Source organism: Pyxicephalus adspersus, chromosome 6, assembly GCF_032062135.1.
Source record: "Pyxicephalus adspersus chromosome 6, UCB_Pads_2.0, whole genome shotgun sequence".
NCBI classification, from domain to species: Eukaryota; Metazoa; Chordata; class Amphibia; order Anura; family Pyxicephalidae; genus Pyxicephalus; species Pyxicephalus adspersus.
Genome location: NC_092863.1, coordinates 49,829,136 through 49,973,314, shown reverse-complemented (window position 1 = coordinate 49,973,314; position 144,179 = coordinate 49,829,136).

The following is a 144,179-nucleotide window of genomic DNA, read 5'->3' as shown; positions in this document are numbered from 1 at the left end:
AAACAGAGGCTGTGCTATTTTATACTTTTGAAATGGTGCTAAAATGTCCACTTTTCTTGTATTATCTTCCCAACTCCAGGAAGCTTGCAAAAATTGCATCCAATCTTTTTGTGCTATGCTCTGGCTCTGGGCTAATACAACCAGATTGTTTTTCAAAGTAGAATATTCTAGTAGTATTTAGGCCTTTAAGTATTGTAATTGATTGGTATTGCAAAAACACATTTCCAAGTTAGCACACTTTGCATACCTAAACCCTAAGATAGTCACCAGCCACAAAGAAAGGAATGCTAAAAGCAGCCAGGACACAATAATAGACACAAATCAAAGAGGCTCTGTATTCAATATCACGTTCTATTGTCACATTCAGCTAGACGTGTTCTTTTCAAGCTGCTTCATCAGTTCTGTATGAGTATCAGTATCAGTTAGTGTATGAAAATACCCAAGCATTTATATCCACATAGCAAAAACGCCTTAACCCAATCACCATGGAATGTGATACTGTGGATGTTACTAGTCCAGGCAACCACCCTGCTCTAAATAAATAATAATCCCATCCTTGGTGTCAGCAAGTCTTCGCAGGTGTTAAACTTTCTCATTATATGGCAGAAGGTGTGAATTGTGAAAACACCAGGGTAGAGAGCATTAAATGGCAATAATCGTGGAATGACATTCAAGGTCCCAATACCTGTTCACAAATGAGACAATGGGCAATGCTTGACCAGTACTCACCAATGATCATCCTTAACCAGCATCTTACCTTATAAGTTGAATTCCGCTAGAATGACCTCATGAAAGGTATACCTATGTTAGAAAGGCATATATGCATATTGGTAAATTTTTGTTCTAACATTATTGTATTGAGACAATATTAGTATTAAATAAAATATACCAAAAATGTATAAATCCTTTTGTGAAAAAAGTCCAAAAAATATCAACACGGAAGGCTTTTTTAATCAGCATCTTCAGTTTGATCTCTGCCTGGAATTTAGCTTTAAAAACCTCATGTGTACCCACATGTATTATTCTTTACACTGAGGGAGATCATATGGTGTACAGTAGCAGATGTGAATATTGAGCTGCCCACCTTACCAGATAATGTTTCATGGGAAAGTAAAATCAATATTTCCTATAACCTTTTCTTCCCCCTTCAAACTAAAATAATTATTGTCAGCAGATCTGTTCCTGCAACCTGTAATTAAAAAAAAAGGAACGGCTAATTAGCTGCTGGCAAAAATCTAATTTAAATCTCAGCATTCTTACCAGGTTGAAAAAAAAGAAACATTACTCGAGGTGTTTTGTGATTCACTGTTACATAAGTGCATTGCGACCATCCGTCTGGCCTAAAAATGACAATAAAATGCCCTGGATGCAAAAATTAAACTATTATTGTTTTTGCTGTTCATTACCACAAATTCATAGGAAGTGAAACCTACTGCTTAAGCAAACTGTTTTCTATGAAAACAGATGGTGCTACCTGCAAAGTTGTAAAAAAAATGGTGATAGGTAACATACTGAATTTTAATAATGTTTAGCCTTTTTAACTAGCGTAAGACCTTCAATTTGGTATAATGCTTATAAAAGTTCAGTATGCATTAGGATGGTAGAAGCTTTGCTTCAATATCTAGGGGCAGACAGTCCTATATAAGAACAATTAAAGTCTACGTGTCAGACAATTCATTCACCAAAAAAAACACCCGTAAGATTATTTGTGAATTTAAGGTATTTAATGCATGTTACTTATCTCTAAAAAGTCTCTCCTATGCAGTCATCCCAAAATCCAAAGAACACAGCCGGACACCAAAATATTATATGTGAAGTTGGTGATAGAATCTCTTTAAAGCTAAACTTTAGGCAAAATTAATAATAAAATGTTTATATATATTTATTTTTAATAATATTATTATTAATAAACAGTATTTATTTAGCACCAACATATTAGGCAGCAGTGTACATAAAATATTTGACATAACAGAAGAACCTGAATCTTCCTTGATATCATACTTAGTAGTCCCCTGCATTGCAAAACTTAAACTGGGTGAAAGGACTGTGTTGCAAGTACCAGTTGCCTTGCTTGCAAAACAGGATTTGTACATTTTTCCCATAAGCAGACCCCTCTCAGTGCCAGCCTTCAGAAAGATTAACCCTCTTGTGGACACCTCCACAATAACAGACCGTATTTAATGACCTTACTTACCTGTCCCTTTGATTCTAATATGACACTTAGCTGTGCATCAGATTTAGCTGGCTGGGCAGGCTTTATGAACAGGCCCACAGTAAGGGTAAGGACCCCCTGGGCTTGGCCTATCCCACATCCAATGTTGGCTAACACCAACTCTTGCTGTGGGTCTACAGTATATACAGGGTTCAGTCCCATCCACCATTCAATATCTACCTGTCCTTTTGTCCCACAGTGATAGAGAGCCCAATAGTCACCTCGGGAGCAAGGACCCAGTCACCATTGACCATTGCAACCCCTTTCCTTTTCCAGTGGAGATGTTTTCAATAATTGTCTGTATGGGGAAATTCAAGTATGTAGTATTAAGGTAAAGTATATATACATATATATATATATATATATATATATATATATATAAAATTCCTCTAAACGCAGTGCAGCCAATCTACAAAACCTAACACTATCTGCCATCAATTTGAATACCTTAGACATCAATTTGAACTGTAAGTTTTTCATTACTTACTATGGAAACCATATTTCTATCTATCAAATATGATGTCAATGATGTCGGGAAAGGAGACCTATGTTTTTTCACCTATACTTACAAGTCTATCAATAGCAATCTATTTGTTACCTTGTAACACTGATCAGTAACTGTAATAGCACCTGTATACAAATTGGTGTTGTTTTTATAAACTTTTATGTAATTTGTAATTAAAAAAGCTATTTTTAGCATTTTTTATTAGTTTATAAGGGAGTGCCACTTCAAAGCCTTCAATGTCACTTTCCTCCCTCTATGATTTATATATATATATATATATATATATATATATATATATATATATATTGTGGGGCATTTGCTGGCAGGATTTCAGAGAGTGTGTATAGATCACATAGGTTTCCCACATATACAGATGGTGAACAGTTTCTGTGATTGATGTGGAGGTAGCAAACTTCTTGTTTTCTTAGAATCATAATAAGTTCTGTCCTGTCTTTGATCCCAAAGGCTTTGTAGAACTGTGGCTTGAATAAAGCCTCAGTTCCTAGGATCACATCATACCTTGTAGCCAGACCTCATTATCGGTCTCAGCTGACTGACATTCAGAGTTCTTCCTTGCTCTCTCTGATGTATATAGAGAATTTGCAGCTCTATATGGGAACTGTTATTGCAGCTCTATGGGAGAACTGTAAATAAAGGAATTGTCCTTGGTTCACTGCTGTTATACAGATAATGTGATGGCACTGCTCTGTGGTTAAACTGATATAATGGAACTATCTTATTTCATCATTTTGCTGATGGACATGCTTTTTGGCTCAACAGAGCAAATGGACTTTTCCTATTGTTTGATGGTTGTTTATTTCTTCTTATACGTTATAAGAGAAGCAATTTTAAGATTTGAGCTGTATAAATATATCTGTAAAATATTGATTACCTTTTGTACAGTGTCTGGATTGTTAAGAATGTACCAACCACTAATAAATTAAAATATTCAACATTAAACTTAAGTTGTCTAATCATTAAATAAACTTAATCATTAAAACACGGAATATATGTAATTGAACTCTAAGCAAACTAATTTGTTAGCTTTGTAAACCGTCTCAATATTTGTCATAATACACAGTTATATTTGAAAAATTGCTGATTGTTTTACAGGTGATTGTTGTTACTTTATTTTAAGAAAACTAGGAAAACCAGTTTCATAGATTGGCATTGCTTGTCTAAATTACTGGTTTTATAGAGCATTAAATTATTTCAAGGTCATCCATTGCAGCCAACATAATTCTCTTAGCAAATTTTTATTTTAAATAGATACCAGCTCAGAGTTTTCACCCATCTGTGCAGAAGTTTAACTTTCTTTCACCTGTGATAGTATGGGAATGCTTAAATCATCACTGTGATATGAAAGCAATGTATATTGTATATATATATATATATATATATATATATATATATATATATATATATGTATATATGCATGACATAGCCACTCTGCCCAACCTAGCATTAATAATATAGGAGCAATATTGACCAGATGTAAAACTGCAACAAAGCACAGGAAACATAACTTGCCATTCTTCTAACACCAAAATATACAGAATAAAAATTGAAAAATATGTTTTGGCCCTGGTTCTGGTTTGCTAAATGAGGAATTGGCATTTTATGTATTTTTTTTGTACACAGATTTAGAGCATTTGAGCTTATTTCTTACCTGCATTTGATCTGCTTCAAACTGGATGCCTTCTCATGGACTTGTATGGTAATATATAATCCAGGCATGGGCAAACTATAGCCAAATGTGGATGTTGCTCCGGCCCTTTGGGTGTTCCGCGGCTCTGGCCCGTGCCACCCCGAGTAGTTTCAGGAGAAGGACCCTACTAGGGGGGCGAACTGGCCAGAGCCACGGAACACCTCCCTGGATATGAGCCTGTGATGGGAGAGTGGGCGGGTTGTGGGCAGTGACACAACCCCTCCCACTCTCCCATCGCAGGCTCTGAGCTTGTGATGGGACAGTGGGCGAGCTGTATCACTGCACACAACCCTGCCCACTCTCCCATCACAGGCCCAGATCTGCGATGGGAGAGTGGGCGGGGTTATGCCATCATGACATCACGTTCAGGGGCCTCATGATGCCATAATTCCGACCACTCTACCATCGGCCCGACCCCTCTCGAAAATTTTTTTTCAGATTGTGGCCCCTGACTAAAAAAGTTTGCCCACCCCTGGTAAAATCTATTGGTAGCAAACAAAAAGCTGTCAACACTTGCCCTTAGTAACTCTACGTAAAAGTTTTTAATGAACATGTTGTGTGGCCTAACTGTTTTGTGTTAACAATTGACTTCTCCGGTTCCTTTATGAGCAATTATATCCAAACAAAGAGAATTTGTCACTGCTGTAAATGACCAATGCCAATCCAAAGACATAAAAAGATAATGTACAGTAGGGAGGAGGAGTCTTTTTTTATGTTGCTCAGAGGCAAATATGATTACGCTCAAAGTTCAAAACTCTATGTTGTGGTAGAAAACAAAAAAATGTAGATTGTTTTAGTGACAGTGAACTGTGGGAACATTGTTTTTCAAAGGCACCCAATCCATTATTTAATAATGTCCAAAAGGCTTTTTGTTATGTGATTTAATCAGAAACAAATGTATTTTCATCAATGGGTATTAAGTCAACATTGACTGTTAGAAAGTCTTTTAAATATGCCAATCTACTGGATGTAATACTGGCCCCTTGCCATGGCAACCAGTCAGTTAAAATTTTCAGGAGGAGATTACCAATAGCAGCTAGTATATTTATTTTAATAAATGCTTGTTTTCCTTGGATATCATATTTGATTTTACATTGTTTTAAGTAGAGGCATAAGCAAAGAGTAACAAATTGCTTTTACATGCCATGTAATGTTTTATATTGGCATATCAATATATTCCAATCTAAAAGAAAAAAAATGATGAAAGCTTGAAATAACTACTTAACCCCATTTACAAAAGGCTCTTTTTCTCATATGCCACCTGCTCGAGCAGAAATACTTTCTTCCAGGAAAAATTTTGGCCAACTGCAGAAACAGAAAGGTGATAGCAAACATTCTGAAGAGGCAGCTGGCTTGGCCCAGACTTTGTTCTAGTCTGATGCCCAGCGTGTAGAAAAAAGTTATTCTTTTTCCACCAGACTCTAAATCTCTAAATACCAAAAGATGTAGATGACACCAGCAAAATAATTGCTGTGGCCAATTCTGCTGTTGTCAACAAGGTGTTTGTCAGGGCTGGTTGTAACGCTGCCAGTGGAGTGAATGTCGAGACTAATTCTAATGGCAAATTTTCAATGCCATCAATTTTTATTTCAATTTTAAACACTGTTTTCTTATATGTTTATCCCTTTCCAGTATCTGTGTGTGATGTTATTTCCAGACAGAGTTGGTACATTTGATATGTTGCTGTTGTTGAGTTTTAGCAATAACACATGTATTTACTTTAAATACATTTTGTAGCATAGAGAAACTATAGACATGATTAATGATGGTGTTTTTAGACCAAGTTTTAAAAAATGTGATTTTTAGCTAAATAAGGTATTTCTGAAAATACAATATATGAATAAAACAGAAATCATTTATTTGCATTCTTTGTAGTGGAAAAGCAACTCATGCAAACTTAGTAACTGGCATTCATATTTTGTTGTACCTTTCTTCCCCAAAACATTATGTTGACTAATACAACAGCTGATGCACAAGCAATCTGGGGAAAGTCCCATTAAACTGAGGCTTTTCTAGTTCATACTTGATTATCTTAGTGAGAACTCATAAAAGACAACCATCAAGATAATGGTTGTATCGGTTGTGACTTCTCTAAAGTAATAGAGACTAGTTGCTTTGGCTACCCACAACCCATACACTGAGAATCATGACCAGGGTAGAGTAGATAAACCATGAATGCTGACCCAAGACCAACTGAACCCAACCCCCATCTGCCCATACCTAAAGAAAAAACTCGGTACCACATATTGTATTGGATAAAGTTGGCCATAGCAGCCCATTTATTTAACACTTCAAAGGATATATATATTAACATTTCAAAACAGCCCATAAACATTTTCTAAACAATAGCAAACATTTTCACCCCCGCAGCATACCCAAAAAATTTTTTCTTTCTTACAGGTCCATGAAATTTTTAGATTTAATTACCAAAACCAAAATTTTTCTCCACTCGCTAACCAGGCCCCCAGGCGCCCTCACACCACCTCGGGGACAAACAGCGGATGCCCACCTCTAATCACCTAGCCCCCACGACAACCGAGTGTCGTGCAAGGCCACCCTCAAACAAAAGAAGAAGAGCTCCGAGCGTCCAATCCGTTGTATCACATCTGGCCCCAGACCCCACCTGGCTGCTTCCGTGGACGCCCCAATCCTAAAGGAATTGGACGAATACTCACCTCCCTTTCTGCCAGATGCCACCACACATCTCCTAAAGACTGAACCAAATTGAAAACGGGTTAAATATGACCCATTCCCATGCACAAAGAAAGGCCCTTCCACGTGTGGTCGCACTCCTATATACTCGCCCACCAGACGCACCGGACATAACTCCGCACCGTCCAAAGCTCTCAATTGCAAACTAATGCCCCGTCCCGCCTGATCCTTCTTGGACCTGCGGACCCAAACAAGCACCCTTCCCTCCTCCACTTGAACATCCGACCAAAGCAAGCCCCCCGTACAATTCCTGTTGGGACTTACCACTTCCCACACTCGCAGTGCTGCAAAAAAGGTAACAACAAAAACTGTTTTGATAAGAAGGACTTCAAAACTATTAAAACAAACACCCCCCAAACACGTACATAACTCACCCAACTTATCAAACGACACCGGTCTTCTGCGGTTCTTGCGACCAGACCCCTTCCTATACCCTTTTAACACTTGCCGTACCAGGAAACCTTTTGTCCCATCCCTCCAACCCATCAGCTTAAACAGGAAAGCCAAGGCCGCCATCTTTTTTCCCATGGAACCCCCCGCAACTCCCCTTACAAAATTATCCAACAAAAACATCAAAACAGCAGATTCTGAGCTCTTTTGCTCCCAATTCACCCCCCCACTCACGCAGAAATCTAAACCATTCCCTCCATGTACTAGCATACGCCTGCCAAGTACTAGAACAGATAGATTGTCTTATCAAAGCTGCAAGGAACCCCAAACCACCTTCCACAGTTCCACTGGACAAGGGGTCCCCGACTCCTCCGCCTCCGGCGCTGCTTCTCGAAATCGCGACCACTGAAATCAAGAAAGGGAATCAGCAATGACATTTTCGCACCCAGGAACATGAACAGCCCTTATAAAAATATTCTTTTGAAGACACAACAAGACTAGGTACCTTAGCAACGAAATGACCGGGGGAGAAGAGGCCGTATTATTATTAATAACCTCCACCACACCCATGTTGTGACAGTGAAATCGCACCTTTCTGTTAGCAATCAACTCCCCCCACAGCACTAATGCAACCACTATGGGAAATAGCTCCAGCAAAACTAAATTCCTACACAGACCCTGCTCCCGCCATTCAAGCGGTTATGCAGCTGCACTCCACTTACCTGCAAAATAAGCTCCATAACCAAAGGCACCCGCCACATCCGTCGCCAAGTCCAATGTCTGGTTATCGACTAACGGTTGCATCCACCAAGAGCGCCCATTATAGGAGGCTAAAAAATGCTGCCATACCTGTAAATCATCCCGTAACATCCGGGTCAGCCTAATGTAATGACCCGGTGCTCTCACACCAGCCGTAGAAGCAGCAAATCTGCGGCAAAATATCCTGCCCATAGGCATAATCCGACAAAATTCAACCTACCTAGGAGGGACTGCATATCACGCAAACATATCGTCTTCATGCCACGTGCCCTGTACACCGCTACCTTAAGTTGGTCCAGCTTGTCCTCAGGAAGCCTACATTCCATGTTTTCGGAATCTAAAACAATACCTAAAAAACAAATCACAGACGTTGGACCCACTGTCTTCTCAGCAGCCAAAGGCACACCAAATGCATCCGCTACATGTTCCAAAGTACCAAGCAAGGACGCACAAACCAGCGATTCTCTAGGACCAACACACAAAAAATCATCTAAATAATGAATAATAGACCGCACTCCTGCCACCTCCCTCACAACCCATTCCAGAAAAAGACTAAAAACCTCAAATAACGAACAAGAAACGGAACATCCCATAGGTAAACACTTGTCCACAAAAAACGCCCCCTGCCATTTACAACCCAGGAGCCGAAAGCTGTCAGGATGCACCGGTAATAAACGAAAAGCCGCCTCTATATCCGCTTTTGCCATTAAACAGCCCCTGCCTGCTTTTCTTACTAAGGACACCGCATCATCCAAAGAAGCATAAACCACCCTACAAAGAACCGGATCAATGCCCTCATTAACAGAATTACCCTTCGGATAGGAAAGATGATGAATCAACCTGAATTGCTGCGGCTCCCGCTTGGGAACTACTCCCAGCGGCGAAACAACCAAATCAACCAAGGGGGGTTCCCCAAAAGGCCCAGCCATGTGGCCCAAAGCCACTTCTTTTGCCAGCTTGGCAGTAACCACCTCAGGATGTGCCAAAGCAGACCGTAAATTCCTAGCCCCCGGGGAATATTAACCAAATTGCACAGAATCCTAAAACCCTCAGAAAAACCTTGTTCTAACAACAATGCAGCACCTCTATTCGGGTACTTACCTAGGAAAAACCGCATGCTTTCCACCCTCACCGGAGTCGTCCCTTTTTCCCGCAGGCTCACCGGACCTACCCTTTCCTTTAAACATACAGCGGGTTCCGGGATGACCTCCCCCACAATAGGAACACTCATGCTTGAAACGACAGGTTGCTCCAAACTTGCATGTTCCCTCATTAAACAACCAGCAGAGCCCTTTTCTCTTACCTGCCAGGGTCCCCGCGGCTCCTGTGGCCCCAGCACCTCCTTGAAATGACGGAGTGTTCAATCTGGCAGAAGTCATAAGCCGCATCCAGAGACTGATGTCCCGATGGTCCCACCGCATGCCTGGACGCATAGCTTTTCGTTGCCTAAATTGTTCATCGTATCTGAGCCAAGCAACCCCGCCATAAATGCAATAGGCTTCACTGATGGCGTCCAGATAACAAAAAAGAGCCGAACAATGCTCCGGCGCAAGTTCACCTACGATGCTCGCTAAAATAGCAAAAGCTTGCAACCAGTTTTGAAAAGCGCGAGGAATCTGGCGCCAAAGCCCCTTTTCCTCTCCAGGTCTCTTCCCTTCCCCAGCCTTTAGATCTCGACCCCCAAATCTCTCCACCGGCAATAAGGAAAATATTTCAACATAATCCCCTTTCCAAATTTTTTCCCTTACTTCTGGCGCCAACTGTGCCCCCAAAGGTCCCTCAAAACACACGTACACCTCCCCTTTAGCACCATCAGTCACACTTGCCCCAACCGACTCACCTTCTCCTTTCCGCGCCTCACTCTCGCGATTGCCATCCGAACCCAAACCTGCCGTCAAACCTGAATGCGGTGTAGAAGGGGCGCTACCCCCTACTGACAAGCCATCATCAGCACCCCCCCTGACCACATCCCTCTGAACACCACCCTGACCCACATTCTGCAAAACTTGGTGTGTTTCAGGCAAACCCCTACTTAAATTGCTCCCCTCGAATTTACACAGTAACTCTCGCAAACTCCGTACAAGATCCCCCACTTCAGAACACCCCCCGACAATACCCTTCTTCTAAAACCCCAGCCCAGTTTGCCCCAAAACACTTTGCATCATTAGCATATTTTCACTATTTAAATCCAAACCAGCACCCCCAACATTACAATCCACATTCCTCCTTCCCTGATCCCAAACAGCCAGGTACTCACCAGGCTGCTGGATGCCGCTGGGCCCCTCAGCCGCTGTACCGCCAACCGGACCTGAAGCCTCTGATCCCTCCGAGTCCTGGACCTCTGCTGGCTGCTCCCCTGCACCGGTCCGCCCTCCTTCCTCTTGCTGTACTGCTACTTCCTGGTGACGCCTGATGATCACACTGCCGGGCGCCGCCTGCGACCCGGAACTTCTAAGCCGTCCACGCCCATTTCTCGGGATCTGTCTCCGCCCACCTGCACCGGGACCGGAACTGTCCGACACCTCTCATTGCTCCTCCGACCGACTTCCGCCCTGCAGCTTCGCCACCGGCCGGTAGAACCGGCATCCGACTCCTCCCCGCAGCCTCCACGACATCCATCCCGGCTGGATCATCTCCTCGCTGGGCAGCGCCTCTTCTGGTACAAGCGCCCCCGGCTTCTTCTCGTATCCCACGCCGTGCAGCCTGCTCCTCTTCATGGTCTGTGGAAACCAAGGCTGCAGAAGGGTCCCGCCTCCGGTAAGGATTCCTCCCACGCCCCCCGCCGGACAAGGCAAGCTGTCTTCTGGCAGAGGGAGACAGAGGGTCCCGCCTGGGGCTACTAGAGCGGCGCTGGACCCTTGGGGGCATGCTAGGACTCCAGCGCTCCGGTGGCCGAGACCGCTGGGCACGCAAAGAAGGAGGCTGTTCAGGCTCAGCACTCCCCTCAGCCCCCTTCATGCAAGAAAGTTGTTCCTCCATCCAACGAACTCTCCTGGATGCAGCAGCAGTCCTTATTCGACTCAGCAGCGCCTCTAAATCCGCCATTCCTGCTCCAGTGAATGTGGGAGACGCTTGATTTTCCGGTAAGAACTGCCCCCTATCCCCCAACCTCCATTTTTATACCTTAATTTTCCCCTCCCATAACAACTTCCCCACCAATCAACAATTCACTCTTTCCCGCACTTTTTTTGAATTTCCCGCACTTTTTTTTTTTTTTATATTAACCCCTACATTCCTGTCTTTCTCCTCACCCTGTCATGCGTCCCTTCGCTGAAATTAGCTACAGGCCAACTTTCTCTATTAAAAAACAATGACAATTCTCCTTTTGAAGTTTGAAGTAAACTCCAGATTTGTAGTCCTGCATTATTGTACAGCCTCCTCCTTTATACTGAAATAGCTCTATCTAGACATTTATCCACAGTTGAACTTTCTCTGGCCTGCTGAATTTATTTATTGGATTTCAGTTTTTTCAGTCTTTGAGACACAGCCCCTGATTCATCAATAAAATCCGCGCTCGCTGGAAGCGCGAAAGTACACGCGGCCATCGATCGCGGATTACCGCGGTCCGGACTCGAGTATGCGCGTACACTCGCCTCACTACCAGCCCACGCTCGCCAGTGTAAAGCTGCCGGATATGCGCGGCTCCGGCCGCGATCTTTTTCAGTTGCTGAATAGCGCGATCGCGTACGATTCCGGATCGCGAATACGAATGCGCGACCGATAATCCGATTCTGCTTGATGAATCGGGGTCTGAGCATCATATTTGGGTGTTGCCACTGCTGCTTTCAAGAAGCTTTACAAATCACACTATCAGCCCTTCAGTTTAGCTATAATTGCACTTTGCACTGAAAGCACACACAAAGCAGCAATCATAAACATGTCACCAGGTATGTAATGAAAATATCAATGTTTCATGCAATCATTTCATAAACATGAAGAGGTGAGACAGAAGAAACCCTGTGAATGTAAACCAGCAGATTAAAGTTCAGCTTTATGGAAAATGTCTTAAATTTAAAAGCCCTAAAGGAGTCCAAAGCACCTTGCAAATACACTAAAATGTGTTGTGCATTTGAGAAAGTAACATAATTATAATTGCTTGTACTAGTGTTTTTGCAACCATTCAGTTATCCTGAATGTTTGCAATGGCAACAGACAACAGTTGAACAATTTCCAATTGCAATCCTGGATACAATAAAGTCACTTCATCCTAAACAATATATTCACAGAAAAGCCGCTGTTCCTGCAAAAGATCTTGCCAATGAGAAGTGCTGAGATAAAAAGATGTAGTCCACCAATGTCTTGGTAGAATCTGACACTTCTGGTAATGTTGATTTCCTGTGGGCCCTGCTGCATTTAGTGATTTCTCCTTCCAACTTTGCCAATAGTGATGTAGGGGTTAGCAGAAGGAACCACTAAATACTACAGGGGATACTGGTTATTGAAACTCAGGTTTCCTAAACATGGGGTGTGATTTGTTGTTCCATGACTAGAGAACATCAACTATCATGGGAGGACCTGGCTGATCCAGGAGTTATACTTAAAGCGGAACTAAAGTGAAAATAAATAAACTTTACTTCCACAGTTTGGTTGATCGTTCTGGAGCTGTCTCCATATGATCCTGCACTGTCCCGGTTTCTTGCTATGCCAAGAAAGCACCAGGCGCCACCATTTTCTTCCTTCCTCTTGATTCTTCTGCCTATGGCACCCTATCTCGCACTGCACATGCATTAGATAGGGTGATGTATGCTGCTGTATTTATAAAAAAAAAAAGAGTGCTGATCTCACTGTGCATACATGATTTTTTCAATGGCCTAAAAGTCAGTTATTAATATTATTATTATTATTATTATTAATAAACAGGATTTATATAGCGCCAACATATTTGGCAGCGCTGTACTTTAAATAGGGGCTGCAATTGACAGACTAATACAGACAGTGATACAGGAGGAGAGGACCCTGCCCAAAGAGCTTACAATCTAGTAGGTGGGGGAATTTACACACAAAAGGAGGGGGATATGTATTGGTGGGAAGTGGTGATGGTTTCAAAGGACAGAAGAAGATTGGTAGGGAAGTTTGAAAAAATGGGCTTTGAGTGCTCTTTTAAATGAGCAGAAAGTAGGAGCAAGCCGAATAGGACGAGGAAGACCATTCCAGAGAGTTGGGGCAGCTCTAGAGAAGTCTTGTATCCGTGCGTGTGATGAGGTTATGAGTGAGGAAGTCATTAGTAGGTCATTGGAGGAGCAGAGAGAGTGGCTGGGGGAGTACTTTTTTACCAGGTCAGAAATGTAAGTGGGACAATAACTGTGTAGGGATCTGAAGGCAAAGCACAGAAGCTTGAATTTGATTCTAAGGTGAAATGGAAGCCAGTGTAGAGATCTGCAAAGAGATGCAGTGGAAGAGGAGTGTTGGGAAGGATGGATGAGTCTGACTGCAGCATTCATAATAGATTGTAGAGGAGAGAGTCGGGTTAGTGGAATACCAGAGAGGAGGATGTTTGGAGATGTTGCGTAGGTGAAAAAGACAGGACCTGGAAATGTTCTGAATATGGGGGGTAAATGAGAGGGCAGAGTCAAAGGTGACACCAAGACAACGTGCCTGAGGGGGGGGCCGAATAACAGGGGGAGATACAGAATTTGAGGGGGATGATGATGAGTTCTGTTTTATCCAAGTTATGTTTCAGGAATCGGTCAGACATCCATGATGAGATGGCTGACAGGCAGCATGAGACCTTATCCAGGACTGAAGGAGACAGGTCAGGGGTGGACAGATAGATTTGAGTGTCATCAGCATACAGATGATACTGTAAGCCAAAGGAGGATATGAGACTACCCAGAGAGGAGGTGTACAGAGGAAAGAGAACCGGTCCAAGGACTGACCCTTGGGGAACACCAACAGGGAGGAGAGTGGGCGAGGGGGGGGTTACCATTGAAAGAAACTTAAAAGAAGCGGTCAGACAGATAGAAAGCAAACCAAGAGAGAGCAGTGTCACAGATACCAATGGAGCGCATGATTTGTATTAGAAAGGGGTGATCAACAGTGTCAAAAGCAGAGGAAAGATCAAGGTGAAGGATGAGGGAAAATTTGCCTTGAGACTTAGTTCTGATAAGGTCATTGGCCACTTTAGTAAGGGCTGTTTCAGTGGAGTGGGCCGCTCTAAAACCAGACTGGAGGGGATCAAGGAGAGAGTTGGTGCTCAGGTAATCGGTGAGTCTTTTATAGACAAGGCGTTCAAAAAGTTTGGAGACATATGGGAGAAGGGATATAGGATGGTAGTTGGAGGGTAGGGAGGGGTCCAGTGAGGGTTTCTTTATGATAGGGAGAATTATGGCATGTTTAAAAGCTGAGGGGTATTTACCAGTAGAAAGGGTTCTACTGTTCTAAGCATGTTCTAAGCATGCCCCATTTTGAGCATGTGCAGAGGGCGCAGTCAAAGTCTTCTTGGATTCATGGCGTACGTTTCCCAGGATGCTTTGCACTCCCATTCTGTCTTTACCGGCCTTCAAAAGAAAAAAACAAAAGAAAACGTTTTTTTAACAGTAATATAACTAAATTACAAGGCCGCAAGCAGTTCAATTTTGTCATGAGCTCATATGGAAGTAAATTAAAAATCCATTTAGGTATAAATAGATTTAAATAATATTTAAATATTTAACTTTGAAATATTAAACTATTACATTTTTTAAAAATATTTTAAATTTACTAGTGAAAGAAACAATTTTTAAACAGCCTCCTGTTTATGTGCTTTGTGATTGGTTAAGGAGAGAGGGGACATAACAACTACTCTTGTGAAAAACTCTTGTACATGGCGCCTTTAGTAATAGAGTAGGAAATGTATAATAATAAAGACATATACCTACTGATTTTGAAATACTAAACAATGATCCAGATATTATTTACACAGTTTGGGGGCAAATTCCAGAAATAATCTACTTTAAGTAAAGACCCCACTTACCTCCCCTATTATCCCCAATCTTCTCTTATTGGTATTGCTCTATATCCTATGTGTTTCGTGTTGTTGTTTTTTTTATTGGATGGACATTTTCCTATCTTTATATTGTTCTTTCTTATGACTGTTCTGTTTTGAATTTTAGGTGAAGGATGAACTCTACTGGCTAAACCCTATTTGACTTTTTTACATATTTCAATTTTATTTGATGTGATTTTTGTTAAAAGAATCTGAAAATGGGAGAATAAAATACTGTGATAATTAGGTGATAATGGAAAAACAGTATCAAGGCCAAAAAAATGTTGGGCAACTTTTCTTAGTAAATAAACATTAAAGCCCTTGGTCCTTAGATGAATCCAATTTGATTTACAAGCTTGTCTCCCAGACATTTACCAACAACATTTTTTGCATTGCTAATTTTTTTTTGAAGAGCAAAGGAGATGGTTGAGCCATGGCTGTGTTTTCATAATACTCTCTGAAATATTAGAGGTATTCTATTGTATCTGGCTGGAAAAAATGACAGAATGTAAGATGATTTTTGATATTATAAAGCACTCTTTGGGAAAATTACTGCATAGTCAAACAATTGGCAACCACATCCAAATAAAAAAGCTTGTTATGGTGATATGCACTAGTGAAAATCTTTTATTCTGAGATACAATTGATTCATGTAATGAACCTGATTAATAACACATGAATAGATTTATGGAATGCTGCTAACTTAGTGTCCTTCTGAAGCCTACGGATGAAACGCGTCACGCACTTTTAAAAACAAACTAAACAACATAATTGCAGTATACTAGTCATTCACTGACAATTTGTATGTAAAAGAATGAATGTTTTTCATGTTGTTTTAACCCACCTAGCAGTAATCCCGAGTGAGACTCGGGCTGGATTTTACTTGCAAAAAGTGGTAATCCTGAGTCACACTTGGGGTCGCTTTAAGCTAAGAATAACCCCACTTACCTTGCTCCTTTGTCTTCCCCCATTGTCCTTCTGGTCCCCGCAAATCCTGGGGACACGTCTTCTCCCCTCAGTGAAGAACCGAGATCTACAGGATTTCTCGTGACGGCGGTGCAGGCGCCGGTTCGTGCGCCGGTTCGTGCGGGCGGAGTGGTGGGAAATTAAAATTATTTTGTATTGGATTCAATAATCCAATACAAATAAATCTATATATATATATATATATATATATATATATAAAATTATATTATATATATATATATATATATATATATATTTATTATATACGCTACTGTACAGTTATATTACATTTTTAACTATTTTTTAACAGTTTTTTTTAAGTTTATTATTAAGGTAACAAATTTATTACCTATTGGACATATTTTGGGGAGTTATGCCTAAATAATATAGCCTACAATGTAAAATAAATTTGCATGCAAAAAAATTGTAACGCTTTTTGCAAGGAAATTTGGAAAGAATTAGACCATTAGGGGGGTTAGAAGAAAAACAATAAATTGTAAATATTTTTAAAATCCTATTTGTGATTGTTACAATTATGCACCATAAAAATCCTCGGCATACTTTTGCAAAAGAGAATTTAACTACAAACTTGGAGGATGAGGTGTAACCTATAATAGACTCCCAGTGAACCAGTATGATATAATACATTTTATTTGATGCAATTTTTTATTTAAGATAATCATGTTTGGCAATGGATCAAAAGAATAAAGTGAAAAATAAAGTAATAGTTTAAAATTGAATTTATTAAAAAAATGTTAGGAAAATTTGTCATTAAAATTAGGGTAAAAATCAAGGGGGGCTGTAATTATTAAGATTATAAAATATATGTTGCTTATATGTAAAACTTATACATTATTAATACATTCAAATACCAATATGTGACAATGGGACAAAGGCAACGAGGGGGGTCAAGTAGGAGTTTGGTGTGGAAACCATGCAGACATTTGTACTCAATACTTGTGGAAAAAATGACAACACATTGCTGAAAAATTGCTAAACTACAGAAACTGGCATTACAAACCAGGCACAAAAACATTGCAGCAACAGATGAAACTAACAACCATGAGCATTACAAAAAAATCACATCAATGCATAACATCCAAGCAAACTTAATTGATTAACTGCACCCCCCCCTCCACATACATACACACACACACACACACACACCCACACTGTAAAATGGACTGGAGATGTGCACAGAACAGGGCTAATCAATTGCTATCACCTCACCATTGAGGTTAACATCTGCTCCTGAATAGCGCAGCTGAAAATTAATCGTCTTAATTGGTGTATTTGAGATCTTTGCTCATCTTTGCAGGAAACCGGCAGGTGAGTTCACTAGAACTTGGGCCCTACTCGCAGTAATAGAGCTTGCTTAGCGGCGTGTACGTACGCGCGTCGAGCATACGCGCATTTCTTTGAAGACTCAGGGTGAATGAATGAATGCATGGTGGATGCTCTGATCTAAGTGAATGCTGACGGATAGATACCTATTGAAAATATTGTTTGTGCAGCAAAAACACACAATCTTGAATACTAAGTGGGGCAATGAAAAGATTGTCATTTTTTTAAATATCATCAAATATGTTGGACAGCCAAATAAATGCTTTCAATTTGCCTATTTATTGAGATAAACCCTGAGCAGACAAAAAAAACATAGTACACACCACCACTGAAGATATATTAAAATAAATACTTCAGTGGGTATCTTCAACAAAATCCAATATTGTTCTGGCTTTCACAGCAATAATATGGTGCTGAAGGCAATACAAAAAAAAAAACAGTAATATAAAGACACATGACAAATATGTGTTTTACAGCATGTATGAATTGCATTCTTCACCCTCCCCTGCCTTTGCTCTTATTAGAAAATTAAAGTTATATATTAAATTCTGGTTAGCCAATAATTGTGGCCATTATATTTTAGATTAGAATGTTATTACAAATAAAGAATGCATTCATTTAAACTGTAATACATAGTGATTAGATTCGAAGGGGAATGATTCACTATTTTCAGGACAGTAATTTACTATATATGGTGTATAGTAAGGTATCATGATGGTAATTTGCAGCTCATTTTTGTAAAAATGGGTGACCACTACATGACGTACCAGCACATTCTAATAATATATTTCCATTCCTACATCTTTACTACATTTTTCTGTTAAACTTCCTAGTCCTGAGATTTTTATTGTTTTGTGCCAAAAATATATAGTCTAGGTTGTGTAGAAGTTTAGACACTGTACGTTTTAACAATATTCATGAAAATGCTTTATAGACTTTTATAAAGTACTGAGATCTCTAAAAGTCTTCACTTTTACTGGATGGTCAGTACAGGCATTTTGAGTCAAAGCTTGCTATCGTTTACACTACACAGTTATTGCCAGAACATTAGACTGCAGTACCATTCCACACTAAAAAGGGGACATTTATTTTTTAATATTTATATTTACCAGTAAATTTGACATATCCCAACTCCTGGTAACAGCCAAAATTACATGAATAATGATTGATATTTAAAAACAACCCCCTTAGCCCGAATTCTGCTATACAATATCAGGCCGCTGGCATAGAAAGAAGTATTTTACAGGTTTCATTTTTTTCCCAATAATCCCCCAAGCAAATTAATTATGTTCTAGTATAGCTTTGATAGACAAGTGGCTCTGCTGGCAAAGTGCAATCTGAATCCCTTTCATAACATCGCTACCGAGGTTGGAATTAGAGACAATTAATCTCCAGTAACATTTCACTGAACTCTATTTATACCACCTGTGATGACCAAGGATAAAACATAGGCATTAACTCTCAGCATCCAAGAAGAGAAATAAAGGTGGAGGCAAAGGTAAGAAGCTTCTTGAAAAGCTTAGGGAGCAAGCCAAGGTTATGATGAATAAGTAGCACTTATCCAAGCAAGATACAATTGGCTTCAGATAGTCAGAGCTTGAAGAACAGCTATCCCATTGCTAGCAGAGACTCATCTGCATCATCACATTTTTCACTAAACAAATGGCAATGTAAAATGCAATACTGTAATATTCTTTTGGTTTATTCTTGCTTTGCTTTTGCTTCAATTTCTTCCACCCGTTTTATATTGATTGTATACAAGCAGGTGAATATGTAAAAAAAATGTAATCGTATCTTGCAGATTTGTGAATGACATTGACATTAGTCAGCTACTGAATACCAATATTATTAATATTAATAATAATAATATTGTATTCAAAAATATAATACAAATAAACTTGTGTGATCACTAGTAAAGACATCAGTTTAATGACAGTGATAAAAGTTGAATATTTGTATTACCCATTGCAGACATTAAAGGATTCAGCTATCCAGGCTTAGACCCATTGCCCAGAGCAGTCAATCAGTATTTTTTTATTTTCATGTAAACAGTTGGGTGTAATTGGGTAAAATAGATCAGTGTTTGTCAACCTTTTTTGAGCCATGGCATATTTTTTACATTGAAGAAATCCTGCGGCACACCACAAATCAAAAATGTTACAAAATGACACTCAGGCCCTGATTTATGAAAGCTCTCCAAGGCTGGAGCGAATACACTTTCATCAGTGAAGCTGGATGACCCAGCAAACCTGGAATGGATCTGTTCCAGGATTCAAAACATTTGCTAGCAAATAGCAAATGATTTTAAAAATCCATTTCATGTTTTCTGGACCACCCAGTTTCACTTCTGAAAGTGTATTCTCTCCAGCCTTGGAGAGCTTTCATAAATCAGGGCCTATCTATCTAATTGGGCACATTTTTATATTGAAAAAATTCTGCGGCATGCCACAAATCAAAAATGTTACAAAATGACACTCTGTAGCCAATTCTCTTGTCTCTAAGAATAAACAAGGCAATTAATCTACCTACTGCCACCCACTGACATGGAAGAGTATTACATTACTCTGCCAGTCACTGCAGCACAGACACTTGACAATGGTAATTGGATAATTTCCCTGACCTTCATCTGAAGATCTCTCACGGCTCACTAGTGTGCCGCGGCACGGTGGTTGAAAATCACTGATATAGATTATTACTCTTTGGTTTGATTTTTGCATTTATTTTTTCAGTAGGGTTGTAATCCCAAAAAATCCACTTTTGCTTTAAAAAAAGGATTGTTAATTGTAGTAAGCCATTTTTGTGTTAATGGTTTTGAAAATGATCTATCAATTTTTAAGGTAAAATGATTTTATATACCTGCCAAGCATTCATATGTTGCATCCATGTAACAGCAGCTATGGCTATACCAGGGGTATTTTGTATATTATAAATGTATCTATATGCATCTGATTTTCTCCCATGTGATTGGTTCATGCTTTTCCCAGAAGCCTGCCCAGAGCATGAATTCAAACTGCAGGCAATCCTGTTACCCACCCTTTTTTATAAGACTCTGTCCATCATATAAAACAGGTGCAAATCTACAATATTATTTCTTTTAACCTGTGCAATGTAAAACATTTACTTGGAGGACAGTTTTGCTATCAGGAACTGGCCAATTTCTTTGGATTTATGCCTCTGACTTACTATGTAAATTTTTTTATACACACAAAGGTATGGCAAAGTTCAAAGTGTGAACTAAGGCATCATAATATTTTTATTGTTTATCAGAGATGACTGTTTTCTTTACTTTTTCAGAAACAGTCACTATTCTCTGCTCAATTTAACTTATACAAAAATGGCTCCTGTGTTTAGACAAATAGCCTTTAAAGCATGCAGTACACTATATTAAAGTCTGTAGAATATATTTGATTGGGGAAGCAACCACAGTGAGAAAGCAAGAAGATCAAATAGACCACAAGACAGGATGCAACACATCTGGCTTAGTGTCTTGGAAGGATGGCTAGTTCCCATTTATACTAATATTACACAGCAAACAAATATTTCACAACAAACAAATATAGATTGAGCTTCTAGTGAGTGGCTTCTTTGAATGTATTATCCTTAGAAGCTCTAATATTTTATATGTTCTTCATAATGCCATTCAAGATCTCTCCTGGAGCAATTGGAATAGAATTCAATTTCTAGAGCATTACCCAATAATCACCAAGTTTGAGCAATATTAATCAGGAAAAGTGAGTAGAGTTAGCTCAATCATCTATAAAGCCTAGTTCAAACATGTATTCTTCATTAGGTTCTTCACACACTTCAATGTTTAATTATGGTCCATACCACATAAAAAGTACTGTAAGCGAACTTTGTTCCAAGCAAACTCTCACTCCCTCGTTGACTATTTACTGCTCTATAAAAATAAATACCTAAATAAATAGGGAGTGGTGGAATTCCAAACAGGAACTTTACTATGCAATTAACAATTTCCAAGCCTACATGTAACATGTAAGAGGAAAAAAAGAAAAAACAACTTTTTGAGGCAACTCCCAAAGAAATTTCCTTGAAAAAGTGTAATAGCATTCTAAGCTATACAGAGCTCGACTAGGCTAGGGTTAACACATGGAGGAAAATAATACAGTATACATAGCTGAGTATCAGTATCACATAATCATCTCAAATAGTAATCAAATCAGATAGATGTCTCAGTTTTCCGATGCTTTTCGGCATGTGGCTGCCTCAGGGGAGAATAGAGACTGAACAAAACATAAACAGTATATACAGATAGATAGTTACAATTATGATTCAACAATGAAGACAATGATAGGGCTATAGATAGGTATAATACATTAAGCAGGATAAATAAATAACAGTACAGTATACAATGGATGCAATCATAATTGCTTTTGAGTGTGATAATAAAAACAGCATAAATTCAATTATAGAAACCTAACTTATTTGAAGTGTGATGGTATTGTCCAAATAATATTTGCTGCACTCTACACTGAGCCAGAGTTATTTTACTGTCCTGGGGGACTGTACAGTTTATTAAAAATTGAAATTCCTACAAAACAAATTAGGTTATATGTTAAAAACTCCTAAACATTTTTTCAAATGGGTTCAAATTTTTTGGGTATTGTAACGACTGATTAGATAAAGGCTTAAAATACCTTTGCTAATATTTTAAAGGTGCTCTATTTTCATGCATTTGTTTAAAAATTGTAAAACAGTTTACCTGACCTGAACACCTTATTAGAATGCAGTTATTTTACGTAATGCATTAACTGACTGCAGGTGACCCACATTCATTAAATGGGTTAACAACATAACATCACTTTCAGGATTTGAATATCTAAACCAATGACCCAGCAGGAGGTCATATTAAAAATAATGTAACGTCTGTCCATGATTTTGTTATTTTTCATGCTCTATTTCAAGCTAACAAAGCTTCTAGATTCTGCGCAAGGCGCCCAGCAGGTGCTGAATAGGAAAATGTTATTACAAAAAAATTAATTTTGCTCATTAGCACAAAGCAGCAAGAATGTTGTCCTAACTCCTTTCCTTAATATCTGTGTTTTGACTCCAACTGATATTTGCAACATAATTCCTCTTTAAAGTCCAGCTATAAATTTTCCAGCAATAAGGCAAAGTGTACAAATTGATAGGGTTTACAGTGGCATCACACAAACAAGGTTGAGTAATACAAAATAATAATAAAAGAAATATATAAAGCAGTTATAATGGCATACATAAAGTACATACAGAGTTAGCACAAAACGTGCAGAAATAGGTTGAACTTGAAACATTATGATCTTAAAAATCTAGAAGGAAATCAATAATTATATGTAAATTAGAATAAGGAAGAATCCCAAACAAAGCAAGAAAAGGTACAATCAGTCTTTATTTTTCTCTTTTTTAAATGTGTAACTTTTTTAGTGTGGGAGTAGCACCACTGCAAGGGTATTTTGTTCCTTTTCCTAGAGTTCAGCTTTGGCTTGCTAAGTAAAAATGTACTATTCTGAAAGCAGAGGTAAACTATTCTGCAAAAGCTAATTCATATTGCATTCTCTATGGTAAATGCTGCCAGGAGTTTGGCATGAGGGCATGACTATCCAAAGCACCCCTCCGCTCCACAACTGTTGCCTTTATCTGGATTCTTGGACCATCTTCTTGCATTTGGATGACATAACCTCTGCACATTTTCACACAAAATTACTTTTGTATTCTGAGCTGTGCATGAACAACTTAAGAAAAGTGCTGACATTCAGAAGTATCTCTGACAAAATAGACTTAGTAGTCTCTTCTGTCTTGATAAAAGCATATTTATCATCCCTTATTATTGAGAGGAAATTTTATGTAACCTAACCCTATATCTTTTCCCTTGGTTATAAAATTAGCATTGTGTACTAAAAAAACTTCATGAATCAAGCTAAAATCCGGAAATAACAGTAGGCTATTGTTAACTATTTATAGTAAGTAGAACATTAGAGCATTTCATTTTAAATTTAAGCTCAAACCCAAATAATAAGTGTTATAAATACATTCCAAGTGCAGAAAAACAGTAAGTGTTCAAAGTTTCATTAGTTTTAATTATAAAGCAGCCACAACCTGTGTAGAAAGGCCAGTATGCTGCGGAGAAGGCCAGTCATGCTCACTCACTCATGCCTAGACAGAAAGCAGCAGTCCTGTTCTGCAGCATATTGCTGGGAGCCAGGCCTTTCTGTTATGGCTGTTTCTGATTTACAAACCAATAGTATGACTTTACCTATGCCCTATCAAGAATGTATGAACACATTCTCAAAAATGAGAGTTTCCCCAAATCCATTTTTGAAACACGTGTTTACTAGTTTATGAATAAGCTCATTGTGAGCATGTAGAGACTGTGGGAGCTTTTACAGTCTTACAAGCCTATACAGAACATATCTTGCAAGGTAATTAGCTCCATAGCAAGCTGAGAACACAACATTGGCCTATACAACAAGACCACAATTTGCTGACTGACAGGTTAAATATGTAATTGCAGTGCACTGAACTGTGGAATGATAAAAACAGTTCTTTACAGGTGAAACAATCTGCCAAGCAATCAACCTGTAATCGCACATCCTTTATTTTTCTTTATGTATTTTTATGTATTTTTTTCCCACAAAATATATAACAATGTATGCTCTTCTATAAATGATTTAGATATTAAGTCCAGTTGACCATATAAATGTGCAGCATTGCAGGCAAAGTTTCCATATTAAGGTCACTGAGCTCCAAGGTGAATCTTTAGGTTCATAAAATGATAAACTAGCAATGTTATTCCTTAAAATACATTACAGCTAACATTTCCATTGGATGATAGGGCCCAATGGACGCAGACGGAAAAACATTATGGGAAACAGACTGTGACAGATACCAACAGACATTGAAGGACAAATACGCTACGTACATTTTTACATAAAATTAAACTCTGTAGACAGTAAAAAGAAGTTAAAGACTTAGAAAATCTTAATTTAATTTCATAAAAATTGATTCAAGAGATTTTTAATGTAGTCAGTGGGGTCTGCTATGACAGTAGACACACTTTTGTGATGACCATGCTGATAGCTAGCTTTAAAACAGGTCCCTTAATAATATTTTTAGAGTGACATTTATTAAAATGATTGAAAAGGGATTACTGAATTTATATATATATATATATATATATATATATATATATATATATATATTACACTAAAAAGGAAAAACCTAATGGGACAAATAATGAAGAAAAAATTATAAAATATCGAAACCCTTTTCAGATGTCCGTCACTCATTAACACAATAACAAAATTACAGACTGGCCTGTAATATACAGGCCCTATTTAGTACAATATTCATAAGTTTTAAAAGTTCTGTATAGATCTGAAAACATTTACATTCGTATTTATAAATCACAATAATGGTTTGGTTTTAGACAAAGATAATTGTATTCTCCACTTCTTTGGATTGCTCTGTACATGTCATGACAAATTATGCCTTTGAGAAATGTAGAGAAATTATGGTCATTATGTGGTCTAGGATTTTATAATCATATACACTCTCCTAGACATTTAGGTGACAGAACGGGAACACATTGAGTTTGGACTAGAATGTTTTGCAGTAGTTACAGTTTCAAACAGGTACAGAATGACCTTACAAGGGACACAAACACTTTAGAAGTAATAGACTTTTACAGAGCTTGGACAATTCAGTTTTGACATGTACATTTCAAACACAAAGTCAAGTCAAACAACACAAGTCAAACACAAAAATAGTACTGGTGGCAAATGAACGTTTTTACTTTACTTTAATTCCTGGTTTTAAATTTATTTTTAATAAGGGATTCAGCTTCTAGTAATGAATTCTAGAATCTTTATGTTTAAGACAGTGAAGATATAGTCAAAGATCTGTGAGCTGGCAGGTATAAATACAGGGGGTCATTGCCAAGTAAATGCCCCCAGGGGATTCAAATTTGCATTTTCACAACTTATGGGGTCCTGGGAGCACAAGGTTTTGAACTGCCACCCCAAAGTGAGAAGGGGATCCTTGCATTTTCACCATTTTTAAACTTGTGATCAGGTATATCTTGAAATTCCTAAAAGCTATTAGGCCTAAATGTATTATTAGCTATAAAGGTACCAAAACCAACAGTTTAGGAGATATGATGGTTTAAACACAGTGGGCCTGATTTATTAACGCTCTCCCAGGCTGGAAAACATACACTTTTATCAGTGAACCTGGGTGATCAAGAAAACTTGGAATTAATTCCTTAAAAGTAATTTGCTATTTGTTATGAAATGTTTTTGATCCTGGACCAGATCCATTTCAGGACCTCCATTTCCATCCCTTTCCCCTACATTTCCATCCCTTTCCACCAGGTATTCCTATTTTGCAGCTACTGCAAATGTCCAGTGCTGCTCAGAATGTGACTCCTGCTTATTTTTAGCAACAAGTGGGTAAAAGTAGCCAATCGTCAGTCCCAACACTGTCCCATTAAATAGGAGATGATATTTTCAGCCCTGCGTAAGCTATATTACTCGCTAAAGGGCACGCATAGGACACACATAGACAATTTTTCTTTGGCTATGATAAAGTAATAAGCAGTAAAGGAGCCATAACTGTTTAGGGGTATTTTAGCAAGAGTTACTGTGTTATTATACAGCCGGACATATGGAAACAAAATGCAGATAAACTTGGTTACGAAGAATGTACCTGACATAGCTTTGTGTACAGGAACAAATGTATAACACAAATAAAAACCAGGCAGATTGCATGTGGAGAGCAAGACTTGACAACTACTAACAGGTTGGTATTATAAGCATGTTTCCACTAGTACAGGAGAAAAAAATCACTTTGAAAAGTGTACTAAAAACTCTATGCTGAAAAACAGTAATGAAAAGTCAAGGGAAATTAATCCTTCTTGTACTGGAGTTAATAAGACAGCAGACAGCCAGATGATGCCTAGACTACTGACTAATACATGTATGGTAGCTAAATGCAAGCTTGATATTGGAGTAGGATCTAATTTAATACCAAATGCAATGAGTAATTTGTACTTGTGACAATAAAACTTACAGTCAAAACGTTACAATTATTTGCAGTTAATAAGCGAATCCCTAAAGAATGTACAAGACTGAAAGTGAAGAAAAAAATGCAAAAAAGACTAACTACAATATATATTAGACATGAGAATAGTATACCTCTTCTTGGAAGAACTGAAGGTGTTGAACACAGGAGATAAATATACACAACACTACATTTTAAATTTTTATTAAAAACATTTTAGAGTTGTTACAAAAAAGTAACAAAAAAAAAAGAGGAAGCATACAATTCAATGACATAACAGATTCACCTGATTACAATACAATAATTAAAAAAAAGTTTAAATAAATCATAAAATAATATAATAAACCTGACAGTATAACTGCAAAAAAAAGAAATATAGACACAACCAGATAAATAATTAACCGTTCCTGGTTGACTACATAGGTTAATTTGAGCTATAAAAACCAGCAGCTATAAAATGGATTTATACTCAACCACTTGTGATCACTTATTAGGAATAGGCTTTGGGAGGTAGAGAAGTGGGGAAAAAAAGAAACTAAAGAATGAAAAAGAGAATGAAGAAAAAACACCAGAATGCCTATTGATCCCCTGGGCCGTGACACACTTCTCCGCCACCCCCAATTACATATAGCATACTAGATCAACAGGAATGTAGAGTCCATCATCAGTACATATTGGTCCATACAGACTAAATCTCCATATCGTTGTCCAAATGATCGTTCAGTCGGGTTTTGAAATAGTCCATTAATTGGATATCTTTCACCTGTGTTTAATAATCCAGTTTGGTTGGAGGTTGCATTGGTTTCCATTGTATTGCAATAAGGCACCTTAGAACCATCAAGATTTGTGCAACTAATTTAGCCAGTGCTTTGGAGAGACCTCATGGGTCGAGAGCAAGCAAGTGGGTCAGTTGGTCTAAATAAATAGGAATATGTACAAGCTGGGTAAGAAGTTGATTGATCTCCTTCTGAAAAGGTGCAATTCCTGGACTAGTCTAGAGAACAGGGAATAAAGAGCTTACGGTAATGCCACAACAGCAACAAAGATTGCTCAGCACTGGATAAATTGAATGAAACTTCTCTGGGGTAAAGAACAGTGCATCACTATCTTGTATAAATTTTCCTGATACAATGTAGAGAGAGAGCTCTTTTGAGCCTCTCTCTCTCTCTCTCTCTCTCCTTCTCTCTCTCTCTCTCTCTCTCTCTCTCTATATATATATATATATATATATATATATATATATATAAAAATATAGGCATATACAAAGCCCAGCATATCCGTTTGCAAAAGTGTGACCACTAAGAGTGAAATGGGAACTGGTCAAAAAGGTATAGAAGCTTAGACAGTATTGTCATAATAAATAAAACAATATGTCCAAAAAATAGAGATTTTGATCTTCATTTGTGCATAATATTACATGTCTGACTAAGCAGCCTAGGATAATTATATTTGTATAATGTATGATAGGAGAGGGTGAGATACATTTCTAAATTTTTAATACAGTCAGGTTGCCAGTTAGAGGTACATTTTTGTTGAAGAACCTGTAGAATTTCAGAACACAAATTAAGCTTAGCATCTCCATATTTCTATGGTAATTTTATATTCTGACAGGGTGCTATAATCGTCCAGCGCAACATGAAGACATGAAAGGATGAAAAGCGGGTTAGAAGGAGAATGTCATCAGTGTATAAGGCCATGGTAAATGACTTGGTTCTCAAAGGTGTCCCAGAAATATCAGGGTGTTGTCTAATAGCTAGTGGCTTTGTTTGTATACAGTAAGGCACATTAACCTAAATGCAAGTTAGCTTACAGGACCAAAAATTCCTGATGTCAACTAAAGAACTAAAGAAGAGATACATGTCACGCATGGAGAGACATGACCACTAGGGGGGTGCTACAGCTTGCCCAGAGGTGGTATGAGCCCTGAGAAGGGCCAAGGCACAGAGTCTAAGCAGTAACCAGGTCTTCTCCAGAGCCTCTGATGGTGAGGATGTTGCGCCGCTGATTGCTGCCAGGTTGCAGTCCTTGGGCACTACCAAATCACAGCAGAATGATAGTCGAGAAAAAGGCTGGGGCTGAGGCACGCAGCAAGCAAGAGAGGTCAGGTCACATGCCAGGGGTCAATTTCCAGGGATCCAGGAGAGAGACACTAGTGACACAGGGGCCACTGCTGGTACAGGGAACACAAGAAACACTGGAAGCAACAGGAGGCACAGGTGACTCAGGGATATCCACAGACAGACAGGAACACTGGAACAGCACAGGGAAGTTGGCTTGGAACCAACAGACTGGACAACAAGGGGTTAATGCACTAGCTGGACAGAGGAAACACTGAATTAGGCACCAGGTGAACAGGAACTAGCTCAAGAGAACTAGAGGCTTGGTACAATGGCGGCACATTGCATGAACACAGAGTGCAGTGTGTAAGCTAGCCAGGGATGATTAGGAGACGATTTCCTGATTGGCCGGCTAAGCTGATAAAGCTTGCTAGCGTAGGCATGCCCAGAGTCAGAACTGTCCGCATGCTCAGGAGAGACGCGTCTACCCTTTAGCAAGGAAGAGGTAAGTGTGACAATAAAGATGTAGTATGTCCTAAAAAGAATTATTACAAAATTAATTCATGCATTCAGTGCTTTCCTAAGCAAGGTTGAGAATGAAAATATTTTGGCCTAATATCCAGGAGCATTGAACACATTGGTGAAAATTATTAGTTTTTATTAGACATACACTATCTAAAGTACTGGCAAAGTAATCTGTGTGGTCAAGCAACCTAGAGTCAAGTCAAGCAGGACACAAAATAGAATTACATTATAAAATTGTAGAGGATTAGTCAGCTGGGCACCCAGGGTGTCAAGGAATAGGAATAAGGCTAGTCAGGCAATGTAATAGGTATTTTTCATGTAACAGGACAGCTTTGTGTCAAACATAATACATGAATCACTGGTTGGAATGAAATTTAGGAAAAAATATCAGGACAGCAGGGCCAACAACAAAATCAATTCAAGAACAGAATCACTCGTGAGTATGCATTTTGTACCCATTAAAGCAGGGCAGATGAACAAGTAGAAGCCAACCTACACAGTTGAGCTTTGTTCTGTACCCTCATGTTTATAGCTATGTCTGAGAAAACAAAGTTTAAAAATATTCATATACACAGATTCAGGAAACTACAGAGCACAATAACCAAGAGGACACATAAATAGAGGAAACAGCTAAATCAAACAGGCAATCAGAAAAACAAATGAGCAATAGCATATAGAAATAGTGCTTAGCACTCCAGACGGTTAACTTTATCACAGATAGCCACTCCGTCTTTTATTTTTTAATGAGTATTCATTACTATGTATTATGGTTAATTTCCCCAAATATGTAGAGATTATAAAACTACCAACTATCTAACAACAATATTGTCAAATTCAGGCCTACCAGAACTGTCATAATAACACCTTTACACGTGAAAAACCATTGATCCCTCTGAGATCCCTGTCCAATCAGTCCTGCACTGTCACATCTTCCTTTTTCTTTAAGGATTTTTTTTTTTGTAACCAACTATTTACTGTGTGGGGATTGCTTCTACCACCTTGCTACACATTTGTAAGTTTACCTTTATATGTGGAAATCAATAGACACTGGAACTGTGTTATAAAGATTACTTTGTTGGTAAAGTTCTAACACAAGAACTTAGAGTGAACTGCATAATGAAGTACAAGTGCTTCAGCCAACAAAATGAAGGACAAGTGCTCCAGCTAACTTGCAATACTTCGTAGGAGTTTAGGCTGTTCACCTAGCAAAATGAATTATCACTTCAGCTTAGCTTAGCTTAGTAAACTTAGCTTAGTAAAAAATGTGAATTAACTTTTCAAAAAATACCCAATCTTGCGCAAGGCAAAAAAAAATAGACTTTACGCTTTTATTTTGCTAAATGAACAGCCTAAGCTCATTTAGTAAATCAGCACCTGTGTAATTTTTACAAAATTTGGACCTACTGTAGATCCTCTACAACTCAGTATAACACACACATCTATCATTCTCCATATGTGCAACTGATCACATAAACGTAGGTGGCTCATACTAACTATCATGCTATCATGTTTACTGGCAAATTCATTATTATGAATTTTGTATTTTTTGTATTTTTGTTTTTTTGTTTGTATTTTTTTTGTAATTTTATCTTTAATAGGAATTTCTGGATGAATTTACATTTTTAAAGTTTTGATCAAATATTCTAAATATATTGTGAACTGAACTAAATAGTATTTACTTGTATTCAGCCATGATTTTTTTATTTTTTCTTTATGTTTAAAGTTCCATGCGTAACACTTTTGCAAAGTCAAAACACAATATTGATGTCATTCACCTGTTTAACTGGGTATGCTTTCAAATTTAAGTACTAGTCAGTACACCCCTTGCAGCAAAGTTCAGTGAATTATTTCTTCTCCTGCATCTGAAGATTTATAACAGACCCTTGACAAGGTGCAGTTTCAAGGCAGTGTAGTGAACTATATGCTCCAATGTAACACGGCTCACTGACAAATACTGACACAAAGTAGATGCATACACGGTCATTGCAACCTATGCTTTCTGCGTGTTGCACTTATGAAGATAAATGGATTTTCATAGTCTCAAGCCATAAGGGAACTATTCAACCAACTGCAGAAAATTCTGACTGTAAAAATGCTCTGAAGTTGAAATTATATAATTGTGTGGCATTTATTGTTATCCTTCATCAAACCTGGATTGTTAGCAGTTTTTCTGTTGCTATGACATCTAAAATGGCTATCTGTAAAGCTATTTTACAGTTGATGCAGTTACAAATATTGGGAATACCTTCAGCTTAAAGCTAAAGAAGACCGTTAGCCCAGACAATTTATTTTGTTAGGCTTCAGTATAGGTCCAAGTAGGGTCAAGTATTGCAAAAAGTTGAGGGTGCAATGACTAGAAAAGGGTGTACAGATAAAGAATTTTTGACAAGCTTCCAATCTGTCTACAAACCAAGCCTAGCGAACCCCACGCTAGCTTGGCTTCCCTCTTCTTCCTGGCGCTTGTCGTTGTGTCTTCCTGAAAATGCATGCTCAGTTAGATCGATTTTTTTTTTACAAAATAGGTAAGCCCGTGATGATGCATGCCTGATGTTGGCTGTGTGCAGAAGGAGCAGCCCACAGCCTTCTGGGATTTGTGATGGAAGTATCCTAGGAAGCAGTGAGTTTCTTCTTTAGGCCCTGATTTATAAAGTTCTCTAAGGCTGGAGAGAATACACTTTCAACAGTGAAGCTCGGGATTGAAAACGTTTGCTAACAAAAGCTTGACTTTTAGGAAATCCATTACAGGTTTGCTGGATTACCCAGCTTCACTGACGAAAGAGTATTCTCTCAAGCCTTGGAGAACTTTATTAAATCAGGGCCTTAGTGTTTTTCCTCCGTCTTTGCCATAAGAAACATTGACTTAACATGATGGGTGAGAAGGAGAATGGAAAGGTTAACTTTAAATATACCCCAATATTTTTCATCCAAAAAGTATGAGTTTACTATTAGTGCATTTGTATTGTATGTTAAGGTTTAGTGTCCTCTTAGTACAGCCCACTGTCTTAATTTCTTACCCTGTTCCCATTTCCTGGTATTTCACTGTGTGGCCCTCTTTTCTCTGTTCCTTTTTTGTTATCAGCATATCTTCAAAGTCTACACATGTACCACAGCACCATTCATTCCTTTGGTGGAAATCAATGTCCCCCTTAACAGAGCCACAGCAAGCATGCGGTATAATGGTATGGAACAAATGTTAAAAATGCCTGGGTGTCAGGATCCGAACTCAGGGATGCTTCGGTGTCTGGCTGCAGCTCTGTCTACTGCACCATTTGAGGGTTTGCCTTTTGCACTCTGTTGGATTCCTTGGACAAATATACCTTAATATTTAGTATCTTGCTGAACCTTGAACTCCTGGCCCCTCCCAGGAACTTCCTATTTAAGCCTTGTCTCTGAAACTTCCAGTTGCCAGATTATTGTGCTCTGCCAATATCTTGCTCTTCCTGCTACTGTTACATTGCGCTCTCCAAACTGCTACCTGTGTACTGACTCTTGGCTGTTGTTTAAATGACTACTCTTCCTCGCACTCCATCTCCAACTTACACCACTGGCTACCGATCTCGGCTTGTGCTTTGACTACGTTTGTGTTTTCTCCTTATCTGCTACCCCTGCTTGTGCAAAGATCCTGGACTCCTTCTGCCTGTGTCTGCTTGCTGTTTCAGCTACTGGACTCTGAGCCTGACCCCTGATCAATACAATGACATATTTTGGTATACTGACCTGGTACAATAATGTAGCAAATGAAGTGTAAACATTACATTTTATGGAGGTGATGTAGGGCTTACAGAACTATTGACCATATCGATGCAATGTATATTACAAAGAATTAAAGTACAGTTATTCATAAATACTTGATAAACTATAAGTTATAACTGGTTGCACAGCACATAAAAATGAAATCATTCCTAGTCATTTTCCTAATGATACTAGACAAGCTGTGAAAGCTCAGACATTTAATAAATATGTATACAGATTTTAAAACCTGTGTGGAAAGCCATAGAATGAGCAAGTAGGGAACAAAGACTACTCTGATTTTTTGAGACTTTGCAATAGATTGAAGAATAGCTTAACATTTTACAAATTTTAACAGTATTCCATTTAAGCCAAACATTAATTACATTTTTTGCTCTAGCGGAATGATAGCAATATTTGTACAGGAATATTGGTAATGATCTAAAATAATATACCTTGTACTGGAATGTTGGCACAAGGTGGGTATAACCATTTGCTTTTACTATAGCTATACTGTTTTACTATGTTTCACTAAAACTTGCAAATCCTAAAGGGTATCTTAATTCAGGAAGAAGGGTTGTATGTATTTCATAGTACCAGATTTTAGATGTGGTGGCATGCAAGTAATGCTTTTAAAGTAGGTTAGGACCACAAAACATTTCCCCTCTCCACACAGCCATAACATGGCCGGAGGTGTGTGGTTCACAAAGGTCAGATAAGGCCTTTTAGATTTCTGTCCATATCAGCATGTCTTATTTTACTCTGATAAAGCAAACAAAATGCTTTTGATGGTATATTCAATGGACCAAAAGGAAAAGAATAACATTCTTGCTTTCAAAGTTACAAATAAATTGTAAGCATTCATTTACAGCCATCATGACATACCATCATGGGTAATGACAAACAAAACTTACATTTGGATCCATATTATATATGACATATTTGTATATTATCAAACAAAAAGAGGAAACAACACTTTTAAGCTGCGTACACACTTGCAATTTTTGTCGTTGGAAAGGATCTTTCACGATCCTTTCCAACGACAAGGGGCTGCAAGATGCATGAACGATGTCGTCCATCGTCCGTGGATCCGGCAGGTCGGTCGTCCGGACGATGGACGACACCGAATGTACACACGGAAGATTTTCGCCCGATAATTGGCCGATGCCGATTATCGGGCGATAAAAATCTGCCGTGTGTACGTAGCTTAACAACTTAGGAAGTGTGCTAATGCTACCAGTCCACACTGTGTCAAATGATGAAAACATATTCTTTGTACTAAGTTGCGTGCACAATCATTGTCTAGGACTTTGTTGTTATCCTAGTGCCCTTGTTGCACTTTAAAAAACATGTTTATTCTCCCTTGCTTCTCTTAATATTGGATGAGGGGCTCCAGGTCCTGTGAATAAACAAACTACTTGGCACAAGTATTCCAAGATTTCATCAGCAGAAAATGTTTCCTAACTGGCAGCTTAACTTAGCTTAAGTTTCTCCACTTCCCTCTCCTAGGTAACGTGAACAGTGCTGCTGAGTAAATATTGGGACTTGGAGCAGGGTGAGCTGAGCTGCAGAAATAACAACTAGTTGAATTACGCCACAGTGACTTTAAATGCTGAAGTCAGATCAAGACACCTCCTAAAACTTGCTTGTTGATTTGCAACTGGATACGATATCTCACAACTACATACCAAACATACAGGATAAAAGTGTAATGCAGGTACAGTTATAACCAGGAAAACAATTGTGTTCGGATATTTCTGCAGCCCACATACAAATATTCTCTGATCTGAATGTAGAATGTATGTAAACTCATTTTATTTTGTTTTGTGCTGTACTAGGGAAGGTTTAGATGTTATGTGAATTAAGCACATACTACAAAAAGCTGCAGTTTGTATGGTTGTACCCAACTATCTTACCTCTGCCAGTTGGGTTTTGTAAAACAAAAGAAGAGGCTCAAAATACATCTAATCCAATATGTGAAGCTCCACAAACTACTAAAAACGCAAAGACATGGAGAAATAATTGTTGCAAAAAGTGGAAGTGTCTAAGAGGGCCAGAACACATCTAATCTATTATAGGAAGTTTCACCAAGTATTAAAATGATCTAGAGACATAGAAACATAATGGAACAATAGTTTTGAAGCACATTGCCAAAACTTTGCCCCAAGCAGTCTGCATGATCAAGCAAAATAGCGAATCTGTATAACTGTTGATTTTACAGTGAACTAGCTGTTATAAAAAATTCAATTTCCCATTCATCAGACATAAAAATACATGATGTTTTATGTCACCATACACATTGTGTCACAATGTTTTTCAGAGCCCAAAGCATCGCACAGTTTGATACACAAACACAAGGTCTGTTTCCATTTTGTCTGCAAATGTTAGTTGCCAAATCAGACAAATCTGCCATTTGGCATTCAAGCTGAGCTGCCAGATGACACAAGGATCTGCAAGTGCACATGGCACATGAATGCCCAAATGATAGAAAACAGCAAAGCAATGATTAGAGGTATTGCCTAATTGAGGAACTGATTGACTTTGTTACTTTTTTTGGCAATGTGGCTGTAATAATGTTAGTTCTCTTTCAATATTGTACAAAAATGCTGCACAGAAACCTATAAATAAATATGATATAATGCTAAACATTATAAACTTTCTTTTATACTATTATTGCTACTATTACCTTTTACCTACAAAGCACAAACTGTATATACACAAAGATCTCATACCAGAAATGTAAAATAAAACCTAAAACAAATCCATAGTTTTCAGAAAGCAAACCTTCTCCAAGCCAGTTGCATTTGTTTTAGAAAATGTTATTGTAGACCTTTAGCTGCTCTGGTTATACAGAGATATGCCATTCCATTAAGAGTGCAGAGGTCACACAATCAGTGTTGGGAAATTGCATGAGAAAGTCACATAACATTTCTGAAGGTATATTTTACACAATCATCACAGCGACAGTTTCTTCATTTTTTTTCAATACTTTCACAATCCCAGTGTTCCCCATTATTTCCATTATTTCCCCATTATTTCTGCCAAACACACACAATGAGATTTATTTATAAAGCGGTGAATCTACCATTCACCAAAAGATTCCCTGGTGAAGAATCAGCTACTGCTATTCAAATATACCTGTTTCAGTGAACGTCAGATTAACTGATTCATAAATAGACCCCATGTAATAATTCTTCAGTGACTCCCTCACCACATTAGCCACAAGTTTAGTCTGTAATCACAAATCATTGGAGCGATAATAAAATCCATAGGAAATTATAGTTAAATCTTGCATAATAACTCTTCTAAAGTGGATGTTAACACTAACTACATAACATATAATCATAAACAGTTGCCAAATTAGTATGACATCTGTAAATCATGCCAGAAAATGTGTGTTGACATAGCTACCTATTTTCTCCAATATACATCTCTCAATGGCAGTTAGACATGGACAGGGATTGTTATGACCTTTTATCAGGAAATGCCTTCAATAGGACTTTTAACATAAGATCACCAGGTATTATTTTACTAAATGTTACAGAGTGAATAGAACTAAAATTACATTTGACAATAGGTTAGCTTGATTTTATGAAGTTAAAATATTAGATTTATATTTGCATTGTATATATGTTTGATTGGATGATTAATATTTATGTCAATGGGTCTGGGTAGTTTATTCATGTTCCTAGTTAGCCTAAACAAGCTAACTGATTAAAGCTACGTACACACGTTCAATGGTTCTCACCCGATCATCAGCTCAGGGCCGAATCTGGCGTGTGTACAGCGCCCGTCATCCATCGTCCGAACGAGCGTCCTGGCGGATCCACGGACGATGAACGATTGTAATTCAAGGGAAGGTGGAGAGCACACAGCAGGATGCCACTCCGTCATTATTCCACTCCCCTCTGCTATGTACAGCCCTTGTTCATGCATCTTTCAGTCTTTTGTCATTGGAAAAGATCGTGAAAGATCCTTTCCAATGACAATAATTGCACGTGTGTATGCAGCTTTAAGCATTCCTTGTAATAATAAGACGGCGTATAATTGCGGTAACAATCTCTCTTGGGAAGCCGTAATTATTGTACTCATAGCCAATCATATGTTTTGGATTGAAGATGTTCCCAAGTGCATGATACTAACACCTTTCAGCCAAAGTCAGGTAGATGACATCTTTCCCTCTATAACTAACCTTTACAGATCCATATTATGCAATGTAAATAATCACTTCGGGGCTTCAGACACAGAACAATCAGACAGTTGCTGGTCCAGATGCCAGAGTGCCTTTAAGGGCTTCCTGAAAGCTGCTTTAGTCACATCCAGGATGTAGTCTTTACCTGACACAAACCGCACTGACATCCACCATTTGAACCTGGGGGTTAGAACATCTGCTGGGGGTATGAACATCAGAAACAGTGTGCTCTTGAGAGGGCCCATGCTATTTTTTCCTTTGGCTTTTTCTTATCATTACAACCAGCCCTTTGCTTCAAACAAAAAAAATCCTGAAGGGTCACAAACTAGCATTTAACCCTTTAAGTGCACTCCTTGAACTGGGCCATCCATGTTAAGAAAGAATGGTCTCTTATTAATAGAGTAAAGTTCTCCAAGGTCCACTTACCAGACAAGCATTCTCCCTTCACAATGCTATACCTTGCTCTGCTGGTACAGCTTCTGATTTGTCTGTTAGGTGCTCATCTTCATCTTTCACAACTGGTGAAAGTACCGTCCTCTCCCTACACTTGAGGCACTGGTATGGAACAAAAAAGGTTTCTGTGTTAATGTATGTATACACAGCACCAGCTGTCTACAGCTCTCCTCCTTCAAATTTGGGAAAGCTGCAGCCTCAGGACTCTCCTTGATCCCTATGAAGCTCCAGTCCTAGGTCTAGTTGGTTAAGGGTGCTGCCACAGCAACAACTTTTGGGATACACCTACAAAAGCTAGGAAGGTTCTGACTTATTTATTACTTTATTTAAAAAAAAGTAAAATAATTGAATATCTGATTGTGTCTACCTTGTGGTTTGAGATTTTAACAGTCAATAGTGTATTCAAGATATCAAGCATCTTTTAACCTGATGGCACTTGTTTTCAGATTTTTTCCTGTACCAGCTTTATTAATGAAATTTAGGATGGCCTGCTCCATAGGGAGATTACTTTTTTTAATATGTGCTAAAAAGAACTACATTGTGTAAATATGCCCCTGTATAGTATTGGTGTGGTCTAAGAATTTCATTTGTCATGCACTGGACTGAAACAGAAGTTCTATATAGCTCAAAAGGCCATTTATAACATCTTTTCTTTTGACTGCCTTGTTGGGGAAATCTGCCAGTATACCCTAGTGAAATTAAGGGTGGTCACATACCTGGCTGGACCAAGACTCTCAAATGATATATCAACTAGGGCACAAGGTAAGTTTCGAAACCTCATCAAGTTATTGGAATTTTTTACAATACCTCAGGGAACCATCCAGTTTGGAAACCACAGCCATTGAGCCACACTGTTTGCTTTGTGGTTCTTCTACACCCTTGGATCTAAAACATATGTACATTCTATTATGATGGACACAACTGTCATGGCAACTTACAGTGGGATGGTGGACCCCCTGTGTCACCAGCCTGCTTTGCAGAAACGTGTGCATGGGGGGTGGGAGCAGAGTCTAAACAACAGCTTGGTTTTCTCCAGAGCCTCTAGAAGATGTTGTGCCTCAGACTGTTGCCAGATTGGAGTCTCCTTGCAGGGGCTGGTAACTGCTGAAAGGTTAGGACCTTAAGCTTGGTGCAGGAGCATGAGGCAGAGGCGTATTTAGACGAGCCAAGGTCAGGGCAGGCGGTAAACAGAGGTAGTCAGACAGAGCCAGGATCAGTACACCAAGAGCCAGTACCTGGAACTAGGAATGCATGCAGGAACCTGGAAGCAGACTGATGTGTGATGACTGGGGGGCATGTGCAGGTATCCTAGCCCAACACCAGAGGGAGTGCTGGATTAGAGGCAGTTCAGGTGGTGTCCCCATCTCCATCAGCAGGTGGAGCCTGTCTGCAGGACACTTTAGTCCTATGAGGTAAAGGGACAGCTGTCAGAAAGTCACAGGACCTAGAGCAGTTGCTGCTGGCAACAGGGGATTACAAGGTGGGGGACACTAAAGAGGCCATCGATCCCCTAGTCCTGCGGGGATCTGCAACAACAACCTTCTTTCATGACAGCAACAACTGTTTTAATTACAGTATCATGTTTAATAATCCCAATGAAGCTGGCAAACTCTGAAAACAGATGCTTATTTTGTAAAAGTAATTCTTTCACTTGTTTTGGGCAATGGGCAGAGGCTCTGCTATTTATCTTCATGTATCTGTCCTTCTGTCAACATTGGTCAAGCATGGTTATCCTTGCAAGTTGTAATTAGGTTTATGTGATTTGTTTATGTGATTTGTGATTACATGACTGGCATGCCTTTAGTTAGTTAGTTTACCATCCTAACCTGTTGGAACCTTGCCGTTTAACAAGGAGCTTACTGTCCATCATGGTAACTAAAACTGAAATCCATTAAATGGTAAGCTTGAACCCCTGAAACCTGAGCCTGCAAGAGGCGTTCCCCGGCAAGTGACATACCTGAAGTAGTTCTATCCTGCCAAACTGAGATATGTTATACTGTAACTGTAGTCCTGGACATTCCCTACAGTCAGATCAAAGGGGGCTTTCTGAAAGTTAATGATCTACGACAAACTTTCAGCCTCATGGCAAGGTATAAGTTATTCCTAACTCTGCTCAGATTCACAAGCTGTTTTAGTCAATTCAGTCGCTCTGTAACAGTTACACACCTCACTGCTCTAGCAAAATAGGACAAATGTTAAATCTCATGCATACTGTCAGACTATCACTAGTCTACCTGATAAAATGCAACAATCCGGGTGGCACAGGTGTTTTAGGCCCATTTGGGTAATCTTTCACTGTATTTTCTCTCTCTTGCTCTTTCTCTCTGTATATATATGTATATATATAAATGTATGTATGCGCCACAATTTCAAGTTCCTTTTAAAACTCCTTATTATGTTCTTCAAAGAGACTTTTTTGGGGCTTTGTGTATGCATTATTTTAAAGCTTCCCAAATAAAGTCTAGTACAGTGTAATTATCTCCCACACACTGCGTATTGATTTCCTGTTGTCAGATATGAAAGAGGATGTGTCAGCAGGCTGGCATCAACTTACTGTGCTAGGTATTCTCTTGTTAAAATTAGTTTATCCCGCCTACATTTGAAGGAAGGGGAATAAAGCAAGAACAGCTGCATTGTTTATGTTACATAACTCAGTGTCTTTGCTTCATTAACTATTTTACTCTTATATAAACTGTTTCCAGTACTCTCTACTGTTGTAGCTTTTGATGTTAAGGAAATCAGACACATATAATATATCCATAGTCCATCATATATTTATTAGCAGAAATAGTGGCAACATTGTTTTTGTCTTTAGATAGTGTCAGGTAAATATTTCTGTACTATTCTAAATTACCAAATGATTTGTATTTCTGTTACAGCCAAACTCCAGGTTAATTTTTATCCTTTTTAATAGTCCCTCAGGTAGTATGAAAAAAAAAAACTCATGCTGCAAATTTACCCCTAATCCAAAGCTGCCCACTGCAGTTCACCTTTATTGCCACAGGATGCCCTCTGAGTTGAATGATACCAAGTGCCAATATAGAACAAATACTCTAAGTGAAGAGCATCATGATCACCGCTCAGCAGTTTCATGCTTGCAGATTGCAGAAAATACTGTCAACGAGTCCTGCAAAAGGGAGAGAGGGTCAATTTGTGGCAGGTATATGGGGCATGGAGTTGGCCTTTAAAAGACAACCTCCTTTTGAGTACAGCCAACCAAGTAAAATACTTTCCCTACAGTTCCAAGGGTTCCTGCTGTGCAACTCTACCTATCCTTTTAAATCATTTACAAAAAAATAGTTTTTGGGGGCTCTTCTGAATGTATCCATCTATCTGTGCATTGATAGTGTGGGTGTCACAGTACAGCAGGGCAGGATGGTGGACCCTCTCTGTCACCAGCCTAGTTGGCAGAGACGTGCCCGGGCACAGTGCCCAAAGCAGCTGCCTGGACTTTACCAGAGCCTCCAGAGGTGAGGATGTTATGCTGAGGGCAACTGCCAAGTTGCGGCCCCCGAGGCAGGTGATTGCTGACAGATAGGAATCAGGCGAGGTGCCAGAAGGTGAGACAGGAGCGTGGTCAAAAAAGCCAGTTGGGAACAGAGCTTAAGGTAGTTCATTGTTGAAGCAACTTCCTGTTGCCAGTCACTTACCTATAAAGGGAACATCATGTGATCCGTGGACTCCTAACCTATCACCAGAAGGAGTGCTGGTGAAGAGGCATTCTCAGGAGGTGTTCACATGCCTTCCAGCAGGTGAAGTGAGTTTGCAGAACACTCTAGTCCTCTGAGGTAAAAGGACAGCTGACAGAGAGTCATAAGGCCTGGACCAGGAAGTGAGCAAGGACTGGGATCCTGGAGCTGGGTTGGTGCTGGCAGCAGGGGAGTGCAAGATGGGTGAACCTGAAGAAGGCACAGAGGCCCTAGACCTGCAAAGATCTGTAACCGTGGTCCTGATTTATAAAAGCTCTCCAAGGCTGGAGAGGATACACTTTCATCAGTGAACCTGGATGATCAAGCAAACTTGGAATGGATCTGGCCCAGTTGAAAAAAATTCCTAACAAATAACAAAGTTCTTTTAGGAAATCCATTCCAGGTTTCCCAAATCACCCAGGTTCACTGATGAAAGTGTAATCTCTCCAGCCTTGCAAATCTAAATCAGGCCGGCCCTATATCTCCATTCTCTCCAAGGGGTGAGCCAAGCTCATGCCAGACTTCAAAATTTTATCATAGGAGATTTGTAGATGAAGGGCAAGATCAGACAGGCCAAGCTTGACACTCCAACTTGTGTTGATGATTTGCAAAAAGAACCATAGACCTTCAATGGGCATCCTACCCAACCATGGTAAAGGTGTTGTATGTATGAATAAGAAATAATGATGTACAATAAGGTTTAAAGTCTGGCCATGAGGTTCTTTTTCTAAGATGTGTTTTATATTTTTATTATTAGCTTGTTTTTATACAGCACTGACATATTATGCAGAGCTTTACAAAATCCATAGTTATGTTGTTAAGTTTCCCAATCCCAATCAAAGTTCCCGATCTAATGTACCTATCACAATCTGATGTACCTATCATAGTTATATGTCATTATCACAGTCCAATTCTGGAGGGGAAGCCTACCTAGAAGTTTTTCCATTGGGGGAGGAGACCCATGCAAACACGGGGAGAACATATACAGTTAAACCCTCTCTCCAACTCATACAAACACACATAAACATTTCATTGTATACCATATCCAGTAGGTGACCTTTCTAGAAAATACAGGAAAAAAGGAACAAGGACTAGGGGAGATAGGCCATAGCATGAGCCTCTAAATTTTGCCCAATTAGCATGTTTACTAAATATGATTGGTCTCCTATTCTAATAGTGAAAAACAAGCAACAGAAGCTAGAATGACAGATGCCCTAATATTTCTTGGCATTCTGAAAATAATCAAATGTGTGAGAAGACCTTTGGTCTAAGAACCACAATTTAAAGCACATAGAACCTATAGGTATATGTAAGGAAGTTCTCTTTCATCAATTTCCCTTTTAGAAAGTTGCAGTAGGAAACACAATAGGAATTCTCTACTATAATTTGGACAAAATAGGAGTATATTTGCTTCATTTATAAGACAGTGATTACCATAAAGCATAAATAAAACACATTCCAATTAAATTACATTTTTTTTCCTCTGAATTATGAAGTGCAGAAATACAGGTGACCCCAAGGCCAACGACATACTGTAAATTGTTCTTGTGACATTTAAAAACAAAATCCACAGGCCACGAAGAGATTAATTAATCAGCTCCTTGCCTGGATGTAACTGAGAGTGTGTACACAAATGTGACGTAAAAAAAGAGACTTGGAAGAAGATGTTTGTGCAGTTACTTTGTGAGAAGTCGCGTGTTAGGAGGTTAATCTTCAAAGATTATATTTGTTTGTAGTGAATATAAAGGATTCCTCTTTTTACAGTTCACATTTATTATATTTTCTGCTAAGTTATTATTAAGGAGAAGGTAACCCTTTTAATTGAATGACCACTCTCATTCAACACAGTTTGAATGAAATATTCCATCAAATATTGGAAATTTTTTCCGAAGTTGTAAATGATGTTTAAACTGAAACTCTAACTTTTAAAAAAAAATTTCGGATAGACTAGCCGTTTGTCTAGAAAAATAGAAAAAAAGTAGAAAAATACTAATTTAGTATAAGACTCACTTGCTGTCATGCTGGTACTCCTACCTAAATACCTTCTAATGGCATGTTTAAAAGATAGTAGGTAGTATGGTAGAATAGAGGTGCAGGAATAGAGGTGCAGGTATAGCTTACCAGATGTCCAGTTTTAACTGCTTAGCATTCCATGGCAATTGCAGGTTGTTGTTTCAAGTGGTTGACAGATGTATACAGTTATGAAACCCTTGAAAACAGTTATAGAACGTTTGTCCAGCATTGTGATAGCCTTGCATAGTATATGGAGTATATAAAGTGGAAACATTTGTTAGTTCTTTCTGTACTACCATTCCCAGCCCACATAGAAATAATAAGTGAAACGACATGAACATTTAAGGGAACTGCACATTTTTCAAGTGGAGCAGGAGCTGTGGATGGAAAACATATTCAGCTAGAATTGTTCCTTGACAGCTGAGCCATGTACAAAAAGTAGTTCTCTGTTATTCCTATTTGCCATTGCTAGCAGTCAAATAATAAAATAGACATGGGAGAATAGAAAAGTTCGGCTGATGCAAATGTGTTTTGTTCATCTAGCATTGGCAACAGACTCTATTCTGGCCATTTAGCCATTTCAGGCCCAAAACCATTAGTGGGGGAGAGGAGTCCCTGTCACATGTCATGTAAGGGATGAGGCCTTTGCAGTCCACACTAACTTTCTAAACCGAGAATTTGGACACACTACTGTAAAAGGTTGTATAGCTGCATGACTAAGCCCAAAACACTGACTGGGTGGTAGGGCAATTTGTTCTTTTCAGATATGTCCAAGATAACATGTTTCTTTGTCAGGGAAACTATTGACACCGTCTCTGTTAAAACCAATTTAGCTGATTTTAATTTTTTCAGAAGTATAACTTTTCTGCCAATACAGACACATTTTAAATAAACATTTATTTGTATTTTTTATTTACCATTGTATTTCTCTATTCTCCAGGTTGGTCTTTAGATTGGAATGCTCAGTTGGCACAATGGCAGTCATCTAAGTGTCATCAGAACCTGAAGCTCACAGAAAATGGCTCACAGTCCACAGAATCATCCTTTGTCTCCTCATTATTGCCAGAATGAATTGATAAACCACAGATTGGGAATGACTGTTGTGCGTTCCTAAGTATGAGAGCACAGTTGGTGATGTTCACCTCTTCTTCCTCCTCCCCTCTCCACAGAACAGAATAATGTTGTGTGTACAGCACTTGCTTGTTCATATGTTGCAACAGGAATCTGACCTCTGTATGGGGCTTAGGAATAGATTGGAGAGGTATTCGATGCTTTTTATGGCTTTCATAATGAGGTTTCTTTTCACATGCTGCCATATGCTCTGGTTTCACCAGACAGAAAGTGAGCTAAAATCCGTGAATGAGGGAAAGACAGCAAAATATGGGCGAAAGTGTTTCTAGCCTAGTCAATAGACAAAATATTTTTTGTTTCTCTGGTGAGTTGCTGGTAGGTATTTTCCCTCACTTCCCAAAACCAGTCTAGAGCAGTAGGTGAACAGAAATATTTTAAACATAGCCCCAAATATCAGTGAAACCCAACAATTACTATAATCTTTTTCATCTCTATCCAAAACCTTAAAAAAAAAGATTTGCTGGATTTATACATTGAAATTGAATAAATGATTAATTGTAGCCCACATTGTCCACTATCATAATTACCAAGAGTTTCCCACAGGTCCATCTTAAAGTCACGGGTAATATTGTTAGGATCTATTTATGTTGCAATGAGAACTTTAACAATGGAAATAATGTAGGTTCTCCTATTATCAAAACATAGTTTTACTATCATGTTACAGCAAGAATTCTTGGCTTTTTTGTGTACATCTAAAACAGGCTGTAATTTTGGATTGATAAATCAAAGATGCATTTACACATAATTACTACAAACATAAAGAATATATATTTGCTGTAGATGTATATAGGTTTGATGACTGATATGCAAGCTCTTAGATATAAAAATATTTTCTAACTACAATAGGCATTTGTATATTTCCTCCAGTAATTCAGTATGAAAACAAAGCTTTTGCACAAGACCAGTGCTCTTGTATCCACCCCTGTAAGTGGTCTGCAGTAGGTGGGCCTCTTGGGTTGCACCCATAGCACCACAGTCTCTGCACCAGCTGTGTACAGCACATGATGTCGCTTCTGTTTTTGCAAGGTAATAAAATGAATTTGGTGCAAAAAATGTGGATTTGTGTATTTAGTGCCTTGTAAGAAATTAGTTAAATTGCAGTGTTTGTCCCAATACATTTAGCCTTAAAGCTTCCACATGTTTTGTTCTGAACAGAATATAGAAAAATTAAACCCCTGTCAGGTTGCTATCTGTATCACTGCTGGGAAATTCACCCTCTCTAATAGACCTGGTAAAAAAGGTGCTGGGAAATCCTAAATGTCTGAACTGCCAGCCACAAGAAAAATCTATCTATCTGGGAAAGAAGGTGATTAAAAATGTTCCCTGATGGAACAGTTGAAAAAAGGAGCCTGGCATGAGCCTTTCCTACCTTTACATACACTTTAAATATTCTATTTGCAACAAAGCATTTATATGATTAGGTGTAAACATACAGTGATTCCAAATGAAAAATAGGAAAGGAAAAAAAATGTCATACTCTATAGAAAAAAAGAAACAGTTTTAGTAAAAAATAATGTGTTCAGACTATGGGTTTAAGAAGTTTCCCCATATGAGAGTGTGATTTAGATACAATGAGTGGTATTGTTCAGGAATAACAAATATGACAGCAATAACTGCAGCTTGCTTATAACTGAAGCCCACATCTAGAGATAATTTCACATCAATCTCCAAAACACTGCCTGTTCTCTTTAGTCCGTTATTCATATTTACATGTGTTAATTGCAGCATTTTTCTAGAGAAACTGTATCTCAAAATTGTCTGCAATTTCTGATTTCTAAAATACAGCTTTGTGTTTTGTAAGAGCTGTATTCTTCCATGAATACAGTCTATTAACTTGTTGAACAGACAAACTCTTATTTAACTGTATTGATTGCAAGAGTTATTATGTGTGCTTGCCTGCATTGAAGGAATGCAGCTGCTATTAGATCCCACCTAAGTTCTTAATGCAAGTTGCTCAATAGTCATATACTCAGCATCTATCATAGAAATGGGCAACCTTTGATACTCCAACTGTAGCTGAACTGCATCTCCCCTCATGCTCGGTCATCCTTCTCCATAGCTGTATTGATTCACATCTACTCTTCTCTACAGGAGATGATAGACACTGGTTGTGGAATATAACAAGCTTCAAACTGAATTATGGGCTCAGTTTAAACATTGTCTACAATGATAGTCTGCAGACAAGAAATAGATATATTACACTGGGGAACAATTTTGAACAATTTTTTTGTTGACTTCAATTTTTAAGCTTATTTACACTAAGATAGGTATGCTGATTCTGAAAGTGCAGTTAGTTTTCCTCTATCACGTCAGGTTTTTTCTCTACCACCTATATTAATGCGATTACTGTAGCGTAATTTCTGTTATATCTGTGGCAGTTTCACCATTTCCAGTCAAAGGGTGAACATCAGCACATTTGTAGAGCAAGCCTATTTGGCATATTTCAAAGTTAATCTTGGTGATCAAGATAAGTTTTGGGTCCCTCATAAGGTATGCAAACAGTGTGTCGAGGATTTATGAATGTGGACAAAGGGATCTTGTGATAAGATGCCATTTGATATACCTATGGTTTGGTGAAAGCCAGGAGATCATTTCAGTGGCTGTTACTTTTGTATAGTGAAAACTTCAGGATATAACAGGAAAAATAAATGTAACAGAGTATCCTAGTCTACCATCGGCTATACGCTCAGTGACTCATTCAGATGAAATCCCAGTGCTGGTTTTTGTTACACTTCCCTCTTGAAGAACATGTTTATTGTCATGAACTAGGTGACAACAATGATGAAGAGCTTGAAATTGAAGAGGACTCGTAAGGGATTTGATCAGCATGAGTTGAGTGATTTGGCACATGATTTGGGACTATCAAAAAAGGCTTCAGAACTCCTAGCATCAAGACTGCGTGGGAAAAACTTATCTGAAAAAGGAGCAAAGGTATCGTATTTTTGAACCAGGGAAATTGCATTTCTGCAGTACTTTAGAACTGACAGTGACTTTGTGTATTGCCATAACATACTTGGTTTAAAAGAGGAATTGGGAATTCCAATCTATAACTCAGCTGATTGGTAACTATTCATCGATAGCTCAAAGCGGAGCTTAAAGTGTGTCCTCCTTCACAATGGCAAAATATTTGGGTCAGTCCCAATTGGCCATTCAGTATTTCATTGTGAAGAATATGCAGACATAAAGAAAGTCATTGAGTTGTTGCAATATCAGGAACACAATTGAGTCATCTGTGTTGACCTTAAAATGGTATGCTTACTTCTTGGTCAGCAACGCGGATACACCAAGTATCCCTGTTATCAGTGCATGTGGGACAGCAGAGCTCGTGAAAGGCATTGGGTGGAAAGGAATTGGCCTCCAAGATCTGCCCTAAAACCAGGTGATCCAAACATTCTACATGAGCCACTTGTTGATAGAAAGAATATTATATTCCTGCCTCTGTACATGAAACTAGGTCTAATGAAGCAGTTCGTTAAAGCTTTGCCAACTGAAGGGGACTGTTTCATGTACCTCATTTTGGCATTTCCTAGCCTGTCATTTGAAAAAATAAAGGCAGGTGTGTTTGATGGTCCACAGATTTGGCAGTTCATCAAAGATGAACATATCATCAGGACAATGTCAGAAGTCAAAAGGAATGCTTGGTTATCATTAAAAGCCATTGTCAAGGACTTTCTTGGAAACACATGAACGAATAGTTACAGATAAATAGTCCAGAAACTCTTGGAGAGCTACAAAATGCTTGGTTGCAATATGAGCATCAAGGTGCATTTTCTGCATAGCCATCTATCTAACTTCCCTGAAAACCTTGGTGCAGTCAGTGATGAGCAAGTTGAATGATTCCACCAAGATGTGAAGGTCATGGAAGGATGGTATCAGGGTAGATGGGATGTACAAATGATGGCTGACTTGGAGCATCCGGCACTGAACACGCCACGAAAAGCTATATGTGTAAAATTTTACCTTAACCGCTTACCCTAAACTAAAAAAAAGTCATAGAGTAACAATAAATCCTTTGTATGAACAAAAGAAATTTCAATGAACAGTACATTTAAGTTACAATTTCATTATGTTTTCATTGTATGTTAAACTTGTATGTTTTTTACAAAAATGGAGAGTACCCTGTATCCTAAAAACTGGATGTGATAGCAAAAAACTGGGATCATTTCTGGATTCACCACCCAAAAATTAAAAAAAAGCAAGTGTAGGATCTAACTCAACAAAAAATTGGTTCCCCAGTGTTAAAGATTTTTTGCATTAAAAAAAACAATAGTTAAATCATATGCATTTTAAAAAATTTCTTCACATTTAGCATTAGTTCTATTCAGGCAATTGCCTGTTGGATGTACTAGGACTATACCTAAATGATCCCTGAGCATATGCCCCCTCCCCTCCCCCTCTCCCTCTCCCTTTACACACACACACAGCCCTAGGCATTTGTTGCAGAAATAAAAAAAAATACAACCCTCAAATACTTACCTAAATTTGTGTTGGTCTTATATCCTATATCTATTAGACTGTATAGTGTGAAAGTAAGTTGGAAGCTTCCTCACAGCATGGTAACCTAAGGATAAGGAGCAGCAACACTAGTGGATATAGGCAGAGGAGAATCATATCACTGGGGATGCTGGTAAGAAACTTTGAGATTTGGAGTTTTTTTTTTAAGGTCAGTGGGTGTAAGTAAGTGGCTTGAAGATATGGTTTACACGGGCTTTAAAGAAGAAATACCAAAGAGCTATTCAGAAGCCCCCACTACTATTTCATCGTCTAAAATTGCTGGGGCTAAAAATTGAATAGGTTGAAACTGATGATCTCTTTTGTGTATTCAAAAGAAAGTCTCTTCCTTTCAGTTTAAGGTATATATGGAATTAGCCCATTAGCCTATGTGATGTTTTTAATGTAAATAAAATCCTGCAAAATTGTATGTGGACAGAAGTGATTGATTGGAGGTGCGGTTGTCAAGTGCCCCATCTACAATTAAAGGTAATCAATGTTATATGCATTGGCTGGAGGTAAAGAAAGGGCTGGAACATGAGGAAGTCATCAGGAAATAAAACAATCATGTTGGATGAAGGGGATACTGATACTGAACAAGTAAGCATAAAATTGTAAAGGCTATGAGTGGTAAAAAGAGCAGTGGTGACACATTTGTGGGTATTTCAAAACAGCGATGTACTGTTTTAAAACCTTACAACTTGTTAGGCAAAGTTTTGTTTCTGAACACAGAAGCTCAATGTGAGCGCAACCTGTCTTCCACAAACAAAAAGTACATGCTAGACAATTACACTTCTTAGGGTATGTAAGTGCTGTGCATGGACAGAGGCGTAAAACAGCAGTTGTTTCTGATAGCATGTAGTCCCTGCATCAAACACCTTCTGTCTGTTTGTTTTTACTACCAACAACTTTGCTATTAACCAGACCTTACCCTCAAACTTAATTGCATATGTAAATAAAGGCATATGAATTGATTGAAACAGGTTGCAAAAATGTAAAAACACATGAACATGTTAATAAGAGCCATAAATATTGTATTCAAGCTCAAATGTGCATACACTGGCAAAAAGATAAAAAACAAAAACACCCAAAATGTAGAAGACACGTAACACATGTAACCCCTAAGGTTATTTTTCCACCTCTAACAAGCATGCTACCTAGCATGTGTCACACAATAGGTGTTTATATATGTAAAGCAGTGCAACCTAACTGCATGTTTTTGCATGAATGTGTGTAAATATGTGTGTTTATTTTCAATTATTTTAGCTTAATTTTATCACTGTATAAATGGGACTGAGAAATAGCCTATGTAATAGTACAGAAGCAGTGACATTGTACTTTGTATGGAGACATCAGATGTATATTAGACACCATGAAGTCTCCAATGTTCATCACGTAGCCACTAACAAGGACATTCTGAGCCTATGAACCTACAAGGACTTAGAGCTGAGTGCTTGAATGCTCATTCAGCGCAGACACAAACTGTAACTAAGTTACCCTTATCCATTCCCCATCCTGAATCTCCGTCCAGTGGTCCTATGCCTACAGAATAGTTGGGTAAAACCTTGAGGGAGGGAGTAGGCAAAGAAATCAGCAAATTTGGTCTAGAAAAAACACATAAACTGAACCCCGCTCTCCTAGTCTGAGTGCTTTTGTATAGAGGGTTACAAAGAGCTGATTTCAAGACATATTTAGGTATTTACACTAATTTAAAATAAATATACTTAGTTATTTTTCATTAATACATAACATGTAGGAAAACTTTTGCAAAAGTAAATTGTAGTAAAAATAGGTTACTAATAGTGGCACCAAATATTGGGTACATACATTATCAGTGTAGTATTATAATAATGTAATAATGTAAATTTAAACATTATTTTAGTAGCCTCTCCTAATTTAATGGGTACAAAATATGGAAAATACAGGCATATTTCTAGAATGTGACCTTGCAGTAAATTAAGAATCTTGTGTATATGTTTACCCCACTAAGGGCAATTGTCATGGCCAAAGTCATTCTAAATCTTTTGCAAGATGCTTCCTTGACTTCAATGATTTATATTTAAAGGCTACTAGTTTACAAAGAGAGAAGTAGTGAAGGTGATCTATTATCCTGTGGCAGTTAATAAACTGTTTTGCCAACCCCAAAAAACAAAAAATATTGTAGAAGAAATGAAAAAGACAGTTTTTTTTTGTGGCAATAGCAAAATATATTATGTGAGGTTCCATATACACATCCCATAAATCACATAACATTGTATGGCACACATATACAGTATACAAAGTGGTTTTGGTCATTCACATTGGTAACTTAGTGGGAAGTAGACCTTTTAACTAGACATAGTATTTCTTATTAGCAAAAATTTGTGGAGTAACCCAGACACACAACTCAGCAGCACCTCCATCTGCCAAACTATGCAAAGGATGTAATTAATTGTATCCATTTCAGAGACCATGTTGTAAACTCACATTTATATTTACCTCTGTGACATCTGGCACATGATGTTTTCAACCTATTTCAAATTCTAAAAAATGTTCTATGCTAAATCCTTTGAGGAAGCTGACAGGCGAAACGCATCGGGTTACGAGATGTTACTCGCAATTTTTGCTAATAAGCATATGCACATAATGCATTGCACATTATATAATAGGCTATTGCCACAAAAAAAATAAGGTTTAGTAACTGATTAAATGTATTGGACTATAACCTAATGTCAGTGGGGGCTTAATGCAATTTCAACATAAACTCATTTGCGGAGCAGTTTCCAAAAAGTCATCATTTGCTACTTTATGAATAGAGCGAACATGAAAACAACTGTCCAAATGACCTTCTAATGACTGATCTTCATACAGCACAGTAAAAGTGAGATCCATTGTATTTCTGTAATAAAAGAACTAGTCACTAGTGGGCTTTGTTATAATTTGAGTTTGCTGTCCTAAATTGCTGTTGTACAGCCATACTGGCAAGGCATAGCTATGTGTTCTATTTCATATCTCTATTCTTTCCCTCTGAAGCTGACATTTTGGCTCTAAAACTCTGCCGTAAGCATTTATAAAAATGCTGCAACAGGAGGTACTTTCATAAAACTATTATATAACAAACGTGTTATCACTGTCACAAGATAGAATCTGGAGGCCTTGTCATTTCATTGCTTTGCTGAAAAAAGCCCCAAAAAATGTAATCAGTACTTAGATCAATCAGTATAAAAGACAACCTCTGTGGAGGCTTTCAGCTGACATTTAGAGCAGAGGAGTCCCTTGATGGAGGAGCACTTCTGTTCGATCTTGGTAGATATTGGAATCTATTTAGAGAGACTGCTATCATATATTGATATATGTATATTTGTACATTTATATAAATTGTTATATAATGAACTTTTCACAATAATCTATATTTAACACTTACCATTTAAGGCATCCTAACAAATTTGTTTAAAGGATTTGTACTACTGAAAAAAACACAAAAGATACTACACATACTATTTCCAAGTAGATTTGTAAAGGAATAAATTAAAGTGTCACATTTAAAGAAATATTGCCAATTGACTTGGAACAAAACCTATTGTTGATGAAAGCATTGAGAAGCTAATTAGATAAATTTCAATGCAAATTAGCACCCTGCTGACTTTAGAAACATGTTTTTCCATCTATACTTTAACTTCAATTTATGGAAACATTTTTTTTTCTTTTGTGACATGCTTCCACAGGCCCTCCTGTCTCTCTAGACAATTTAGTGACAATGTCATGTTCAGAGTAGATGACTTTAAAAATGTGTTTTTCAAACTATACTTCAATTTATAGAAAAAATATACATATTTAAATTTTTATTGAATTTTGGGCTATGTTTCACCGGCCCCACTGGCCTCTACTGCAGCAACAGAATTTAAAGCAATATCACATTTTCACTGCATGGTAAAAATTAGTCTGATTCACACAGCATTCTCATCATTCAAGAAACAATGATTTTCATTAAAAAAAACAACCAAAAAAAAAATCAGCATGGGACCTGCCCCCTTTTCCCTTTACTCAATCCTAGCATCCAATCTCTAGGCCGCTGTCATATGACCCAGTAAGTGACATCACTGGAATTTTAGCACCAACTACAACAGAGGAAGAACTGGCAAAGGGGCTGATTTACTATAGGAATAAAGGTTGCGCATGCTCAGCTTAACGTAGAAAGCCAGGATACTTGAAATGCTTGAAAACTTCCCCTGTGGTTGCTAAGACTGAATGAGATATGTCATCCTACCTCAGCCCAGCCCACCAAAATGGCTCAAAATCGAAAAGAACATAGGGGATCCCTATACAGAACAGGGGAGTGTTTAAGAAACAATGAAATCCAACAGGTAAGATTTTGCAGAAGGGACATTACCTGTCCTTTTTGCAATAAAGGACATGCCTGATCACTGTTTTTTATACAAAATTTGGTTTGATTCAATTTTGACACGTCTAAATCCTAACAAAGCAAGCTCTTTCCCTGCCTGATCCCCTGCGCAGTTTCCCATATTACTGGTCTCAGTGTCCTCAGCGTCTTCCTGTGTCTCCTGCAATTCCCTGTGTCCTGGTGCTGCCTGTGTTCCCTGTCATCCCTCAGCGTCATAAGACCCCGTGGGCCCCATGTCTCTTGACGTTCCATCGTCCCGTGACCGTGTCACCTGTGTCTTTTGTTGCTTCTGGTACTTAATCGTTTGGCTTGCCTCTGACTTTGCCTGTCTGTTGCATGCCTCAACCCTTGCCTGCTGATTTACTACTATGCATTGTTCTGCCCACCCTGGTGTGCCCAAGGACCGCAACCTGGTATCAGCCTTCAGCACAACATGCTCACAACTAGAGGCTCTGGAGAAAACCAGGCTGATACTTGGATTTGAGTCTTGGCCTTTCTTAGGGCTCATACCATCACTGAGCTATAGATAGCACCCAGTGGTTTAGTCTCTCCGAGTGAGACAATGGCTATCAGTTTTTCCCTTGCATGCTTATATAATTTTTCTAACTTTAGTTGCCATAAGTGGACCTCAGCACCTATTCTGATTGGTAAGATTCCAGTTGTAAGGTTCTCCACTCTCTAATTTTATATCATATCCTTTGATCACTTGTGATAGGCAGATTTTGCTGATATGACCTTTAAGTTCATCACTGTTCATTCTGACTTTCTTGTGCTGCATGTGTATGGTGGATACAACATTTGTTGCTGTGTACCCCTGGAAATGACCCCAGCTGTTCATCCACCTACAAATTCGATTTATGCTTCGATGCTCTCTGCTTCTGATCCATGCCATTTTACCACCTACTGTCTGTCAACACTGAAGCTTCATACCACTTTATTAACCTGTCTCCAAATTACTGGTTTATGCCATATTTTGCCACCCTGACCAAAGTATGCGATTCACTACTTGAGTTTCTGGGGGTACACTATGAGCAGTAAACATACATAAACTGCAAAGCAACTGTAAATACACAGCCTAAGCCGGTACCTATGACTTGTTCTGTATTTGATTATTTTATCCAGATGTCACACTTTTTCCTGGCTTCTTTAAAATATTTTTTCATATATTAAAGCTTTGCACATGTTAAATCAAATAAAAAAAGTTTGTTTTTTAATTCTACATTGAATCTTTTGAAAAGGGAAATGAAAATATGTGAATTGCATTCTCTGCTGTGTATTGCTTCTCAGTTTTAATACACGGGCAGTAAAACCGAGGCATTCAATTCCCTCACAGGTACCCATGTATTTACAGTAATGTGCATGAGTGAATTTTATCAGTAAGACTCTATCAACCTCATAGTTAAAAATTATGAGACTAATATCACAACTTGAACACTGTTCACTGAATGGGGTCTGGTACTGATGGTTCATTTTTTATTTATGTTCAACGCAGCATTTGAGAGTTTTATTATCTTCAGTGAATACATAAAAAGATGAGTAATAATACAGTCTGGCAGCAAAGAGACATTAAATATGGATTATAAGAAATGTTGAGTATACTAGCCTATCACAAGGCAGTGATTAGCATAAAAGCTGTATTTATTCTACTATAAAGCCTGGGCAATTAAAACGTATTCCATATGCTAATCCCTGAACTCAGATTGGCTATATTCCACTGCTGTATAACGTTGCATGTTTAAAATGTGCTGCTACTCACTGAGCTTGGTCTTTGTCTGTGAAAATATTTTGAGATAATCAGATTTTTTCTGGCATAATAAACTAAATTGCATTGCAGCATTTGCTCCCAATAAAGCAGATTTATGAATAAGTAGAATAAAATCTGCAGGATGTGCACATGGGTTAATGTAATTAATTAAGTAGATACATATGGTCCAGCAGAGATTAATGTGCCAACATGTATTCAAATTTCTTTTTGTACTGTTGCACTAAAAGCAGTAGACAGTAGTCACATAACATAGGACAGAGAAAACTGCTTGCAGACATCAATGGTGCTTTTTTCACTTTTTATAAAATTATATGGAACGGAATCTGGACCGCATGAACAGGGAGCTGAGTGAGGTCATGAAGCTAGAATGCATTCAAAGACACAACCCGCCCACCACCCTGATGATGTGATCCATACAGGAGACATGGTCTGAGGATCTGGAAGGTGAGCCCTCCCAGCAGGGTCCTTCTCCTGACCCTACAGGGGGGCGTACTGGCTAGAGTCGCGGACCATAAAAATTTCTCACAGACCACCGGTTGGCGACCACTGATATGAATTACTCTTTATGCCATTCAACAATATAGAAACTCCTTTTTCCAGAGGTTTGATTTATAGAATACCACAACTAATTGTGTTTCATTACATATGTTCTTTTCCTCTTCTCTGGCATGGAGTGAGTCAGCTCATTCACATAGTCTCTGTAGAATACATATGGTCTTCTAGCAACAGGGACCTTTTTATGTAAAGCGTATCTAAACCCAAAAACAATAATGAATGAGGCTCCTTAAATACGGTAGCTGAATTTGTTACACACTTTAAGCCCTGGATGATAATACTCGCTCCTCCCATTTTGATTCTACTTGACATAGAGTGGAGTGGCTCCATAGTTCTATTAAATAGCTGAGATGTAATTGATAACAATTTGTAGGGATCAGGAGCACTGGAATGTATCAGCTTAGAAGAATTCTGACGAGATCAACAAGTTTTTATTTTTTATTACTGATCAAACAGATTTAACAAAAATGTAAACAAAGTTTTAAACTACACTCTAAGTCATTATAAAGCGTGTAGGAATCAAGGCTTGTTGGGACAAAACCTGCAAACTTTACAAGTATTTGGAAGTGTGGGTTGTAACTGGTTACCTGCTATGGGTGAATGTGCACAAATGCCTCTGTTTTGATGGTCCTGAATTTTTGCTTAAATTTGTGGATTTTTAGGATAACAAAAGCCTAGTCCAGGAAGCTATGATCTCGAAGCATTCCTGAGATGATGCCATTTTAACATCTCTACTCTTTACAAGAAAACAGTTCTTGCCTTTAGCCATGTAATTTAGTTTAACATTTATGCAGACTTCCTGACATCAAGGATGGGAATTAGTTATTAGACTACAGTGGTTCAACAAATTTCACACCTTTAAGTTTTGGACATCAGCAACATCTGCAGAAATACATTATAGGGTAATTTAACTAAGGTACTTGTGTATGGTAATATAAATGCTGTTGTATTTTCTACACTGGTAGGACTTATGAAGCAACATCACAAGAACAAGTTCAGTTGAATGTAACAGGTGCTAGATACACATTGCGGCCCTTGACTAGGGTAGCTAGCACCATGCCCTTCAAACCTCCCCCCTCCCCCCTTACCAACCTCTTTACCCTTCTCCTTGCCAGCCTCCTCCCTCAAATAAAAACTCCACACCTGCGTGCATTTACAATGGCTGGCAAGCAGCCATTTATTTAACATAACTTAGCATTTTAACAATAACCATAAATTAACTTAGCATGTAAATAAATATTACAACAGAAACAAACAAACAACCAATAAACAAATAAATAAAATTTAAATAACATTACAACCATATAAATTAACGCTTAACTAACCACCCTATCAACTCTCGCTTAACCCCTTATTCACCAAAACCAAATCCAACTATAATCAACCATTTGCACCCAAAACAACTAGGTTGCCGGTCCGGAAGATAAAGTCCGCCACACCACCACATTTCCGTAATAACAAAACCACCAAGCCATTCTGGCCCCCTAGCAGCACAGCACCACCTCAGGGGCCTCCACCGTTCACCACTTAAAAGAGGGGGGTTCACCACCACCTTGGGTGCCCCCCAACCGTAAATAACCCAGAACTCTTACCTTCCGCCAAACCTCAACCGCCTCCACGCACCTTATAACCGGGCGGGTGGGTGGGAAATTTCTTCTCTCCCAAAAAATGTGCTGAACTTCCGTTCCCCTATCCTTTTATCTACTAACAACCCCACCCCTTAAACTTTTGACCCTAACCTCTCTCCATCCCTCCTTCCTACTGAAATTCAATCTTACTCCTGACCCCCCTTTCTTTTTAGTGCAGCACGAGCACGCCTGTCATGTAGCCCCTTGCATATTCCCTGCTGCGGGCCTCTCTTGACCTGTATACAGTTTTAGGCCTGTTTCTTGCCTCGTTTTGGATAGTTTTCTATTTGTATTCTCTAATTGTAATTCTCATTTGTGAACTACATTGTTGTATACATTGCACCATCTGGATTGTTTATACTGTGAGACTATGTGACATATTTTTATTTTTGAAACTTGTTAATAAAAACGTATTGCAAATAAATAGGCTATGCACACACTATTTATTTGTTCTCTAAAACATACTTTTTTATGTGATCATCCTTTGCTGTCCTGGATGTCACAGTAAAGACTTAGATATGTATTACAGAGTTATGATCTTTTTTTATTAAGATTAGAAATAAAGAATCCTTTTTTTTATGCCCCCCTTATAATTTAGCAATTCCTGGCCATTTTCACCATAAACCAGTACAGGTTATAAAGCTTTCATATGTATGCAGTCTCAGATCTCAGGCTAAGGGAGTCTAAAGAAGAATTGGCAGAAACTTTACTGCATTATATGCAATTTTATTTAAGGGTCAGTTCAGAATATTCTCCAGTTCTTCTAGCTCTTCAACTATTTCAAATCCACAGTAGAAACATTAAAGATAAAAGACACAATGGTTAGATCATCCCTTTTTTTTAGAATTAGCAATTATACAGTTTTCTTTTTTTTCCTAACATTTACAGTTTGGGTCAGTTTAAGGCTATTGCTTGGGGTTCTTTACTGGCTGCTCTTAGTACATAACGAATACTGTAATTGGAAGTAATTATTTTTAGTGTCTGAAGAAGCCATAGAAAATGCTGAGAAAGCATTTACTACTAACCCTTTTGAAGGAAATTATAATGATTGGGCATTATAAAAGAAGAGCATATAGCAAAGATTTATTAAACGAGCTCCTGTGTCAAACATGGGGATAAAAATGTTCAGTTATTAGCCTAACATGAAAGAAATGGATATTACTTTACAAGTATGTCAAGTATAAAACATTTCCACTGCTATACCAGGGACATCTATGCATGGAATGAGTCATACCTTTATTACTTATTCTGATCTACACGATTTTCCTGCATAATATTCTTGTGAAGATTACCATTAAATATAATCCCAATATGTCTACCATGGTCACAATATTATTACATACTGTGAAAAAGCCTGGGGGCATTCTCAATGTAGGAAAGGGTAAGAAGCCATTAAAATCTTGCTAAACATCATTGGAATGTATTAACTCTAAATAATTTTGTATGAAAAAGTACTAGAATTAGTTTCTTCTCTGTTAGTGTAGGAAACCTTGATAATATCTTGTAAACATTCTTGCAAAATATTAGCTATTAGAATGAACAAAGTAATAAATGAACAAAGTAATAACACTGAACCCTGAGATAAAATTAAAGAAGAATTTTTACTTTGTCATTCCACAAAAGTCTCTATTTTGTACCTCCATTCTGCAGCACTGGACCATAGATGGACACTACGATGCCATCACCACTAGTTTTGCAGTGTGTTATTACTATTGCACAGTGCTTTACAAAGTTTATAGTCATGTCACTGGCTGTCCCTTTGAAGGGGCTAACAATCTAATGTCCCTACCTCAAATATCTTTAATACAATCTAAGGCCAATTTTTTGGAGGGAAGTAAATTAACCCAACTACATGTTTTTGTAACGCGGAAGGAAACAGGAGTGCCAGGAGGAAACCCACACAAACACAGAGAGGACCTGCAAACTCCATGCAGATAGTGCCTTGGCTGGGATTTGAACCTGGGACCTAGCACTGCAAAGGCCAGAGTGCTAACCTCTAAAGAATACCTGGTAACTTTTTAAAAAAGCTGGGCTTGAGATTCTTTTTGGAGGGCTTGGCATTAGGTGTGAAGAATTATGTGTGTCAATGACTGCAATTGTAATCCTCATTCATAAGTGTCAGTGATCTCAATAAGTGTCAGTGCTCGCACCCCACATTGGTGTCAATGACAGCAATAACACTCACACATGTGCCTACCCATTGGAAACTTCTGATTTCTACTTAACATTCCACGTTAAATATGAATTCATTACCATTTTGTAACCTTACGTAGAGAGTTTCATGCCTACCTACACATCACAAACTTTGAATAAAGTCTAGGGATGTTGATAATCTCCATGCCATACTGTTGACAGTACTTATAGATAGTTTTAGATTCATATATTTTAAATTTAAATTGTTAAACAGTTTCTAGATTTTTCTCTCTGTAGAATCAAAATATAGATATAATTCCTTTGAGGCTTTGATCGCAGAAATAAAATTACAGGACATGAAAAAAAGATTTATGTAAATTCAAAGTACAGGCATCCGTTAGCCATCGATATGCATATAAAAACATAATTAAAGTACTTTTATATTCTGTGTAAGCAGAACCTTATTAAAATCAAGTTAGCTGTTTAAAAACATAAATATAAACAAGCCCATTTGTATTCATGCCACATGATTGTACTTTTAAAGTAGTAGACATTCTGGCTTTTTAAAGTGTTGCACTATATCAAGCAGTAAATTGCTGTGTAGGGGATAAAACAGGGTCTCATATGCACTCAGACCACTGGAAAAATAAATGCAGATGATATTTTAGACACGTTATACACATTTTCAGAACAGTTAGGCTATGTTCAGACTAGTGGTGAGGTAATGGTGCGATTACCACTTGCTCATACCACTGAACCGCTTCATAGAGCATCTCACCCACAGCAGCCCAATGCAGAATGAATGGGAGGGGCAGTGAATGGTTTAGTCGCTGCTAACTGCTGTGGAATGCGCATTTATTTGTTTTTAAGAAATGCAGGTGTGTTTATTAAATGTGGTTTGTTCAGAAACATAGCTCATTATTATTTTTTTCAGGATTTTGTGGTAATCATCAAATTGCATAAGAATCCAGAAATTCCAGAAGATTGCATTTATATATTTAGGTTTAATGCACCTTTGAGCCTTTGTTTGTGTGCTTGTGTTACACATATTTATGACATTAACTATTTGTCTTTTATACTATTTGTCTTTATACTGTGTGTCTTCTCATCATTTTAAAGACAACCTTTTTTTATTACTAAGAGCTATCAAGTCAATGTTGATGTCCAAACATAACTGTCCTTTTTCAGTGATGTGCTTCAGAAAACAGTCCTGATTTATTAAAGCTCTCAAAGACTGGAGAAGTTAAACGTGAAGGAACCTGGAAGAACCTGCAAGATGCAGCAAACCTGGAATGGATTTAAAATTATTGGACCAGAAATCATTTAGGATTCCTTGTTCCTGGACAAGATCTAGTCCAGGTTTGCTGGATCACTCAGGTTCTCTCTTGATAGTCCCATGATAATCTTCCTTAGTCTTTGAGACTAAAGAAGCTTTAATAAATCAGGCCCAATGTGTCCAAAATAACAAAGCCAAGCTTTAATAAATCAGGCCCAATGTGTCCAAAATAACAAAGCTTCGGCCTAGTCACCTTGACTTCAAAGAAAAATATGAGCTTGACTTGTTGAACTATCCATTTTTTTTACCTTATTTTTAACATCAATGGTGAGTATCAGAAAATACCATAGCCTGCACAATTCTGTATTTTATACTTATAGACACATCAGTACTTCATTTCTAAGTCTTCTATCATTGTTTTACCAGGAACCCATCTGTGTCATATTTCTTGATTGCTGGATCATTTTGTTGATCATTTTTAAAACATCTTTCCTCCAGCCATGCTTTGGGATTTGGCCTCTTCTAAAATTTGGCTTTTATTTTTTTCCTTCATTCACTCCAAAGTAAATAAAATACACTATATACATATATATATATATATATATATATATATATATATATATAGATATATAAAGCTGTCCCAATTCTTTAGAACAGTTTTCCCTCGGGGTCCTCCCCTCCTCCTGTGTCACTGTCTGTATTCATCTGTCATTTGCAACCCCTATTTAATGTACAGTGCTAGGTAATATGTTGGCGCTATATAAATTGTGTTTATTATTAATAATAATATTAATTAATATATATAGATAATAAATATTGAAAAAAAAAGTTGAAGTTAAAAAGTTGAAAAAAATACAACAAGAACCAAACAATATCTGTGTAACATTAAATAGTACATATATACCCAGTATCTTATATATTGTCCCTGTAAATGGGGTAGGAATAGGTCAAGTGTATAAATACCAGCTGTGGCTGTGAAGTAACATGTGCCAGACATCACCCTATTTTACTTGTCCAGTAAACTCTTCTAATATTTTTCTCATGGATATTTTTAGAGCTTGTTAAATCTTTTGTTGGAGTTCACATTGTGGCCCACCAGCCCATTTTTTTATTTTTATCATGATTGTGAATTCTTTAACAGTGTGGTAGTAATATAAAAAAAAAAAAAAAGAGAAGATGAGCTACACGTTATTGTAAAATTTCATAACTTCACATGATCAACACAGTTGAAGACGTACCTATATTGCTAAAAGTAGTAGTAAAGTGACTGTCTTTATTGATCTCCTGAAAATGCTCATTGATTCTCTTTGCATTTAGTACCTATAGACACTGACACTTCAAAGCACATTCACCTGAATACTTCATCCAAGATCTAAAACCATTAGACCGGCATGACAGCCAGGAAGTTACTATTTTAAGTTGGAGAGGTCAGCAATGACACGTCTTAAACTAGAGGTTTCAGTTAAAAAATACATTTAAATATCAGTAAAATTTAAGCTAAATGTCAGGTTTAGCTTTATTTGGTTATTAAGTAGGGAAATATAAATCATGACTTTACTATATAAATATATATATATATATAGAAATATATAATCTTGTATGATGCATGTGAATACTAATTTCCTATAGCTGTTAACTGGTTTCATAAAAAAAAAAAAATCTCATAATATTTCTGGAGAATTACTCTATTAGAACAGCAGACTGTTTAAAATTTTAGTTGAAACTATACGCAATATGAAGTCATTGCTAAGGTGACCTGGGATTTCAGTTCAAGTTTATTAATCCTTTAGGAAGGGAAGAAAAGGTTAAACAAGATAAAGAGAGCAGCGAGCTTGAAAATGAGAAAAATCACTAATGGATTTCCACAGGGTCTTCTTCCTAGTATCTGCATTGTATATGTAAAGTATATATTCTCACTGTTTCATTATTAGTCATACATTCTCTTCCTCAGTTATGTGAAAGAAAATGTGCTTCATTTGAGCAATGTAGTACTAAATGCTTTATTGTGAAGCCATAATTGGGACATAATGAGTTGAATGCCCAGATGACTTGCTTGGATAACAATGTGAAAAAGAGATGAGCAGAACATACAAATTTTTCTTTCTCTGAATAAATCAAATTTTAATTAATTACACTTGTAATCATAACATTATTTTAGTCTAGAGCAGAGATGGGTATCCTTGAAACACAGAAGTCTTGTGTATAGTGGACACAAAGAAGACTTTTCCCACACACTGGTGACATAACCTAAACTAGTAAAATGGTGTATTATTCTATATTGGGATTAGTGTTAGTATTCAGAAAAACTGTAGAGTGTTCTTTGCCATGTGTCTATGTCTAGTAGATAGGACAGCTGTAGAAACATGGGCTTTCCTGCCAGGATTGTTTTGCCTAGTTTGTTTCAAGTATTAACCTTCAAGCTGAGACAGCACTCTCATCTGTTTAAATTTGTCAGTGTTTTTCAACCTTTTTTGAGACACGGCACATTTTTTACATTGATAAAATCCTGAGGGACACCACAAGTCAAATATGTTACAAAATGACACTCTGTAGCTATTTCTCTTGTCTCTAAAGCTAGGTACACTCTTCCAATAATTATCGTTAGAAAACGAATTTTTACGACTGATTAACGAATATGAACGATTATACTAGAACATTCGTATTGTGCACAATTCTGTACATGCTGTAATGATACGATTGTTCAAATATAATCCATCAATAGTGCACACATGCTAGATATAATTGTTTGAACGATGCAGGGAGTGACATGTAAAGGAGAAGGTGTATTGCAGAAACATGCACGATCACTGAACGACTGTACACACAATAGATAGTAAACGATCGTCAGCCATTCAGATCCGCCGTGCCGGTCGTTCATTTCCAACCTTCATTTTCAACCTTCATTCTTCAGCGTCGTTGGTCACTTTTTTTTAGAACAATTTTTGGCCAATTGGGTTGTTCCTCGGTCGTTCGTTGTTCATTTCCAATGATAATTATTGGACGTGTGCACGCAGCTTAAGAATGAACAAGGCAATTAAGCTACCTACTCCCACCCACTGACATGGAAGAGTATAACAATACTCTGCCAGTTACTACAGCACAGACACTCGACAATGGTAATTGAATACTTTCTCACAGTACACCTGAAGATCTCTCACGGCACAGCGGTTGAAAATCACTGCTCTAAGTTAACAATAAATGTCAAATACCTGCTTAAACTTGAATCTTTTACAGCTGTGTTTCTCAACCTTTTTAACATGGGAGACTTCTTAAAAACTTTAAGGACTAAAGTGAAACACTTCTATAATTACTATATCCACAGCTTGCAGTGCATTAGCGTGGTGGTCATTAGGAAGAATGCCTCTTTTATTGTATATTGATTGTATTGTATATTATTGTATATTGACTCTTTGGCCAACCATTGTAAACATTTAGCAAACTAAAGCTACGTACACACGTCAGATTTTTATCTGCCGTGTGTACAGTCGGTGTCGTCCATCGTCCGGACGACCGACTTGCCGGATCCACGGACGATGGACGACAGCCGATCGTAATGAAAGTGAAGGGGAGAGCGCGCAGCAGGGTGTCGCTCCGTCGCTCTCCCCCTCCCCTCTCCATAGAGCATGAATGGTGCTGTATGTACAGCACCGTTCATGCATCGTGCACTCCCTTGTCATTGGAAAGGACCGTGAAAGATCCTTTCCAACGACAAAAATTGGCAGTGTGTACTCAGCTGAACCGATTTGCACTTTCTTATCAGTGCAATACTGGCAGATTACGTAAGAGCAAACAGATATCTTTTTAGGTGAGGTAAAGCTTGCAGTACTTGCAAGTGCAAATGTGCATGTAGGTATATATTTTGGGTGGGTGTGGGGACAATCACTCTTCATAGGCACCAAAATGGCAAGATACTGCCCTTCAAGAAATCAGTTTAAATTAGAGCTTTAACACCTAATCTATACCTGCTGCATATACTGGTCTGTTTTACCATGGTCAGGATTTCTTCTCCGGACACATTTGGCTGTTGTGATCCCCCCTCCTTTTGTCATCCCCATCATTCCCTTGCAACAGCACCTCCCTTTTTTTCAATCATTCTGCACCCCCTCCTCAGTGGCAGGACCTTATCTGAAACCGGTTTGTATGTTTTCCTAATGTCTATGTGTGTTCCTTCCATGTTCTCCAGTTTCCACCAAAAAAACAGACTGCTAGGTGATTTAGTGGCCACCCATATTTGACCTTAGACCAGCTATTCTCAAACAGGGTTTTGCCAGCGGTTACTGGGGGTCAGTGTTGTTCAGGCTGATTGACCTCCCTCATTTGATGATGCTTACATAATTCTGGGGCCAACTCCACTGACATTAGTCCAATGTTGTTTTTGGGTGTCCATAAAAGTGATATTCTAGTCACCACTGTAGGGGGTACAGGTACGTGGGTGTGTGTGTGTGTGTGTGTATATGTATATACATATATATATACACACACACACTAGCCACCGATGTGAGAACTATTTTAAGGCTGCCATAAACAATAGTAAGGACATTAGACTGTGCGCTTCCCTGAAGGACAGTTAGTGACATGACCATGGACTTTTTACAAAACTGCATATTACCTCAGTACTTTATAAATACAAAAAAAGTAATATCTAGATTTTTAAAGGGCATTGGCCCTGATTTAATAAAGCTCTCCAAGACTGTAGAAGATAGTCTCTCATCAGTAAACCTGGGTGACGCAGCAAACCTAAGACAGATCTGGTTCAGGATTAAAAACAGTTGCTACCAAATAGCAAATGACTTAAACAATCCATTCCAGGTTTCCTGGATCATCCAGGTTCACTGATGAAAGTGTATCTTTCATTCCAGTCTTGAAGAGCTTTAATAAATCAGCCCCATTGTGTTCCCTGTTTTATTGATGTCTTAGCTGTAATCGTACAAAAGGTAGCTATCCCAGGTTGTATTTGACTGACAATGATTTAACTCAGAGCTACAGAATAACCAAAGTAGATACTTGAAGAAGATGCACAGGTCATGGGTTGTATTGTTTCTTTTTTTGTCACATCAGCTTGTCAACTCTTCCTTGCAGCAAAAATATCAGCGTGCACATTGTCTAAAATCTCTTGAGAAAGCACATCTGAAAGAACACAAGGAATTAAATTAAAAAGTTTTCTTTCTGAAAACTATTTCTGAAATAACCACGTTTCATGCATGACGTTTTTGCACATCTTCGACATACAGCATCAAAAAATGTTTACATTATGTTTTGTACTAAAATAATTTTATATCGTTTAACATTCCTTGTGAAATGTTTCATTTAATTTTATTATTTATTTTAAAGTGAACCGGTTCTGTTTCATAGTTTGAAAAGTTAATGTCTGACCTAGGGGCCAAAAGTACAGGAAGTTCACTATTAGCCAGTAAAGTCTGTTCTGTACACCACGCTTTTTATCATCTCACAGCTATACAGCTATAGTATTACAGCAAATTTAAACCTATATTTTTTGAGGGACATAAGAAAACTATTAGAATTTCCGTTACTTTTTTGAATGTTACCCATTTAGATTTTTTCTCTTCCACATCCCAATACCAATATTTTCATAAGTAGTATATAGAGGTACTCCTCATCCCCCTTGCTACTTAGTGTTTAATGAGCCACCTCTATATATAATGATAATGTGATCTAACCCCTATAGGGACATGATGTAGCAGTACATACTCGCCACCTTCATAGCTGTGATTTAACAGTGATTCTTATCTCAATGACTCCTTGTCATATTGACTAATTTGAGCCATTATCCCAACATTGACCATTTTGCACATCTTAACCCCTATCCCTGAGAAAGCCCACGGAGGCAAAACGTGTCGGATTTGTGCGCAACATGATATGGTTAAAAGAACATCTATACTTGTTTATCTGAAACGAAAATTTGCTAGTTACGAATATGTATAGTATGCCAAACCCCTGTCCTGTGACATGGTAACAGGATAGAGGGCAATATTGCATGTATATGTACTATTTAACTGTATTGATTTAATACCTAACCAATATAACATTATATGTCCTTGAAAACTTCACTATGAGCCTCAAACCTCTTTCTTTGTCACTTTTTGCTCACAATATTTTCATAACGACAGAAAATTAGGCAATCTAATAGGAACACACTGGCAATAGAGATTTTTATTCATAAATTGGGAAGAGTTAATACTTTTTTGCTGCCTTTGCCCCAGTTGAATATTTCTTGTTACTACAGTGATACCAGTGTAATTAGAACAGGAAGCAAAGTATGACACAAAGGAAACAAACATTTGTTTGAAGCGGTAGAAGTTCCTTACTCAAGAACTAAGAAAAAAAAGGTAAACTTTACCTTGGCCAAAACATTACTATGTAATATGTTTGATTTATTGCCTATATGTTAGAATGTTTGTCAGTGGTGGATTGGCAGTTTCCATATTTCGCTAAATCACACCGACTCCCATAATTAACAACCCTCAGAGATTTTTAAAAAATAATTAGCATGCTTTTGTGTGACCTTTATATGCTATGTTGTATGATCTTGTTGGTCCCCTTGGCTTCCTTCAACTTACTAATGCTTGGCACAGTAGCAGATTTGTGCTGGCATTGTTTATCTTCTAATTGGACTTACAGCATGCCATGCCATCACACGAGTCTTGTAGTCAGCCCGTGACTTCAAAGATTGGCATACCCCAAGCTTGATGTGTACCCTAACTTTGTGTTACATACACAGACTATGACATTCCATATGCTGTATTATCCTTGCATCAGAACACATGCCCTCTACACACACTGCTGTACATTATATACTGGTGACTTGGGCCAAAAAAGCAGCTGGCCTACAGAAAAAAAATGTATAAAGCCAGCCCTGCTTTTGAAATAAAAATCTGATAGCTATAAGGCTTTGTCACGCATGGAGAGACATGACCACTAGGGGGCGCTATTGCTTTCACAGAGGTGGTGTGAGCCCTGAGAAGGGCCAAGGCGCAGGGACTAAGCAGTGACCAGGTTTTCTCCAGAGCCCCTGATGGTGAGGACGTTGCGTGGCTGGGTACTGCCAGGTTGTGGTCCTTGGGCACACCAAGGTGGGCAAAGCACAGTACAAAATCAGTAAGCAGAAGGGTAGTCAAGGAACGTCAGGGTCAAGACAGGCAGCAAGCAAGAGAGGTCAGGTCACACGCCAGGGGTCAATAGCCAGGGATCCAGGAGACAGACAGCAATAACACAGAGGCCACTGTGGGCACAGGGAACACAGGAGACACTGAAAACAGCAGGAGGTACAGGTGATGCAGGGATATATACAGGCAGACAGGAACACAGGAACAGCACAGGGAAGTTGGCTGGGAACCAACAGACTGGACAACAAGGGGTTAACACAGGAGCTGGACACAGGAGACACTGTATTAAGCAGCAGGTGTACAGGAACTAGTTCACAGAACTAGAAAGCTCAGCACTAGTAAGACTTGTTGCACGAACACAAAATACAGTCTGTGAGCTAGCTAAATAGCCAGGGCTGATCAAAAGGCTATTTTCTGATTGGCCAGCGGATTGGACAGAGTTGATAAAGGTTGGAAACAGAGGCACACCCAGCTACAGAACTGCAAGCATGCTCAGGAGAGTGATGCCTGTGCTTTAGTGAGGAACAGGTAAGTGTGACAGGCTTTTCCTCTGCTGTATAGCCGTACCTTATTTCCAACCACCCTCCCCTTTGCCGCAATCCCCTTCCTTCAGATGTTTACCAACTTCTTTGTTTCTTCCATTTTTCTCCATATTGACCATCCCCTATTTTACTGTAAAGTTGTACATCTATGTTCTTGTTCTCCTAGTTAGAAAAAAAAGCATAACTAAGCATGCATGTATTGTATTATACTTAAAAAATGCATCAGGGCATATGTGGTACGATATCATTGCGCCTTTTCTCTTATTTCTTTTTTTTTAAAGACGCTCAAACTCGGGACATTAATCTATTTATTTTATATCACAACAAATGCTCCAGAGTCACGTTCCAGTCAGATTTTAACAGTTTAGAATCATTTGTTGGTTTCTGAAATTAGCTGGTAGGCTGCCAATATTGTGTTCATGCACAAAACTTACTACCTGTGTTGCAAGCTTTGAAAATAATTTTATTACAATGCTGACAGAGACAGAGATAAATTCAGCCATTGCTTTGAAGGGTTTTACTACTTGTTAAGTGCATGTAAATAATTTTGTGTGTATGATCTGGGCACCAGTTCATTTTATTTAAGTTTTTGTCACATTGTGGAATGGCTTATCAGTTGTGGGGTTTACTGCTAGATTATGATTGAACCTGGCTGGCATCTGTGCATCAGCGTCATTTTATTTTAGCACTGAGGGGCACATAGTTGCTGTCCCAGGGTCATTTTGTATTGATACCTGGAACTTGGTGGTTAATATGAATACAAAATACCAATTTCATTTATTCATACCCTTTTTATATTCTTGTTATTCCCCATTGTCTTACATTACCACCCAAAGTCTTTCCTGGGTATCCTCAAGTGAACTCATATTTCATGTCTAAGCTATTACCTAGAACTTTTCTGCCTGCATGTCTTATCTTCTGAGACTTTGATCCTGTTACATTTGTAGATTAATAACCTTAAGGATGAACATGCATTATGTAGAATAGCTCCTTACTGCATGGCTGCTAAGACATCATTATGCTTGTCAAAAAGGAATAATGATGCTGTTGTCACATAATCATTGTGTTTTATCAAGATCTTTTGGCTCACGATCATATTAGGTGTTTAGTATATTAATACTACTTAAATTACAAGTTTTTTTCAATCACAGAACCAAAAAGCTGTACACACCACTAGTGTTGATGTTCGAATTCGGGTTGTCCCTATATTCGACCCGAATATGGCTGTTTAAATTCGGGTATACCCGAACCGAATTTTGCTGCATTCGACAGCAAAAATTCTGGAGGGAAAAAAAAAAAAAAAATTTTTTTTTCTTAAATTATTTATTTTGTATGTGTTTTTTATTTTAAACTTGTATTTTTTATTTTTTACAGGTTATCCTACAATGACATTATGAATCATAATGTCATTGTGGGATTTCTGGACCGTGGGAATTGTGGTCACAGTTAATTGAAAGCAGGTGCCTTCAATTAGCTGTAACCGCAGGCAATAGGAGGGCAATGAATGGAAATACTATGTCCATTCATACCTCTACTGCTCTGTGATTGGCTGAGAAATAGACCAATCACAGAGCAGTAGAGGTATGAATGGACATAGTATTTCCATTCAACCTCTATTGCCCTCGTATTGCCTCCAGGATCAGAGGAGCAGAGCTGTTAGCATAAAGCTCCGCTGATTACTCAGGCTTTCCCTTTCCTCAGGGAGCAGAGTAATCAGCGGAGCTTTATGCAGACAGCTCTGCTCCCCTGATCCTGGATCCTGATCCTTTCAATTAACTGTGACCGCACAGTTCCCACGGTCCAGGAATCCCACAATGACATTATGATTCATAATGTCATTGTAGGATAACCTGTAAAAAATAAAAAAAAAAACAAGTTTAAAATAAAAAACACATACAAAATAAATAATTTAAGAAAAAAAAAGTTAAATTACACAAACACACACATTAATAAAATAATTTTAAATTAAAGCCTTGTCCTATTTTTTACTTATATTTTAACCTTTTCAGGGAATGAGTAAGGGGATTTATGTACCCCTGTACTCATTCCCCAGGGTGGGGTGGTGGAGATCTGGGAGTCTCCTTATTAAAGGGGGCTTCCAGATTCCAAAGTCCTGCTAAAAATGTTTATAAAAGCCCCCATTGTTTTCAATGAAAGCTTTCATAAAAGCTTAAAAACGCTTGAAAAAGCCTCCATTGAGTTCAATGGAAGCGTTTTCCTGCGTTTATCAAGCGTTTTAATTTTTTAAATGTTGCAAGCAACGTTTAAGATAACGCTCAAAAACGTGCCTGAAGGAAACGTCCTGGTGTAGATTAGCCCATGGGAATGCAGTCCGTGTAGACAAAAGCTGCATACACACGTCCAATAATTATCGTTAGAAACAACCGATTGGCCAAAAAAAGGGACCAAGGACACCGACGAACGAGGATTGTCGTTGGAAATAAACGACCGCCACGGTGGATCTGATTGGCTGACGATCTTTCACTATCTATCATGTGTACGGTCGTTCAGTGATTGTGCATGTTTCTGCGGTACACTTTCTCCTTTACATGTCCCTCCCTGCATCGCTCAAACGATTGTATCTAGTGTGTGGACGCTGTTGGTAGTATATATATGAACGATCATATTGTTACAGCATGTACAGAATTGTGCACAATATGATTGTTCAAGTATAATCGTGCATAATCGTTGATCGGTCGTAATCGTTCATTTTCCAACAATAATTATTGGAAGTGTGTACCTAGCTTTAGCCTAAAATAGATTTGACATGTGCTCTTTAATCTTCATGTGAAGTCCAGAGGTATGTAATAGTGTTATGTATCTTTTTATAATGTATCTTTTTATGTATCCTTTTACAATGTATCTTTTTACAATGTATCTTTTTATGTATCCTTTTACAATGTATCTCTTTACAATGTATCTTTTTATGTATCTTTTTATAATGTATCTTTTTACATCTGTTTGGAGGCTGTAGAAGCTCTACACAGTGCTGAAACAAACCCGAATTTTTCTCCCATTGACTTTAATGGGATTCGAATTCGAATTCGACCACCCGAATTTTTTTGCTATATTCGGCCGAATAGCTGTCGAATCGAATAGTGAGCTATTCGACCAACACTACACACCACCACCTGCATACATTATTAATGGAAACCTGTGTTTTGACTATTTGTCTGAGATAAATTTAGTGTTCACTACAAAACTGTTTGTAAAGCCAGAACAAATGCTTGATTTTTTCCTTCTCAAAAGAAATATGTAATAAAACCTATAATTAAGGACGCTACCAATGCAGATCTAATGACTTTAGTGCTTTCTGAATCATTGGCCTGGACCACATATGTAAATTATTAGTTGTGACTTCACTCTGCACTTTGTGGCCCACATTCTTTAATAGGGAGTATATAAGAGCTTTGCAGGAAATGCTGCATTTTCCAACTGACCTCTCTTCTTAGCATATTATATGTTTTAAGGTGTGATAATCACAATTTAAGAATAGAATAAACAGGTTTTATGCAATTCAGTCCCAAAGCAACTTGCAGCATGCTGTCCCCGTGTGACTTTTCTCTCTTTACAAACTGTACCAATTGATCTTCAGCCACCACATCTCTCAATTAGAAAGAACTGGCAAAGAATCATATTTTTTTCTAATATAAGGTTAATGTAAAAATGTGAAAGCATACACATTATTAGTTTTTCTCTTCCTTAGTGCAATTAAGGATTATAAATTTGTATAATAACACCTTAAAAATGTTGCCAGGGAACATTCTGTGATTCTTATTCACTATCTAATATTATAATAGTGATAGTGCCAGGCACCCTTGCATCTTGATCACAGGGATGTCAATCCACATCCTTTGTAAATGGGAATGCTGCACAAGTCAATAGGCTTCTACTGCTGCAAACTCCCTGATTTTCTATGCCCATATTTTTTAATACTAGAAGGGCTAAAATCTGAATTAGGTTAGGGACAGCGTTTTGGCTAGGCTTGCTCTTTATGAAAATATGATTTTGGGGTGGGAAAAGCTTTATGTTCCAATTTTTTAACATGAAAAAGAAATATAATATTTTCAAATATGAGCCCATATGAAAGCATCAAAATTACAATATTGAATAATATAACTGAAATGTTTAGTAAAAAACAACCAAAAATGCATTCTCAGGGCATTCTCTTTTTAAAACAGGGAATCAGGCATTCCCTGGTGGGAAGCTTCCAGGTCCATGTGTTTCCATAACAGTAATTGATTTCCACCAGAGAATATTTGAAGGAATGTCAGATCCCCTGGTTTATAAATAGAGACAATTACATACCTTTTCTGTGATTGCAATGGCACTCCAGCAATGGAAATACTCAATAGGTCCAGGTACAAAAGACATTACTGGGCCTTTCTGTCTATTTCTGTATTAAAGTAAACCTGTTGCTTTGGTCTGCACTCCTGTAATATAAAGATAAGTGAGTTGCACTGTAGGTAGGAAAGACTTAGGATTTTTATTGATTAGTTTGTAGAAATACCTGTTGGTCTCTTAATGTGACGTTTTTTTTCCAGCTGTGTTGTAAGGAAATGTAGATATTCAGTAACAATTTAAATGAATATATAAAATCAAAAATACTTTTTTACCTGAATAAAATTACAAAAATCTACAAGAAACGCAATGCCAAAACCATGTTTTCCCAATTTCTATACATTTTACATGGACTAAACAGACATTTTTTGGATCAGTTTAGTAATCTTGCAGTTAAATTGTAATAAATTAACACTGTCTGTAATTTGCCTAACAATTGTATGACTACTCTATACATTGATCAGTTAGTGCATGCTCTTTTTGTAGGGCAGAATAAAAAAGCACTTCATAATAAAGTTTCCCTGTATCCCCAGTGGTGGCAGCCTGCTTATCTCCATCCTATTCCTCTAAAATGACATTAGTTGTGAGCCTCTCTTGGGAAACTTGGCTTTTCACAACACCTCTTTAATTTAATGACCTATTTAGGTTAAAGCTACTCTTTGTTTTAATTATGCCTCTGTCCAAGTCTTTGTAAATGGGCTTTTTAATGTAATTAAGTTTTAAATGAAACGAAAAACAAAACCAATGGAAAAAGTCAACCTCAGCAACAATGCTGAGAGAGGAAGAAGAACTAAATAGGACAAGTCTTTAATTATAGTATAATTGTTTTTTTATCATCATTTATTAGCCTGTCTCTTTTTTAATGGATCATCAGTTCGGCAATCCTCTTTGTATAAATTAAGCTGTGGTCAGATCAATGCTTCTGCATTATAATGCTTGCTGTTCTGAGCTGTAATTAGAATTAGATTGAGACAGTATTACATGTATACAACATGCTGATTTGTGATAAATGTTTGCAATATGCTTCAGTTTCAACCTTAACAGGATGTATTGTTAGGTGATGGTGTGCATGCATTTTTTTCTGGTGGGTAAGAAGACGGAAGTCTCATTCCTATAATATATGTTGGAACTCGAGTCACCGAATAAACGACTTGCGACTCAGCTTGGGGGTTTTGTCCAGCGACTTGCAACTCGACTTGTAGTGAGTCTTCTGTGACCGCCTTCCTTCCCGCCTTCCTTGCATTCTAAGTCTATGGCTCCTCTGACAGCTGAAGGGGGCAGGGAGGAAGCGGGGTTACATAATCCTCACTGCCTTCCTCCCCGAACTTAGAGGACTTAAAATGCAAGGAATGCGGGGAGGAAGGCATTATACCAGACTATACCAGACTAAGTACGACTCTCAAACAACTTGAAAAATAAAGAAAAATAAATTAAAAATTGCCATGGTTTGGGGTTTTTTTCATTTTAATTTCTTTTTTTTTAGTTTATAGTGTATATTTTTTTAAACTGTTGCTTTAAGTTCTTTTTTCTGTATAGATATATCTTTAAATTACAAATATATGAAAAACACTTTCTAAAGAACTATGAGTTAGCTAAAGAGCCAGCTGTCTCTGATGGCTCATTAGAAGCAGAACAGCTGGGATTTTTACTCTTTATCTGATAAAGAGACCAAAGGTTTCCCTGCTGGCTGGACAAAACACATCATCATATTAATAGTTGATATTTCCGATTCTTACCTGACCTAAAAATATACATGTTTTTATTCTTGAACATAATAATTATTATTAACTCTTTTATTTTACATTTATATAGTGCTGGCATATTACGCAGCTCTTCACAAAATCCACAGTCATGTCACTAATTGACCATTGGAGGGGCTTATATTATAATGCCCCCATCATAGTCATATGTCATTCATACAGTCTAAAGCCAGTTTTTGGGGAAGCCAATTATTGTAACTGAATAATTTTAAAATGTGGGAGAAAACACATGCAAACATGGGGAGATCAAACACACTCCTTTCAGATGATGTCCTGGCCTACGTTTGAATCTTGGATCTAGCACTGCAAAGGCGAGAGTGCCTCTATGCTATAAGAAAACACAATAGGCACAAACTATTATATTTTTCCTTTAATCCTAGTTTAAACTTGTTGTTTTTGTGCATCATTGGTAATCTACTTCTATAAAATAATATAAAAAAAGTGTTTAAATTTTAATGCTGTATAACCTGTATGATTTACTAGATACAATTAAAAGAGTCCATTCAACCAAAAACAGATATTTTGGTGGTAAAAATTTCTGTACTTTAAATCTTAAACTCACAAACCTTCTCTGACAAGAGGTTTCCCACCATATATTATAGAATTTTGAAAAGCTACAAAGGGGTAGAAACAGTACAACTAGTTTCAATAAAGCTTTAACAACTGTTATTTGCCACAAAAACTATTATTTCAGCAGTGAAAACCATTGAGCACTTGAAAATAACAGCCAGAAAAATTACAAAAATGGCAATTTCAATAAATAACACATACATTGCAGCCTCCTGAATTGACACTTTGCCGAAAATAACTGTTGTTATAGTAATATAGCAGAATGAACTGAGCTTTAGGGCAGGAGGATCACACCAGGAAAGTCCCCAAGATATATACAAAGTTGATTGAGGAATGATTTATCCCATCACATTCAGAAAACAAATATAAATTCTGGGTGAACCCTTCTAAAATTGCAAAGAATAGGAAAATATATGAAATTATACCGAAACATTCTCTCTCCGTCAAATTGTAGACTTTTCACACAAATATCTAGCAATAAAGTACAAATGTCAAATCTATATACTGATTTTGTATGATACCAACAGTATTCACTTGTTAATATAAAGCTGCACTGATAGAATATGTTGTCTGCCATTGCTTGCCTTGCCCTCTAAAAAATGCTGGCCACCTGTTGTCATGTTTATTTTGTGGTTTACCTAATTTCGTCTAATTTACAGTATGTACTTTTTTTTCCAATTCAATGATCCAAAAACTGTTGAATTTGGAGAAAACTACACAGTTTTTTTTCTTCTCAGTGCAGATATCCTTTATGGCAACTCTAGAGTCTGATGCTGAATAATACTAATATTATGTACAGTATATGCTCTGTGTATAAAGAGCCACTGTATATGAGGTAACCTTCATAAGTACTATCTTGATGTTTCTAAATTGCAGACTAAAGCTCAGATGTGGTAAAGAACACAAAAAGGATAATAAAGACTAAATGATGCTCAGGAGTGTCGAGGAGAAAAAGTCTATTACTATATCTGCACCATTTTTTTTGTTTTTCACTGCTGTAAGATTTACAAAAGATGGTCATAGAATCCTATTTCATCAGCTGTTCATCTTTGAAATCATAAGGAAGATGGGGAGACTTTCTATGGTCAGTGTTTGCAGAGAAGTGAGGTAAATAGTGTACAATAAATATTATCATTTTTTGTAAATAAAATAAAACATGATTAGCAAACTTGTAACTGATGTTCAAATTTGTTTTAATCATTGAATCCTGAATTTGTGGCATATATCAGTATATTTTTTAACTGTCTATTTTGAAAAATACTAACATCAGTATCACAACTGCAGAGTCTGTATATACCTCCTATTGTATGTGGTTTTTGCCTCAATGTTCTATATTGGCAGCACTGATAATCTACTAACAGGGATGACAAAAGCAGCCATCAGTCTCAGCAAATAAGAGCCTCAAGTACTTTCTCTCGGTACAAAACTGACCAGGCCCAATGTAACTTAAAGGCTGCTGGAAAATGTTTTCTCCTAGTTATAAAGGAAATGTTTTCTCCCCCCATTTTCCTGAAGACCAAGAATCAAAATGAGAAAGAAACTCACAGTCCATGGCTTCTATAGCGAGGGAAGGGCTTAATTCTTACTGTTTGCTGGGCATGGCTTTCCATGCTCTGTATACTTTGCAGTGACGCCTGGGAAAATACTTATTTTTTTCCTCCCCAGAAGCATATTCAGTGCATTGCAAAATGAGCAACATTTTCAAAAAATGTTCACAGAAAATTTAGATTTTCTGAGTTAAAATATTTTTATACAAAAAGTTTACAAAATTCACCCACTTATGCCTAGTGTCACACTAGAGACACAGCCTGTAGTATTGTGTACACATGATACTTTTATTTAGGAAAAGATGGTGCGTACATATTCCCTTCCACTATGATCAAATTTAAAAAATAAGTAGTAATAGTGTCTATTTAATATATGTATGTTTCATGAGGGTTTATACTATATGTCTATGTGTTCTTAAAATTTATTTAAAATTAGATTATGTATAATAGAATCTAACTAAACCATCGCAACATCTACACTCTGTTTTTTTTTTTTCATTTTGCCCTGCACAGACTTCTGCTACTTCCTCTTACTTATGGAAATAACTCCAGCTATTTTAGCATAGTAAAGTAAGATTTTGCTACCATAATGCTTCCTAGATTTATTATCCACCCCATGATTTATTGTTATGCACCTACAAAAGGTTACAATGTACATAATCATCTGTTACCACAATCAGTCTAGTATGTTATGCTCATCATTTTGTGTACTAAATAATTTTGAACTGCTGGAAAAAAAAACATCCTTAGTATCAAATTACTTTCTGGGTTGTATTGCCTCTTTTTGTGTACAAGAATACAAGATCATCTAATTATTATCGAGGTTATTTTCTGTTACTCAAAAATAGATTGGAGGTTAAACTAGGACTGGAAAAAATGATGATGATAATGAGAAAAAAACAAAACACTTCTCGACTAATTAAAGAAAGGACGTGTTTAAAAAAAAAAATCACAATGACAACAGCAAAGAGTTATATGATAAAAACATGATATTTTTGTGCTAGCAGAATGAATTTTCTTAAGAAAAGTGTAAGCTTTCTCCAAATCAAGTATATATTTTTGCATATGCCAAAAAAAAAAGTTCTACAATAAAACAGCATCAAAAAAGAGCTGTAGTGGTGTCATAATTATATTACATTATATTATGCTGATTCTGAAAGTGCAGTTAGTTTTCTTCTATCACGTCAGGTTTTTTCTCTACCGCTTATATTATTGTGATTACTGTACCTTGGATTTGTGTAGGCTTGTCATTTACACGCAAAACAGTGTGGTCAGAGGTTGTGCACTGCTCTACGTAGTAATTAAGCAAAAATTATTTTTCTACTTACACACGTATTTCCTTTCTTTCAGATCATGTCTGGCTCTGCTGTTTCTCGTCGTAAGTGCCTAAACAACCCTGATTCATTTTGTTATATCTGTGGCAGTTTCACCATTCCCAGTCAAAGGGCGAACATCAGCACATTTGTAGAGTAGAGTAAGCCTATTTGGCATATTTCAAAGTTAAACTTGGTGATCAATATAAGTCCTGGGCCCCTCATAAGGTGTGCAAAACAGTTTGTCGAGGGTTTACAGACGTGGACAAAGGGAACACGTGATAAGATGCCATTTGGTATACCTATGGTTTGGCGAGAGCCAGGAGATCGTTTCAGTGACTGTTTTGTAAAAGTGAAAACTTTAGATTATAACAGGAAAAATAAATGTAACATAGAGTATCCTATTCTACCATCGGCTATACACCCAGTGGCTCATTTAGGTGAAATTCCATTGCCGGTTTTCCTTACTCTTCCCTCTCTTGAAGAACATGATTATGGTGATGAACTAGAATACAACAATGATGAAGAGTTTGAAACTGAAAAGGACTCTGTTCGTAAGGGATTTGATCAGCATGAGCTGAGAGATTTGGCACATGATTTGAAACTATCAAAGAAGGCTTCTGAACTCCTAGCATCAAGACTGTGTAAGAAAAACTTACAGTGGCTTTGTGTATTCCCATAACATACCTGGTTTAATGGAGGAATTTGGAATTCCAACCTATATATAGCTCAACTGAATGGCGACTATTCATCTATAGCTCAAAGCGGAGCTCAACGTGTGTCCTCCTTCACAAAAGCAATATATTTGGGTCAGTCCCAATTGGCCATTGAGTTTCTCTTTGTGAAGAATATGCAGACATAAAGATAGTCATTGAGTTGTTGCAATATCAACAACATAATTGGGTCATCTGTGTTGACCTTAAAATGGTATTGTTAGGAGGCGCTCTCTGGGCATAAGATCCCAGGCGATACCTCACTGCAGGAGGGCGCGTGCAGCCTATTCCCTCCGGCGACTGCGCTTGCCGTAGCACTGGGGTTGTGGGATCAGTGTCCTGTAGGTTGCAAGATCCCTGTAGCTAAGGTTTCCCTCCGCATCCTGTGCACAGGTGAAGTAAATTGAGTTGTGTGCAGCTGATTAGCTGAGTAGTTCCTGTTAATCCCAGGCTGTCATTGGCTCCTGGGGCTTTATAGCCTCTCTGCTCCCAGTCAGAGGTGCCTGTTATAGCGTCTGCTTGGCTTACCTGTGTTGGCTTGTTTTGTGGGTTTTCTTTGTTACTGACCTGCGCCTGGTTTCTGACTATCCATTTGAACTCTGCCTGGACCGTCCTCTGCTTGTGAGCCTGACTCTGTTTTTGCCTTTGCTCTTTGTACTTCGCTGGATCGACTCATTTCCCGTGTGAATTTCCTGACATTTCTTACTCTGAATTGTGGCTCCGTACTCTGCATTGGTTGGCGGCGGTTCGGCCGCCGGCCTATCTCCAAACACCATCCTTTGCGCACCAAGTCCTGGGGGCAACTGAGTGCTGGGAGACATAACCAGTCTCCCGAGGCTGAGCGGGGACTGCTATAGGCGAAGACTGTGGCATAGATTAGGGAATTTGTGTCTCGGAAATACCGGCATTGATCCGGGCCTTACAGGTATGCTTCCTTCTTGGTGAGCAACACGGATACACCAAGTATCCCTGTTATCTGTGGATGTGGGACAGCAGAGCTCGTGAGAGGCATTGGGTGGAAAGGAATTGGCCTCCAAGATCTGCTCTAAAACCAGATAGTCCAAACATTCTACATGAGCAACTTGTTGATAGAAAGAATATTTTATTCCTGCCTCTGCACATGAAACTGGGTCTGATGAAGCAATTCGTTAAAGCTTTGCCAACTGAAGGAGACTGTTTCAAGTACCTCATTTGGGCATTTTCTAGCCTTTCATTTGAAAAAATAAAGGCTGGTGTGTTTGATGGTCCACAGATTCGGCAGCTCATCAAAGATTTCATCAGGACAATGTCAGAAGCCGAAAAGAATGCTTGGTTATCATTCAAAGCCATTGTCAAGGACTTTCTTGGAAACACACAAGCAAATAATTACACAGAAAATGTCCAGAAACTCTTGGAGAGCTACAAAATGCTTGGTTGCAATTTGAGCATCATGGTGCAATTTCTGCATAGCCATCTTTCTAACTTCCCAGAAAACCTTGGTGCAGTCAGTGATGAGCAAGGTGAACGATTCCACGATCTGAAGGTCATGGAAGAACGGTATCAGGGTAGATGGGATGTACATATGATGGCTGACTATTGTTGGAGCATCCGGCGGGATTGTCTTAACACTAAAAACTCTAGGAAAAGCTTTAAGTGTAAATTTTTACCTAAACCGCTTACTCAATTAATTTTCAAATGTTTTACGGTAATAAAAATGTCAAAGGGGACCCTGCATCAAAAAAACTGGACGTGAAAGCAAAAAACTAGGGTAATTTCTGGATTCACCACCTAAAAATGAGTAAAAAAACAGGTGTAGGATGTAACAAAAAATGTGTTCCCCAGTGTTATTACTGTCAAAGAATATTACCTATATATAAAAATATACAGTAAAATATTTATATATTTTGCAGCGTAGTTTATTTATGCAGGTGAGAGGTATTTTTGTGCTTACTAAAATGGGTAGGCCAAGTTTTTAACCCCGCTAGCGGTATTCCCGAGTGTGACTTGGGGTGGATTTTACCTTCAAATAGCGGTAATCCCGAGTCACACTCCGGGTAGCTTTAAACTAAAAAAAAAAACAACTTACCTTGCTCTGTTGAAGTCCCCCGGCGTCCTGCTGGTCCCCGCAGGTCTTGGGGACACGTTCTTTCTCCTGGATCTCCAGCCGGCGAATGCAGCAGGGGTTTCCCAGTGATGTTGGTACATGCGTCAGTGCCGGCGGGCGGATTGGCGGTAATTTCAAATAATTGTGTACAAATATAATACAAAATAGCTGTATTGAGTCCAATACAAAGAAATATTCATATAATATATACATAATTATAGTATATATTTATTATACATGCTACTGTACACTTACATTACATGTTTAAATATATTCTTTTTTTTTACAGATTTTTGTTATTTAAAGTTTATTATTATATTGTTATATCGGTGAGTTATACCTAAGAATTATAGCCTACAATGAAAAATACATTTCTTTATACAAAATTGTACCATTTTTTGCATGGAAATTTGCATGGAATTAGACCGCTAGGGAAGTTAACCATGTTCAGTGCTTTGTAGGTAAGGTATAAGTTAAGACATGGTTTAGTAAATGCATTTAGGCTGTTTGCAGCAATTAATTATTCCTCTGCAAGGGAATTTTCACTTATTTTGTGAATCAGGTAAAGTTATACAGACTACAAAATCCATCATATATTTCCTTGTGTGTGATTGGGTATGCTTTCCACAGTAAATATTCACACCATTCACAAAATGAATTATCTCTTGAAGAGTGATAATTCACTTTACTACACCTTTACTAAATCAACCCCTGTGTGATGTCAGTATGAATTAATTATTATAAATACCATTCAACATTTTCCCTTTTCTTTTCTGTTTACTATTAGTAGTCTGTAGAATATTCCTGAAATAAATGTATTTCCAAGACAATGCTAGCCCTAGGAATCAGCTACCTGAAGGTTATGTGAAATGGATAACATAGCTCTGTTTTATCCATCACACTTGTAGTCTCATCTGTAAGTGGCTCAGTTAGGCTCATTAGTGGTAAATTGAAATCAATTATTTCTCTGACACCCCATGAACTTTAGAAGTGCTTCACAGTCTGGTAATATTCAATCACATTTTTCTTTATGTCTTGGATAATGTATTGCACAGTTCCTACATTCATTTAAGCAACACTTTGTGGAGAACAATGTAGTAGGATTTATGAAAAGGTGTGAGTGCCTTTACATGTTCATTCAAATCATTTTAAGGGGTAAGCCTGCCTAAAACTGACATTTAGTTTTAGGGCAGAACTGAAGTGGAATTATAAAAAAAGATTGCTAAAAGATAGTTTTTTTTTTGGGGGGGGGGGGGGGGCAGAAGAGAGGCATTGATAAGCATGCTAATCCAGATCCTCTCTTCTTTGGCGATCCGTATAATTACCTACTCTTAGCGAACCTCCTAGCTCATTTGCTGGATGTTCAGTGTTACCAGCTCCTCCCTGTACTCCTCTCTGCTGGAGTAACACCTTCCCTGTCTACAAGACATTGTCAGTTTATCAGATCATTTGGCTTTCATTGTCACTTATATGCTTACAACACCCACTACCCCCCAAGTTAACAAATTATATGTGTGACTCAGTTTTCTCAACATAGTACCAGTGAAAACACACAAATGCAAATGATAACTGAAAATTTGCCTAACTTATATCAAATGAAGGTTATAAAATATAGCAGTCTATGGTGTCTTTCAGGTTTCATTCATTTCAGCAAGAAGCCAGGTCTGTAGACATCATTGAAGTATGCCAAGTTTTAATTATCATGATTAGTGGTGGTTGGATAGCTGTGAGTCCATTCCGACTAAGAATTGGAGTAATGCCAACTTCAGATTGGAAATTTGAAATTTGAGCAATCTAAGTCATAATGTGACATTTCTGTACATTGACAGATGCAGGAAGCCATAGGTCAATGACAGCTATCAATGACAGGTATAGTAAGACACAGTTAACCTGGCTGCCACACTATGACAATGACAGGTATATTAATGTGGGATCGGAACTTAGATTGCTCAGATTCCAAGTAGGCTGCCTATCAATGACAGCTGTCATTGTCTTCATATTAATTTCAATTTTAGCTACTTTTTCCACACATACGAAGGACATTGTTGGAGCAGAAAAATAGCCTTTATGTTTTGGGAGATGTGGTAAAAACTGGAGTGCCCAGAGAAAACCCTTAAAAACATGAGAAAAACATGTAAACGTCATGAAGATAGTGTCCTGGCTGAGGCTCAAACCCTAGTGCTGCATAACGCTAGCCATTTGAGATCCCATGCCACCTCAAATTAGGCTAAGAACAAATTAAGCTAAGAACAAATCCCTACACCCATAAGTCTAAAAGAATCAGGTTCATTTATTACTAATTTTCTGCTTAAAAAATTTACCTTATTATCTAAACAGGTTTTGCACCATTGCCTTGGCGCAAAACAAATGTGGTAGTTATATTTAAAAGTTTAAAGTTGAACTCCCATTTCACAATTACTCACCAGAAATTGGTTTAAAGACTATCACATCCAAAGCATCATCACTGATGATCCATACAATAAATGGTGTAGGGGGTTTAAGGAAATCCAAATATCAGTATGGATACTTTAAACCACCCGGCCGTTAAACCCGACCTTGGTTCGGGGTAAAAACACTTGCAAAAAGTGTTAAACCCGAACTTTTCTCAGGTGGTTAAACAAACGTTATATTGCAATCCGATTGTCATACATTGTATGACAATCGGATTACAACTGTAAGAATATACTTACCCGGTCCCCGCAGCTCCTCCGGACACGTCTTCTCTCTTCCTTCTCCAGGCGAGTGCAGTGACGATGTCCGGGGTTTCCCAGTGACGTCGCTGCATGCGTCTGTGCGGGAGGCGGGGCGGGAAATTCAAATAACTTTGTATTGAGCTCAATACAAAAAAGCTGTATTATGTCCAATACAAAGAAATCTTTATATAATATATATATATAATTGTATTATATATATATATATATATATATATATTAGATAAGCTACTGTACATATACAATACATTATACACTATTTTTTTTAAAGATTTTTTTTTATGTTTTATAAAAAATTTTTTATTAAATTTATAAAATTTCGGTGAGTTTTACGGTAATTTGTTGTAATTCGATGAATTATAAATAATTATTGAGTAATGCGGTGAATTATAGCCTACAATCTAAAATACATTTCCATGCAAAAAATTTAACACTTTTTGCATGGAAATACGGAAGTTCGGAAAGAATTAGAACACTCGTCGTTCGCGTACGCGTCCCTCAGCGATTCCTGATGATTCCGTGTGTGCGCCGTCCATGGGGGTCGTAGTGGGAAATTCAAATATTTTGTATTGGATTCAATACAAAGTCCTGCATCCAATCCAATACAAAATAATAGAAAATATATTTATGTTGTCTATAGGTATGTGACGTTGGACTCTGTTTTAAAATTTACCACACTAGGGAGGTGTTTTAGAAAAATATATTACTATACAGTATACAGAATTATTGCATTTTTAGTATTTTTGATTTATTTATGTATTCTTGTTTAAGCTGATTTTTGTGTTTTTTATTTAATTTTATTAAAAGTAATTTTTTTTTTTTTTTACATGATTGTGTGATTCAAACATTTTTTATATTCATAATATCTACTAGAACCCTTGTTCGGACATATTTCTGTAAGTTACAGGTCTACAATTTAAAAAAAAAAATTCATGAAAAACAGTGTACCACTTTTGGTACAGAAATCCAGACATCAGTGAAACGCCCAGGTGGTTAACTTGTTTATAAAACCATATTTGTTTTGCAGTGAACACAAAGCTATGCAGTAATATGCAGTCATTGCAAGGTTTCCCTAACCTACAAGCTGACTTGGATGCAATCTTTATAGCAAATGAAGTTCAGTGTGGATAAAAGTAGTTATTTATGCACTTGGGTGATAAACACACACTCTAGCATGAAAGGGAGGAGTGAATGAGATGTTTCTCCTTCCTATACAGAGAATTAGCACTATTTCATCTTGAATAACCTTTTCTGTTATAGTTCATTTCCAAATGTCCTTGAAAAAACATATGAAAATAATTACAACATTATTTATAAGGGATATAGAGAGCCTAAATTATGAGAAAAGATTGACTAAACTAAATGTATTCATCCTTAAGAAATTTAAGAGATTAAGAGGAAATCTGATCACTTCATATACGTTCATAAATGGTCCATGTAGAGTATTCAGTGGAAAGCTATTCACTTTTACATCACTAGAAAACACAAGGCCAATCCTAGTGACTGGAAGAAATGATGCTTCACCCCTGCATACAAGAAATCTTTTTTACTATATAGGAAGAAAAAAAAAGGGGTGCATTATGCTGAAGAACCGGTTCTAGTGCATTCAGCTGATTGCTTCTAGGGCTAGGGTAATTTCTTTAGTACAAAACAAGAATTGCTACTTATGTATATGACTAGAATGCTAAATATTAGTCCATGGAGTTATCTGATTTGCTTTGGGGTCTAGCAGATTTTTTTTCTCTATTGAGGTAAATTAAAAATGCTTTAAAAATTATTTTCTGCCTTTACATCAGGGGGGTCCATCTTCAGTCTTTGGATTTTTATACTGCTCTAACAGACAGCAGTACAATTGGTAAGTAAGGCATATATGCAAATTCTGGCCTGTATGTGGCCCTTGAAACTGGAGCTGTATACTACTTTTTACATTCAACATTCGATGGGCTTTAAGGTACTGATGATGTCAATTTTGTACATTTAGCTTTTTTTAAACCAGCAATTTAACTTTTTGGCCTTTACACATAAGCTTTTGTCTACAAGTCTGTGGCATAAATGCTAGCCCAAATCTCAACACATTGCCCTAATCAGCCTATACAAAAATTGTTACTTTACAACGAATCCACATTTAAAGATTTAGGAATGTCTATGGGTATAACTGTGGTGTCCCCAGTCTTAAAATGTTCAACCCACCACTGTTTATTACAAACATAAGCATCAGAAACCTAAACTTTGGTTAGAATTTCAGATTTATCTTTTGAATTTACACTTGTGTAGTTTCTACAGATGCAGTTTGGATTCTCTTTGATAAACTGTTTTAAAGTCTCATCAACTAAAGAAAGGCTTTTAATATTAACATTGTTCATTCTTCATCCCAACTGGTCCTCGCACCGTACAAAGCAAGGGTGAGGTCTGAGCACACAAAGTCTAACACTAGCTGACAGCTGCCATCGATTGAAAAAGGTTTTTGAAATATTTATAACCAAAGCCAAAGTAACATTTGGAGAGATAAAGCTCACATTTACCCTTTCACTTCGGGAGCACTGATTCTGTTTAACACATGATTGAACAGAATACCACAAATGTTGTACCACTTTACATAGCAATCTATCCTAACCTGATATTCTTTCATTTAAAGCTGAGTGTATGTCTTACATGCAACTTTATGTCTACAGTTCTATACCAAGTAATACCACTAGGGATGAACTAGCGAGTATAGTAAGTTCGATCTCGTTAAATTACCTCCAGTGCCCCAGGGATCGCACACTCTTCTCAATGAATGCAGCCACAGCTGCAATCATTGAGAAGATGGCCAGCACAGGAGCACCTCCTGACATTGTAATATAGGTAGATCTTACAAATGATACATTTGTATCTGTAACAAATGTATCATTGTAAAATTTTAAAAGATACTTATATTACAATGTCAGGAGGTTCTCCTTTGCGGGGCATCTTTTCAATGATTGCAGCTGTGGCTGCATTCATTGAGAAGTACGTGATCCCAGGGCACTAGAGGTTAATTAACCTTTAGTGCCCCGGGGATCACAAACAGGAGGATTCCCAGAGCTGAAAGCAGCTCTGGGAATCCTCCTGTTTTAATTTCGTCTTCCGATGGTTTCGCAAAATCGGTTTGTCGAAAATTTGCGGAACCATTGAAAGTTCGAGGAAATTTTCGTGAGAATGCCAGAGGCTCATCCCTAAATACCACTACTAATAATATTACTATTGTCTTGTATTTATACAGCGCCAACATATTACGCAGGGCTTTACACAGTCATCGATCGCTAACTATCTCTCAAAGGAACTCATTATCTAAATTACCTTAAACCATCGAAGGCTAAAACAAGGGGGTTTTCCCATCCATCTGTCACCATCAAAGAGGCTTTACTATAGTTTTACTCTTTTAAATGCTGTCAGATGTGATTACTATTTCAGATATCAGATATTCCTCACCTGGACAGGAAATGTTCCAATTTTCCACATTCATTTGTTTCTAAACCCAGCTGACCTTGTTCAATATACTCAGAGGGCTGTTCCTGTGTACAGTAACAAGCTTACAGGAATGCTGCCCTGAGTGTCTATAGCTGGCTTTGGTTGTTCCAAACCTGAAGCCAAACATTGGCCTCTGACAAATGTGTCTTGAACTGAACAGAGGCAAATTTAAGCAATATTAGTAGACAGCAAATGTTCGTAACTCTGCTGGAATTATTTATTTGTTTTGTCTTTGTCTCTATTAGGGTAAATAGCAATCACTTTTCTATTTTCACAGAAAGTGGGATGATTTACCTCCTCTCCTCTATTAAATAGGCAGATATTTAAAAAGTATGTTGCAAATGGGAACACAGACAACAATGTAATGTTTACTATAAGAGAACTAAAAATGCTCAGCAATTAGGCTGTCTAAAATGTATTTAGCAGAATATTGTATTGTCAAACTGTAATGGCAGGAACAATCTTCTGATTTATTAGTATATTAGTATTGCAGTCATGAATATTAGTTACCATTATTTAAATTCCTGAAATTGGATTGATTGGGAAGAAATTGGATTACCGGAAGAAATTCTGTTGATATTTAAGTACATGCTTTCCAAGATAAAGGATTATTAGTTTTTCAGTATGTCTCACATAGGATGAAATGCATATAAAAAGTATCTGCCCCTTGAAAGCTTTCCTGTTTTATTATCATAGAGCACAGAATCACACATATTTATTAATATTATATTTATTTTTGCTGATTTCCAATGATATTTGTCAGAACCACCCCCCCCCCTTTTTTTTTTTTGTTTTTTGCGGGAAACACCTTCTTCAAGGGGAATATCAGTCAGAAAAAGCTTTTACAATCTTTAACTTTTTTTTTAGGGCCAGGATAAGTACTGGCTAAACTTGCCACTGACTTACATTGCTAACTACATATCACATCATTGGTCATAGTTTCTTTTATATGGACCTCCCATGCAAGTTGCCAATTGATGGTGTATACATTTGCCTGCCTTTAAAGCACAGATATTATCAATTGTTTCATACTTACCTTAGAGGCTCTGCTATTTACCCTGGCCCTAAATAAAATATACAAATAAATATACATACATACATATCATATATACCTATACAAATAAACTTCTTTGATTTGTAACTGTTATATTATGCCACATAATCTCTTGCTTTAGGTTGTACTCCCCGAGGGTAAAGAGCCATAGGCCATCTGGCAACATTTTTGTGTATTAGTATTTTTAGAGGTGGCAATTGAGACTTTTGAATATTGAGTAAGAGGACATTATTTTATGTTTTTGAATCATTGCAGAACATTAATATTGATGTTAGGCTATTCATATGTAGTTTTGCCCTTATGCTTGGGGCCATCTTACACACTGCATCAGGTTTTCTTTCGGAATACCCCTGTATTTTTCTGTATTCATTCTACAGAAAAACAACTCCCCAGAATGATACTGCTTTCACAATCTGTTATGCCGTGGACCCTGCATTTATAATTCTGTTTAGTGTTTAGTCTGATGGCCAAAGCATACGCTCACTCTTGATCTGAGCCTACCACAGGTGATCCATATATACTGTATAACTAAATACTATATATTACTCAAAAAGAATTGAATGTACCAATAATAAATTTTGTATGTCATAATAAAGGAATTTATACTAATGCAGCCATTGTTCTGTGTTCTATACCACTGTAATACATTTAAATTATTCTACAGTAAAGTTTTCACTTCTATAAGAAAGACTCTGTATCTATTGATCAGGTGAAAACATCACAATAGTGATTCATTGTTCTATAAGAATGAAACATGAAAACATGTAAATACTTTGTGTAGGCCCAGCTTGTCCACAATTTAATTGCCAAGACTTGGTGTCATTAATAAAAAATACCACTTGTCCAAATTAACATGTTGATGGATATTTATGAAGAAATAAAACTTTTGCCAATGTGAGACCAAAAAATGTGGTATCTGGCTATAAAGTTAAACTGGTTGAATTTAAATGGTCAATACAGTTATTGTCGCTGTTCCAGATGTCAAATATAGTAATGATTTACATAAGAGTGGTAATGTCGGGGCTCTGCTGGTTATAAAATTGACTCAACTATTGATTAATAATGTTTTAAAACAATAGGAATACATTACTAGTACTTTATTTTTATTAGAGTCCCATTGCTATCATAATTACCATTAATTTTTGTTTTGTGTAGCAATAAAAAAATAACCCCTCTCCAACCCACTGATCTAAATTAAAAGAAAAGGTACATATAGATGCTGGGCTCTGATTCAAGGCCAACCAACAGCTAATGATGCTGGCAACTATAGGAATTAAATAAGCTGAAAAAGAAGAATGCCAGAATGTAAAGTAGAGTCACTCAGCAGGCAAAGGTTTTTAAATACAAATTTTTTACATTTGACTGACAAGCACCTTTAAGTGGTAATACGAGTGTAAAGACAATCTGTAACAGTCTTAAATCCCTTTTCTTTTTCAGGATATTTGAATAGTTTGTCATAAGGACATAAAAAGGTGACCTTCAAGTTTTGACAATACACAGAGATAAAGGCTAAAATTGTTATTTCAGCCCTACCAATTGCAGCTACTACAAAGTGAATTGCTCATAAAGCGGCGAGGTTTAAGTGCTAAAGGGAAGATTAAGTCATTATCAAGTGTCAAGAACATAGTTATTTTTACAATAGCTTTGGACAAGCGACAGCCATAAATAGGATCTTTTCATATTACATCCATAAAACAGTGCTAAAGTTTTAATATAAGTATAATTCATTAAATTAAACTATTCCTCTATGGCACAACTGAATATCCAGTAAGACTTTCTTTTGTAACAAATCAAGTTCAGCACAGCACTTAAACACCCAGAACAAAAAGATTTTGCTTAAGAAATTCATCTGAACTGTTCAAGATTAGTGAAAGTGTTAAAATATCTTGGATATGCACTTTGTCTTACACTCATACACTAAAATAAAATACGGGGATGTTTATTTGGCAAGAGAGTGCAAAGAGTGGAAGGTGGAGTAACCAACTGAGAATAATCTAGGGAGTGCTGGTTAGTTTTAGGGATGGTTCAAATTGTAATTTTTATTTAAGGTAAGAATTTCAGCCCTTCGACCATTTGTGTAAGTCTATGGCAGCTGACTTTTCCCAATAATTACAAAGACCTTGATCATGGTGTTGTTGACCATGTGGCATTAAAAACAGGTTTTTTTGCTTATGCTAATGACTTTGATTTACAGAAAAGCAGAACATGCTTTCCATCCTTAGCAATTTTGGTGACATTATCTTGTTATTATTTATTATTGTTTTTACTAAAAACTAGGTTTTTTATAGCGCCAACCTAGTATGCAGCACTGTACAAAGTCCATAGTCATATCACTAGCTGTCCCTCAAAGGGGCTCACAATCCAATGTTCCAACCATAGTCATATGTCATTAACACAGTCTAAGGTCTAATTTTTGGGGAAGCCAATTAACCTAAATGCATGTTTTTGACTTTGCAATTAGCTAAAAATCTATTGACATAGAGAGAAGGATAGTGTTGTTATCTACGGAGCTAATATGCATGGGTAGGGGGTGTCTCTGTGTGGCTGGAGGTAACTCAAATGTTTACACTCTTAGCAGGACCTCTGGTGATTTTAGGTCTTGCTGTAACTAGGTTAGGCTGTACCCTCTCTTTTTACATCGTGTTGCTGTATTTACCCTCTAGTTTCTAGGGTTACTCCAAGGGCTCTATTTATAAATCAGGGAATGTGACATTCACTAACACATTCCCTCGTGGGAATCTTCTAGGTGTATGTGTTTCAATGGCAGTAATTAATTCCCACCGGGGAACATTTGAGGGGGTGTCAGATTCCTTGATTTATATATACAAGAGTTGGGTTTGTCAACAAATGAAGCAGAATTAATTTACCAAACAGAATTTTTCCCTCCAGTGAAATGATGTCCACCAGTGTTCCAAGTTTTTACCTAGTTGAAAAAAGGGTTTTCAGTGCTGCAATACTGTAATGGCACAGCAGTGTTTACCGAGTTGTATATGATAAAGTGCTAACAGGCATCTGTGACAGAATAAACATACACTTTTCTGTCGTATTAAAGCCTGCCTGTCAGCACTAGTTGTAAAAATGAATTTCTTTTCCGTTTTAATAATCATTTTTGTACTTTAGTTCAAGTATTTTTTCTGTATTTATATTGTATGATTTCATTAATATACATACCTATCCCAGACACAAGTTATCTTAATTCTACGTTTCTTAATTCTAAGTTTAAGTTTGCCATGTTAGGTTCTAAAGGTGTTATATATAAACATGATTTTTTTTTTAATTAATAGAATACATAATTTTGATAGCATAATCAAATAAAAAAAAAAAACAAGAAACAAAACAATCCTATTTTTCAATATTAATAAAATACTCAAAAAAGTCAATTGTGGTCACAACTGTTAGATCATTCAGTCCAAAAATCTCTCTCTGGAAGAAGATTGAATTCTTGTAGAAGGTTGTGGTATCAGTTCCCAATATGCCTATAGGCTTTCAGCATGTTTCCTGCCAATGAACCTCATTAGGAAAGCAAAGAGAAAATTAAAATAATGATTCAGTGTTAATGTTACAACACATGAAGTGTGTTGTGTCCATGCTTTTTTGGTGGCTTTTATCCTGTACCACGGGGTAAAACCTCTTGCATGACTTCCCTTTAAAGGTAGTGTGACATTTTACTTTCAATATTTTGTATATAGTGTCATTGTGCTCTTTCCACAATTCATTTTAATGTAATATTCCAGAAAAATAATTTTTATTTGCCAGGTTACACTTAATTTCTTGTTTAACATTTTAGGACAGGTCTTATACCTACGATTTCTTATGCAACTGAAAGTTTAGACTATTACTTCTGAATGCTACTAGCACAGGTGGTTATCTTTAATTTCATTGTACATGAATACCACAATTTCATTTCAGCTACTGGGGCCATTAAATAGCGGTAAATAGGGGAGTCACTGCAAGGGGGCTGCACCGGGGCTCCAACGGCTCCGGAGCTCCAGTGGCTCCGGTAGTTCCTAATGCCCCCTGGCCGATCGGCCGGCAACCCGCGGCTCCGGAGCCGCGGGTTGACGGCCGGCATTAGACCGGATGAGCCGGAGAGGGGGGGGGGGGGGGGTTAGGCCGGAACTAACTACCAGCTAGGCTGTATCTGACCTAAAGTCTGGAGTTTGCCGACCCCTGCCATAGTTTTCTTGATCAGCCCTTTGGAAAAAGGCTCTTTGATTTTTTTACTCTAATCTGATAAATTCTTACTTATCCTCACATGAGTTAGACTTACAAGTAACTCCTTGTCCAATCAGTCTTCAAAATTACATTTTTCTGTTGCATAAAGTGTGTTTTAACAAATTATGTCTTTTGATTCTCAATATTTATAAGTCTAACTTTGATTTTCTACCATAGAACCATTGTTATAATACTATATTTCATCTTCATGTTTATATTTTTGATTAAACAAAAATTTTGTCAGGAAAGATATTTGCTGTTAATAGAAAGAATCTTTGCACAAAGACCCAAATCTGGTGCCTAATACTACCTAGCCTAATAATGAAGATGACCCTGAATGTCCTGGGTGCATCTAACTAGCTCTAGAAATCACAGTGTTCTCTCTGTGCCTGACACAATTCAGGTCCATGTTATTATCACAAAAACGCAATGAGCATGAAGCTGTAAACTTTGTCGCCTTGGCTTTGTTAGAGAGTGATACATAGTAGAAAAAAACAATACACTAGAAGAATGCATGTTGTTTTGTTCTTTTCCATAATTATCTCTCATTAGGCAGCAGAAACAAAAGCACACTAGATGTTCTATGCAAAAAATATTTTTGACTGCAGTAATTTTCAAGAAAACAGAAATGTACCTGCTAAACTGTTATGACAGAGAAATTGCAGAAGTTCGGTTGTTTTTCATTACTATCTAGCCACAAGGTGAAGCTGACCTATTTATTACTTGTAAAACTGATATACTATACATGAACAAACATGAAATTACATTTAAATAATTATGATCTGAAATCAAATAGCTTCAAAATATATAAACTCCAGAGGCCTGATTTATTAAAGCTCTCTAAGGGTGGAGCAGATACACTTTCGTCAGTGAAGCTGTGTGAACCAGCAAACCTGGAATGGATCAGGTCTAAGATTGAAAACATAAACTTCGGACAGAAAGGCCCACAAAAAAAAGCAACTGAAAGCCGCTGCAGTAAAGGCCTGGCAGAGCATTAAAAAGGAGGAAACCCAGCATCTAGTGATGTCCATGAGTTCAAGACTACAGGCTGTCATTGCCAGCAAAGGGTTTTCAACCAAGTATTAGAAATGAACATTTTTTTGTCAGCTTTTTAATTTGTCCAATTACTTTTGAGCCCCTGAAATGAAGTGATTGTGTAAAACAAAGGCTTTAGTTCCTCACATTTTTATGCAATCTTTTTGTTCAACCCACTGAATTAAAGCTAAAAGTCTGAGTTGTTTCATTTAAAATTAACTGTGGTAATGTACAGAACCAAAATGAGAAAAAAGTTGTCTCTGTCCAAATATTTATGGAGCTAACTGTACATATTTCTCAACAGCCATAATGGGTATAAGTCCATGATCCAACATGTACTCCTGCTACAAGTTACCTGCAAAGAAAATGCTTCAGCCTGGATTTCTGCACAAATCTGGAAGGTTGCTTATCTTCAAGTATAGCTTTAAAGGTAGGGCATATTACTTGACCCGATTTATCACATGGAACAAATGGCCAGTGCCAGGGTCTACAAAGGGAAAGAGGTGGCATGTATTGTGATGCAGTACATAAGGTAATGAACAGATAGGAAGTGCACAAAATTTTCATTATTTGATGGAATGATTTGTTCAGAGCAACAACAGCAATCTAGAAAAAAAACTTGTACCAATCATACTTTATATATATTATGAATATCAATAGAATGAGCAGTATTTGAATCTCCCGTCATAAATTACAAAGTAATTATGTCACAAAGTATTAATATACATTCCTTTTTTTTACTTTGTGTTTAGGTATGACTATTTTTTATACTAGGGTCATGCATGTACATTACCTTCCACTCCCATACTAAGCTTGAAACCAAACAAATCAATTCTGAGACCCAATCAAAGTCAACTGGACACATGTGTAGCACCAGCACACTCATTTCTAGCAAAGAATTTGTAGAGGGCTTTTTAGGTGAATCAAAAAGGTGGGGGAATAATGGAAGCAGTTATGTACCGTATGGTGCTGATTTTGTTCTATTTTAATTATGTGTTTCAGCTTTCACAATTCTTTTTTGCTCTGCCACTTTTGTTATCCTTGTAAAACTGCAGTCAGAAAAGAACTGTGTTTATTGGATTGTGATATTAGCCTTATGAAAAGTTTTGCCTTTGAAAAGTCTGAAGTAATGCTTCTAACTAATCATAATTAATGAGGATTTATTAATCTGTTTCAGATCAGTACAAGGTCCCAGAGCAAAATACTTTGTAGTACATATTTGTACTATTGTTAGTAAATCCAAGTGACTGTTAAAGAGATTTGTAAAAACATGTGCTTTATATTCCACCGTCATAAGTTTTGCAAGACAGTGCCTTGCAAACCATAGCTTAAATATGTTGGTAATTTTATTCAAAAAGTAACTCTTAATATTCATTGGTATTTTATCTACAACCTAATCGTCAGGGTCTTTCCACATAGGGTTGTAAATCTACTGCCATAAACTTTCCCTTAATTTTCTCTTCTTTGCACACCGTTTGTTCCAGTATCAGGCTTGTGAAAATAATGGCTGGACCCAATCACAGCAATTCTTGGTGGCAAAGTGCTTTGATTAATCAGTAATATTATAAAAAGAATTGTTATAAATGTTTACATTATCTTTATGCTTCTGCCTCCCTCTTCTTGTTCTTTGATAGAAAGCAATTAAATTACAGAAAAAGGAGGGCTAGCATAGAACCCCAGGTATTGCAGACTTGAAGGGCTACCACTAAATCCCTTCCACTGCATACTAAAATTGCTAGTACTGGATTCTCTCTATTTCAAACCTGGATGAATAGCATCAGACCCCCTCCAAAGCAAACATGTAAATCTAGCATTGGATCTCCTCCCCTGCAGGCTTGTCAAGGTGTTCCTCTTATCCAATCTTGTGAGAATCGGGGGGAAATATTACCAAAAACAAGTGGAAGTTAGGAATTATTTTACAATCAATAAAAACAACTAAAATTGGACATGGAGAAAAATAGGCAATAGTCGAAAATGTTTAAAAGCCGCAAACAGTTACCAGTAAGTGTTTAAAAAATAGCTACATGGTCAATTAAATAACAAAACAATGCAGTTTTAAACTAGTGTAAAATGTCCAGCTTTACATTTTAGCATTTTTAAAGCAGCTTGGTAGAAATCCAGTGTAAATTTTATGAGGTGGCAAATCAGCATGGCTGAATGAACCATTGTGCTGTCTTTTTTTTTCTTCACACATGCACAGTCAATCTGCCCCCTGACTAGAATGCAGAAAAAGAGATCTATTGTTCTGACAAAAAGCCATTCTAGATGATATCTTCTTCACTCTAACTTATTTTAGCTCTCCCTATCTAAGACTAGTTAGTCACATTCAAAAGGACTTGTTCCTGCTCTCCATTATTATTATTAATATTTTTAATAGTAATAAACAGGATTTATATAGCGCCAACATATTACGCAGAGCACACAATAGGAGGGGGGATATGGAGTGGTGGGAAGTAGTGAGGGTTTTAAAAGACAGAAGACAACAGACAGACAGAAGACAACGGGTAGCCAGGTTTAAAAAGATGGGTTCTGAGTGCTCTAAAGGAGCAGAAAATAGGAGCAAGCCAAATAGGACGAGGAAGACCATTCTCTAGCTCTAGAGAAGTCTTGGAACCGTGCATGTGATTTATTATAATGAGGTTATAAGTGAGGAAGTTATTAGTAGGTCATTGGAGGAGCGGAGAGAGAGGCTGGGGGAGTATTTTTCTATCAGGTCAGAAATGTAAGTGGGACAAGAACTGTGGAGGGATTTGAAGGCAAAGCACAGGATCTTGAATTTGATTCTAAGGTGAAATGGAAGCCAATGAAGAGAACTGCAAAGAGATGCAGCGGAAGAGAAGCGGAGGGAAGGATGGATGAGTCTGGCTGCAGCATTCATAATAGATTGTAGAGGAGAGAGTCGGGTTAGTGGAATACCAGAGAGGAGGATGTTACAGTAGTCCAGACGGGAGATGATAAGAGCGTGTACAAGGAGTTCGGTGGTCTCTGGAGACAGGTAGGGGTGGGCTTTGGAGATGTTGCGCAGGTCAAAGTGACAGGACTTGGAAATGTTCTGAATAAACGGGGAGAATGAGAGGGCAGAATCGAGAGGAGGAAAAATTAACAGTGTTGTTAAGAGTTAGAAATATGTCAGGGGGAGATTTGGAATTTGAGGGGGGAGGCTAAATGCACCATTTCAGCACCTGGTTGGTCCCAGGACTTCAGTGCACATAGGATGGCATCTGGGGAAAGGTTCAGTCCAGGCAGCATACAAATGCAGGGTCAGAAACAGTAAATCTAACAAATAAGACATCAGCAGCAGGTCAGCCTAGCTTAAAGCTACAACAGGCAACTGAGGATTGGGAGAAGAAAGGTTATGAAGTCCTGGAAGCCAATGGCAAGCAAAATGGAGCCAGGGACTAATCTGCTCCTAAATCCGTTTTGACTGTGCACAACCACAGAAAGTGTGCAGGGGATGCCAAAGGGAAGCAGGAGATGCTGCTATTTCCTTTTTCTCATTTCTTCTGCAAGACAGCGAGTAATACTGTGGTGGGGCAAAGAACTGGATGTCGGCAGCTTCAAGAGCTACAAAACATTTCTGTGAATATATTAACATGTCTTGTTGAATAACATGTCTTTTTGAATTACTATGGGCATTCCTTGAAGCACACATCTTCTTTGGCAACTTTAAAGTCTTGTGTAGATGGTCAGTTACTTGCATCACAACTGTTCAATCAATAAAAATGAAAAAGTGGTTCAAAGAAAACTTAAAAGTATCCCAAATCCAGCTGAAAGCACTGAAAAGCATGCACCTGAAAACTATTACCTGTCTTTACAACAGTCTTTATTCAGCAACAAAAAAAAAAACAAAATTTCACCCCTTGGGTGCTTCAAGAAGGAAACCCAAACCTAGCTCCATAACAGTTAAAAATTCCTATATCTACTCTACAAAACCTGGTGGCTTAGAGGTTAGTATTCTGGCCTTTGCAGCACTGGGACCCGGGTTCAGATCTCAGCTGGGACACTATCTGCATGGAATTTTCTGGTTTGCAGGCACATTAGACAGCTAGTGACATGACTATGAACTTAGTAAAGTGCTGTGTAATATGTTGGCACTATATAAATACGGTGCAATAATAAAAGAAGGAGTTGAATTCCCAAAGACCACATGTAATAAAAAAGTTAACCTGCTACGTAGCAACTATATGTACAATTCTACCCTTTCCAACCCAATGCCCGAAGCACACACTGCAGAGCCTGTTTGTTTGTTGGATGTAAATGATTAAAGCAAAATAATAATAACTGGAGAAAGGCATGCTCTTTTATAGTTTTAAAGAGGCAACCACTATGTAATATTAGAGAAATTGTGTATCTTTGAACTACATACCAATAATTAGAAAGCTGTATTAAAATTGGGGATTTAACGGACAATCAGAAATACATACGGACAAAAGAAAAGAGATTGTAAAATATCAGTAAAGCCATATCCCGTGTAACGAAAAAAGACCAAAGTGCCTTACAGCTCTGCATGGACATGTGTGCTAAGTCAAGCTGAACTGCTGTGCGGGACACGCGTGTAGGCATTTTTGCATCTTCAATGAGGGTGTCCTTTTCGTTACTTAAACAAGGTGCTGTGGGACTTTCTGAGAACTCCATTTTAGATAATACATTGCTGCAGTCAATCCAGAACCTTCAACCATTGCTCATGATATTTTTTCTGTACTCAAATGCTGCATCATTATCTGGGCCGCTGAGTGCTTTATAGCTTTCTCTTACCTATCCCCTGAAGAAGCAGTTTTATCAGCGAAATGCGTTTGGAACAATTTATGCTGGCATATTTTTACTAATCTCTGTCAAAGTCACTATATTTTATCTTTGTCCATGCATTTTATGCATTTTTTTTCTGTTGTGTTTTATGGAAACAGTTTTGAAAACAATTTGAAAACCTTTTAATTAGATGGCTATGCCAGGAATTCCCTACTTTATCTTTCAATACCCATAATATTAGGAAGGTATTTTTTTGTGTGATGCACATTTATGCATACTGTGGAAAAGCAGGTATTTGCGTACAATTTAATACATTGGAATGGATGTTCCAGTGATAAATTCCCATACATACACTGCCATTTTCTTTAACCCCCAAGCACTAATGCAAAATCACAATGCAACAGTAATGTGACAACTTTTCAGTGTTTTAAGAATTTCTTTCTATGATAAAGTTCATGTGGCAATGCTTTTAATATATCTGCAAATGACCATTGAAATGAAGGGATATCATTAGGCAGCTCTGACTGTGCTTTCATATGAATAAGCCCAGAATATTCTTGTAGCAGATATTTTTTCCATTTTCCTTCATCCACTGCTGCTGCTGATAATTTTTCAAGTAGTAATTAATCTTGCAGAAATAAAAGCATGGACATACATATATTATGCATGTATAATAGCTTTCGACTTTTAAAATAACATTGCCAATGAGGCATGTAGAAGAGATTTTTAACTGATTTGTACTGTAGAGGAGCTATAACAATGAAACACTGAACAGAAACTAGATTTGCATGCCACAAATAATCACATACTATATAATGAATGCTATACTAATGACATTTTTAAGTGTGACAAGGATATAAAGTAGCTATAAAAACATGTATAATCCAAACAAGAACACACTCTGGATAATAGACCAAACAATATAAAACACAGATATGCTACATATTTTTCTTTGATGAAATTGTTCATTTTATCAGCTACTTCTTTTGGGAATATGTACATGTTTTCATTCCAAATATTGCCAAATGTTTGTGGCTTTAAAGATATTCATTATTACACTAGCCCTTTGGGTTCACTACGTTTTAAGTCACATAGTTGGAAAAAGTTTGGAGTTGTGTAATCCCAAGGGTACTAATAATTGAATTTTTTTTGCCGGTAAGATAATAAAAGTATTAAGGTATTGAAGAGGAATAATGTGACAGCTACAAAGCTAGTTGCATTTGCAAAATAAGAAGTAACAATGGCAGCCACCATATCTGTCTCAAGAAAGGTTTTATTTGATGTGGAACTAAAGTCCCACTTTTAACAAGGGGGATTCCGGCAGGTGCATGCGCAGCTCAGCATTGTTTGCCAGGGAACTCGGCAATCCGGACTTCCATTGCGCGTGCAAAGAATTGAGAGCCTGTGTAACATCATCTTGGCATGGCAATAAAAATGGGTAAGGATTGTATTTAGAAAGAAAAGATTGCAGCTTGCTGCTTTGGAACAGGGTTAGGTGAGTAATCTCAAGTTTAGTTCCACTATAGGGACATGTCTGGCTGGAATGGAAGCATTGTTGACCTCACCATAGACTCTTTCTTATGAACCATAGCTCTTTTGCACAATTGATGCAAATATTAAGTCATTGTTTGCACTATCTGGGTAGAGTTATAATACCCTTATGATACATAAAAGATTTGGTGTGCTTACTATGACTTTCTTTTTTCTTATTATTAATTAGTCTACATAACTAATACACTGACTCGCCACATCTCCTTTAAAAAACTACATGAATACTATTTTATATTCTTAACATGTCCTTTACAAAACATTTACAAAATATACAAAGAGAGAAAAAAAACCTAGGAAGGAAAACTGATTGTTGTTTATTTGGGCCCAAGGGCCTTGTAGTAACACTAAAGAGTCATATGTAGCCATCTAGATTGGGCACCATGGGTTTAGGAGATATAGATGTAAATGGTCAGTTTAGGTATTTGGAAACTTTTCTGGTGGTGTTGCCAGTTTCATTTTTAATTTGCCAGACATCTGAAAGTTTTAAAACAACCCAGTCAAGTCCTGGTCCTTCAGCCTTACTGCACTGTATGGCTCAGTTGTGGGGCTATCTCCTTATTCTGCCTAAACCTACCAGTATCATCATATGCATTGTCCAAATGAAAAGGTCAAGCTTTTGACATATTGATTCTGCAAAAGCTCAGAGCCTACTGCATGCATTGTACTATGAAATACATTCTGTACAACCTTAAAACCGAGCATTACTTTAATAATCTGTGTTATGTCTTGAGTTATGATCTCTCATTATTATTACCCATCTGCTTCTATATTTTGATCCACTCTTTTATTTTTATATTTTGTGAGATCTCTTTAATATAGTAATTGGGAAAAAAAATCTCCTTAAATTTTTTTTCTGTTAGTTTATGAGAGTATTTATAATGCTAAATGTAATCAATACATATTTTATGAGTAGCATTGCAGATACCAGCATAAAATGATTTAAAATTTTACAAGCAAAAACCGGTGCAATATAAATTACCATCTGTATGCTATTTCCCAGAATTCCTAAGTGCTGAGAAAAGTCAGTATGAATCAATATAGTTATTTGGGAAGATCATTTTCCAGACCAGTTCCGAGATGTAGCACATTGAAAAATATATTATTGTCATTAGTGAATTACAAATCACTTTAAAGTTAAGAATATTGACATGCATGAGTGAAAATCCATTGATGTTCTAGGCACATCCTTCCCCGATGACCTTAAATGAAACCAATTTCTCTAGAAACCTTTTTAAGATGCGAAAAAGGTTTGTGGTGTTCTTTGTGGTTTATGGTAGTCACACCTAGTGACTTTGTTATCTATCAGTCAGTCAAATTGATTTCCTGGTAATTGAACATGATAAGTCTATATGGTAGCCTCCATAGACACAATTTTATAGCAATAGTTTATATTTTATATTATTTGTAGAATTTTATAACCTCCTATATTGGAACGTTTACTTTTATAAACAACAGTATTTGGCTGGCTAAATCCCCCTTCAAAAAAACATACTTTTATCATTGATATTCTGTTCTTGAAAATAAAGTTAAAATAAAATACAAAGTGTCCATTTACAACAGACCTTTGTCTTTGCAATGTACAAAAAAGTAGAATTAATTATCTATCCATTTTCTAAGTCTTCTCTCTACCACGCTATTGTTCTCTATTGTTGCACAGCTCTATAAACCTTGGAGCTGACACTCACAGGATGCCAAATGTCAATATCATTGACAGACTCTGCTGCATCAGTAACAATTTTGTGAAACTTTACTCTCAGATTTATGATGCCAAAAAGAACAGAACCAGCCAGATTAAGCTTTGACAATTCTGGTCGGAAAGGTGGCATATATAAAACTTAAATACCTAATGTATTACTTAACCCCCTAAACCTTAACTTCTACCTAATATTCAGAATAATATCTAATAACACCTGATCTTCTGTATTAGGTACAGGAACTATAGGCACCCCAGTTACATCTTTGGTACCAGTATGTCTGCTACAATGCAAACCGTGATGATTAAATAGTGTCCCACCAGATTGTAGTTTACTCCTGCACAATTCTCCAAGAAATAATCTCTGAATATTTACTATAGTTTATTGCAGTTTTTGCATTACAGTTAAGTAAGACTGCAAATATTATAGTACATACGAGGGAAAAAAGCCATATATCTTTTTCCCATGTCTAGTGCAAGGGAAAATAAATCCACTTCATTCATTTTAGCCTAAAATATTCCAAAAAAGCCTGTCTGTGACCTTTTCTGAGTGCTTTCTGAACATTAGTAGTCACTATAATTAAATATTCCAGTTTGTAAGCCTACAATGACTCTGACTGCTAATTTATTTAGCTGAAAAGAGTTCTACTTTTCTGTAGCGGAATAAAAAGTGAACACCATTAAGTGGACACAATAATGAAATTAATTTTTATTCATTGTTTATAGTACATAGCAGTGAACAAGTTTATATAGAACAGAAAAACATCCCCATGGATCTTGACCAGAATCTCCCTTTTAACTCTTTTACCAGCTACTGCAATTATTGTTCTGAATATGATATTAGGAATACAATGGGTTAAAATAAGTCTGGGATAAATGCATATGGTGTTAGGCAAGCGGCCAAGTGGGCTGCCACCAAAGACGCATTCATCTGAATACAGAATGACCTCCAGGCGGACAGGACACTCAGTGCCATGATAACGACTCATTGACATTTGTCTGAGTTATCACGAGTGATTCATTTTCTCTTGCCATGGCTGCCCTCAAGTTGGTTGTTTTAAATTATTTTGTTATAATTGTAATAGGCTTTTTATCCCGAGGAGAAAGAAATTAAAAGCAGTGATCAGTTCTGAAGGCAGCAGCTGTTCCTCTATGATGGGAGCATAGACACCAGCCATACGTTTCTGTACACAACTGATTTATTGTTATGCGGCAGGAACAAATATTAGGAGTCACCACACAGATAATATTATTCCTTATAAAGAGTATTTTTCATCAGTTTAGCTGAAACAGACAAGAGACACCGTATTAATAATAAATCAACCTAAACCCCGTTTTGTCAGATTAAATAAATTACATAATTTATATGTTGCATTCAAAAGTCACCCTGCAGTGATTTTCATTGAAAATCTCTTGGTTTAGCAGAAAGGGGCTTTGCCTTTATAATCATAGCATGTCTTTCAAGACTGGTAATGCTGGCCACGAACTAGAAGAAGAATTTTAACAGGTAATTAGTGAGCATTGCTTGCACTCATCTTCAAGGCAGACATTTTAGACAGATAAAAACTAATAGGCTTAGAAAAAATCCTGTACTTTAGGAGGTTGTCATTGCTGATTGCTGGCTAGCTCTGGTTTCATTACAACAAGCATGCAGATTAAAAAGTTAGAGTAAAGTCAGAGCTCCTGATTTGCAAAGTGTTCCTAAAAAAGTGACTTTGAAAGTATTGAAGCCAATAAAACAACCCAACAGCCAGTAAATTAGTGTCTTTGGGAGGAAAGTTTAGCAATGACATTCTCTATCCTTCATCACAGATTTCTGTTATTGTTTTTCTGGGTTGATTTACAGAATGTTAAAGAGTACAGCATGTTCAATGTATCTATTCGAAGTAAAGAAAACCTGTTAAAATGTCAATGTGAATATTCATGTTACTAAGTATACACTGTCTACTCTTTTAGTAAATTAGTCCTAAAAATGTTTTGACCAGCTAAAGTTAGAATCTTATGGGAGCCATCTGGAGTATTTAGAAGGCAATGCCACCCATACTCCCCCTATGTGACCACGCTAGTGCATGCAATGTTTAGTATGAGAGAGCAGATGGGTGGAAATGGTATAGACTGACATCAATCACATCTGCCTCAATGCTGCTGGTCTGCTATACTATTGTAATGTGCCTGGGCACACAAACCACAGCCAAGTCCAAGAATCCTTTTATCAAGCTTTATTGTTGGCATAAAACAAGACAAGGGTTGTTCAGAAATGATCAGTCCGATAGGCGTGGTACAGAAGGGTAAAGCAGAAGCACGTCAGGAACAATCCGAGGTCAGGGCAGCCAGCAGGCAAGAGTGGCCACAGACGATCCAAGGTCGGGGCAGGCAGAGTTCAGGCACAATCAGGTATCAGACCGAGTTGCTAACTGCTAATTGGTAACGACAACAGGTTAATATAAATCAACACAGAGAACTCACCCAAGCACACTGTACACACAGAGGCTTATAGTGGGCAATGGTGTTTAGAACAGGTTCTCCTTAAATGGCCAGAGTGCCCAATGACCTTGCGCCACCTGGTGCCATTTGATTGGAGGATAACTGAATCCCCTGCGGCTGATTGGCCGCAGGATATTCAAACTAACTATGTCCTGCCCAGCAGCGAGGCAGCCAAGTGCCACGCCCTCGGGGGGTACAAGAGGCACGCGTGGTAGCGCGCTCACCTCTTCTCACAGCACCCCTGGGACGTGCCCTACTTTGCACATCCACAGGAGTGCTGAGAACAAGACTTTCTCTGTTCACGTCCATTGGGGTCCTGAGGATGCCGCCTGGCCGAACAGTAGCCACACATTAAAAATGCAATTCCTTATTTTTGGTCTCTGAAATTACCTCTAAATCTCACATCTAAGGGCCACACCTACAACCCATCTGTTGTAACCAGAACAACTGTGTTGTACTTGTGGGCCAAAATGGATTAAGCAGGTTAGAAAATGTACTCGTACTGCCATCATTCCCTCTGTAATATTCTTTGTTAGTATAGACTTTAGCTGATCTTCCTCCCCCTTTTCCTGTGTATTGACAGATTCCTGTTTATAATATAGGAACTGCAGAACACAGGTGCCAGAGGGCACTAAGAGCCTGCACTGCTAAACACCCTCCTATGTGTATGAAAACCTTTACTTAAACAAAACCTTACATCGTGTTGGGAAACATCTGCCCAAAGGCAACTGGAGAACATAGCAGTGAAAAAGTTTTCCCTTTCAAACAGTTAAATTATATAGAAGAAGTAAGGTGTAAAATCTGTCAAATGAAATCATTTGCTCTTTGGCACACACAACATTCACATTTAATTTCACATAATTTGTTCCAATGAACATCGGATTGTTAAACTGGCAAGATATTGTAATGGTTTTTAAACTATTCATTTTTGGGGAGTTTTTTTTCAATAAACGTTAACATCAGATATTCGGTATGTACGTAAGAAATTTCCTCCTTACGGCACATATACAATGCAGTGCTGGTTTGTGTCAGCTCTGTAGACACAGAACAGATGTACATTGAAAATATTTTCCAACACATTTAAACATTGTGGTGCTAATTTTTTCCACTCCTAACAAGTTGAGTTTATCTTACAGCTGTAAACAAATAGTATTTGTATAAAACAGTATGGGGAGCCATGAATGTAAACCCAATTTAGGTAATGTTCAAACTTTTTAACAAGGTATTCTAATTTCATTTTTTTAACCTTTTAAAATTTATAGCTTTCATTAAAATAATATCTGTAGCAGCAAAATTGTTGTCAGCCGGTACACAAGCATTTTCTGATATCTAAAAAAGGCATGTGGTTTCATTCCATTATTAGAAGTTAGAGTTTAGGTTAGGAGGGCAGATCAACGTGTATATTTATGTACATATGGTGCATATATTGCAGAGATGCTATGTATATGTTTTTTCCCTTATCTTTTCAAATTGATGCAACAAATGTGTTTTAATATAGACCATGAAACAAGCCAATGTTGTACTCAATTGTATGCACTGATCAAATCACTTAGCATTCTCTGTCTTTCGTATATATATAAATGTATATATTCGTGTATATATATATATTTGTGTGTATATATATATATATATATATATATATCTTCAGAATCAATGCCTGCCCCCTGAGATTTGTATCATGTACCACTTGTACAAGACATACAGAACACAGGGAGATAGTGAGCCTCAACATATAACAAAGAACACATTTTCTCAATGGAAAATGATCATTTATATAATCAGACGGAGTAGCAGCCCTCTTCCCCTTTGCTAAGCTTTATTAATCTCATTTTTCCTGTGTCCCCAGAGGCCACTCTGGTTTAGAAGATGGAATACCAGCACATTAAGTATGTTGGAAAATCAAAGCGCCCTAATGGAAGCAATAAGTCATTGAGAGGGAGTGGATTGTTCATCTGCTGAGTGGACCAGGAAGATGCACCACAAATGTATTTCCAAACAGTAATTTAGTCTGGCAACATGTAAGATGAGCATGATCTATGTTTGTCTGCACTGAAGTTCAAATAAAACACATTCATTTTAGTCTTCTCATGAAAAGAATAGGAATACCAATCCATGTAAATGTAAATGTCACCAAGCTTCTGTTCTATAGCCTTCGTGACAAACATGTGGTTTTTACAGCATGAACCTCCCAGGTGATAAAATACTATTTGCTGCTCGGTGTTAAAGCAGTGCCATGTATGTGCATTCCCTAATAAGCACAGTGTGATAACAATACTTAATAATTAGATAATTAATGCCTTTTGTTTGCATGGAATGCCTGAGGTGCTCGGCTCTTGCTTCAGATCTTCTTTTGTTCCTATCACTTTCAAATAGCTTTGGGTGCCCAGAGGAAAAGCTAAACTGCATAAATCTTGATTGCATTTCTGCTATTGAACAGATTTACCAAATCCTCAGAAGTGTTTGGTAAATCAATATGCTTATCCCTCTGAGGTATATCTATCCATCTAAGTCACACAATATAACTAAAATAACGGTGTTATTGTAAGTTCAAATAGTAATATGCATAAGTCTAACTAATCTTAGTATTATTATACCTAGAAGTAATCCGCTTATTCAGAAGATTATTTAACAGCAAGCCTGCCATATACAGGGAGAAGTTTTAGGATCACTTTTTTTTCTTACTAACCATGGATTAGAATTATTATTATTAATATTATTGATAGTAAACAGGATTTAGATAGCGCCATCATATTACGCAGCGCTGTACATTAAATAGGGGTTGCAAATGATACAGACAATGACACAGGAGGGGAGGAGGACCCTGCCCAGAAGAGCTTACAATCTAGGAGGTGGGGGAGTTAACATACACTAGAAGGGGAGAATAACCTACAGTGTACATACTAACACTGGAGGGAACGTTACTGGTCACACAGACTTTCCAATATGTTTGCACAATAGTCATCCTTCCTTATATTATATCTAATATTCTTCAGAGAGAAACTGTTATTGGGTTGTTGTTTCAAATACTTTGATTGTGTGAGTATGTTATAAACTGATGTTGTATATCTTTTTCCCCAATTGTTTTTACAAATAACAATTGTTTTTACAAATATTTTTTTACAAATAACATATATTGGCAGCTTTTCCCATATTTGCACCCAAGGCAATTCATTCACAGAGCATTCTGGGTTTTCTACAAAGCATAGCAATAGCTCTGTATCGAAAGATAAGAGAGAATGAACCAATCCTCCAAATCATACAGTTGTATGTGAAGTGTTTGAGCTACTGAGCTCTGTGATCAATAAAGGTTAACGTTAGGTTCATGACTAGCATGCGTTTGACCCTAAGTTTGCATGTTTGTAGTTAAGTTGTCCACCCAGATTTCTTCAGGACTGAAATGTAAAGGACACATCATGCCTCAATTTTTAAACGCTTAGCAGGGTTACAACTAGGTTTTAAAATAGGTAAACATTATAGGTACACAATGTCCTGGGAGTCTGGTCACTCACAATATAAGGGTATTTTACATGTTCCCATAAGTACCCCCACCTCAAATAAAAAACAAATTTCTTCCTTTTCCACTAGATGTGGAAAACAGATATAAGACCCTCCAACATTGAGAAACATACATTTTGCAAGGGTGGTGGGGGGGGGGGGGTGCTTGCCTCCTTCTTTAAAGGTACTCTAAATGTTGAAAAAAAATTGGTCTGGTACAGGAAGGAGGGGAGGCATACACTTGTGGCTCTGCCTTTCCTTCCAGTCTGTATACCTTTTTAAGGATCTGGTTGGAATTTAAGAGGAAGCCCTACACATTTTTTTCTTTTAATCAATAAAAAATGTACAGCTTTAAGTCATTGACCAATTATGTTATTTAAAAGATTTGTGTATTTGGATTAAACGAACTTCAAAAATGTTATTGTCAATCAATTGAACCTGGACAAATTCATTCATTCCTAGTAATCAACAAGCAGCTCTAGGAAATAAAAATCTGAAATTACCACTTGGTAAATATGTAAAAATGAGTCTAAAGCTCCCGCTGGCTAAATAAATAAATGAAATATTCATAAGTAATTCATAATTATCTGGCTAAAAATGAAAACACTTTTTTAAAATCTGAAACATAAAAAAGCAATGTAAACAAAACACTGTCAATCAAGCAGATAGAAGGGCTATTGTAATTATAACCTAAACACTCATTTATCAATAAATCCTGGAAAGGATTGACATACAAGGGGGTAAGGAGTCACATGCATGCTAACAATGGAAAATGTTCAGGAAGAGTCTAATGGCACCGCTAAAACACAGTTCTCACCCACTGAAAAAGCATACTTGACAACCAGTGTCAGCAATGTGTAAGGGCTAGCTTTCAGAAAGCAGCTAAAAGAACATTTTTCACAGTCATTTTATCAGATTAGATTGTTTAGAGGGTTATTTAAAATATAGTAATAAAAGACTTATCATGGTCATTATGAGCTGGAAATGGTAAATTATTTTAATTGAACCATTTTATATGCAAGCTTCATTGAGTTGTGCTGTAATATTTCAAAATCCTTTAAGTTATACATTTTTGGTTCTCCCTCCTGTATATCAGCAGTACAATTACCATTGTCTACAAAAGACTGCTGCAAGTATAGCAATTTAAGTATATAAGTCATGTTAGGCTATTTATGCAGTGAGACTATTGACAAAGAACAGACCACAGATTTACAGTGATTCAGTGGAGCACAATCATTGTGCTACATTAGTAAGTATCAGTCACTAGAGCAATGTTTCTCTACATTTTGGACATTGGTGAACCCCTTGAAAACGTTTAGGTCTTCAGGAAACCCCTTCTATAATTACTAAAGTACAGCTCACAGTTCTTTTTTGTGGTTGTGAGTAGGAAGAATGCCTCTGACATTACTTGCCAGTGGGAAGAATGCCAAATAACCAAAAAGATCATCAGTGTCAGTTAAACTGACCTGAGAGGCAAAAACTGCTCATTGTTTAAGGAACCCCTGGTGCTACTATAGTGTGATTCCTACCATCATTTTTTGTTCCTAACTCACATTCTATATATAGCCTCCTACTCCAGAAACTTCTTTGTTTACTTTAGTAACCATTAGCGCTTCAAAGCAAACGCCCCTGCTAAAAAAAAAAACTACCTCACCTTCTACTTCATAAAGATTCCTATTTAAAAAAAAATAACCCACCTTCTATTTCATTAAAATTCCTATTAAGATTAGCTGTTGAAACCAGTAGAAACAAGCATACCATTGCAAAAAATGTTGTTACGAGAGTTTTATTCTGGAGTGGTGCAAAGTGAAGAAACTTCGTCACGATATCTCCTTTAACATCGTCTCCTGGTTGAGGAAAATTCTGGCTGCAAGTGTGATGGCCCAGTGATGTTGACGAACAAGAAGGTCCATATTGTGATGGTATGGAGGTGCAAAAGAAAGGGTTGCCAGTTTGTTCAATCAGTAAGAAAGGGGAACAAATTATTTTATTACACTGATTTGAACAGAAGACTCCATTGTAATTTGAAGCTCTTACAGTTTGATTATTATGTTTTCTTTTGTATCTGTTTTATTATTTTATTTTATTGTACTATTTTATTGGGAAAAAAAAGTAAAAAGAAAAAAAGAAAAGACAAATGCTCTGTGCAAACCATCACTCCTTCTATATGGAAAAGAAGTGTTTAAGTGTTTTGCCACATGTGTGTCAGCCAAGTCAAGAAGAAGAGTATTATATGCGATGGTGTCTCTGTAATGTTAGGGGGGTTGGATGATTCCTCAGTGAGACATCTACCCATCTTTGTTCAACCTTAGCTTATAGCAACAAAAACAAAGCTTACTGAGAAGTACAAATAGGCCAGGGAACTAAAAGACTTAGAAAGGTGTGTCATAGAAGACTCCAGGATCACTTCTGATCTTTAATATTCTTAAGGAGTCCTAATTATTTGAACCTTCCCACCTTTGACATATTTTCTTATTTGAAAATGGTATGGATATGAACTTACGCATTCAAAAAAAGGTAATTTATTTATGCTCAGTTAAGAAAATCAGCCAAAACAGAATGCATGAAGGGTTTCAGTTGATCGACTTTGTAAATCCCTGATATAAAGTAATAGACTGATTTGAATTGCAGAATATTTTTCAATATTAAAGATAATTCAGTAGACAGAGAGGTTTAATAAGCACACAATTCTTTTCTTCTAGCAATGAAAGGTCAGTAACTCAGTTGTCATTCATGGATGTTGGAAATTAGACTCTGAGGCATTTCTGCAATATTCTCAATAATTAAATTGAAAGCTAGTAATTTGTCTTCTATTTTGTTTCAGTTACAGCATTATCAGACTTCTAAATCACCGAACATCCCGGGCCACAGGTAAACAAACATTCTGGCATCCAGCTGACCATGTAGAGTATGTAGCAGATAAATGCAATTAAATATTTTTTATGCAGACTCTAAAAAAGCATACTAAATCTAATACAGAGAAAATGGAAAACAAACATAGGAAATGACATGATTATTGCATGTTGTGCTTTCAGGCTAAAATATTACTGTTAACTAAGTAAAGGAAAAATACTCATGGGCTGCCGCGATCGATGAAAAAATTTAGAAGGAATGTGACTGTCACACACATGGGACAGTCTGCAAATCCCAGAAAGCAATGATTGCTGAACAAGTACATTACCTAGGGTTGAAATAATATGTATGTTTAAAGCAAAACCTGAACTAACATTTTTACCTTACATAAAAAGGTTACCAACCCCTGTATATAGGGTAAGAATTACCTTCTTTTTTATGGGTGGGGGGGGGGTGGGTTTAAAGACAAATAAAGACAAAATGGGAGGACAAAGCATCCAGGGATACCCACGTCATGCATCCCAGGAGGCTTCTGGCTGCTCCTTCTGCACATTCTCTATCTCAAGCATGTGCAGAAAGACTTTTTTGTTAAATGGGCAAAATAAAACGCATGCACAGTGAGATTGGCTCTCTTTTTTCATCCATATACCGCAGACTACATCACCTGATTTATTCCATTGCTGACAATCAAATTGACTGCAGAAAAAATATAGAAATGTACATTGCAGGATTGGGTGGCATAGGCAGAAGGTGGAAGGAGGGCAGAGAAGATGATGGTGCTCAGAGTTCCGGCGTCAGGACAAAAGAAGGTTCCAGGACGACGCTGGACCCAATCCAAGAAACCCCTGGAGGGATGGATCCACAAATGTAAAGGGGAGTTTTTTTCAGTTTATTTCTGAATTAGCTCCAGAAGGGAACAGAAGGTAAGTTACTTGCAGGATCAGGCCTGTAATTATGTGAAGGTCTAGAATATGATACATTTTTGTTCTTAGATTTACAAATACTTTCATTTATATTTAAGTATTATTGTACTGCTCCATTGCACTCTAGTTTCCTTTGTTAGTAATCTCATGACCTGGAAACACATCTGCTTGTAGCACTAGAACATCCATTGCAAGTTCCCTGCAGCCTTGTCCCATTTGGGGGTAATCTGGGGATACTGCAAAACATTTTCTTGTAATGCTGGAATTCCCACTGTAAGTGCTTTGCTGTCTCACACATACAGAAAATCTAAATCACCAAAAATTATATTACTAAACACATTTCTTAGCCAGCCAGTTAAAGTTGTCAGGTAACACATTTTATGATAAATAATTATTAATTCAAATTTTGACCTAGAATCTAATCCAAATTATATTTAGATTAGCACTTTAGTGGAATACCTACTTTAAGAAATAGCTGCAATACAAAAGATTTAGGCTGAAGCTAGTCTATAAACGTAATATACTATATATATATATATATATATATATACATACTAGTTTAACTATCAAATAGTTTAACTCTTTAACTATCAAATACTTTTCTAGCTTATTCTAGGACTTAACAAGTTTTGCCACAAAAGACAGGCCGTGGCAGAAGAGCTGATTTTCTTCTGCTACAGTTCAAGAACATTTACAGGTCCCATCCATAGCTCTCGTTTGTGAATGGACAGTGAAAGAAGATATAGTAAGCAGCACATTATTTTGTTACTCTTGCATACTCCCTGCGCCTCAGGTTTTTACAGGTATATACCATGCATACATTAAATTAAAAGTAGATAACATTTTATGAAAAAATTGTTGTTGATATAAGCAGTATGGAGACAGGGTCTCTTGACGATGATTAGTTTTTTTTTTTATATATTTTGCCAACTGTATTATCTGGTAACAAAAAAAAAACAAAAAAAACTAAATTTACTGTCCTCTCAAACAAATTTTGTACATTATTATTTTTTCTATGGTTTCTAAGAAGTGCTGATGTTATTCCTGCAGTGATAGAATAAAGAAAAGCTCACATAGAACCTGCCATTTCTATACGCCTGAGACACATTTGCATCACTATTCCATGTGCGTGAATATAATCACTTTGCAAATGCTTTTTGTGGCCAACACTTATTCATCCAGAAAGTTTCCCAATGTTACACGCTACAATAAGAGAATATTTCCACCATTGTGAATCCTGAGTGACATCTCCTCAGTGTGGAGGAATAATTAATAGAACATTAAACATACTTTATTTCCCATGCATGCTAGGTGGATAACATTAATGTGAAAGGAAGCCAAATAACACCTGGAGCCATGCAACAAACAGAAACAATGGCATATTTGCTGGGTCAAGTGTATTTTATTTCCTGTTACAATCTTTGTTTTATGACAATACAATTGTACCCAGTGAGACATGTTTTATAGATTTTTTATGAATAGAATAGAGACTATTAAGTTTTGAATAATGGAATAAATCTATCCAATTACAGTTCCAGGGGATGTATATGGATTTTTTTTAATTTAATTTTTATGATCAGAAGTTAGAAAAACAATTCTAAAAATATTTTTGTAGATATACAATATTTCATAAAGATATTGTGGTAAAAAAATCAAATGGAACTTCAGGTTCATGTTCCCTACTGCCTGTTTATGGTGCTCACTAGCTCAAGTTCTCCAATCTATTCAGAGAACTGAAAGAAGAGCAACACAGCTGTTATCAGGGAATGTGTCAGTAAGAAAGGAAAGGGTTCATCAGGAATTAGGGAATAAAACACATGATTGTATGTCAGTCAGCAGCCCTTGGACAACTCATTGAAGGAAAAGTGTCAGATGTCATTCTAAAAAGTCTTTCAGTTTTTCTTATGATTTTAAAATGTTGGAGAAGTCCTTGATTGGTTCCCTCGCTAATTCAAGAGCATCTTTCGGCAATCAAGACAGAAAGGGAAGGGTCTTCGCCTGTTTTTTTTTATTAGGATTTTGCAATTTTAAATAAAATACAATATTCTTAATTTATACAAAAGGGTTGTCTACCCCTAAAGTAAAATCTTTAGTTTAGGTTCAGTTTAACATTCCACACCTTTTTAGGTCACCATAGTAACAAGCCTGAGAATTAGTTTACAGTTGATGCAAAGAATTCCATGAGGACCCAGATGATCCTTTCAACTCATGGGGAATCACTTAGACTATAGAAAGTAAACAAATATATAAATCACCAGCCTTAGAAGGTGATAAACTTCTGATTAGTGCAAACTTTGTGGAAAAGTGGAGCATTGTGCCTAAAATAAGACTTATTTCAGCAAAAGTCAGCCTGTGTATATGTGTGCCTTCTGTTGCAAGGGAGGAACGCAGCCTTAGAAAGGTATGAAGCAGTCATGGCTCTGTGCCTTTACCTGTTGGATCCATGGTGATGTTTGGTGCCTTTCTTAGGAGAGTGCTAAAAACATGTAAATGTCTAAGGGAACGTATTCTCAGGGAGGGGGGAACCACACTTTGGATGACTACAAGCATATAAGTCAGGGATTGCCAGCCGGATCTGTCAGGGGGTGTTAGAAACTACCGGACCCGGAGCCGCCGGAGCTCCGATGCTGCCTCCTTGCTGTTGCTCCCCTATTTACCGCAGCCAGCATTGATATTCCACCGCCGAGGTAAATAGGGAACGCTCTCTGAAGGTAAATCCCTCTCCTCCACAATGCATACGGAGGAGAGGGATTTCACGTCAGGGGGCGTTCCTCTCAGACTCAGAGTCTGGCCTAATGTACTTCCCCCCAATAAATGGCCTAGTGGCCATAAAAGTTTGCAGACCCCTGATCTAAGTGAAGCAAAGCAGGTCTGCACTTAGTATGAATAATATACTACTGACGAGATGTGCCTGGTTCCAAGTGCTAGGAGACTTAGCTTTGGCAAGGGTATAGTAACAGAGAAGGGACCCATGGAAAATGTACTTCAGAACAGGAGCCTGTGGATACTTCATTTGGGAACTGTATCTCCAACAGGAAAACCCAATGCAGAAAAAAATATGCTTCTCTCAGTGCCTGTCATTGATGAAGAGTTCAGCGAGGATGCTGTAGGTTGGTTGTCAGTGGGGATTGTGATTTATTGTTACTGGATTTGATCTTCCTTTACCCGACACTCTGCTGTAACTCTTCTACATGTCGAGTTACAATATATTCCCCTAAACTAAGATATACAAGCCTCTGTGATATCTCTATGCCACATTACAAGCAAGAAATCAGGAAAATCCAGCAGCTCCTGCAGAGGTGAATGCTACATAATATTCAACAAGTACTCTTGCGGGTTATGAGGTAGTTAAAAGCAATGGAGAGACACACACAAAGAAAGATGGTATTGTTCACAGAGAACAGACACAAAAGGTAACTTGTATCATTACATAAAATACAAACAATCCAATCAAGGCTGAATCTTTTGAGAGACAGACTAAACACTCATAAGGCTGTCTAATACAATACCAAAATCCGACAACCTTGCTCTTTATACTCCCATTGATTTTTGTTCCTGTTTTGACTGTTGTAGGCAAAATATTCTTACCCAAAATGCTGGATCCCATTATGTGGTTATTACCCCTCAAAATCATCTAAATTGTTGCATCACCTCTATAAAATAACTTTGTATCTGTAAAATATTGCTTATTGGACTTTTGTCTCCACGGTAAAAAAGTGTGGACACAGTTCAAATCCTGTTTGGGCTTTCACATTATTTATCTATCTGGGCTTTTTATTTCCTTTGAATAAATTCATCTTTATCTGGATGGACTTCTAGGAACTCTCCAATCCTGGGTACACTTCTACTTAGATGATTTCTGACCCTCGAAGCATTTAAAAATTGGCCCTTTTGTTATTCAGCTCAGTCGCGTGTCGCGAGTCTCTGCGCCTCCAGAATCGCTACATCTGTCATGTATAATCTTGAAACTACAGGTTCAACTTTGTTATCCTACCCCTATTGTTATATGTGGATATATGATCTCTGACAATCATTCCTGAGGAGGCAGATAAAGTTGCTGCGAAACATGTCGAATGAACAACCCCCCCCCCCCCCCCATTGTACAATGAATTTGTGGGAGATTTTCCCTTTGGAGGGGTAATTTAAGTAAGCCCTTGAAAGTCCCGCTTTTCTGAACATCTCTGTCTTTGTTCTTCTAAAATAATCCTTGATTTTTGGGATTGTTGACTTGATTGTTTAAATTATTTGGGGCCAATACCTTGATTCTGGATCACAAGGTGTAATAACTGAAATAGCAGATATAGCATCCAGATGTAAAACCCCTTTTAGACTAGTAACCTGATTTAATTCATCTACCCAAGTCTGGAGAGGATACACTTTCATAGGTGAAGGTGGGTAATCCAGCAAACCTGGAATGGATCTGGTACATGATTGAAAACATTTGCTAGCAATTAGCAAATGATTTTGAAGGAATCCAGTACAGCTTTGCTGGATCACCCAGCTTCACTGATGAAAGTATATATTCTCCAGCCTTGGCGAGCTTTAAAAAACCAGGCCCTATGTGTACATTTACATTACTTTAACTAATATGGAGACCTTCACATTCTTAATTTCTGCTTTTAATAAATAGGATACACTTGCATATCCGTTTAGTATACTTGGGACACATGTAATAATAATATAGCAAATAAAGAAACAATCAAAAGACAAATACAAAAGGGTTTTCTGTATTGTAGATCCTCAGCAGTAGCGCAGCATGATTTCTAAAACACATTCTGGTCATTTTTATTCCTTCTTTGAAAGATCAAAATGTGCATGCTTCATGTATGCCGGTGTGGGAATGGGATATACAGACCGCAGGCAGCACTACTCAATCATCTATTCACTTTGAAGTGCTATGAGAAGAAAACTTAAAAGATAAACCTTACACGCTCAGGGCAATGTTGGCAGCCAAAAGCAGTTATAAAAAGTTCAATCGGCCAGGGAATTAATATTTCCATGTCTTCTTGGTCAACAGTTTGGTCACCAGTGTATGTTTTAACATATTCCAGTATTAGGAACTTGTACAATTTCCTTATCAACCAACTATGTAGTGGTGAATTGATTCAGTTTGTCCTTATCCTACGGTTTTAGGCATACTATGGCAAATTTTTATAGCAGTTCACCATGGGCAGCCAGTACCACCACAAAGCACTTATCATTTAAACATGGGACTGGTTGAAATCAGCTAAACCACTTTTTCATTGACTTGAACTGGAACTCTTTCTAAATGCATTAGCAAGCAGTTGCAAATAGGTAGAAAGTGTTCTAAAGAACAGCAACATGTGGGAAGAGAACCGCAAGAGCCTACTAAAGTGTTCAGTAAATGATTTTGAATGCCAGCCAATACCTCCATTCACAACTCCCAAGTGAATAGTGGTTGAAATATGGCACTAGGAAATGGTTTACCAAATGGACGTCTGCTTAGTTTTAGTAAATCTAACGAAGATTGTAAAATATTGTACAATCAGATTTATGGTCAGCATCGGACATTGAACTTGCATCTTGTCCTGTATCTTCTTGTTGTTTAGTAGTGTGGCAGGTAAAACTTGAACAGTAGGTATGTATGTGTAACAGAAAAAAATAACTTCAGGTAAAATGTATAGTAATTACTGCGGATGTGCACTTTTTGAATGTGTGCCATTGTTCCCTCTAAATGAATGCCCTTCGTACTTGTCCTCATGAGACCTTTTCAAAGTATTGCATCCCCAACACATAAATGAGGTTACATGATTGATGGGGTTTTTTAGCAAAAGGGCTGACAGTGATAAGAACAGAAGATCCCCCTGACATCATACCGACCCAGAGCTCATTTTTCTAGATGATGGATGGAGGGGTAAATTTAGGTCTCCTTTGGGATATATAATTAGTATAACATTTGAAGCAGGCATATAATTGTTTTCAATTTCTTTAGCCTCCAAGTCTCTCAGATAACTAAAGGGTTATTATATATCTATACTGACACAGGGCAGAACAAGGCCTATAATTCATATCAGTTCAGCTCTGTGTAATCCTCTTTTTAAGAATATATCAGTTATATGGCAGCTCTATGGTCTCTAACTGAATGTTAGTTAAAGTACCATTGCAAGAAAGCTATGAAAAGCTAAGCATGAAATCAAGTATATAATCTTAACTTTTCTACAGAGAACTCAAAGTCCACTGGCAGAAATCGAAGTGTCTGCGCCTTCAAGTTATTTGCTGTAGAGTAGTCAGAGTTCTTTTTAATTCTGACAGCCTACACCTGTTATTCCACACATGATCTACTATTCTAAATCCATGATACATTGTGTGACGTGATTGTCGCCTACAGCAGTAAACCATACCTATGTGATGCATTATTCGGGGTATGATTGGCTTGAGATAAATATAATTCGTGCCGCACAATTTTAAGGAAAACAACATATGCTTAGGATTTGTTTTTAACAAAACCTCTGATAAAAAAACAACAGTATAAACCATTTTGAAATTAAAAAAAAAATAACAACAGAGCCTGGATTTTGCCAAGAGACCAACGTAATCCTAATAAAGCCTGGCTAAAATAACAGCCGTATTCATTACACTTACAGCTAGGATCTCAAATTTACAATTCGCATGGTATCAGCACCTTTCCACCCAGGAGCATTGGGGGTAAGGCAGGGGGGGCAAGATTTCTTTTTGTAGTCATTGATGTCTACTTTAGTGGAATTACCAAACTTCGATTTCTATTGGAAGCCAGCTAATTTCCTGGCATTTGAAAAATAATTCCCTGCCTATTTTTGTAAACAGGATATTTTGATAGACAATAAAAAGACCAATAGAGATGTTCAGAAGGTGGTCACCAAACCATCAAATTTCAGTTTGCTTGAATCAAACTGACAAAGACATTGGTATCAGCAAATAAGACATAGGAAGCCTCAGCTGCAACCGCTGACATTATCCAAAGGCCTCACATAAGTCTCAGTATATGTAGTGTTAGAGAGGACTATAAGGGACAGAACATATACTAAAGGAAATGATAAACAAAGACTGTTACAATTTGATTGGAGACTGGAGACATGCTGCAAAAAATGCAAAAGAGTGGGCGCTCACATGTAATATGTGGATAGTTGGGATTATTTATATTACCCCTGTACAAATTAGTATTCCTACTCACAGAATACTGGGGTCTGATCACTGCACAACAAATAATAACAGGCAGCATATAGTTGAGTTGCAGGTTTGGCACTAAGGGGCTAAGAAATTGTTTTTTTTACTACCTTACTAAACAAAAAGAAGGCATCTGGCAGGCATTCTTTTTTAATAAACTTATTGGCTAGTTACACAAATGTCTGGTAAATAGCACTCTATAATGCTATATTAGCAGAGTTCATGAAATCATGGCAAAAGGGAGAATTAATAAAAATTCAATGGTATTATGGGGCCCATCTTAATGCACAGTTTATTGGCAGGATAGAGGCATACACACTGAGTTATTTGCAGCAAGGGCAATTTACAAAGAAATTTAGCAACAGCAAAAAGCAGACTCTATAAGAACTTCCAATAAATATTGGAATATATTTAGCAATGCAAATGTACAGAACATGCCCAATAAAATGTTTTAGTTATTATCATTGCATGGATAAACAATTACATAGTAATCACTTCTATGAATCATATTAATGCTGATCAGTGCAAGTGCAAGTGGATTTGGGAACATTATTGAATTATTCCTGTTATTAGTTAAAATTTTACAATCATCTAGTTCAAAGTTTTGCCTAAAGCTTCTTGACATACTGTTGTTTTGCAAAACTGTATTTCCTGCTATGCTGCAGTGATCAGGACAACCTTGCTACTGCATCTCAATGTATGCAAATTATTTTTCTTCCATTATTAGCCTTCTTTTTATTGTACATTGTTTGAATACTTAAAGTATCAAATGCTCCAAAACTGGCTATCTACCTTATATTCTTCAGTATTTACATATGTGAATTAAATCAAATACAATTGAATGCAAATATACCTTCCAGGGATATAACATCTGCATCTCACTCCCACTGCCTTCCAGAAAAAGACTTCAATAGAATGGAAATGAACACAATGGTTTACTACATATATATATCAGATATATGGCTATGGCTGGGATTTGTTGACCTTATAAAGCTCCACTGGGTGAAATGTGTACCTGGAACAGATTCATAATTAAAACATATTAAACAAATCTCTGTCATTGCAGGATTAATGAGTTTGCTGATTAACTTGTCAATGTTCCAGGAATATCAATGACTTTTAGTCACTGATCTTGAATAAGCATGTAACACGTAAAAAATAGATAGAGAACCCCTTAAACATAACTTAGGTTTTTTATGTACCACATCCCTATATGGAAACAAAAGGTAAACAGAGGGCTGTATGGGTCACTAGACAAAAATCTTCTACCCCTATGAGAGATATTTAAGGGTAAACCACCAAGGGTCAATGCATTGAATAAACCTGCTTCCAGCTTAGCAATGGTGAAGGTAGGTATATGGCCTTGGACTAACAGGGAGAACACACAAAAATGAAGCACAGATAGACATACAAGCATGGGTTGACGTATTATTGCTAGGGTTGTCCTTAGCATCAAATGTTGAAAAAGCTCATTAGCCAAATGTAAAGTTCTTTGCTTTCCGACAATTGTTAGAAAAGATAGCAGGTTATAAATAGAGGTTATCCGTCGAGAAACCCAGGAACTGTTCTTGCAAATTAACAAAGAAACCTTGGCCACCTCCTTCCCATTCCCTTCATTTTCTATTGTGCGTGGATGCTGTTTTGCATTGGGGATGGCAATGCTTTACACATAGAGCCTGGGTTTCTCCATGGATAACCTCTATTGATTAAATTTGTGTCTAGTGGTCCATACAGCCCTTTCTATCAAATCTGATTTTATCAATATGTGACTTTTGTTTTCCTTTGTTTTTTGTCTTGAATGTTCTTTAACTAATTATTTGTAAAAAAAAAAAAAAAAGTTGCTTTTTTATAAAACCGTAGTGCTCAAAGTACCTTAAAAATCCCACTTTTGTCCTATCTACCTTTGGAGACTCTTTCTCCAAATAGAGAACTAGACCCTCTGTCTACCATGTAGCAAGTAAAGTTCTAAGTCATTTACAATGGCAACTAGTATTTGTAAAAGGTGTTCAGCAATGGTGGCCTCATTTTTTTACCATGACAAGTATTCCTGAAGTGATTTCACTTTTTCTTTAATTTACTGCTGGACAACAATTTTATTCAAAAAATCTAAACACTTGTGTTAACTAACTAATATTCTAGTCAATACCTTTTCATTTCATTATAGTGGGTAAGAATTAGAATTTTGATTAGTCTTTCATTGCTTTTTCTCAGTGTGTGAATTCCCTTTCACTTTTTGCTCTAGAGACACCAGGACAAAAATGAAAAGGTATGAAATAGATGCCACCAGGACAGGAAAACACAGAAGGCAATACAAAACTGGAAAGATATTCTAACCTCTATTCCAGTCTATTAAGTAAATGTGATAACCTGTCACCAGAATGGAAGTGATGGGAAATTTCCTTAATGGGGGCCAAGACAACATAAATACCTGACAGTGGTTCGTACCTCTCCCTAGTCTTTACACAAAAAAAAGTGCATCCCTAACACATAAACGAGGTTACATGATTAATGGGGTTATTTAGCAAAAGGGCCAACATAAATTGGAACAGAAGATCCCCCTGACATCATACCGACCCAGAGCTCATATTTCTAGATGATGGATGGAGGGGTAAATTTAGGTCTCCTTTGGGATATATCATTAGTATAACATTTGAAACAGGCATATAAATTGTTCCATTAATAATTTGATAGCAGGAAAAGCTATCAAATGCACTTTGCTCCTTGCAACCAAAAGAAGTAGTGTGGGAGCAAAAAGAGGTAAGTATGGGCATACTGGAGAAGGGTTAATCACTGTTAATTGGGCAATAAATGGGATATTAAAGCATGGCAATACCCTGTGTTATTCACCTGCCCCTGTTCACTTGCAGGACACCACTGTCTTCTTCCTGTACTCCCCCTTCATGATCTTCAGCCATCTTGATTGGCTGGGCCGGGATGACGTAATGCAGGAGTTCATTCATTTCTGGCACACACAGAGGAAACTAGGAATGCCGGGTATCCTGGCAACTATCCTGTGCAAGGTTTTCTGCTAGAAATCTGGAACAATTAGGCAGGTAGGAGAGATTAATAGGGACATCGCCTGTTCCTTTCTGCAATAATGACCGGCCTGATCCTGTGTTCTTAAAAGTGTAATTTTAGTTCTGCTTAAAACATGCCAATCCATTTAGTTATTTTCTTCTACTATAAGCTTAACCTAAAATAACATTTCCTTTCTGTTAGAAATACCTTTTCCCAGCTCAGGAATCCCTCTGGGTCCATTCTCTGCATTCTGCTAGCACTAGAAATAGTCAAATCTAAATCTACGAACAAGTTAGAAAAAGATTAGCTGTCTATGTCAGAGGTCTCCTGAGAGTGAATCTCACAATAGAACATCAGGTAGAAGTGTAGGTACAGTACCACAGGGAGGTTTGGGATAAGCCTATGGGTACAATATACATTCATATACTGTACTGCACTAGAGACTTTTTTTTAAGATTTTTGGACTCTGGGTTCTGGCTTCCTAGAAGATAGAAGACACAAAAATGTTAAAAAGATAATTAATTTACTAAAGAGACCCTATAGGGCTAGAGGGTAGCAAGCACTAAAACTCAATGCTGAATCATTGCATCTGACGTACGATGACGTCAAACCTGCAGCTTTCGCACCTTCCAACCGGACTGCATGCAACTTCCTGGATCGGACAACAGTCTGCAGTGGTCCCTTCTAATCTGTACACTTCTGATCCTGAACTGACAAATGAGAAATGGTGGTTGTAGCCTAAATAATGTTTTACTATGATTTCCCATATCCTCAAAAATGTTGCAAAGAGATGGGTCAAAAAGTTGATGAGGGTAGACATTAACCACCCTCTGTTTTATCGAAAGCTTTTAAATCTGTTATCTGTGAGGTCTTCATACAGTATATTTCTAAATGCAACAGGAAAAGCCCAAAACCTTGACATTTAACCAAATAGGATCACAACTCTTTTCAAAAAGCACCCTACAAAGAGGAATAAAAAATCACCTGTTCAAAACTAGAACGGACCTTAATATCTGCCTCAGTGATATGGTGCATGAGATGGACCCACAAAAATTCCAAAATGCCAGCAATAATGAAAATATTTGGTGAAAAAATAAAATATTAAATAAGCTGAAATACCCTTAACTCTATTAAAATTACTGGAATATTGAATAATGGAAGAATCACCTCTCTAAACTGTATCTGGGTCCACCAACAACACTAATATACCAAATGAAGTCCTTTCTGTCTGGTGTCACTTTACTGACAGTTTCTCTATCTTCTGGAGTCTTTGGGAGTAGATATCACGGTTAAAGAGGTACAGAGGGCCTCAAACATGTAATATGGCCCAGACAGTTTTTCAGTCTTTTTTTTTTTGTATAAAAAGGTGTCTGATATAGGAGCACACCATCTGACTACCCTTTACAATAGTCTTTAAAATAATAGAGACTTTAGCCCTAATATGCTACAAGCACATTTACTAATGCTACCCAAACCGAGGAATAACCATCTTTCTTGGGCTAACTATAAACCTGTCTCTTAATATAGATCTGGAAATCTTAATCAAATGCTTTGATGATAAATTCATTTTAAACTGCTGTATCTACAGGGACCAGCTTGGGTTGGTAATAAGCCATCAAGCATTTGATGGCATTTACCACACTATCCTCAATAATCACTTAAAACCCACTCGATATGAATAAAGCTTTTGAATCTTTATCATGGCAATATTTAAAACTATCAATATTACCCCAAATTTTGGGGGGGAGATTTCCTGGCTTGGTTTGAGACAATTTAAGAAACCTGTCGCCATAAAAAATATCATGACTTTGCATCTCAGGAATTACTAGGAAGTATTGGAAGAAGCACCAGACATTCTTTTACTTCCTGGCATCCATATTCAAAAGTGATATATAAGGGGGTACAGATAGCATACACATTAAGGTATCTTTATTTGTGGATGATATCTTTCTTTGTATTACTTCTTCACATATCTCCTTATCCAATCTATCCACATTGCTCTCCCAGTTTGCTTTACTATCATGCCTGTTGCATAATGCCTCCAGATCAGTAACCCTTAATGTTTCCCTCCCGGTAAGCAAGATGTATTTGGAGTTCAGTAGGCACAGTATTCTTTTCTGTCCAAATCCAAGGGAAGTCTGGAGATTCCCCCAATAAAATCCTGCTTCTGAGACATTCTATTGTGAACCATTTTGGCCTGGGTCAACTTTCTTCTTCTTCAAACTTCTTCCCTCCGAGGGTTCCCTCAATCTGTTAGGCTTCCATTATCTTTTCCCTTAGCTCAATCCAGACCTCTCATTTTATTATCTGCCTACCTGCCCCTATCCCAGCTTTCCTTACCTCTTCTCCATCATACCTCAATGTAAATTTACTGTCTTTCTTAGTAACCAACATTTACAGGGGAATTTGTCAGCGCTCTTACATATAAAAGGGGAATGAATGTTTCATGGGTTTAGGGCAGCTTTCAAATCCAAATATCTGTTGAATTTGATAAGGGTACATTTCTTTTAAAAGAAGAAAAAAAATACATGTTTAGTTAACCTGTTTGGAGAATATTCCCAGTAACACAATGTTCAACATTTGAACCCTCAGGTTACTGCAACTGATTTTTAGCACGTTACTCATTAAAGACTAATGGGCTACTTCCCATTATTAAAAAAAACCTGATGCTTCTTAAGAATTGCCTACTGCTCCTTTTGATGAAAAAGGGGGTACTTTTTCATTAATTTTGAATGTGAATAAATATTATATATAGTAAGTTTAGGATGCCTGTTTTCATTGAAGAATAATTTTCTATTTTTCAGTAAAATACCATTAAGAATAGTTAAAAAACTAAACCAAAGTAATTTAAAAAAAATAGATGCTGCAATCTAGAAGCATGAATTGAATTCATTCTCCTCTGTCCTGCACACACAAGGAGTGTGTGCAGACCAGTTAGAAATGCCTTCTGCTTTCATTATCTTCTTGGTGCAGTCTGTTTAGATGTAGCTGTTCATCCCTTTATGCCAAATGTTGTGCATTGTTTACTGATTTAACAAGAAACAAAATCGGAGAGAGCTATTCATTGCAAACAAAAAAAGGAAAGCTGCTGAATAGAACAACACACAGAAGAACAGATTACATATTGCTGGCAATCTTGGAAGAAATTACTCACTATCTAAAATCCATTTTGGATTGACAGTATCCTGAGTGTTTAACACTTTCATTGCCAACATATTGGAAGATACAAGCTAAAGTACAAAGGAATTGTCTTGTATTCCTCACTTTACAGTTGACTATGAACTTCTGATGCCAAGCATTTGTTTGATATGAACAGACCAATACATATGCTCACTTAGCATTGGATAAACTAAAGACCTATCTAGACGTGTTTTCAAAATATCTTGCTCTGCGTTACTTAAATGTCATGAATCTTGTGGTTTTTATGTAAATAACGTACCAATATGACCACATATTATATCATCAAACTATGCATGGAACATGTCACAAAATAAAATCAATAGCCTCCCAGTGAAGTGGATCTTTCACTATATTTAGACCAGTGGTGAGGTTTTTGCTTCTTCCAGCTACTGAACCTCTATATGCAGCATCTCACCAATAGCAATCCATCAGTGAGCAGTCCAATACCACTCACTACTGCCTGGCTTGTTTCCGCTATGGGTTAAAGTGTAAATCTAGCGAAAACATCTTTCTTTTGTTTTGCATAGAGTAGTCAGAGATTAGAACCCATATTGGAAAAGATTCATCCTTTCTGTTCATCTCACCAACCATTGTTACTGAAAGGCAAGATGAGAAAACCAAAATTTTACTGAAACCGGAGGTGAAAGCAAATATTTCAATAGGACAAGAGCTCTGGTGACAATATGTAAGGGTATATTTCCCTCTCTCCCTTTTTTGTTTCTAAATCTCTGTGACAAAAAGTGATGGGAATCTTTTCTCCTAGGACAGAAACAACAAAAAATAGGATGAGAAAGGTTCTAACAATTCCTTACCTAAAAGAAAATGATAATATAAAAAGATGGTTAGAGATATAGTTTAAACCTAAAGGAACAACATCATTATTCACTGGAACCTATCAGCTAAATGCCATATGTTACTTGATTATATTTTGTGCAAACATCCTTTTAGAAAATGTTAGCACATATAATTTTTCATTCTGGTTTTACTTTGTAATGAAAACAGATAACAATTTTTCATTGCAGAATTCATGTACACTGGCTGGTTGACTAGTGCCAAGTGTTGGTATAAGTATTGCCAGGATACCCTCTCATCAACAGGTGTAGATACAGGAATGAGATTTTAGTGGCTATGAAGCAAAAAAAAAAAACAGTTTGTTTTTTGGATTATTTGTCTAAAGTAGGTCCTAGCGGTTTTCCAAATGACAACAGCAACACTTCTTTAACCACCCGACCGTTAAGCCCGACCTTGGTACGGGCTTCAAAAAGTTACAATTATCGATAAACCCAAACTTTTCTCACTGTATAAAAATACAGTGAGAAAAGTTCGGGTTAATCGATCACTTACCTGGTGCCGCTGCGATCGTCCATCGGTCGTGTTCCAGCGTCGTCCTCCAGCGTCGGGTGTCCTCTCCAGGAAAAAGAAGCTGGCCGGCTTCTTCTTCTAAGCCGGCCGGCTTCTTCTCTCTCCGTGCGTGATGACGTTGGCGCGTGTGCGGGAAATTCAAATTGAAAGTCATTCAAACACATTTTGTATTGGATTGAATACAAACTCTTGTATCCAATCCAATACAAAATAATTAAAAATAAATACAAAGTATGTAATTGGTAAATTCAAACTCTCATTTTGTATTGGATTGGATACAGGAGTTTGTATTCAATCCAATACAAAATGAGAGTTTGAATTTTGTTCTCATTTTGTATGGATTGAATACAAAGTCCTGTATCCAATCCAATACAAAATAATACAAAATATATTTATGTGGTTTTGTCTATAGGTATGTGACGTTGGACACTAGGGAGGTGTTTTAGAAAAATATATTACTATACAGAATACCGAATTATCGCATTTTCAGTATTGGATTGAATACAAAGTCCTGTATCCAATCCAATACAAAATAATAGAAAATATATTTATGTGGTTTTGTCTATAGGTATGTGACGTTGGACACTAGGGAGGTGTTTTAGAAAAATATATTACTATACAGTATACCGAATTATCGCATTTTCAGTATTTTTCATTTATTTATGTATTCTTGTTTAAGCTGATTTTTGTGTCTTTTATTTAATTTTATTAAAAGTATTTTTTTTTTACATGATTGTGTGTTTCAAACATTTTTTATATTCATGATATCTACTAGAACCCCTGTTCGGACATATTTCTGTAAGTTACAGGTCTACAATTTAAAAAAAAAAATTTCATGAAAAACAGTGTAACGCTTTTGGAACAGAAATCTAGACCTCAGTGTAACGCCCAGGCGGTTAAATAAATATATGGAACCTGTTTGCCTATTTTTTTTGTTTCTGCCCATTCCATCTTAATATTAACACAACTCTGACAGGACAAAAACATCTGATTTTCCCTGCTGTTGTTAAGAAACATCTGCAGGTCTTCCTCCTCTTGCAGTCTGTGACTTAACAGTGAAAAAAGTAGCAGCAGAGTGAAAAGCTCATTTCTTTGTTACTTTGCTTTATCCCCCTTTAAAAATATTTGCCATATTTAAGCCATGAGCACTGAAGCACAACAGATTATGTTGCATCTCCCTTTCCCAAATTGGGCTGGGCTGTTAAGCGGTTCAAAAACTTCTGGGGAAGTTTAAATCTATTTTCTGTGATACAAAACTTTGTAAGTTGCAATTCAAACCATAATGTTTTGTTTGCCATTGTGATTTCATTTTTTCAAAATTCATAAGGTGTCAACCTCAGTAAACATTTGCACTTTTATGGTAGGAGTCATCATTTTAACTAAGGTTTTTTTGTTTTTTATTCTTTTTCTTAGTTTGACACATTTAATTAAAAAGCAATAATAAGCAATAATAACATCAAGCTTAGCCAATGGCAGGGTCAGTTCTAAGTGGGGGTAGGTGCATGGACTCTTTCCACATTGCAAATATCTTGTGCAAGCATCTGCACATGTGTGGGTGCATAGTTTGGCCAATAGAACTGGACATAGTTGCACATCCCTCTGTGTCTGTTTAGGCATGTGCGCACACCTATTGCCTTTTCTGATGCCTTTTTCAGCTGTATTCATGATTCTGAATATAATACCAACTCGATATACTCAATAGACGTGTTCCTGACTCCTCTTTGGCTTCTCCCTTGCCCGATCATATGTTCCTGTATTGATCAATAAGGTGTCCTCAGCTGCCCTGGGTGAATGCAATTACAAGGGCTGTATCCATGTGCAGAGCTTACATGATTCATCTACATGGGTCCAGCCAATCTAGCAAGAGGGCAACCAGTGACATCTCTCCTTAGCTATTCACTTGCAGGAGTGGCTGAACGAATTGAGATAATCATAATATGAACTCCATCATCATTGTGCACATTCCTTTAGCCAATCAGACAAGAGGGCTGTCCTCGACTGCCCTGGCTTAACACATTGACAGGAGGTGGCTAGAGCTCCTCCCAATCTACATTGGGGATCAGCAGACACTGGAATGTAAAGCTGCTTACAATTGATAGCCCCTTTCCTTTTTTAGATTCCAGAGGATCTTTTACAGAAGAGGGGGGGACAAAGGTTTGCTCCCCCATATCCTATTCAATAAGGTCTCAAGCCTATTAAAGGGTCTGATATCAGTATAAGGGTGCCTGCACATGACCTTTGGCATTAAACACCCTAAAGTGCCTACAAATTGCTGTAGAGTGCAAACACCTGTTCAAGCATTTGCAAGCAGTTCCTGCTATGGAGTTGCTTCTGATTTTGTCTTTAGTAGGATTTTTATTTAGAAATAAATCCAAACATTGGGGTGAACTTAGCTGAACAGCTGGCGATTGGAACAAGGCAAATTTGACCAATATTGCTCTTTGCATTTAGGTCAGTATGGAATATTATTGATTGATTAGTATGCAATAAGTGACCTTACTAAATGAATATGTCCCAGAAAAGTCATACCTGTAAACCAAGCTGCTAAATTCCTCCTGATATTTCCAGTTGCCCCTCAGCTCCCACTAATTCCTCCCTCTAACATCTATACATTAAAAAACACAGTAGTAACCTGGAGGTCAGCAGAAGCAATCTGGTCTACATCTTACCAGGGGGACGGAGGAAGAAACCACAGTGTACACAGGCATCCAGCACTCCCGGAAGTGTCGAAAACCCAGACTTTTATTGGATCAAGATGAAGATGTACAGTACATTAAAGAAGCTAAAGCAAAGACCTGTTAAGTTATCTCTTTTTAAAAAACATTTTGCTTGGAATTTAGCCTCACAGAGTGGTCATTCTCATTTTGTTTTAATTTGTCTCATTAATTACAGCTAAACCACAAGGTGTACACTTAGGACTAACAATTTTATTTTATAGGATTACATTTTTTAAAAATCGGTTTTTAGAACATGGTAAATATGTTTGTAATTTTTCCCCAGGTACTTGTTCATTTTTAGTAGTGTACATGTGGTTGGTGCTTACTGATAAATATCCATCTGTGCCACTGTTTCTTTATGACATATTAGCCAATAGGCAGGGCTTTATATGAACTGAAATAAATGCCTTTCAAACAGGTGGCAACTTGTAGAGTCCAGGTGGCACAACAATGGTGTGGATAAAAAAACAGAAGCTGTTAAAAGCGTGCAGCTGCCGTATCTGGCATATGAGCAGGTATGTGCCCAAGACTTTTTAACTGCTACTAAGTGCAGAAGGAATAATTTGTGCACAAGACCCTGCAATTTATCATTCTAATATTCACTAGACAGAAATGCCAGAAGTTCAGTGAAGAGTGAGAAAAATATGAAACATACTTGAAAGAGCACAGCAAGCCAAGTGCTCCCCAGGATCATGCACTTGTTGCACTCAGACTGCAGTCTCATTTATTACACTGTGAAGTTTGGAGAATAAATTACATGGAAGAAAGCAATAATTCAATGTTAGTTAAAGGGACATACATGCCTTTGCTTGTGTACATAAATCTTCTACTGCAAAGCTGGTTTCTTTATACATTGTTTTAATCTTATGTGCAATAAGCCATAACTTTGTTTTAGAACAGCTAGGCCAGTAAAATCAAAGCATGCAATCTTCTGCATTTGTTACAAATATATATCAATAAAAAAAAAACCCAATGGGAATGCAATGCAAACGTGTAATGTTAGAAATATAGTGATAGTCAGATAATGATTTGGGAAGAATTGGGTCCTAGGAAAGGAAGTGGTTTTGCCCTGTTTCTTTAATTTAAAGATTGCAATAGGTACAATACTTTACCTTTTTTTAGTATGGTTCCACAAAGCTATCCCCTCCTGTGAAGTCACAGGAAGGAACACAATTCTACCCAATTGCTCATTTTCTCTGCTTTTCTGAAGGAGAATGAGAGTTGTAGCTGGGTTACTCTGGATATCCACTGTTTCTTAGTTTCCTACCAAGGCTTGTAACCAGCAAATGTACTACAAACTGTCTGTAAACCACTAACGGTGTCCGCATTCTAGTTGGCAAGTGACTAAAAGCATTGAACACAGAAGGCCATCATGAAAGCTAGGTGCCTAGCATTTTTAGAAGAACAGATAAGCAATGGCAACCCCCCTCCTTCTTAGTCATTACCAAAGTAAGTCTGTGATTACATTATATGATGTGATTTGTAAATGTCCAAGGAAAAAGAAGCAAAGGAGCTTAGCTCAGGTACGAGAAATTTCTTTGTAGAGTTGTCAAAAGGCTGAATGAACTAACTGAGCACAGTTTTTAGCAATGGAGACACGTGGGATCTATTAGACCCCTGAAGCCACCAAAATGAGTGCTAGTCTCTGCCAAAAGCTATTGCATAGGGAATCTTAATAGTCGTTTATTGAGCAATAGAGTAAAAACAAGTGGTACAAAAATATAATAAATTAAGTAAAATCAACAAAAAATATCAATACAAAAAAATAATTACCCCCATCATGTCATTGCACAGACATTCAAATGTAAACATGTACATTTATGTAAATGCAAAGTATAAGTGTATTTTTTCCTAAAAATGGGGGTTTGGTAGAAAGTTGCACCAATATTGTCTAACATTAAAAACATTTCAAAGGACACTATTTTAAGATATAGATTTTCTGTTTGAATTGATTTGTGAATTTTAACCATATTTTCATGGTAAAGGTAGTACCGGCAGGGAAAGAGTAGAACGATATGTGATGTGGTAGCCAGAGGTAAGATTGGTGCAGTCTGGAATTGAACACTCTATTAAGTGTCTTATACAAATCAAGGTTGCAAACATGTTTGAAAAAAATGTAGAAGCCCTTTGAATAAACTAATATAATATATTATGGAGATAATATAGATAAATACACAGTAAGAGAAAACAGAAATATTAGAAAGCTTATTTAGAATTTTCCATCATGCAGTAGTCACATTTCTTGTCATTTTGAGACAGGTCCAAAAAACCGAGCAGAAAAGTAACAGGCTAGACAGAGCCAGCCGTGAGAAAAGTAAAATAAAAAAACCCACCTGTTCTTAGTGTGAGCCGGATGCTTGAGAGTTGATGATGATGATGATGAGAAAAGGATGAGAAACCAGAGACGACAAAATAAAAGTAGACTAAGCTTTAAATGTTATGTCAGGTTTTAAGACTGTGAAACTATTGGGGAGATATGTGACAATCTGCCAGAAGAACAGGTATGGTGAAATGTTTAAACAGTATATATATATATATATATATATATATATATATATATTTATATTTAGTTATGATGCACTATGACTGCACAGATATGCACACTGAACACTGATTAATGAATAATGCACTTGCCTTCTAATTGAAAACGTGCACTTGGTTTTAGAAATATGAAAGGTAAAAATGCCTTTCAGTCCAAAGAAAATACATATCTTATGGGTTTATTGTTTGTTTTTATTTTACACATGGCTGCTATTGCTCTTGCAGAATTCAATTTGACATCTGCATTTTAACAATTTTAGGTATTCTTCAGTTTGGTGGGGCCTATAGGCACATGCTTGGAATGCCTTAAGGTAAATAATGCCTTGCTTATTTCAAATTAGAGATTTTTTCTTTTAAATATCCCAATCACTGGTCAAACTGAAAAATTACCTTTTCTGCTAAGTGCTGCAACAACTGATGAACAGCACTATATTCCATAGGAAAAGCATCTATTGCCACCATATATGCACATACAAAATCAGGTAGGTCCCTTTGTTAAGGTGATTTATTATCTTAATGAAGGGTCTTGTTGTAGTTCTAAAACCTTGCATTCATATGTGACCATTGTAACAGATATGCACATATAACTGCAAGAATTTGAAGAATTGGGTGTGCTAGCACAGTGCCTGCCATTAAATGCCTGTCCCATAGATATAACAGAGGTAGTAGAAAACTTCTTTTTAAAAGGTGTGTCCCCATTGGAAGATTTCCTTAAATCTGAATAGTTTAGATCTTTTTTCACTTTTTCTTCTGGTGACACCATTGCGTGGGACAGCCAATGAAAATTGAATGTTATCAACAGGGACACATATAGTTATAAACATCTTACCCTTTGCTCCATACCAAGAAAAGTCTAATTTTACATAGGGACCTATTTATAGAGATGTTGATCAGCAGAATGACCTGCATTCCCCATTCATCAGCTGACACAATCATCACTTTTTATAAAACTAGTTCATGAAAGAACTTGTTATCGCTACTATTTACTGCCATAAAGAGGTGATTAGCATATTGGCCACTTTACAGCTTGCCAAGTAGCGTTCTTCACTTTGATTGTATCATCATTAGCCACAATGGAGATCAGCAGTATTGGTTTAAAACACTCTGATTACCACTTTTAATGCAACTGCCACTTTAAAAAAAATACAATTGTGGGAGCAGTTGAAATAAATAGTCAATGTACTCCACTTTTAAATATGCAAATTATTTATTCCATTTAGGTGAATAGAGCCTGTGATAACCAACTTAGGGTAATTATGGAATGATGATTCAAACTCTAATCACCAATATAAAATAATTGATCTGGTTATAAAAATGAGCCTTAAAAAAGGGGTGATCAGGATAAACAACCAAAACACTGAACAAAGAAGTGGTGGTCTGCTTTCTGATATCCGTCTCTTTATAAATGTGCCCATAAGGTTTCGTACTGATCTGCTGTTACTAAACATTAATCGAGATGCTTGAAACATCTGAATCTTCCCTGTTCCTGGACAAGAGAGCTTCAATGAGAACAGATAATCATTTATTAAAGGACACGTTGCTTCAGGGACAGGTAATAACCATGGGCTGTTATCCAGAAAAGGATCCAACTTAATACACCTGAGTAATACTTGTGCCATTGTCCTTCTTGCTCAGTTAAAAACTCTTTGACTCTTTTTGACTGCTCTGTTCATCAGTTCTGGGCATGAATTCAATCCTACAATGACTTCTACAGAACAAATGTAAGGACATAAACAATCATTTTATTTAACCATTTCCAGGGCTATGTCTCAGCAAAGGGAGCGCTTATCTAAAGCTGTACATATACAGTAATTGTCATTTTAATGGAAGGTGAGTGATCTGTCCATTCTCATAACAACTGTGGGGCAATTGATTAAATTGAAAGGAGAAAAGAAGAGGATCTGAGAAATATAGGTACTATCGCTATGTAAAATGACCACATAAAACAACTTCATTATAAGGGTAGAAAAATGTCAAACCTTTCTGGGAAAATGCTGTATGTTTTATGTGTCTCTATACCTCTACTTTCTATGTGTATGTTGTAAGAATTAAGCTGCAGTTACTGTTTGTATCTACTACTCCTACAAAATATATAATATCTAGGGATGACAGTGTTCAGTGAATTTTATTTCACCACAAAATAACTAAATTGGACATAAAAGCATAAATCCTCTTTTTAACTTGGTAAAAATGTCCAAAGTTAACCTTTATTACCTATGTATATTATCCCAGCCAGGTTGTATATTTAGTAATAAATATAGGGCTCTTTTACTTTGTTTTATCTTGGTACGTGTTGCAACAAGGGTTAAAATATCAGGTAGCTCATAGAAGACACAAAATGCAGAGATGCCTCTACTTGACACTGCTCTAATCAACGGCGCTGTTGGTGGAGCACTGTTTGGAGCGGTTTGTTGGACCACTGGAGAGCTGAGTTTCTGTTTTGTGTAAAGGAGCCATAGTTCAACTTCACTGAGCACTGTCATCTTTCAATATGGGATATTTTATCCCTTGCTGCACCGTTACTGCAATGTAAAAAAAAATGGATTAACTTAATGTTTATCATAGTATATACAACCTGAGTGTAATAGGAATATTACCTGGGCTTGAGACCACTGACATTTAAACAAAATATATATATTTTTAATTTGATTTTATCTAGGAAAATTCAGAATATTTTTAGTTTTTTGTTTCATTATTTTGGTAACTCATTTTAACTGGGTTTTATAATTTCTTGTTTCTTGTCTACAGGTAGTCCCTGAGTTAGGGACATCTGACATAGGGACGACTCCTAGATAAGAATGAGGCTTCCCTGCTGCTCATGTGCAGGACAGAGGCTTGATGGGGGGGGGGGGGTATAAATACATGTAAATGTATTTATAGGATGCATTTTAACAAATTATTTTAATTAAGGCAGATGTTAATTCCTTAATTTGTGGTAGGAGAAGTTAATGTTGTACTACTTTTACGTTTTGCACTGGTAACAATATTATGGTAGTTTATGGACATTATAGATGGCACATATGACCCAGATGTGCATAACTAATAAGATTTTAAAAACACAGATATTTATTAAAGGATCACATGTTCCCTGGAAAGTTTTCACCTACCTAATAACATGGATAAGCACAAAGTCTAGTTTCTATTTTCCTAGTTAATACATCACCTTGTAGCATTGGTTTGTTCTCATTAATAGAAAGTAAGCTGCTATCATTGATGTTCTCTGGATCCCTGTGGACTGATTCAAACGCAGCTGTAATTTGGAACTCCAGGGTAGGAAATGCTTGAGGTCTGTGCGTGACAAGGAGATGTGTTACTTGATAAATCCGAAGATGTCTCTTCAAATGCAGGTCTGTTTCATTGTGAGTCTCCTAGGGTTTAAATTATCCAGAATTACCTGGAAGGTTCAACTTTCTGTGTTTTGCTCTCTTTGGATAATTCTGCCCTTTGTCTTTGATTCCACATGGTTGATAACTCTTATCTAAAGCTTCTGTGGTTTTCATGCGTCCCCTGTGAGTCTATAGACACCACTTTAAATAAAATAATGGCATTATCCTCACTGTGTATGATGGATTCCTGGAAGTTACAAAAAAAAAATCAGCTGCTACTGTAGAATACACATGAGTAAGTTCCACACCCCCATATTGTTTACTTTAATTACAAATGTCAGTTTTAATTAAGCACAACTATAGTGCTAATGATGCTAACAATGGTAAGATATTAAGGGCAAAGATGCATAAAGAATAAAGTAAGTACCTGTGGCTGCGCACTGGGGTTCCATAGCTTATCTGTCAAAGAATAAATGATTGCCTTTGTTCTGGTGTTCCAGCCTCATACGGTGAGATTTATCACAGTGTTTCGTAAACAGTGACTTTTGTATTGCTGGTAAGGAACCCTGTCAACAACATGGAAAAACAGGTAAAAGGACAGCATTGATAATAATCAAAATAAATTATTTTTTATGCAAACTGATATGTTATTTACTTACAAAGTGCCTTTAAAGCAGAACTCTAGAAATAAAAAAATCTTGCAACCAGGCAGGTTTTTTATTACAGAAGGGATTGGCAGTGTGACTTATGCAATAAAATAACCTTACCTGTCTGATGGCAATTTTTGTTACATACACTCACCTGTACCCATTCTGTCAGGTGCTGCTATCGTCTTTTTTCACCTCCTCCTGGTTTTGACCTGTTATCAGGACAGGATGATGCAGGTGCATGGGAGTCCATTCAGTTCAATGCATCAGATATCCTGGCATCACCTGTCCCGCTCTGCAATACGAGCCTGCCTGATCACATTTTTTCATTTATAGTTATTTGGTATAGTTTAGAATATTTCACTACTCTAAGAAGAGTCCTCTTTCCCTCTCCTCACTTTCTTTTATGTAACATTTAGAGGGACTTTATAGAGTTTTACTTGAATGATAGCTCTGAGTCTGCTGGTTAAGTATGGTGGCTGAACCAATGTACATATGTTGGAATATTCTCGACTGTTTCTCTTGGGAGACAATCTAACCAGTTTACAGCAATCTCCCAACATCGCTATGGTAGATTGAGGAACAACCGATCAGGAACAACTGTTGAGCATACAGAGAACACCAGAACAACGCAGGGTGTACAGAGCTTGTTTATTCATCTGTCACTGGAAATGATCATGAATCTGATCATGACTATACGGGGCTTTATACGGGCAGTCTCAGGGCTTTTAGGTGTCTACACAAAGGAGGATTTTACAATGAAACAAAACATTAAATACACATAAAATACAAATATATATACAAATTTATGAACCTGTGGGTTCCCCTTTATACCCTGAAATGTTACTTTTACTGCATTTGATTTTAACCACAGCAAAATTCTATACAAGGGATTAGAAAAAATACATAAAAAGGCATAAACTGTTATGAAATTCACTGATGTAAGGAGTGATGCAGCATTTATGGCAGTGCACTATAGTACCTTGCAGTGGTTGTCACAGATCAAGAAGTCTACAGATAATACTTTTTCTGACTTCTCATTATCAACGACCTGGCACAAAGCAACAGAAGCCATTGCCAGGTTTTCTCTATTTTTAATATCCATGAAGCCGGACCATAAGGTCACACACTGATCAGGCTTCTGTAAGCACCTAAGGTAAAGCACTTATTACTGGCTGCAGAAGAATGTACAATAAGTACAACAGCTAGGGCACCCATTTAACAGATAATATAACCTATCCATTGGAAAAATGGATTAAACAAGTGCAGTCTAATGTCTCTGAGCACCTTATTAAAGATATTGTCTAAAACCAGTGTCATTAAAAGGGGTATGTAATGAAGTGCATAAACCCTAACCAAAGGGGAAACACTGGAGACAAATGTCTGCAAAATATTGTAGTAGTAAAAGATAAAAAATGTGGAAAAATAGAAAAAATGTTCATCTTCATAAAACTGTCAAGTGTTTGAGATATTCAAGAGGCCCGGCGCATCAATTGTTGGTAAACTCTGTAAAAACTGTATTCCAGCTTATTGCACAACAGTGAGTGCCAAATGAGCTGATTTTCTACATTATCGCTCATTACTGCATGCTGACAAACACTTGTTTCAATAAACATCTGTAAAACAAAACTGAACACAAAGCAGTATGATAATTACAAAATATATTTATCCCATACCCAAATTCACTACTCACACTTACACTTCTGGGGAAAATTCAATATTGGGAGAACAAAACTTTAATTCCCAGAATGACTGAATCTAAGAGCTACTTAAGTGAAATGAGGGTGCATGATTGTGTAAGACTTTAGGCAGACAATCTTAATTAGTTTATCCATACCAAGGGAATATCAATGGATATGAATGCATATGTATGCATTGCTGAAATACCAACCTATATGTATGCTATGCCAAGCTGGCACCCCTGGGTAAAAGAATCATGTCATTTTTTAAGAAAAGACGTGTACAAGAATTAGTACTGCTTTGACCTAAATGGAAGGAAATATCCCTAAGGGCTGGAGTTAATAGACTTTTGTTCATCGCAGAATTGCTTCTCTCCCCATACACATCAATTAGAATTAAAAAGCAGAAGCCCAAAGACTGCCCTGATCATTATAAATGTTAGTGCAAATGTAAAAAATGAATTACATACACAGTAGTAACTTGTCAACTATTTTGTAACAGTACGCTGCAAAAATATGCATATGTTTAGTCTAACGATAGCAGCAAAAATATTGCTGGATATGAGTACAGTGTGTGTGACTCCTGTTTAATGCATTGGGGATAAAACCTCATTCCAAGGAATACAGAGGAAGTTAAACACACAAGAAATGGCAGTCCGGAACATGCAATACATTTTTAACTAAATAATAAAACAAACAAATTCTGGAATAGTATAGTCCTTTGTCAATTTGATAAATAAAGCATACATTAATATTCTACTATTCTTGATTACCGTTGCAGCCAAGTGGTGGCAAGCTCCAAGCTTTCAGGCTGCTAAAACGAAAGACAGATCCCCTTCCAAAGATGGATAAACATATATGCTTAAACATTTCAATTTATAAAGTAGAAAAAAAACTGACACTAAAGTATTAAAAAATCCAAACCAGAAGTACTGCTTCAGGCAATACTAACGACTCTGGGCCTGATTTATTAATGCTCTCCAAGAATGGAGAAGACAGACTATTATTGGAGAACATGGGTGAGACTGCAAATCTAGAATGGATCTTTTAAAAATCATTTGCTATTAGTTGGCAAATGTTTTCAATCCTGGACCAGATCCATTTGAGGTTTGCTGGATCACCCAGGTTCTCCTATGATAGTCTGTCCTCTACAGTCTCCAAAAATGGAATCATAAAACCAGTCTACTGCTTGTATAAAGACTAGGGGCTCTAAAGGTGGCATTCTTCCTACTGGCTAGAAATGTAAGGGACATTCTTCCTTCTGCCCAACAGACCATTGTAACTGTAAGCTGTGGGTATAGTCATTTTAGCTGGGGTTCCCTGAAGACCTGAAAATAGTTTAAGAGGCCCCCATGTTAAAAAGGTCAAGAAACACTGCTCTAAAGAGTACTGAGGCAGGGCACTGTAATTTTGAAAAAATTCTCAGTTTTCAAAAAATGATCTTCCTGTTTATATAAAGTTGAAAAGTAATCATTACTGTTTTGATAATGGGGGAGAGGAAGAACCATGGAAAGCAAAATATCATCAGATTAAACTTCAGCATGATAATACAATACAGACTACTTGTACAGGAGCATACCAAACAACTGTCAAGTGACAACATAGCATAATTCAAATTTCAATAAAGCAAAATCTAATGGAATTTAGGTGAAACAGAAAATGGGATACTATTATTGCAGCTACAATAGATCTTCCACCTACTGTACCGCAACCTCTTGACAGAGGAAACTGTGTTTTGTTCTGCCCTTTGAAAGACAAGTCATTGTTCAGTGTGATGCATGAAAGAGCCCTTGAGCAGCAATCTTCTCCTTGTAGAAAAATATTACACTTTAATGCCTGTTACTTGCAAAGAATACCCAGATTAACCTGGAACTAGAAGTGAGCAGAACACTACATTAGTTCTACCAAACCAGCCAAGCTTTGAAAGACCAAGGAATGAAAGGCAGCCTTGCCGTGCTCTGGGAGTTGAGCTAATCTTTAACTTCAGGGTTTTCATTTCTTTTTTAGCAGGGATTATTTGATTTGGATTCTCCTAAGGCTTTAAGTGATTTCTGCTGGTTTCCTTTCACTCGGAAGATGACCCAATAAAAGTCAGGGACACAAAGAGACTCTGACTTACATCTTTGGACAGATGACACAATACAGACATTTGCTTTAGTATAGTGTAGTTTGCTTGCTTTGTCAGCCTGGGCTTTACTACAACCACAGAAGGCAAAGGTAGAAGGAGTGTAAAAAAAAAAACAGCTGTTTTAGGACTTTGTTTTTTTGAAAAATTTTGAATTTTTTTTTCAATATTGGTCAATAAAATCCAAAATGTATTTAAAACCAACATTTATCTAAAACCAAATGTAATATATTTCTACAGACATATGTCTGTAAATGCTGCCATGGGATGGAACCCATGCATATCAAATGACAGAACAGAAGAACCTCCAGGTACTTATGGATATTTGAAAATAAAAAACGAAGGAGGAGAGATCATAGTACGGATAATCTTAGTGGTAAACTTAACTAAATGTTAAACTAATGTTTTTTTTTGCCTTCACATACACTTTAATATTGAGTGATCCCTACAATAAATCTAAAATAAAACAAAGAGGATGACAAAAAGCTGCAATTAAAAGCTTTGTTTTTTTTGTTAAGAATATATTGTATAGGGGTATCCATATTATATTTGCTTCCTGACTTCCTCAATGACAGGGCTTGTTCCTCTAAGTTAGTGCATGTCTAAAGCTGGATGATATATTGCTTGTACAATGGCTGTACAATCTCCATTACTGTCATCAATTCTATATGTAATATGAAAATAAACCTAGGCAGCCCAACTAATTTGTATCCAATATATACATTTACTCTCCATGACCTGAAGTGGCCCACTTCAATGTCAAATACTTAAAGATGACCCCATAGAAATCTATAGGGTCTAACTGCACAGATACAGCCAGGGGAAAAAGTTTAATCAGGAAGATCCAAAGATGCCTATAGTCTTTGGCTGTCTGCCTAAGTATCCATCTGGGTCAGGAAGGGGCTGGTAGGCCAATAGGATAATTGCAGTTTCTCCGAAAGTTCAGTTATGCTTGGAAAGGGTTGTCTAAGCATAATAGAAAAAAACACAGTATGTGTGAGTCAGTAACAGTGTCTGATCTAAGCTGTTTAGCTAGTAGCCTTTCCTGTACAAAGGGCTTTATTTGTCATTATTGGGTCAGTGTCTAGACTAGGAATAAAAGAGAAGGGCAGAACATTTATAATTTATGTTTTCTTTTTATTTTAGCCTTTCCAGCTCTCGTTGTATGCAACTAAATCCAGCAGCAAAACTTAAAGAGGAAATATGTTTACAATGAGTATATATTTAGAGTTTTTTGTATTGTGTTGTTTACCCTACAGTAATCCTTTCCTAAAAGCCCTGCTGCCATTACTGAGCACCTTTATGAAATGCTAGTTACCAGACTGTTGTAATTACCCTTTAGCATTATTATTTTTATCCAGCTAAAAATGTATATATATGTGTACATTAAAAGTAGTTCCTTCCACCAACCCCCAACAGTAGTGATGTAGGGGTTATTATGAAGAGCCATAGTACGTAGCAGGGGACATGCTATCTGACATACTATCATACAGTGATAACCGTAGCTTATGAAGAGAGCAAAGATTTCCCTTGTGGCCCAACAGATGGTAAGTATTTCTCATTTTCTTCTTCTATAACCTTCAGATAGTACAATAATAATAATAGCCCGATAGTGTAACTTTAACAACCGTTGACATGAGATATCATGAGCAAAAGATGCAATGCACTTTTTTCAATGAATCATTGAATGTTGTTGTAGCAGTAACATGCTGCATTCTGTACTACTTTTTGGTTTTAATGGAACATTTATTATTAAATCTAGTAGTAGTTAGTCATATTGTTCCTGTAATATTGAATATTGAACTAATGTTTTACAGCTTTCCAAGTTGCTTCATAAATTCTACCAGTGTAGGAAATACCCCAGCATTTACAACCACAAAGCACAAACACCTTAATCCAATCACCAAGGAACGTGACACTACAAATGATGAATGTCCAAGATCAGGAGGTTTAAAATTTGTTGAACGGTCCTGTTCTATTACCATAATCCCATTCTTGGTGACAGGAAGTCTGCATATGTTTTTAAACTTTGCATTACATGGCTAAAGTGTGATTTGTTCTCAAAACCACAGAGAAAAAAACTTTAAAATGCCCCCCCTGCCCTCACTCAGAAATGGTTGTTCTAATTTTACTTAGATGGCCTCTATCATGCCTTTTGAAAAACAGTTATCCTCTCTGTCCATAATATGCATCCAGTTTTCCTGGAAGGAGTGCCCCTTTACCTTCAAGATTCCGTTTTAACATCTTCATCCCAGCATTTTGACAACAGTTCACACCTTCAGTGTGTAGTTCAAAGTTTAAACACCTATGCAGACTTCCTGACACCAAGGATGGGTATGTTGGTAGAGCAGGGGGGGTTTCACAAATGTCACACTTTTTGGTCTTGAACAATCAACATCAACATTTGACTAATTACTACTAGATATACAATGTTCTTAATAAATAGGAATCTTCACAGAAACATTTATTATTTTAGACAAACCACTAAATTCAGTTTTTATACCTTTCTAAGGATTTGTATTTCTGACCAGTCCTTTATATACACTGTGGGGATTAGCACTAAATGACAGGCTGGCAGTAAGGCACCTTCAAGCATCAGTGTCACCTTATTTATTGAACAAAAGGCAAATAAATAAAAGGATCTTACCTCCCAGGGGTGGTGTCAGAAACACAAAACTTCTTAAAATCAAAAGAATAGCCTCCTGGTTAAAAAAAAAAAACAGGGGCAGGTAAACTGGCTCACACGTTTACAGCCACTGTTGCTTACCACCAGGTGTGCCTAGAAGGATTGTGAGCCTCAGGAAAACAAGGAACCCATCCCACCCTACTCTTGCAGATTCCCAGTAAAACCAACCCCAGGACTGAATTTTTAAACAACCAGCAGGGAAAGCTAGAGCTTCCCTGCAAACAAAACTCTGCTGGTTTCAACTCAGTAAAAAAACCTGAGAAACCGTGACCCCACATAACATCCATGCAGAACTTTTCCCAGTAACACAGGTGCTCTCTTTGTCCCTGTGTTACAACACTTACCTGTTACCCGGGAGCCCCTGTCTAACAGGGCAGAAGAACTAGTTTTTCTTTGGTTCAGTTATGTAACACTTACAGATTTTATCCTTTCCCCAGCCAGAGACTAAAAATAAATAGGAATCAGCAGATCTTATCTCCTTGTCACTCTGCTCTCTTCTTCAGTCCAATGCATTTTGCAGGTAAGTTTTTACACCACTTGTATTTAAAAAAAAAAAAATATTTAATTATTGTGTCTAGTTTGAGTTGTTTTTGAAGAGAAAGTCAGTGCAAATCGTACAATTGGGAAACTTGATAAAGTAACAACTGTCTAAAAATGGGTTACCTTGTGTTTGGAAATATTTTCTGCTGGGACTACATGACCAAACATCAAGAATAACACAAACACCAAACAAAAAAAAAAGACAGTGGTTATAACCCTTCTCTACTATACAATCCTAAATCATTCGGCTTTTGATATTCTCTAATTCTTTATTGCAGCATTTACAAAGAACATGAAGTCACTTTAGCATTTACCTGTCTTTTTCCCCTGATTGTTACTTCTACATCTAGTGATTGTCTCTGTGTTGAACACTTCAGTGGACCAACTGCTGACATGAAATTAGCCAGAAATTAAGTCTGTATTCATTCTCCCTAAGAATGTGAATGTATTTGCGCGAGAGAAAAGAACACCAAAGTACAATTACAATGCAACACAATTATGCAAAAAAGAAGCCCACATATAACACACAAATAGACTGTATATTACATATATTTTTATAATAAATCTTTTTAAAAGGCATTAAATTCAAGTAAACTAGGTAAAAAAAAAGGTTGCTTTCTGAAAATGCTTGTTGTCCAGCTGTGTCTTGAATTACATCCCAGAAAAAGCTTCCAGCAAAGGCAGAAAAAGCAATCATTTCCTATTGATATGCCTGCCTCGCTGTTCTACCAAAAATGCTGCTTGTGAAATGTAGCCATCCGAGGGGTGTGTAGAAGTGGGCGAGTGCAATCCAGAGGGGCGCGTACAACCGGGTGTGTACAGTGACATCATCTGGAGAACAGTGAATAGCCGTAAGTGTGTAAAGGCTGCTTGTCATATTCTGCAGCCTGAAATTTCAGCCCCTCAGCTAAAAAAAGACATTCAAGATATAGGGGCACAAATGTAAAAACTTGTGAAAGAAAACAATTGCAGGGGCTGTTTAAAAAGATAGTGTACCTAGGTGCCCGAAATTATAAAATGCAAATTGGGGACCCACAGGGCCACCTACATAGCGAAGAGCATTGCGGTGGCACCTCTAAATTTATACCTGTCTGTCACAAAACTATAACTGTCATACTATGCTACTGTGTCTGTTTCCCTCTTTGAACCCCAATTTTACTTGAATGGGGAGATGTATGAAACCAAAAATGTAGGAACAAGTGGGGAAAACTTGTGGCTAACAACCCCTAAATTGTCATCATTATGGCATCATTGGACATGAAAAACTCAGCCTCTCGAAACGTGCTGCCCTATTTCACATGTGTTGGGAGGCGCTCTCTGGGCGTAAGATACCAGGTGATACCTCACCGCAGGAGGGCACGTGCAGCCTATTCCCTCCGGCGCTTGCACTTGCCGTAGCACTGGGGTTGCAGGATCAGTACCCAGGTTGTAGCATTCCTGTGGCTGAGGTTTCCCCTCCGCATCCTCTGCACTGAGGCTGCACAGCTGAAGGGAACTGAGTTGTGTGCAGCTGATTGCTGAGTAGTTCCTGGTAATCCCATGCTGTCATTGTCTGCTCGGGGTTTATAGCCTCTCTGCTCCCAGTCAGAGGTGCCTGTTATAGCGTCTGCTGGGCTGACCTGTGTTTGAGTGGTTTTGTGAATTTTCTCTGTTCCTGACCTGCGCCTGTTCCTGACTATCCATTTGAACTCTGCCTGGGCCAATCACTGCTTGTGACCCCGACTCTGTTTTTGCCTTTGCCCTTTGTACTTCGTTGGATGGACTGATTTCCTGTGTTTTTGACCTCGGCTAGTTTTTTGGATTTCCTGTCACTGTGGCTCTGTACTCTGCATTGCTGGGCACAGGGTCAGCTGCCGGCCTATCTCCAGACACCATCCTTTGCGCACCAAGTCCTGGGGGCAACCGATTTCTGGGAGACACAACCAGTCTCCCGAGGCTGAGCAGGGCTGCTATAGGTGAAGACATAGGCCCTGATTCATCATTGAAATCCGCGATCGCGGGAAGCGCGATAATACGCGCGACCAGCGTAATACGACTGCGCGATCGATAATACGATTTGGCTTGATGAATCAGGGCCATAGATTGGGGGATTGGTGTCTGGGGAATATCGGTATTGATCCGGGCCTTACAACTTGCTGGTCCACTTCCAATCCTTAAACCCCAATTTCTCTAAAGGGGTTGTCTAAAACTGAAAATGTAGGTGAAAGGGGAGGACTCTGTGATCTGTGTTGTACTATGTGCTGCCATGCAGTTTGCACTTTTTTTTACATTTGCACCACAACTCACAGTACATGCAGTACAATGTGTTGCAGTGGGGGTG